A 144,179-nucleotide genomic window follows, 5' to 3' on the forward strand; every position below is an offset into this window, starting at 1 on the left:
TTGTTTTTCTCTTTTTGTTTCACCTTGTGTTTCTGATGGGGCGATAGAGCCACTAATTAAATAGGCTTCCACTCCACTTCTAATTAAAAAGCAAATATTTTAAATCCCTTTCTGTGAGGTTATCTCAGCATGATGCCTCAGTGCAAATAAATTATTTAGTTTGAGACTATATTTTTGAAAAGATTAAAGCTTAATGTAAAAAGTCATTTAGCAAATTACAAAATATATTTTATTAAGCAATGCCATCTTTATAAAACAGAGAAAGTATAATCATGTATCTATTTAGTATAGGAGCATATATATATATATATATATGCAAATATAGAGGCATACATAGAGGCAACAAATATGCACACATATTTTTATATTAATCATAAATGTAAGTAAAACAAAATCAATAGCCATTTATCATTCTTTGCCAAATATTAAATAGACAGTATAATATATAACAGGAATTGGTGAATTTCCTATTTTAGCATTTACCCTTTTAGGAAAGAAGCTTTAATTGAAGCTGGATACAAGGTTTAGTGGGTGACTCTTAAGCATACAAAAGATTGAATCTAACATTATTTAAAATAGAATGCAATCCATCTTGTTTCTTAGCACCAACAGCTTTGGCATAAACCTACTACACCATTGCAACTAGCAGTGCCCCATTTAGCTTTTGAAAGTATCCTGTTTGAGACGTTAAATGATGTGCTCACTTTACTTACGCATTAAACAGTGTTAAGGGAATAAGCAAAGCCTATTGCAACGGGTACAAAGTAGGGAGTACAAGTACCTAGATGCATTGGGGACAGAAATTGGTCTTTTTCTTCACTCCATTTCCACTGCTCTGCAACTGCCCCAGGGGGAAAATGCAGCAGTCCTGTTCTCACCAAACAATGCCTACAGGCTCCCTGAGAGAAGGCATCACTGAGTCTACTCTTGTCCTGTGTTTGAGCCATTGACCCTGGGAAGAGGAAGATGCTGGCTCCAGGACTGAGCTAGCCCCATGTTATAATCCGTTGCATATCATCTGCCTTTTAATTTTATCCTCCATAAACCAGAGGGGTGGCTTTTTCAAAGACCACTGAAAAAGATAGCTACGTTGAAATTATGCACGGGTCATGAGCCCTATATAAATGTAAAGCACAGCACGTGACCTTCCACAAACTCTGGTTGGCTTCTCACCAGGATGGAAATCATCCCGGGCAAACTCAAGAGAGCATAAATTGAGAATACAGCATGTCTGAACACAGAGGGTTTGTATTTGCTGGGTGAGCTCATTTAACATGTTTTTAATTCCTCTGAGTTTTGCATTTCATAGAGAGCCGGCTCAGTGGGAAGGCTCTCAAGCTGTCCCACAATGGTCCAAAAGAAAGATTCAATAACACATGGCAATAAACGCTATAGTGGACCTTATTTTGCTTTATTTTATAAGGCCAAGGTTATGGCCACAGTTATGAACTTAATCTGTCTTTTTTATAGCCATGTTAGTGGTTTATACTGCAGTCGTATCACCAGCTGCCTTTGCTGAGCCCAACGCCTATTACTGCTTGATGCAGCTAAGCAATGAAGCAAATAACATATTTAGTGCAGCCTCCTGGCAGTCAATCGGGTATCTCTAATGAAGCACTCTTCGGCATGGGTAACATACATGCTTAATTTTGAGTTAGCAGCATTTCAAGAACTAAAGAATGAAAATACAAACCAAATAATGAAAAAGATTGTTAGAAATGCTCATGAGTAATCCCATTGAAGCTAGAAAAGAAAGAAAAATTGCTTGACAACAGTAAAAGATGTAAAGGACTTGAAAACAGTCTAACCATGTGAGCTCTTAATTAAGAGGATTATCTGGGGCTGCTGTTCGCGCTGGCATCCCCTATCAGAATACAGGTTTGAGTCTCAGCTATTCCACCTCTGATTCAGCTCTCTGCTACTGTGCCTGAGAAAGCAGCAGAGATGCCCCAAGTACTGGGCCCCGACCACCTATGCTGGAGACCAAGATGCAGTTCCTTAGCGTCTGTAGCCATTTAAGGAGTGAACATGCAGATGGAAGCACTCTCTCTCTCTCTCACTCTCTCTCACTCTCTCGCTGTCACTCTGCCTTTCATAAAAATAAACAAGTAAATCCTAAAAAACAAAAAAGAGTATTATCTAACCCTAAAAATCAAAAAGAGGGTTAACTGACTCTTTTCTAAAAATCAGTAAAATTCTCCTATAGTTTATTTTCATGTTTAGGTTCTCTTATTTCAATAGTAAAATAAACAATATAAAGTATTCAGTAAATATTGACCTTTAAAAACTGAAGTTCTCAAAAAAAACCTGAAGTTCTTATAATCCACAGAATAATAATTTACACAATTAATATCATTGGTTGTAATAATAACTTGAACTCCCCTAAACTACTGTCTTGTTCATAATTACATCATAAATTTCTTTTATTTCTTGTGTTAAGCAGTTTAGCTTTTTTTTTTTTTTTTTTTTTACAGAGTGGATAGTGAGAGAGAGAGAGAAGACAGAGAGAAAGGTCTTCCTTTTTGCCGTTGGTTCACCCTCCAATGGCCACTGCAGATGGCTCATCTCGCTGATCCGAAGCCAGGAGCCAGGTGCTTCTCCTGTTCTCCCATGGGGTCCAGGGCCCAAGGAGTTGGGCCATCCTCCACTGCACTCCCGGGCCATAGCAGAGAGCTGGCCTGGAAGAGGGTCAACCGGGATAGAATCTGGCGCCCCAACCAGGACTAGAACCCGGTGTGCCGGCACCGCAAGGCGGAGGATTAGCTTGTTAAGCCACGGCGCCAGTCATGCAATCTTTTGAGTACTGGTTTACATCCCAGAAACCTGGATACCAAGAAAGGCATGGCATAGATATTGTAAATGAGCATTTAAGCCTTGGTAGGTAATTGAGATGCAAAATTCATCCACAGTTTGATATCTTCATCAATCAAAATTTTATTTTTTAGAACTATTTAGGACTTGAAATTTAGGTAAATTCTGATTACACTGACATAATTTAGTCTTTTTAAAAATATTTATTAATTTGAAAGGCAGAGATACAGAGAGGGAGAGAGAAAATCTTCCACCTACTGACTCACTCACAGAATGGCATTAATGGCAAGGGCTGGACCAAACTGAAGCCAGGAGACAGGAACCAGGAACTTCATCTGGGTTGACCATGAGGGTGATACTTTGGCTACCTTCCACTGATTTCCCAGGCACATTAGTAGGATGCTGGATTGAAAGTAGAGCAGCTGAGACTTGAATTGGCATTATGGGATGCTGACATTTCAGTTGGCAGCTTAACCAAATGTGACACAATGCAAGTCCTATAATTTAGTTGCTCTATGGAGGAAATTAATGATCAGTTCTTAGTGAAAGACAGAAAAACTAGAAATATAACACAAAAATATGAAGAAAAGTTTCTGATGTGTCTTTAATAATGGTAACAGAAGTCACAAGTTGCGTCAAAGAAGCTATATGAATGATGATAGAAAGTTGGATTCAAGTACAATATGGGATTTGTGATACAGATTCAGAAATGGATATAATGCACATTTTCCCACTAGTCTCAAAATGCTTGCAACTATGATTTTTTTCTCAGCTTCAGCTAATAAAACCCTTCAAATCATTTATGTCCCCTGAAATAAAAGAATCTGTCATTTTATCCCCTCTGTTTGTCGAACTGCAGAGCCCTGAGCGGAATAGTGTACTCAGAAAGGGAGGCAACGGCGCGTCTTTGACTGTCTCCCCTCTGCATGCTGCTTCACTCTTCCTAAATTAATGCTTCTTTAAATAGAAGCCCATGACTGAGGCAGCTCCGCAGAACTGAGTCTGCCTTAGGTGCTAAAACTGAACCTGTGAAGAAGCTAAGCTCTCACAGTCACCCTGACCGTGCACTTTGCCCCAAAATGATCACCGACCTGCAAGGGTTTGCAGCTGGATCCAGGTCATTCTGTCCAGGTGGCCAGAAGAGTCGGTTCCTCAATGTTGCACTCCCCAGAATCCACACCTGGTACTGGGAGCTATTTGTGAGTGGGTGTTGGTATCAGTTGGCAAAAGGGCTGTGACATCTATAGTAAAATCCTTCTACTGTTTTTTCTTATTAGTTTTCAAAAATTTTTAAAAGATTTTATTTATTTATTTGAGAAGTAGAGTTACAGAGAGAGGGAGGTAGAGACAGAGAGAAAGGTCTTCCATCTGCTGGTTCACTCCCCAAATAACCACAACAGCTGGAACTGGGTCAATCTGAAGCCAGGAGGCAAGAGCTTCTTCTGGGTCTCCCATGTGAGTGCAGGGGACCAAGAACTTGGGCCATCTTCCACTGCTTTCTCAGACTATAAACAGAGAGATTGCCAGAGGAGCAGTGGGGATACAAACTGGCACCCATATGGGATGCCAGCGCAGCAGGCAGAGACAGCCTACCAAGCCACAGCGCTGGCCCCTTTTCTTACCAGTTTTGTGTGCCTTGGTAAACTTGCTGATCATTCTGGTCAAGAGTTTGATCCTCTCTTAATTGGAGAAATAAACCTCACCAAGTATTTCAAAAGTTTAAGTTGTCTCTGCTGTACTTCCTGGGACAGATGAGGAGCATAATGTTTCCTGGGAAATGATTTTGTTCCCTAAGGATTGATGAGCAACAGGATCCCCAATTTCTCCTAATTCTTGAAGTTCTTCATGTGACTAAGCCTGAGTACGTATCATATTAATCTGCAAGTACAGTGAATATAGTTTCAGGAACATAGTGTATGTCTCAGAGAAATTGGCATAATCAGATGCTGTTCAACAAGTTTTCAAAGACATATTCCTAAGAAAAAATATCAGTTGAACATGGAAGTGAGGGTGAGTAAACGACTAGAATGGGCAGCACGTAAAATTAAGAAGAATGAGATGTGCAGTTGTTGTATGGGCAGAGCCGGTCAGGCTGACACCTGCAGTGCCCGCATCCAATATGGGCGCCAGTTCGTGTCCTGCTGCTCTGACCCAGTTCCTTGTTAATGTACCTGGGAAAATGGCAGAAGATAGCACAAGTGTTTGGGCCCCTGCCATCCATGTGGGAGACCTAGATGAAGATTCTGGTGGTTCATTGCTTCTGCCTGGCCCAGCCCAGGCCATTGCAGCAATATGGGGAATGATTCAACAGATGGAAGATCTTTCTCTGTATGTCCCTCTCTCTCTCTCTGTAACTCTACCTCTCAAATAAGCAAACAAATATAGGAAAGAGAAAAGAAAGACAATGGAATTCCCTGGATGCAGGTAAATAGCGCTATAAAATTATCTTTTAAAGATATTCAAATTGGGGGACCGGCGCTGTAGCTCACTTGGTTATCCTCCGCCTGTGGCACTGGCATCCCATATGGGCGCTGGGTTCTAGTCCCAGTTGCTCCTCTTCCAGTCCAGCTCTCTGCTATGGCCCAGGAGGGCAGTGGAGGATGGCCCAAATGCTTGGGCCCTGCACCCACATGGGAGACCAGGAGGAGGCACCTGGCTCCTGGCTTCAGATCGGTGTAGCTCTGGCCGTGGCAGCCATTTGGGGGGGTGAACCAATGGAAGGAAGACCTTTCTCTCTGTCTCTTTCTCTCACTGTCTAACTCTATCTGTCAAATAAAAAAATCAAATTGGATGAAGGGAGAAAAGCAGGAAGGTATTAAGAAGGTATTAAAACAATTCAATCAACAGTCTATAATGTCTGGCTACTCTACTTCTGATCTAGTCTTCTTCTAATGTACCTGGGAGTCAGTGGATGGTAACCCAAGGACTTATGCCCCTACTACACATGTTGGAGACTCAGCTGGAATTCCCAGCTCTTGGGTTCTGATTCCAGCCCAGCTGAGCTCCAGATCTAGCTGTTGTGGACATTTTGGGGATGAACCAGTGGGTGAAATCTCTTTCTCTTTCTCACTCTGTCTTTCAAAAAACAAACAAATACAACATTTTTTAAAAAGTTTAAAATTCCCTGAAATAAGATAGAATGGTGTAACTTATGTGAAATCAACAATAAACAATCAAATAGGAATATTCTTTAAATTTTCTCATCCAGGATAATGCTAAATCGTGGCATACAATAATGTCACCTTGATGCATAAGGGAAAAATATGTTCCTTACTCACACCCCAAAAATAAAATTTCTCTCCTGGAAAATAAAGCATAAAATATACTTTGACCATCATTAAACTGTGAAAAGAGTACAGAGTATAAAACAGAGATTATAGTTCTCAAGGAGATAATCCACCAACAGGGTCAGATAACACTAAATCTGATGACACTTCAGGTTTTACTTGTTTTGCTTTGTTTTGGTGTTTAATATTTTTTAAATTTTTTTTTATTTTTAAAAATTTTTTAAGTTATACAAGTTCCATGTATTTCATATATACAGATTTAAGAAAATAGTGATACTTCCCCTCCTGCCCTCAAACCTGCCCACACTCCAATAATACTATTTATTTTTTAAAGATTTATCTATTTATTTGATAGTCAGAGTTACATATAGAGGAAAGGCAGAGAGAAAGAGAAAGGTCTTTCATTCACTGGTTCACTCCCCCAGCTGGCCACAACACCCAGAGTTGCACCGATCTGAAGCCAGGAGCCAGGAGCCTCCTCCAGGTCTTCCATGCAGGTGCAAGGGCTCAAGGACTTGGGCCATCTTCTACTGCTTTCCCAGGCCATAGTAGAGAGCTCGATCAGAAGTGGAGCAGCTGACACTAGAACCAGTGCCCATATGGGATGCCGGCACTGTAGGCAGTGGCTTTTCCCGTAATGCCACAACGCCATCCCCTAGTACTATTTCTAAATTTTCTAATTTCTTCTTGCTTTTTGTTTGTTTCTTCTTTTTTTGGTCTAACTGTAAGATTTTTCAAAGATTTGTCTTCTACAGCCCATATTCTTTCTTCTGCCTCCCAAATCTGCTGTTAAGGTTTTCCACTGCATTTTTATTTGATCTATCTAATTCTTCATTTCCAATATTTTGATTTCTCTCTAATGTCTCAATTTCATGGGAAAATTTTTCATTCAAACCATGTATGGTTTTCTTTAGTTCATGAATTTGCTTGATTACTTTTGAGTAATACTATCATTAATTTTTTTAATTCCTTTTCTGGCATTTCCTCAATCTCTTCATCTTCACATTATAATATTGAAGCACTGTTATGTTCCTTTGAGGTGGTCATGATGTCTTTCTTATTCTTGTTTCTTGAGTATCTGCATTTGTTTTTAATCATTTTTGGAGCTAAGGGTTATTTAATTCCCTGATGGCTTTTTATCTTTGAGCTATGCCTCTGTGGCTTAGTGTAATGTCTGCCCTTTCAGTGAATACTAAGGGGTGTGTGGTGGGTGTGGCCAGGGAATTCTGGTCAGTGCTCTAGGGTGGAGTGAGTATCCAGGGTGACACACAAGCTGGACGTGGCAAATCTCCTCTTGCTAACTGAAGGAGGGACATCATCACCTCTGTTGGTGTGATCTCTCCCCCACTTCCTCTCCTCCAAGCTGAGCAATGCCTGGGTGTTAGCTCCCAGTGTGTTTAATACTCACCCATGCTACCATATGAACTGCACATATGATCTGCTCAGTCCTCACTGTTAGCATAGCTTCAGCTGCAATGACCTGCCTTAGGCAACCAAGGAGCTCTGAGTGTGTGGAGCTGCACCCAGTGACTGCCCAGAGTCCCAGCCACACCTTGCACCTTCTCATGTAACCACCATATTCCCATAGTGTCGGAACACAGGGGCCCTACAGTTGCTTAGTGCAGAGGTTTTGCTCTGCCCTGCCAGCCTGTACAGTCAATAGAGAGGAAGATATTCTCTGAGTCACTCCACCTAGATGTCTTGATCCTAGGAGGTTGGGAGCACCTTATAGTCCTATGTGGGTGCCCCATCACTTCCCATCCAGGCTCAAAGTCGGTAGGGACTGAGGATTTTTCCTTCTGATAGAATATCTGGATCACTCATATACAATAGCCACTGACCACATGTTGCCATCTCCCTGCCACTGCCACCAGTACTGCTGAGAAGCTGATGTTCTGTCTGAGAAGCTGATGTTCTGTCTCAGATAGTTGCTTTGTGCACAAAGTATTCCGCAGCTCCCGCCCAAATCCAAAATGGTGCCCAGCCTTTCTCACCCAGGGAGCGGGCACCATTGTGGGTATGTTGGAGATAATCATGCCCCCTCTGCTTCTACTGGTTTCGTGGGCAATCGCTAGCAACCACTAGCCCCCAGGGTGCTGGGTCTTAGTCCACCCGTACAAGGATGGACTGGGTCCGAGGAAAGGTAAGTGCGCCGCTCGCCGGTTCCCCAGCCTCCCGATCCCGGAGACAATCAGACGCAGCTGGGAGCCAAGTCTAGCAAGGACTCATTTACTTCGTGCGAAACAGAACCTTTTATAGTACAAAACTGCAGAGTCATTGGGGCAGGGCTAAGGACCAACCAATCACTTAAAAAATCACCTTATGGGGGGATTTCTATAGGACTAGCCCTATGTCTATACACTTGTTACTAGTTTTGTTTCCTCCCCTGATGTTGCACAGCCAATTAGTTTTAGTGGTAAACAACTTTGGATTCCGCCCACCTTACTTCCTTTGGGCACCATCATGTAACTAATTTCCCCACACCAGGGCTCCAGTCCAGACTCACGCCATGCTGTCCTCCAGCTATATCACCACAGGTTGCTGTGGTCCAGTGTGGGGAGCTACCCCCACATATAGCACTGTCACATGGAATTTTCCATACCTAGCCCTAACCTTGAGTTAAGGCGACCTGTTTATGCCAAGACTTGCCTGAGATATGCAGGTGTTCTAGACCTCTAACTGCATAACAGGATGTTATTGATGTTATCGGTTGTTTGAATTTTATGTAACCTTTTGTTTATACACTATACTGACTCTGTGTAACCATCTTTGAGCTTGTGGGGCCGTGGGTATATATACTCGTTTCTTGCTGTGCTTGGGGCCGGTGGTTGAAGAACCTCTCGAGAAGGCAGCCTCCGGTCCCTTGTCGCCAAGCTCCCTACCTTGGCTTGAAGGCTTCAAGGCATTAAATGATGAACAGACCAAATACTGTGTCTTCACTTAGTTTGTCGAGTGGCCGCCGACAGTCCAGTCACCTCTGTCTCTAAACTGCTGCCCACCCTGGCTCTCAGCTGTTGCAGTTGTGCACTGCGTTCAAGCTTATGCTCCTCGTCAGCACCCTCCACACGTGTCCATGGCTTTCCTCTTCCTCTTGTAGAATTTCCAGTACAGTTTTCTCTCCAGTTCTCCCCTCAGAGTGCACTTCCTACACTTCTTTTTCCTGTTGATCCCTAGCCTCATGCAGTATGTCATTCTCTAATCCTCCATCTTGGACCCTCCCAATAACCTTTCTATCCCTGGAATGAATTGAAGTAAGGAAGAAATGATTATTGCTGTTACTATTCCCTACAGTTATGACTAAGAAAGAGTCAAACGCTTCCAGAAATAATTTTTTTCTTAAACTGAATGAGTAAAATCATATTAACAGCAATAATTTACTTTTTCATCTGAGACTTGCTCAGGTGTGATAAGCTTCCTCCTTATGTAACTAGCAAGGTTGCAGCTGTAACAGTTCATGGAATTGAAGAGCAACCGCAGTATTAACCATCACCTTTTCTCACATGACTTGAGGCCACTCTCATTTGCCTCCAGGGCTAGCCTTTAATCTGAGTAATGGAGAGTCTTCTCCAGCACAGACCTGAATTAGCCTGAGGATTTGAACCTCAAAGACACAGGAAGTGATCTGACCAGATTTGCTAAGGAACGTTTCTTCTTCAGGAGTATGGACACTTTCAAGGTAGAGTCAACGACGAAGGTCCTTGGAAGAGGAGACGTTGGAGAGAGAGTGGGATGCACCCTGGTTGAGAATCCCCCTTTCCTAAGTGGGAAAGTGAGATACATTTTTACTTGCTTATCCTACAAAGCATCAAACCGATGCTCAATCAAATCTTCTGGTAACAAAAATTATTTAATAGCCTCATCCCAGACTAGTGTGGATTTTGTTTGGAGAAGACTGACAGAAATGGAGGCATTTAGGAGAAGGGAAATGTTATGGGCTTGTTAGTGTTCTCGTCCTCACTGTGACTATGTTTGAAGTTAAAGTGGAATCTTAATCAGATGAGATTGGTGACCTTGTTAGAAGGCCAAGTGAGGAGACAGAGGGAAGGTGGCTCTCTGCCATTGGGGAAAATAGCCCTCGCCAGAACCCAGCTATGTTAGTCCTTGAGCTCAGAGTTCCGGTCCCTGAAACTGGGAAGACTCAATTTCTGTTGCTTAAGACACCCAATATATAGTATTTTGTTGTGGTATTCCAAAATGATCAGACATGAGCTAAATCTAGGTACTGCTCTGTACCACTGTCAGCTTAGACCGTGATGATCTGCTGATAATGAAAATATATGGTTGACTTCCTAATACACACATAATGAGTCTAAAGGTTATGTTGGTGTGGAAACCCACAGAATATCACAGAGATCCAGCTGCTGCACTTCTGATCCAGCTCTCTGCTATGGCCTGGGAGAGCAGTGGAGGATGGCCCATGTGCTTGGACCCCTGACCCGTATAGGAGACCCAGAGGAAGTCTGGTTCCTGGCTTTGGATAGGTGCAGCTCTGGCTGTAGTGGCCACCTGGGGAGTGAACTAGCAAGTGGAAGATCTCTCTCTCTCTCTCTCTCTCTCTCTCTCTCTGCCTCTCCTTCTCTCTTTGTGTGACTCTGACTTTCAAATAAATAAATAAATCTTAAAAAAAGCAATGTTACTTGCTTGTACCGCTTTTTCTATATCAATACCTGATATGAAATTTAAGATACTTAATTAACAAAATAGCTTATCATTTACTAAAAATGCTTAGCAACAAAAATGCTTGAAAGCTTGATTCATACACACAGTGTCTGTATTTAACTGGTGAAATAAAAGGAGATAAATTTTCTTACTTGTTCGAGCTTAGTGAGCACACAATTGCATAAAGTCTATCTTCCTGCCTGTGACTGCCTATGTGTGCGTGCCTGAAGCTGGAGCTGTGTCACTTTCAGTTCTTTATGATATTTAATGAAAGTTATGGCTTATAATTCATTTCTTCCATAATTTTAATCACTAGGAGCATGATAAGCACGACAGATATTTTAAATGAAGTTTTATGCAGTGTCAGCACTTGCTTTATTTTTACCTTTGTTGGCACTACTTAAAATAGATATGTCTTGCTAGTTTGCTTTCCCCTAAAATTCATCTTTTATAGTGAAATAAAATGTTGGCAGTAATAAACAAGTTTTAAGCGCTAGCCTTTTTTCTCTAGTTCAGGCAGCTTGTACTTACTGTTTCACGCTTTTAACAGAGGAAGAAGAATCTTTATGATTCCTTATCAACGTTTATGGTTTACTCAGAGGAAAGCAACATAATGCAAGTCAATATTTATTCAATGCATGTATATCACAGAAGTGCATTCTCTCCACGAGCTAAAGTCCATATAATAAACAGATTGTACACTTATAGAATGTCTGTAGTATTACTTAAACTTGGAAGAATCCAATATTAGCACATTTAGATCTATCTAAAAACTTTAAACAAATGAAGATATTTCAAACTGGATTCTACACCTATTTTTTTTCAATCAATGATCATGGACAGTTTTACACCTTTGAGCCTCAGATTATAAATATTTGTAATAGTTTACATAAGACTTTACGGTGATGCTACATGACACCTATAGATTAGCATTCCTTGCTTTGCAATTTTAGTAAGATAAATATATCAAAAATAAAGCCTTGGGGCCAGAGCTGCGGCATGGTGGGTAAAGCCACCGCCTGCAGTGCTGGCATCCCATATGGGCACCGATTCGAGACCTGGCTGCTCCACTTCCGATCCAGCTCTCTGCTATGGCCTGGGAAAGCAGTGGAAGATGGCTCCTGGCTTCTGGGTTCAGATTGGCGCAGCTCCGGCCGTTGCGGCCAATTAGGGAATGAACCAGCAAGTGAAAGACATCTCTCTCTCTGCCTCTCATTCTCTCTCTGTGTAACTATGAGTTTCAAGTAAAATAAATAAGTCTTTTAAAAAATTTTAAAAAAGTAAAATCTATAACAGTTTTTGCATGTTTGTTTATTTTGCATTATTTTATTAAACTTTAAATTCCTTAGGTGGAAAGATTATGTTTCATTAATTGATTTTCCCTGACACCCAGAAAAGTCATTGATAACAGGTACCCTTTAGTAATCACTTGTTAAATGAACAAATAAATAGGAAGTGAAAATTCAGAGCAGAGTCTTTGGAGCCTCTTTGGGTTTGAGTCTTGATTTCTGCATTTGCTTTGTTCCCTTGGCGAGTCAGTCCAGATTTTTGTGCAGATGATAGAATTCAGTTCATTGAAGATTTTATTGTAATTAGTTGAGTCAATATAAAGCTTTAAAATCAGTATGTGGTTCTCCATAAGGGCTCTGTCAATATCTGTCGTCATTATTCAATAATGAAGATAAAGAATTATTCAGGTTATGTTTTACATGAATCTGTACTAAGATAAAATGTTCTTGTTGACTCTATACACAGAGCAATATGACTTCCACATTTTACAACTCTCTAGATTAAGTTGATAAACTCAGTTAACTTATCTGAATTTGAAAATAATCCATTCATTTGACAATCTTTATTTGGCAGGATATGAAGTAAAAACATCAGTCCTTAAAAATTCACAGTTTAAGGATTTTTAAAAGATACTCAGAGAGCAATCTCTTCGAAGATTCATCCTAATAGTCTGTAATTATGCTTATGCTTATCTTTCTTACAAATGCAACCTGCTTCTATTTAAGGAAAAGATAACTTGTTGTTCTCATATCCTCAGTTCCTCAACTTTTAACAATCAAATATGAAAACAAAAATATGAATATAATGAAACGATCATTGGGTAGCTAGCTCAGGAAACTGATTCATTAATATTTTTAAAGCAAGAAATTATTTAAAAATACACATTGAAGGAATATATTTAAATTCAATTTTAAAATAAGGAAGGGAAAACTAAGTTACCTACATTTTAATATAGGGTTTATGACTTTTATTTGAATATGAGTGTCCTATTTTCGTTTTGCACAGTCTTCTTTGTATGAATGGTAATCATAAGAAACTAACTAGAATTTTCTTTCTATTGTTGTAAATAATTTAAATTACTAAAGAAACAATCTGAAAGCACAATAACTAGAATTTTTGTCTTTTGTTTCCCTGGTTTCCTAAGAAAAATCCACCCTAAACCTGTAATTAAATAGAAATGTTTTCAGTTATTCACTTTTATATTTCAAAAAATTCAATAGAGTTTTCTCAGATGTAATGTTTTTTGTTTTTGCATGTAAATTTAATAAAATAGTAAGAAATTAAATAAAATCTCATAATTACAATAGCAAGCACAATAGGCATATTAAGGGTCACAAAGACAATATCTTCTTTGTAAACACATGAATTCTCCTGTGCAAACTTACCCACAGGGCTTAGGCCCTTGTGCACTCTGCAAACTTGCTGCGGTTGGAATGCTTTGAAGGAAGAGTAGAGGGTGCTACTTAAATATTTACCCTCTTTTGTTGAAGGTCTTTTAAAACAAATTCTATTGTACATCTGGCTTTCAGATATCTAGAAACTGCTCATGTCAGAGGCATTATTTAAGGTAGATCTAGAAAAATGGATGAAGATGGCAAGATAGTCAAGGAAAAGAAAACATGAAAAATGGAGAAAATATGTGTCTCTGGGAAACAGTAATTAGTTGAACTTGAACATATAAAGAGGGAAGTTTAAAGGGTAATTTGCTGTTGTCGTGAATTACAGAAAATCAAATCCTTAGCAATGCTGAAAATGGAAAATTTTGAGCTGGAACATGGTACATTACAAATTAATCTCAGGACAGAGATTTGGCCTAGCAGTCAACGTACTTGCATCTAGAACAGGAACACATGACTCCAATACTGCTGTCCAGGCACAATATGAGCTTCCTTGGTTTTTTTTTTTTTTTTTTTTTTTTTTTAAGATTTATTTATTTATTTGAAAGGCAACGTTACAGAGAGGCAGAGGGAGAGAGGGAGAGAAGTAGAGAGGGAGAGAGAGAGAGAGAGAGAGAGAGAAAGTCTTCCATCCACTGGTTCACTCCCCAAAGCTGGAACTGGAAGCAGAGCCAGGACTTGAATGCAGGCACTCTGAAATGGGAGGCAGGCATCCCAACCAGTGTCTTAACTTCTATCACAAATGCTCACCTCTAGATTAAGGTTTTAATAAAGGTACATACTTGGAAAAAAAAGTCCACTCAAACACTCATCTCTTCTATGCTATGGTGGACACCTATTCCTTGGCTCTCCAGAACAATACCTTCTTCGTCTATCAGATATCACTGATGTTTCATGGAGGAATATGCTGTTTCCCCATTGCGTAGAGCCCATTAAACTCAAAAGTGGACCCTAACTGGTTTAGTCCAGGTTAGTCCAGTCCATTCAGCGAAGTCTATCCTCAGCCCATTCTAATTAACTCAGGTTGGGTAAATGATCCACTTAAACTAACCAAATGTTTAGGAAAGTACCTTTTCTGTTCTTCAAGGGAACAGACAAGAACCTTCCTTCCCACCTCACTCTTTGGGTGTCAATGAACACGGTACTCAGTTTTTCACTGCAACAATAAAATCCTTCAGACAAGTTACTTAAGAAGGAAGAGTCATTTTCGGTTCACAGTTTTGGAGTTGAAGATCACACAGGCCCAATGGTTCAGCCATCTGGCAAGCCTGGAGGAAGGCAATGGTGGAGCGGATGCTAAGGGATGGTCACGTGGCGGTCTAGGAAGCAGATAAAAAGTAGCGAGGCCTGACTCAGCCCTTTCTAGATAATTTGCTTAAGGATACTACCTCCCAAGGGCATATGCTCCAGTGATCTAAGGATCGTCCCCTAGGCCTACCTCCTAAATATCATAATTGAATGAAGTTTCCACCGTTTTCGTACATTAGCATGCAACCTTGAGACTTAAATTTTAAATGTCTGCATGCATTCAGGAGCCAAATCTTATTCAAACCGTTGCATTCTGCCCGTCTCCCCAGAACTCATGTTCTTCTCACATACAACATACAATCATCCTACTTTGCAAAGACTCACAATCTCAGCATTCCAGAATTTCTCAAGAGTCCAAATCCAAAGTCTCACCTGATAATCAAGAAAATGCCTCCTGCTGAGCCTGTAAAAATTCGAAATACATACTTTCAGGAAACCATGGCAGAACTAGCAACAAGGTATACATTTCCATTCCAGAAGGAGATAATAGTCAAATAAAATGATTAACTGGACCAAAGAAAGGGCAAAAAGGCACAGAGTGAATATTAAATCCTGAAGCTGCTTGTTGGCCAACCTATATGAGCTCCCAAGGATTGGACAGCCTCACCTGTATTGCTTTGCTGGTCAAAACATATGATTCAGTTCTGGAATGAGAGGTGAAGGATCTCTCTCTCTCTCTCCTTCTCTCTCTCTGTCTCTCCCTCTGTCTCTCTCTCATTCTCCCTGGCACTCTACCTTTCAAGTAAATAAAATAAATCTTTTTTAAAAATGAAGAATATTTATCGCATTAGGCATGTAAGTAGACATTAACCTATGTATGTGAGAGGCTGATGAAGACTGAGATACTTGTTCAGAAAGGAACACAGAAACCCTTAGAAGCAAGCCTTAAAATTAGCCCAGCATTTTTATATAAAAAGTCCTGCCCATGTCTGATAACCTTGCAGGCCCAACCTTGGGTAACCTTCCTGGCCCAGCACCAGTGGGGCTATTCAGTCCAACATTACCGTACTGAGAAAGCCCAGAAGGCATTTCAAGAATCTCATGCCTTGAAAACCCTCCATCTAGCAACTTACCAAAAGAAGAGGGATGGGGAAGGAAAAAACAGCAGGAAGAAGTACACCTCATACCCGTAAAAACCCCAGTCTAAAAGTAGACTGGGCTTTCTGCTGACTTGCCCACCTGGCCTGTCACACGCACTGCTTCACTAAGTGTCACTAACCTGCTTATGGCCAATCTCTGTCTCTCATCTGAAATTCGTTTCTTACAGGGGACAAGAATCTCCTTTCCAGCTGTCTCCAGTAACAATACCAATGATTCTACTACTCAGTAGCAGTTTTTTGCATTAGTGAGCGTTTGGACACTATAATAAAACACCTGAAAGGATCTATTTATGAAGCAAGGAGTACTTTTTTTGGCTCATGCTTTTGGAAGTTCACAGTGCAAGGTTGGGATGGGACCATTGTTACAGCCACTTGCTTTTGGCAGGGTATGGCGAAGACTAGACAATATAGGAAGTAATAATCCCATAGTGAGCCAGGAAGCAGAGACAGCAACTAGGCCTGGCTCAGGAATTTACGGCAAACATTGTCACTGGCACTACTTACCAAAGGCACACCTCCAGTGACCAAAGGACCCCCCCACCAGACTCACCTCCTAAGCATCAGTGAATTGAGTTTCCACCATCTGATTAACGTTGGGGTTTAAACTGTAAACATCTCTCTCTCTCTCTCTCACTGTCTATAACTCTCTCTCTCTCTCTCTCTGACTCTCTCTCTCTCACTGTCTAACTGCCTGTCAAAAAAAATTAAAAATTAAAAAACTAAGAATTAAAAAATAAACTGTAAACATCTCCATGAGTTCAATATATCTGGTTCAAAGCAAAACAATGAGAGAGGCTTTTGTCACGGCATCAATATTTACAGCCATCTTACGAATGTGAAGGGGTTCTGACTTAAGTTAAAATTTTTCCCCAATGACTAAGCAAAAGACAACCAGTTTCTTTCAGCATGTTGTATTTACTTATTTGAGAGGCAGAGAGATGGGGAGCTCACATCCACTGATTTTCTCCCCAGATTTCTCTAACAGAAGCTGGGAGCATGGAGCGCAATCCAGGTACCGTGTGTGGCGGGAGCCCACTTCCTTGAACCATCAATGCTGCCTCCAAAATGGAAGCTTGGATTAGAACCAGAGATGGTCATCAAACCAAAGCACTCTGATATACGATGAAGTCCTCTGAGCTGATGTACTAACCACTAGGCTAAACACCCACCCCAGGAAACCAGCTTCTTAAGGACATTACTAATTTGCTGTATTTATGAGAGCCAGTAGAGCATCATTTAGAATCTAGGCTATTTCTAATTGGATTTTAGGTTCTCTGCAACAAAAAACTATTCTGATGCATTTACATTTTCCTCAGCTCCTTGTACCTAGAACAGTGTCACTTTATTACTGACTGTGACATTCTCTATTTACTCTCTGATCCACTTATCTGTAAAATATTTGCAGCATGAGATCCTTGATCCCATACTAATTTTTTCTTTTTGATATTTGGAAATATGAAAATAAAATTTGTGGCACAATGAATGATCAAAACAAGTCTAGAAAGTCATCATCTTGTATAAAGAATTAAATTATTTTCTTTGGGAACAAATCCTATCTGCTTGCAAGCAGCAAAATCCTTCTCGAGAGAAAAATCTCCCCTAAGGAGGCCTGTCGAGACATTCAGAGTTGCATTAAGCAATGAACATGCCCACAACACAGTAGATAGTGAGGCTCATATAAGTTATAAAATATATATAATCCTAAATATAGCTACAAGTAAAGAAGTTAGTGATGGAATAACAAATATGAACAGAAATAAGAGGCTGTGAAGAATAAGCACTAAATATGTAAAAGAATCAAGCTGAACTTACCAAAGTCTAAAGCCCTATGAACAAATTAGATGAGGAACTCGTAAATGATTTCAACATATTTGGAAGACAAGGGTACTAGGCTAGTTTATGTGCCATTCATTTCAGTTCCATTTTTTGTGATTCACAATTATTCATGTCATTATAGATATACAGCAGAATGTATAAAGGTTTAATATGTACCATTCTTGTAAGATATCAAATATTACCTGAAGATCTAGAAAAACTTTATATAATTTAAGATTGTGTAACAGGTGACATGGTGTCCTGGTTTGGGGGAAGAAAATGGAAATGAAAATGTAAGTGGCATTAGTGAACTTCAAAAAGGGGTTAGTGAACAAAGAGCACAGGAAAATTGTCTGAAAAATATCAGTGGAAAGCCAGATACATAATCATAGTAAGTATTGTAATCCTCCTGTGAGTTGATCATTTTCTAAATGTAAATGCTTTTTTTTGTAGTCTACTTTGAAACCTGCCAAAGAGGAGGAAGGTCAGTGTGTTCTTCCATCTGAAAAGTAGCATTTGTATGCATAAAAACAATGAAATATGGTAACACAAATTGCTTAGAATAAGATAAATGTTTCCTGTTGACTGTACTCTATCATTTTTTTCTCCTTTAGAACTTTCTCAGAGACCCCATAGAATAGGAAAAGCATCCTGCTTGACTTGGAACCCCTCCATTCTATATCCAATTATTCAACTGTGAAGTCCTTCAGCTGTAGTGCCTGGTGGACAGGTATATGCATTTTCTTTAAAAGGATTTTAAGGTTAAAGAAAATATTAATCTCTAAGAACCATTTAGTTTCTCTTTATTAATAAGGCTGTTAGAGTCAAGAGTAAAAAGCTCCTGTGATCTCTCAAGAGATGTTCTATGTTACTGAAGAAAAAACTGGATTAAGTGAAAGCAAATAATTTGTCTATTACTTGATGCAAGCATAGAATTGCATGGAACAAAACGTTATCAAGACCAAAACAATTCTTAGACATCATGTAACCCAACACTCTTCCCTGGACACACATCATGTCACAGAAGTCAGAAAACATTAAGAACAAATAAATGGAGGTGACAAAATAAGAAAAATGAATATATAACAGCAAAATATTTTGATAGCTTATATATTTAATACCAGAATAAGTTGAATGTGATAGACTAGTCAGAGTTTTGTCTATGTGATACTAACACCCTTGATACTCTCTAAAAACTAACATTGGAGTAGAAAAAGTAATGAGAATATGTGTTTGTAGTTGCAGATTGCATCAGACAATGTCAACATAGCACAAATGTCGGGCTAGCACAAATAGCTGCAGAGTGCCAGGTGCCGACATAATCAAGCATGACAATATTACCTATACTTCGTCACAGTGCATCAGTGTAGCAGTGTGTTGTCTTTAAGCTTTTGAAGAGTAAGTTTATTCACAGACACCAATTCAAAAACTTGGTGGGCAAACACTACACACACACACACCCCCACACACATATTTCCATAGTCTTCATTTGCATTTCTCTTTTCTATAAAATCATGGTTTGCAGAGGAAAGAAGATGGAAACCAGAATGATTTCTATCAAGATTTCATGCACCTGGAAGAACATTTTTCACTTGATAAATAATTCATTCCTCTATGGATGTGACTCTTCTATTCTCACTCAATTATAGTCTTAGAACATTTCCCAAGAAAATATTGGCTAGTATAGTGTGTTTGATGGAATAAATTAATTCAGCTACTTTTTTAAAATGATCATGCCAAAAACAGTTTCCAGTTTTTTAAGGATAAGAAAAACCAACAGATTTAAAATACAAATTAGTTTACATAGTTTAGATAAAATTGATGTAAATGATTAGATAAATTAGAATTAAAGTATAGGAACTCAAAACACTACAAATTACAAAATACAGCCAAATACAAATGTACATCTATAACTTTAAAGTATCTGCATGCATTGTACCTGAATAGTGACTTTGGTAAATATCCAGACCTGGAGATGTGATTGAATCTAAAATCCTCTCTTGTTTTAGAACTCAAATACTTACACTAAAAGAGATTAATAAAATGTGTGGCTGAGCTATCATCCAAAACAAAGATTCCATGTAGACAGCCGGCACAATCCTACCAAATACAGATAAAATAACTCCTCTTTCAAAGATTGCCAAATTCTTTGTGTCATATGCAATTATTTTTCCAAAACTGTAGCCCCAAGATTTTTCTTTGGTGCTTTTCTTTTGTGAAAAAGCAAAAGTTCCCTAAATGGGAATGTGTATTTATAGCTTTAGAATTTAAAAAATTAAAATATGTATTTTATAAAACGTAGAATCTTAATTCCTAGAGCTGCATTCCACCACGACATAGAGTAGAATCAATGATCAGAGATTTACACAGAGACAGGTGAATCTAAAATGCTAAGGGCAGACACTTGGTGCAGTGGTTAAGATCCTCTTTGAAATGTTCAGAACAGGTAAGGAAGCATCTGGGTTCAAATTCTGGCTCCACCCACCATTCCCACTTCTTGCAAATGTGCATCCTGGGAAGCAGCAGATGAAGGCTCAAGTACCTGATGCTCTGCCACCACATGGCAGACTAGACTGGGCTCTGGTCTCCTGGCTGCGGCCTGGCTCAGAACCATCAACATGAGTATGTTGGTAGTGAGTAACAGTTGGGTGATCTCTGTCTCTCTCTGTGTCTGTCTCTCCCTAGCTCTCTACCTTTGAAAGAAATTAAAATAATTAACTAGTTATTTAATTATTTTTAAGACACTGGATAAACTAAGAAGAAAATTTGTTACCTAATCCAGTGTCCCCATAAGAATGCAGAAACAATTCTTGTGCAGATGTTATTTGAAGGAATAGAAGGAAATGAGACATTTTTATACAACAGGATGAAAAAGAAAAGGAGAGGTAGAAAAGGATTTTGTGGGAAATCTGCACTCTGTGACAGAATGAGGAAATTGGTAAAATGGGAAGTTCTATTTGTAGAACAGAGAAGATTCAATGAATTTTTAACGAGATGTTGAAGGAAATGGAAATCAGAGAAGTTTATTTATCAATGAAGACAACTGAGAGACAAAATACTACTAAAGCGATAGAGAGAGCAGGGGTGACCACTATCCTGAAATTTCATAGAGAATACAAGGGGAAACCAAAGACTCTAACCAACTAGAACTTTGATATCTTCTAGCTGAGCCATTTTGTCATCTGTGTTGAAAAGAGTGTGTAGGAGGGAGGTATTATGGTACAGCGGGATGAGTCACAGCTTAGGCTGCCCATGTCAGAGTATGTGAGATCAAGTTCTGCCTCTCCTTCTGATCCAGCCTCCTGCTAATGCACACTGGGAAGCAGCAGGTGATGGCGCAAGTAGGCGGGTCCCTACCACTTATGGGGCATTGCAGGATCCTGATTTCTGCCTGGCCCATCTCTGGCCTTTGTGGGCATTTGGAGAATCAACCAGCAGATGGAAAATTTCTCTCTCCTCTTCCTCTTCCTCTTCCTCTTCCTCTTCTCTCTCTCTCTCTCTTTCTCTCTCTCTCTCTCTCAAATAAAAAATAAATAATAAAATAAATAAATAATAAAAAATAAATAAATAAATAAGATGAAGTAGGGGCTGGCACCGTGGAGTAGCAGGTAAAGCCATCATCTGCAGTGTCAGTATCCCATATGGGTGCTGGTTCATGTCCTAGCTGCTCCACTTCTGATCCAGCTCTCTGCTATGGCCTGGGAAAGCAGAAGACAGCCCAAGTACTTGGGCCCCTGCACCTATAAGGGAGACCCCGAAGAAGCTCCTGGCTCCTAGCTTTGGATCACTGCAGCTCCAGCTGTTGTGGCCAATTGGGGAGTGAACCATTGGATAGAAGACATCTCTCTCTCTCTCTCTCTCTCTCTCTCTCTCTCTCTCTCTTTCTGCTTCTGTTTCTGCAACTCTGCCTTTTGAATAAATAAATAAATCTTTAAAAAAATCATATAAGGAACTGGCTCCTCTGTTTTCTTTCTGTCTCACTTTTATTTCTTTCTTCCTTCCCTCCTTCAAAAATAAATGTAGGCATTAAAAACTAAAGAGAAATAAGATGGCCTTTTTTCCTATAGAAGAGATGGGATTAAGTAAAGTCTTGCTTGGCTAATATAGCAACAACTTGAATAAATTGAAGAAGAAGACTGAAGTAGAAGAAAGTGTAAATAACCAGCAGAGGTAAGAATTATACCCACTGTGTGACAATGTTGATGTTTTCTTGGTAATATGCACACATTATATAAGTTCTTGGAATTTATAGAGCCAATGCATTTTCTCCATTTATTAACAAGATGGATAAAACTTAGTCCCGGAAGCTAAAGTCAGGCAATTAGAATTACTGTTTGCAGTTGATTAAATAGCTAGCCGTAAAATACTTGGTGTTGGTGAAGCGTTTTTCCAACTGAATTTATGAGGAAGATAAAATCCAAGGAAAAGTTAAGCCGAATCATTCCTATTCCACAGAGTTTACAGCCACATAAATAAGGTGAAAGGAGTAGCATCGAAACAATAACAAATAAACCTTAACGTCATACTGGAGTAAAGGAGGAATATAAAAAAAGAAGTTTTGTTTAATTAGTTGATGCAGGAGGACAGGGAGAAAGAAAAAGACAGCTCCCATCTTCTGGTCAGTCCCCTGTGTGTGCCATGGCCAGGGCTGAGCCAGGGCTAGAGCCTGGAGCTGGGAGGCAGCAAGTCCATCCAGGTCCCCCACAAGGGTGGCAGCAATTATTACAGCTGGAATCCAGAGCCCTTGGCCAGGAGTTGAAGCCAGATGATTCCGTAAGAGATGTAGGCCTCTTAGTCCCTAGGCTGAATGCTGCTCTGTGACACCCAATTCTTAAAAGCAACCTCATACTTGTACAGATACTATATCCAAGCCTGTCCCTTGTACCTCATTTTTTTATTGTATATACCGTCTACTCTTGTTTAATACTAATCCAGCACCAAATATTTTTGTTTAAAGAGTCAATTCTTCTGGAGAATTAATATCCCCTCTAGGGAATCCTTTTATTTTTACTTAAAACATCCCAGATGTAAGAAGTTAATTGCCTTAGGAATAATACGTTCGACATCAAGTAAACTTTTGTCAAATGCAATTCCTTAAAAGGAAGATAACAGCAGCAGTCTTAAAATAGGACCAGTTGGCTTTGGCTTTTCCTAACTGTTGAAAAGGAAACAAAAAAGTTGATTAATCTTTTGTTGGTGTCAACAACATAAATCTAGTTAATTTGTATAAACAAAATTATATTGTTTTAGATACTTTCAGTTTTATTGACTGGTAAAAATTTCCTTTCTAGTTTGGACTATACACATACCTGTCTATAAAAAAGATTCATGTTTAAATTATCATAATTCATTCTCTGGCCTCAGTACTTGGAGCTTTATGTATGCCTCTCTTTTATTTATCTAGAATACACTATGGATGAACTAGATGGATTCTATCATCCACTCTATTTTTAATACTCAAGAACATATGTTAGTCTCTTGTTTTATTCCAACAGTTAGCTAATAATGATTTAAAGAACAATTCTATTTTTTGTATCACTCCCTTTCTAGGCCATTATAACAAAGGCTATTACTTTCATCAATCCAAAAATTACTCATTTCACAAAATGGAATTGATGATCCAAGAAAATTTCAAAAAAATTAAATTATTGGCCATCTTTTCCAATGGCCTGTGTATCAGCCACATGTATATGAAAAGATCCAAGGATACCTGGTGCTACTCCATTCCTCTTGTTTCCCATTGACATTCAAATATTATTTGAAAGTAATATCTTTTATACAAGAACAATTGTCACATTTTGAATTTAAAAGTACTTTCTTTTTGTTTAGTATACTTTATGAAAATCAGTTACTTGCAGAGATAAACAGCTAATTGAGTTCTCCACTGTTTACTGTCTGCAATCACAATGTGTACATGAAATATAGGAGGTATCTCTAAAAAACGCGTTTCTCTGCATTTCTAGAGCACATGCAGTAAACAGAAGAAAAAAAAAATCGTTATTGCTCCCGTACGGCTAGCCTGGGTTTTGTGCAATGTCCCTCTTGGATGTCGATGGCCAGACTCTTGGCTCACTTCCCCAAGAGGGATGCAGCAACTGACTCAACTGCCCTGAGACATCAACTAACCTCTGTGTTCATGCGTCCATGCCAGACCAACTACTCTCTCGGGTGATGGCAGAGAAGGAAAATAAATTGAGCTTTTATTTACAATCCCTAATTCTTATGCAGGTCTATCAAGGATCATTTCTTTAAAGGTACCAGGATTTCTCCTGCAGGCACCTTCTTCCATCCCTCCACCTTCTCTCCTTTTCCTCTCCAACCGTCCTTCTCATTTACCCAGAGCTCTCTGAACTCATTCTCATCAATGCAGACACACACTGTCCCTTTCCAGCACAGTGCTGTCCTTGCTGGAAGGTGTTTCTCTCTCTCTCTCTCTTGATTACTTGCAAATTCAACCGGTCTTTCACAGTCCAGATCAAATCTACTTTGTCTACAGTAACTTTTGTTGAAATTCTAAAAGAGATAATATGTTGAACCTGAGCAAGCAATGAATTTAAAACCAGGAGACTTTTTATTCAGCCCTTTCCATTTTTAGCTCCGCTACTTCGAGCAAAGCACTTCAGCTTTCTGAGATGATTTTTCCATCCCTGAGGAGAGAACTGGAGCTCACACAGACATATTCCTCCAATTACATATTCAGATATATTTCTTTAAATATGGAAAATCATGTGACTGCCTGAGTAAAACATGCAAACAAAAGAATAGCACTATATATATATAGATATCATATCTATAAATTCAGTAATATTTATTTAATAAGTGCATAAAGGCATATTAAATATATGTGTATATTTATCTTCATTTTTCAAAAATTTCCCTGATAGAATAAATAGGCCTATAATCAACTCCTGGTTCACCAATGAACAGAAGCTATTCTGACACATGGCTGTTTTCCTGGATCACACAAGATCAGCAGGCAACATGGCGAGGCCGGTTGATGTTGAACTAGCCTGTCCCTTCGCCAGTCTTCCTCTTCAGTCTGTCAGCACCTTAATACACAGCAAGCACTTAATGCCTATACACTGGAACCCTTGCAACACCTGCGCTGTCAGTTAGCTGATGGATGGCAGAGTGGGAAACGTGGCGTGAGGATGTGATCGCTTACTGAATTCATTATTTCCATATGTAAACCAATAGTGTCACTCATATTTCATATTTCTTCAAAAGCCCAAAGAGACTGAATTCTCCAATAAGCGTAATAAATGTAAGCATTTGTGTGTGTGTATATATGTATAATATATAAATATATAATATAAATAAATATGTCTAAATATATATATATATTTTTTTCTTTTTACCAATGTGGCAATCTTTTCTTGGAAAAGATAGAAATTCAGAACGTTAGTCATTTTTTGCGCTTAGTGTTTGGAGACGCATGAATGTCATTCATTATTTTCTGTTAATACTCTGCTTTGTCAATTCTTAAAGACTTTCTAAAAATAATGTTCTCCACATATCAGAATGTAAACAATGTAAATGAAAAGAAGACTTGGTGTGTTTTTTCTTTGCATTTGACTCCCTTCATTTCATAGATTGGCAGTTTGTTTTTATTATGCAAATGACAAATGCTCACTCTTCATTGTCATATAAAATGATGTACTTTTTTCATTCAACTCCTATATAAGTGTTGCTCAGAAAAATAAATAGTTTAGGGCTGCCTGGCTTTAAAAACTTTGAAAAACATTTCCTTAGGGGTATCACTGATGGCAGTTGTGTAAATTGGATAAATTTGAATAATTTATTATGTAAATCAAATAGGTATGATACTAAGTTTTGATTTAAAATTTCTAATATTAAAATATTTATAAATTTACAAAGATGCAGTCTGGAGCAATAAGGAGCCAAAGAAAATAAAATCTTCTTGAGGAAATAACTGAGAAAACTCAGGTTAAGGAATAGTACTGAGTAGGTAGGTAAGAGCAGATACAAATTACATCTGATGGACTGGAGGCATGCAACCAGCTTTCTTTTAAGTCAAGGGAAACATGCCTTTGCACTCACTCTTTTTTTTTTTTTTTTTCATCTGTGTGTAGCTTGATGCTCCCGTGACAACCTAGTAATAAGGTAAGCTCGGCTTACTCAGTGACATTCAGAGTAGTTGGAGGCTTTGTCCTTTAGTGTTACATTTAGATTTTTTTTCTCTCTTTTGAATCATTTGTTACTGGTGGAAAATATAAGATAACTATCCTACCACAGCTGGAAATAGAAGTCCTAAGTCTAACCCACTCGTAAATCTTCAGAGCCAAAAAGAAATCGTGTGGTTAAAATGAATACTGTGTAGGTGAAGATTTTCTATTTCTCACTGAAGTATTGACACACTTGCTTTCATGCATATTCAGATGCTTTTATATAAAAATACGTTCCTTTAAGTATTTGCGATTTTTGTCATAAAATGAAAGAACCAGGGACAACAAATTTTTCTGGCCACAGATAATGTGAAATGGAGGCAACTCCCCAGACTGAGAATCCCCAGTCACAAGAGTTACAGGGGTGGGCTTGTGGCCTGGTCACTACGATGCTAGCTGGGATGTCCTGAACCCATAGGGGAGAGCCTGGGTCTGATTCCTCTCAACTCCCTGTCCCAGACTTGCACTACTGCAGATCCTGGGAGGCAGCAAATAAAGAAAACGAACCACCTATTTGTCAAGACAGCGGGGAGAGCAGGATTTGGTCCTGCAGTGTGATGCTGAGGTAGGAGCTGGGGATAATCAATTAGGGGTGATTTTCCTGGATCAGTAGTCCCAGGGTTCAGTGACAATTCCACAGGGATTAACAGCAAGACCAAAAGAAAACACGGGGAGCACGTTCTTTTTTTTTTTTAAAGATTTATATTTGTTTTTTTGAAAGGCAGAGTTACAGAGAGAGGTAGAAACAGAGAAAGAGGTCTTCCATCCACCTGTTCACTCCCCAGATGGCCACAAAGGCTGGAGTTGCGCTGATTCGAAGCCAGGAGCCAGGAGCTTCTTCCGGGTCTCCCATGTGGGTGCAGGGGCCCAAGAACCTCGGCCATCTTCTACTGCTATCCCAGGCCATAGCAGAGAGCTGGATCGGAAGAGGAGCAGCCGGGTCTCCAACTGGTGCCCATATGGGATGCTGGCGCTTCAGGCCAGGGCTTTAACCCACTGTGCCACAGCTCCAGGCCCAGTGAACTCGTTATTATTGTGAAATTACCTGAAGAACAATGTGTAAAAACCTGGCTAACTTGGACAAAAATCTTGCTCTTTGCTATTCACAAACTTTAAAAGTAGCCATGCCATTTGTTATGGCAAAATTTACACCCCCATCACTGAGAGATTTTTACTGTTGCCTGTGGAAGTCAAATCAATGAAGGTTTACGAATGAGCTTCTCTAAAATGTGTTATGAAGCAAAGGGAACAAGTCCAGTTTGTGTGCATGTGTTCAAGTATCTATTGTTTCATAACTCATTTCATAAAGAGGGTTCATAAAATGATATGAAATGAAGCAAGATAAAACACATTAAAAGTTAGGAAATGAGGTGAACATAAAATATTCATAGAAATACAAAAGCAAATAGAGCTAGGAATCAAGACAACATAGACATCCCACGTACGCAGTTTATATGACAGAGGAGACGTGTTCTGCTTCTCCAAAGCCAATACTAACTCCCTTGTATTCTGTGCCTTCCTGGCCTTTCAGCTGAGGACTGCTGCGGATACAATCCTGCACAGTAAGGTTGGGTGCAAACACTTCGAATGATTGAACAGAGGAGTTTTTACTTTCTGATAGTGGTGAAACATCTTTTATGTCATTCTCTGGGAAAAAGAAAATAAAAACCCTCCTCCTCTTGCTTTACACCTTGGAGAGTGAATGAGTTTGAGATGTTTGGATCTCCTGCAGTCATGTAAAGTGGATGGCATCAGGGCAGGAGAACAATGGAGATCTCACTCCCATGCCTTGAAATCAAAGCTGCCAAACCCATACCAACAGTTAAGCACCATCGGCCTCCCATGATGGCAGAAAAAATGTGTCTTTGCTTTTGTAACCCACTGTTAATTTCGGTTTTGGTTGACTGGCTGATCACATTGTAATATTCTGTCGAAAGTTAGACTGTGTATTCGGCTTTACATTTTCAACAGTCAACATGAAGAGGAAAACCTGACCAGTTATGGTACGCAGTGCATATAAAAATAATTTTATTTAGAGTTCTTATTAATGAACATGCTACATTATATCTGGAGCAAAACACTTCCCAAGCAAAGTAACACATTTCATGATCCTTTAATAAAGGCCCATGGCATAAGACAAAGGTCTAACTGGGAGAAAGCAATTCTAACAGTCGGATGAGTGACTGAATGGTTCTGATATGACAGATACCAGAAGCTGGAGATACAGGTTATGTTGATTTTAGTGCTTTAAATGTTTGGTTATGTTGAAGACATTTAAAAAATATTCGTGTAATTTTCTGTAATTTAGAGGATTAGACAGTGTGTGGTAAAGAATTTAACCTTGTCTACAAAAGTTCTGGCCTTTGCTCTCAGCACTTGGGAAGTAATTTCTAAGCTGTCACAATTCCATATTAATAGGCACGTGCTGTTTGTTCTGAGGTCCTTCAGATGGTACTGTGATGTACAGAGGGTTTTCTGAGTCATGTAACATCTACACAACCTGTGAAGGTGCTGGAGACAGGAGCTAGCTGCATGGAGCACCTGGCAATGCGATAGGATCTCAATAAAAACCTCTGAATGTTAGATTTGGATGCACATCCCTAGAATGCAGTACCTTGTGTGTGTTCTTCCGTATCAGTACAGGGGAGTGCTGCTGCGTGTTTAGGAATTCCCTAAACTCTGCATTATACTGTTAAACTGTCTAATTTTCATCTATATCCTTTCCTGGTAATCAGTTATACCCATAACCATAACAGCTTTCAGCAAATGCTGTTATTATCCCTAATAAATTATTGAAGCTGATGATGGTTTTAGGAACCCCTAAATTGGTGTCAGAAGTGAGGATGGTTTTGCGGACATTACATCTAACGGGTTCTCTCAAAACATGCAAAGATGACTTTACTCCTTGGAAAGTTTAGATGAGAAATACAAAAATGATATTTTCAATGTGCAGCTGATTCTGATCTTTGCAGAGTCTTGTCATCTGATACTATGAAATACGTGAGCATTTGTGGCTTAAAGTTCATCCAAGGAATTTGAGTTCATATGAAGTATATTTATTATATTTCATAGTGGATAAGCTAGTGTTTAGGGTGATATGCTCACAGATTTTCACAGTGAAGGAAATGTAATCTTCATAGATTAAAAACTGGAGACCATATGACTAGCATTTGTCATAAAAATATGCTGGTTTTCACTGACAAGTTTCTCTGCAAGCTACTGAGCTGGGTAAAAAAAAAACTGGATGACCATTTGCTCAATATCACTAGCCTAAAATTCTAGTGTGATCACTATAAGGAATCAAGCCAAATTAAACCAAGTTAACCTGACACTCTTACTCTTTTATCTCTTGTCATTGTTTGATGATGTTTCTTTGAAGATAAGGAAACAGATTTGAGAGAGAAAAATGAATCTTACAATCACAACATTAATAAAATCATGCAATATAGTACCTCTAAATTTGTATCCAGGATGATCTTCCCATATCAGTGCAGCAGCCACTAATATGGGGCTTTCTTCTATGCTTATAACATTCAGAGATAAAAATATGTAAAAGACACAATCAATTCATGTAAAAGCATACTAAAAATAGGGTAAGCAGTCAGTCTTCCACAGTGGATTTATAAAAATTAAAAAGCTTTATAGTGAACATCTGTGACTGGTGTTGTGGTGCAGTGAGCTAAGCTGCTACCTGCAATGCCTTCATTCCACATGGCAGTGTTGATTCGATTTCCGGGTGCTCCTCTTCTGATCCAGCTTCCTGCTAATACATCTGGGAAAGCAGCACAAGATGGCCCAAGCACTTGGGCCCCTGCCAGTCATGTGGGAGACCAAGAAGGAGCTCTGAGCTCCTGGCTTCAGCCTGGACCAATCCACTTGTTGCAGACATTTAGGGAGTGAGCCAGGAGACGAAAGTTTGTCGTGATTTCATGACAAGCACATGTTCCCTGTGTTTTCTTTTATTCTTGCTGTTGAATCCCCGTGGAATTGTCACTGAGCCCTGGGACTACTGATCCAGGAAAACCACCCTGATTGATTATCCCAGCTCATAACTCGGCATCACACTGCAGGGCCAAATTCCAGCTTTCCCCCCGTCTTGACAAATAGGTGGTTAGTTTTCTTGTTGGTTTTTGTTGGCATAAAATTGTGTGGATTTGAAGAGAGGGAGATGCTTAAAGCAGATGGAGAGCAAGGAGAAGGCCAAAACTTGTTATTTTATTTGATCTGCTATTTTGTGATTTGACTATAAAACTAGACTATTTAAGGGACTTTGAAAAAGCAATTGGTGGAAAACTAGCACACATAAAATTGACCAATCTGAAAAAAATCATGTTGAACTGAATATTAATAATAAATAGTAACAGAATATAATGATAGAGAAAAATCAGATACAAATTAGCTGATTTGGCAAAGAGAAAACACCTTGAAAAATTGTTACAAATACAACTCTGAAAATTGTATTTACTTAAGATGATACTAAATTAGTTGATGGTATTGATCTTAAAATAACAATAAAAACCATTGGGAAATTTTTGATTTATTTATCTTTACTTGTAGTGTTGTTATAATAGCTCTTTCAAATATTGCTTTATATTTAAAATGATACTAATGCATTTGTTAAAATATAATGAGATCACATCTAAATGATGATGACTGTTATTATTTATCCAAAATTATTTATGTATATTGACAAGCACTTTTGGGAAGCATCAAGAAATTAATCATTGATGTGTTAGGGTAATATGAATACATTTTATTGTCTAATTCTGCATTACAACTATTAATACTGGGGCAGGTGTTTAGCCTAGAGGTTAAGATACCGGCATTCCACATCTAAGCACTTGGATTCAGTTGCTAGCTCTGGCTCCTGATTGCAGCTTCCTGTTAATGCAAACCCTGGGAGGTCATTAAGGTGGCTTAATTAATTGGGTTCCTGCCACTTACAAGGGAAACATGATGGAATTCCTGGCTCCAGACTCCTGGTTTCAACCTGCCCGCCTTGGCCATCTGGGCACTTGGGGAGTGAAATACTGGGTAGAGTTCTCTGTTGTTGATCTCTTTCCCTGTCTTTCTGCCTTTCAAATAAGTAAATAATATTTTTATAAGCCACTAATGCAGCTGCAAAAATGTTTTTATGGAAGTAACAATTTTGAGAAAATGTCTTATATTATTCTACAATATATTTCACAATTGATTTTGTACTTCATAATTAGCATCTGATAATATTTGAAAATCTCTATTTTTATATCAAATATAGAAATACTGATTTTCTTTCTGGTAATCCACATACATGAATACCTCCATTCACGTAGAGAATCAGTACAACTACAAAGAAGAGGGAAAAAAGGGCTTGGATGAACCAATAAGAAAAGTTTCCCTTCTATGATTCTATAAATACATTGAAAAGCTAAGTCTACCTTTGAGCAAGAAAAGCCATATCAGAATGCATGATTACCACATAGTGACAAAATAGTCATTCTGTTTTGAAACTATTGCTGTTTAAAAGGCAGAATGACAGAGAGAAAGGAAGAGAGAGAGAGAGAAATCCTCCATCAACTGAGTCATTCCCCAGTGGCTGCAACAGTCAAGTCTTGAGCAGTCTAGAGCCAGGAGCCAGGGAATGGCATCTGAATCTCCCAGGTGGATGGCAAGAGCCCAAACACCTGGGCCACCTTCTGCTGCTTTTCCCAGGTGCATTAGCACGGAGCTGGATAGGAAGTGGAGCAGTCAGGTGGGATGGTAACTTCACGGGAAGCACCTGTCTCAGCATTACCCACTAAGGCTACAATGCTGACCCCTCTCTGTAGCTTTTTCAATGAACCATCATGGTTATTTTGCAACTCATGCTTTTCTCTGGCACAAGGGAATTCTCTTTCTCAGTTGAATATCATTTTTTAAATGGCTCCACTTTCAATTTCCTAATACATGCACAGGACCAAAAAAAACACATGTATTTGACATTTATAACAGGTTTAATTAGATTTTTTAGTGCAGAAAATGTAATTTCTTTTTTTTTTTTTTGACGGGCAGAGTGGACTGTGAGAGAGAGAGAGACAGAGAGAAAGGTCTTCTTTTGCCGTTGGTTCACCCTCCAATGGCCGCCGCGGCCGGTGCGCTGAGGCTGGTGCACCGCGCTGATCCGATGGCAGGAGCCAGGTGCTTATCCTGGTCTCCCATGGGGTGCAGGGGCCCAATGACTTGGGCCATCCTCCACTGCACTCCCTTCCCAGGCCACAGCAGAGAGCTGGCCTGGAAGAGGGGCAACCAGGACAGAATCTGATGCCCCAACTGGGACTAGAACCCCCGGTGTGCTGGTGCCGCAAAGTGGAGGATTAGCGTGTTGAGCCACGGTGCCGGCCAGAAAATGTAATTTCTGTCCTTGTCTTTTTTTTTTCTTTTTTTTTTAACTTTTATTTAGTAAATATAAATTTCCAAGTACAGTTTATGGATTACAAGGGCTTTCCCCCTCCCATAATTTTCCCTCCCACTCGCACCCCTCCCATCTACTGCTCCCTCTCCCATTCCATTCACATCAAGATACATTTTCAATTGTCTTTTTTTTAAACTTTTATTTAATGAATACAAATTTCCAATGTACAGTTTATGGATTACAATGGCTTATAAAAGAGATGGCTAACATTTTTCTGTAATAGCATAGCCAAAATAAGAGCTTAAATAATAATCTCATAGCTAGATTGACTTCGCCATCAGCGAAGTAAACAGTAAGTAGAAAAAACCTCCCTTTCAGACCAAAGGGAAAGAAATTTTTTAAGTGAGAATATAATTTTCCTCATGGGCATTGTCTACCTTAGAAAAACTACTACAGAACATGCCTGTGACTATAGACTTGTAGTTCAGGCCACCGAAGATTAGAGATAGGACTTGGGCACTCCCTTGACTTGCATCCTCTGGTCTGCTTTAACAAAAACCAGGAGGAAAAGAAAGCTAGGCATCAGAAGCAATGGGTGGCAGGACTATTAATGGCTGATCTGTACAGTGATCTGCCCTCAAGGAGACCCAACAGGCCAGTCCACTGCAGTGGCTTTCAATGTGGTAAGCCTGGGCTTCAGCAGAAGTCAACTTGTGAAGAGCCCTGGCAGCTCTGCCAAGAGTTGGATCACTGGAAATGGACCTGCCCTGGAGTCGAAGGATGCCCAGGTCAGAGCCACAGATCTTATTGGCTCTAAGCTGAAAAGCCCTTCACTCAGCCCAACTTCCAAAGTGACCACTGCAGCTGAGGGTATGGTCAAGTAGGGTCAGCAACATTGCAGGCAGAACTGTAAATTTCTTGTTAGAGATGCCCCCTGCCTTTACCTGGCCAGCTCTCCTCCCAGGCCAGCCAAGTAATGAAAGTCAACAGAGTGCCTTCCCCTAGGAGGTTCACACCTCCCTTAGGATATACCCCATGTGAAGAGATAGATAGGTCTGGGCCTCTTAACTTACAAGGCCTAAAGCCCATCAGATTATTATCAAGCCCCTTCTGTCAGGTTCTGTTTGCCTCTCAATCAGAAAACTTAATTGTAGCTTTGACAGCACCTTTCTTAGCTCCTCTAATAATGACTCTTTCCTTTGTTCTAGACCCTGTCTAATGCACTTGGGCCTCATTCCTTTGTAATCATAACCTCTACTCTACCTCCAATGGCTCTACTCCCAACCTGTGTGTACTGATGGTCCTCTTCCCCACTTAATGCTGTATAATTGTTCAGATCTGTCCTTGTCTTTCTACCCATTAATTAAAAGGAAAACTTGCTGAATGATTTAGCTTGCTGTGAAAGTGGCTTCGTTTATTTGATATGAACTGGAGTACAAGAAAATTTAGGTGATTTTGAATAGACTAGGGAGGATATGAAGTTTCTCAATAAGCTTTTGGTACTCTTAGTATAATTAAGTTCAATTAAGCACAAGCTTATTAGCAAAACCAACAATGATGCTTTTTAATTTGTTTTGTATCTTTCCATAATTATCTCATTGCGGGTTATCAATTTCAAAGGATCATATATATTTTTCTCATTTTTGTAGGATAGGTACAAAGACACCTTGGTGCTTCTGGAGTATCATGTATATTTTTCATGGTCTTTCTGATTCATACCCACAAGTCTTTTGTAACTCATGTGCTGAAGAAAGAACGTGTCAAGTCAGGAACATTTGGTAGAATGTAGCTATTACTGAGACGCATTCTATCATTTGTTTCCTAATTACCTGATGAAGAATGATAAGCACTGTTGCTCATAGCACGAAACATATCTCTACAAAAAGGCACTCAGATTTTCTAATAGCAGTTCTGTTATATTGGTGCATGTCTGTAGGCCTTTATTCTCGTTAGCCAAATTCCTGTTTGTTCCGCGTGGCTCAGCGTTGCAGTATTGGCTGAGTGAAGGAACATAAACAAGGGAGTGTGATCTTTGTTTTGAAGTCATCTCTTTGTAACCACACTTCTTGAGAGCTCAATTTTCCCCAGCTGCATGCCACTATAGAAAGTAATTAAACTTAATAGTAGATGCATTTAATTGACAGCCACAGAGGGAAATAACTACATTTAAAATAAAAGCCACAGCTTTTAAATGGAGAGAGATGCCATTTCTCTGTGTTCCCAACAAAAGTAGCCATTCACTAGGGGGACCACATTGAAGATTTTTTTTTTCTTTTTATTTCTGTCCATTTGTACTTCTAAAAGAAAAGCAAGCCCTTTATAGAAAGCAGCACTGCACTCCTGACAAGTATACTAGGAGTAGTTTTCTTTTCCATCTTAAATAGCTTTGCAAGGCTGGCTGCCATGTCTTTTATTGTTTCCTTTTAAAGCTCCTCCTCAGCTTATGTTCCAGCACTCCCAGCTACCCCAAATTAAAGGACGAAGGGAGACATTATGTGTCTCTTAGAACCTAATGAGATATTGATTTTCATTGTTTCTGGAACTCAGATAACGTACACCCTTAAATCAAGAGAGGGATGTGCTCATTAAATCATTTTCTATAGGACTCTGTTACTTGGCAAAGTCACGTGCAGCTGATAGGCCATTTTTGCTTAGAGGAAAATAAAAAATTAAATAAATTAATCTACCATTTTGGTTTTCTAAAATAAAATAATTGAAAATAATATCTTTTCAAGAATATATCTGTTTCTACAGTTTAAGAAGTTACAATCCTTTGATAAAAATACTTTTTGCAGAATTTAACGAAAAAAGTAGCTCTACTTATAATTCTGAGTTTAACAAAACACTGCATTTATCTCACAATTATGCAAAATTGCTTCCACAGTGCAAATTCAAGGTGACTGTCAGTTTAGTTAATTTTAAGAGCTGCAAGTGTTGAAAACAATTTTAATAGAAAATTTTTATTTAATAAATATAAATTTCCAAAGTACACAATTTTGGATTATAGCAGCTTTTCCCCCATAACCTCCCTCCCACCTGCAACCATCCCATCTTTCACTCCCTCTCCCATCCTATTCTCCATCAAGATTCATTTTCGATTATCTTTATATTCAGAAGATCTACTTAGTATTTATTAAGTAAAGATTTGAACAGTTTGCACCCACACAGATACACAAAGTATAGAGTACAGTTTTGTAGTAGTTTTACCATTAATTTACATAGTACAACATATTAAGGACAGAGGTCCTACATGGGGAGTAAGTGCACAGTGACTCCTGTGGTTGATTTAGCAATTGACACTCTTATTTATGACATCAGTAATCACCTAAGGCTCTTGTCATGAGCTGCCAAGGCTATGGAAGCCTCTTGAGCTCACCAATTCCAATCAGATTCATTTTTGATTAGCTTCATCAACTCCAATCAGATTCATTTTTGATTAGCATTACATGCAGAAGATCAACTCCATACTGAGTAAAGATATAACCTACTTGAACTTAGTTAACTTTATTTCTAAGATAATTAAAACTTTGAAGAGCTGAAATTCATCATTTTCTACAGCTTATTCTTTTTTTTTTCTAAACAGGCAGCGTGGACAGTAAGAGAGAAAGACAGAGAGAAAGGTCTTCCTTTTCCGTTGATTCACCCTCCAATGGCCGCTGCACCCGGCACACTGGGGCTGGCGCACCGCGTTGATTCGAAGCCAGGAGCCAGGTGCTTCTCCTGGTCTCCCATGCATGTGCAGGGCCCAAGGACCTGGGCCATCCTCCACTGCACTCCCAGGCCACAGCAGAGAGCTGGACTGGAAGAGGGGCAACCGGGACAGAATCCAGCGTCCCGATCGGGACTAGAACCCTGGGGTGCAGGTGCCACAGGCGGAGGATTAACTTATTGAGAAGCGGCTTATTCTTTTCAATAAGAAATGCATTGTTTTTAAAAAATCTATATTATATTTATTTCAATTTTTTCTAAATTTTTCTATCTAAATTAATATAAAATTAAATTAGATGTTAGAATATCCTGGAAGCTGATAATTGTCATAAGTAACACTTCATATTTATGATTCCTTGATGGTTTTATAACCTAGAACATGGTCTGCAACAAAGAACCCGGTAAATATCAGTGATAATAATTGTTAATCTGGGGCCGGCATTGTGGGTTAAGCCACAACCTGTGACACCAGCATCCCACTGGGTGCAGTTCGAGTCCTGGCTGCTCCACTTCTGATCCTGCTCCCTGCTAATGTGCTTGGGAAAACGGCAGAAGATGTTCCAAGTGCTTGAACCCCTGTCATCTACATGGGGGACCCACATGAAACTCCTTACATCTAACTTCAGCCTGGCCCAGCCCCAGCCTTTTAGGGTGTGAACCAGCAGATGTAAGCTCACTCGCTCTCTCTCTCTCTCTCTGTAAACACTGTTTTTGAAATAAAATAAAATATATTTTAAAAATTATTATTAATTTGGCCTTTACCTAATGCAAATGTAATATTAAATATTGATTTAACCATTCATTTAAAAATTGTCAGAATTTTGCTTATGAAAAGTAGTTTTTACCTGAGGTAAGTACAGAAGTCAAACAGGCAAGAACCTGCCTATAAAAGGTGCTATCTCCTAGAAGAGAAAACATGATATGCAGTATATATATAATTTTTGCTTATGCAACATTTTAAATACATATATCTATAGATTTGAAAGATAGATACTAAAAACTGATAAATGAGGTCAGTGAATATAATATTTAAAAGTTCAGAAATGACAGTCCTTAATAACACAACTAGAGGTATTATTATAAAAATTCATTTAGGGGATTCATCTTGGGTATTCTTAACCCATATACCACTGTAACTTCCTTATGCAGTGCAAAAGGTACATTCTCAGTCTCTTTGTAATATTTGCAATGAGTAGTGATTATGCTTAAAACAACAAGAATAGCATTACGAAAGAGCTTCATTTTACAAGTTGTTGTTATGTCCTAATGGACAGATAATATGCTCCTTTTGCTATCATATGATAGGTTTATTTACATTCATAGATAATTAAAAGGCTATTTAACAATTGGTAATAATACTCCTATTATTTTATTGCTCTTATTGGTAAGAAATGTATTTATCTTCCATCATAGTGTAAAAGAGTATTTACCCTAATAAGGAGTGAGAACAGATGACTGTATAATACCTGGTATGTGTGAATAAGAGATCAGTGAAAAGACAGGATAATGTTTGTATTCAAACAATTGAGTATATAAACATTAAAGGGATGACTTTCTGCTAAACCGATAGAATTAAGTCTGATGAGGGCTAATAATTACTTTTATAAACCTATACAAGCACAGTTTTCAAAGCAGAGAAATTCTTTTATGTGGTTATTGAAATCTGGTTATAAACATGGTAACCTATCATTTTAATTTTTTAAAGTGAAGATATGTGTATAAGAATTTGCAGATATCCCACAGAGAGTTTTTTATGAATATATACAAGCAATTTATTACTCACTAAAGGTGATCATTCTGAGAGTGAAATTATTCTGCTGACACATTTTTTATGAAATCACCCAGGATGCATTACAGACTCTAACAGATATCATTATCTGCAAAACTCATAAACTCAGAATAGTTTATAGCTCTCTAAAGTCAATTTATTATACAACAAAGAAAATATTCAGGTGTTTATTTGTATGTATATATTAAAACGTTTTCCCTAGTATAAATGGAATCTTGTCTTTGGAAGAAAAGAAGGAATACACAAGTTAATTAGCCATAAAAGGAAGGCTAAATGGAATTTTTTAAAGTTCACAGATAATGTATTACTCATATTTTATCTGAAAATATTTTATTCCAAAATGTTGTTGTGATAAAATGCAACTCCAAGGCACAATAGAGAAATTATAACATTTTGCCATTGGCCTGTTTTTAGAAAAGAAAATAGAATTGTTTTTGCTTACTAACAAAGTAAGCCATTGATAGCAGGTGTTAGTGTAATGATATTGAAATCACTGAGGTTCATTTGGAGAGCAACATGTTTCATTTTCATTTGTCTATCAAAGGTCCCAATATGTTATTATATATTTTCCTGATCTCAATTTGCATTTCATTAATGTGTTTTATATATATATATATATATATATATATATATATATATAATAGCATATATATGCCTTTCTTTTCTGAGACATAATTCAGTTCTAACATATTATTAATAAACAATTCAGCCAGTTAGATGTACTTCATGATGACTTAATAAAAATAATAGTAGGAAATTTAAAATAGAGTCTATAAATTAATCATTTGGCACATAATAATGGACAAGAATTCTATATACTATGTACTGTGGATCAATTTTTTAGAAAGCAGTCCAGAAACATTAACATTGCTATTTTTATATGCCATTACTATAATTTTTTTTTTTTATTTTTGACAGGCAGAGTGGATAGTGAGAGAGAGAGACAGAGAGAAGGTCTTCCTTTGCCGTTGGTTCACCCTCCAATGGCCACCGTGGCCAGCGCACCACACTGATCAGAAGCCAAGAGCCAGGTGCTTCTCCTGGTCTCCCATGGGGTGTAGGGCCCAAGGACTTGGGCCATCCTCCACTGCACTCCTGGGCCATAGCAGAGAGCTGGCCTGGAAGAGGGGCAACCGGGACAGAATCTGGCTCCCCGACCGGGACTAGAACCCAGTGTGCCGGAGCCGCTAGGCGGAGGATTAGCCTGTTGAGCTACAACGCCAGCACCATTACTATAATTTTAAAGCTGTCAAATGTTGTATTTACTTTTATTATAGTTTATTCGGTCAAAAATGTTTATCATTAGCACTTGGTATCCAACATCTTCTACATTTTCTTTGGAAATAGAAATTCCATTGACTGGCTTCATTGTAAGCAAAATAGTTACTAAGTGCCAGACATTTTGCTGAGTTCTTCCTGCACTTTAAGTAGTTGAACGCACTTGAAAAAGAAACATTTGCTCAAACCTGGTAGGATTGCATCAACATTATCTAGCATTCAATTTTTGATTTTGCATTTGGCTCAGATTAATAAAAAATCAAAACAAAATTATCGGTCAAAGCAGTACATATAAAATAAGCGAGTTTCAAACTCATGACCAGTATTCTCTGTGCAGCTAGACAAGATGAGTCAGGTGGACATGAGGCAATGACTTGACAGCAACCAGGACTAGAAGCATCAGACACAGTAGGCCTATAAATTAAAGGAATTATTTTAGTTAACAGAGCACTTACTGTACAAATGTAACAGTGCTGTGTGGCTTACTGTTTTTATAGAGATCCATGATGACATACAATCTCTTTGAGGAGTTTAGGGTAGGGTTGGAGAAAAGCCCATTAAAAATAATCACTCATATTATTATGATGGATTGTACACGATGTCCGTTAGATATGTGAGAATCTGCAAGTCAAAAAGCATTCTGAATGTGATCTCCACGTTGTGGGTCTCAGGTGGAAAGCTGAGCAGTTTATCTTTCCTCTGAATCTTTTTTTTTTTTTTTTTTTTGACAGGCAGAGTAGATAGTGAGATAGAGACAGAGAGAAAGGTCTTCCTTTGCCATTGGTTCACCCTCCAATGGCCGCCGCTGCCGGCGCACCACACTGATCCGAAGCCAGGAGCCAGGTGCTTCTCCTGGTCTCCCATGGGGTGCAGGGCCCAACCACTTGGGCCATCTTCCACTGCACTCCTGGGCCATAGCAGAAAGCTGGCCTGGAAGAGGGGCAACCGGGACAGAATCTGGCGCCCCAACTGGGACTAGAACCCGGTGTGCCGGCGCCGCAAGGCAGAGGATTAGCCTGTTGAGCCGCGGCACCGCCCCCTCTGAATCTTGCTGATGTTTTTTTGGTATGGATTGATCCATTTCAATATTTCACTTACGCCCAGAGCCTAGAGTTCACTCTAGGAGATATTCTTACTCTAAGTAGTAGTAGTCTTTATTCAGAAGCATGGACCTTCTGGGTTCTCAACCCAAAGAGGAGGTTGCTTACATTGGGGTCTCTAGGTGGCAGGATTTGAACCGCAATGCCTCTTTCCAGCACCACACACTGGCCGTGGAGCTCCCCAGCTCTTCAGCTTCCTGGCTGCCGCTTCGGAGCAGGTCTTGGAGTCCTCACTCTGCGTGTTTCCAGGTTAGGAAGAGAATCCCGACCTGATGAAGGTTCAGAGAGACTGTTGGCAGTTCTCTCCTCTAGGATTGGCTGATGGTGCTCCAGGCTCTGCAGCAGCCCAGAGCACAGAGATTTCTCTCCAGTCCTGGAAGCTCTTCCTTCTCTCCTTGTGTTGGCTCCCTGTGCTTCCAGACGGTGCCCCAGAGTATAAAGCATGGGTGATCTCACAGCTCATGTTGTGAACGCCTTCTCTCAGGGATTGTAGCCCCTGATGTCATGATCGTTTCGCAGACTTCCAATACCTTCAAATACTTACAGAGATTATTTTATTTCAGAGTAAATATTAGTTCTTTAAGGAAGTCCAGTGGGTCATGACTAACATCATGAGCTATTCATTGGCCTTTAGCTTCCAGGTTAATTTTAGAGAAAACTTACCAAGGCTATGAAAGCAAGAGTGCTGACACCAACTGTGGCACAGCAGGTAAAGCCACTACTTGCAGTGCCAGCATCCCATATGGCTACGGGTTCAAGTCCCGGTTGCTCCACTTCCCATCCAGCTCTCTGCTATGGCCTGGGAAAGCAGTAGAAGATGGCCCCAAAGCTTGGCCCTGGAATCCGCATGGGAGACCTGGAAGAAGCTCCTGGCTCCTTGCTTCAGATCCAGCAGTGGCCCCAGCCGTTGCAGCCGCTTGGGGAGTTAACCAGCGGATGGAGGATCTCGCTTTCTCTCTCTCTCTTTCCCTCTCTCTTTCCCTCTGCCTCTGCCTCTCTGTAACTCTGCCTTTCAAATAAATAAATAAATCTTATAAAAATACTTTAATTTGGTAAATATTTAAATATTTATATTATTAACTCATAGCAAATGTCATAAATTTTTAATATAATTATATTCTTTTTTATCTTTATTAAGATTTTAAATTTTTCCGTAGAAATCATGTATATGGTAGGTTCAATTAATTTTAGGTATTTTACAGTATATTGCTCTTCAAATTTTTTTTCAGTTTTATTTTCAGATTAGAAAGTGTTGGAGTAATGCCATGTTTTGCTTTTGGTAATTTTAGATTCATTTTAATAGCTTGTTTATTGATATTGCTAAATTTTATAGATATCAAATCACCTATCAATAAGTTTCATAATTTCCTTCCAATCTTTTCTTGCATGTTATTTTGCTTTTTATTTTATTCTTCAAAGTTTTTTTTTTTAAAGAGTTGTTTATTCATTTGAAAGTCAGAGTTACTGAGAGAGATGGAGAGAGAGTGTGTGAGATCAGTATCTTCCATCTTCTGGTTTACTCCCCAGATAATCCCAATGGCCGGGGCTGGGCCAGGACAAAGCCAGGAGCAAGGAGCTCCATTCAGGCTCCCATGTTGGTGGCAGGGACACAAACACGGGGCCATCTTCCACTGCTTTACGCAAGGCCGTTGGCAGGTAGCTGGATCAGAACTGGAGTAGCCAGGAAGTGAACTGGTGCCCATCGCAGATGGCAGTTTTACTGGCTATGCCACAGCACCAGGCCCTTGAACCAGTATGTCTAGTACTATGTTAAGCCTTAGTGGTATCATGGATGCCTTTCCTTTTTCCTGTGTGGAAAAAATTTTTCTCCATTAATTTTTTTTTAAAGTTGTAATTTTTATTTCATTCTATTACCAGTTTGCCAATATAGGTTTTTAAAAATGAATAAAATGAAATGTGAACCTGATAAAAAGATGTGTATGAGTCGACTGACATATGATTTTTCTGATTTAGTAAGTTAATGAATGATTCTGATAGGTTTTCTGATGCTGGACCTTTCTTACTTTTGTGTGTCAGCCTTTCCTTGATTGTGGCTACTAAAAAATTACTGAACCCTGCTACCTAACTACTTTGAAATTTTTTTCTATGAGCATTTATATAGGAGCTATGGCCTATTTCAATTCACCAAAATGGTAAGCCTAAATTTTTCATTCCCTTGGAGTGAGTTCCTTCTCATTGTAAAAGATTTCTGAAAAGTTTGGTCTGCCAATTGTGAAACTATGCTCTGATATCAAACTCAGGACCTCACCGTTTTGTTGTATAAGTCTAGTAATACATTCCTCCTTTAAAAAAAAGCATAAAAAATCTACCATAATTAAGAACATGCACCACAGCTAAAGAAAAAGGAGAAGCAAGCCCAAGGAAAGAAAAAGACTGTAGATACACAAAGAATTAGGGTGAGCACAATTTCTTTTTTTTTTTTTAATTTTCTTTTTTTTTCCATTTATTAAACTTTTATTTAATGAATATAAATTTCCAAAGTACAGCTTATGGGTTACAATGTCTTCCCCCCTCCCACCTGCAACCCTCCCCTTTCCCAGGGTGAGCACAATTTCTAAACTGGGATTATAACCTTCATACATTTTCTAAAATTGGATTTTAAGTTTGATTTTTAAAACTTCTTGGCTGTGAGAGTGAAAATCTAAATAAACATAACTTCCATTGCTCTCTCTATCTGGGAGAAGAAAACAGGAATTCCTTCTGAGAGAAAGTTCATTTCTTGGCAATCAATTCTAAACAAAATTCCTATGTAGAGAAATTTATAAGAAGCACTCTAACAAAGTTGTGGCTGATATTCTTAATAATGGTGATGTTAGCTAACATTTATCAAATACTTTTTACATTTTGTGCATGATACCGCAGTATTTAATGCAAACACTCACAACTAGATCCCCACTTGAAAAATGGAGAAGACAGAGAGAATGTTCAGGACCTGGACATGTGCCTGAAAAAGTATTAGACCAATTTTCTCTTTTGACTCAGGAACCCACTTTCCAAAACATGCTGCCACTTTGCTATATTGCTCTCTTGCTCATGCCAGCATGCTTATCAAAAATGCAGAACATGATCTGTTATAGTAATGAAGTGCAAAATATTACAGCATTGCAATCCATAAAATTTATTGTCCAAGGAATTCAACTTAATTTCCAAAGGTCTAGCCAACATTTCATTATATGTCAAGAAATCTTGGGGGACTTGTGCTGCGGTGTAGTGGGCTAAGCCTCTGCCTATGGCACCGGCATCCCATATGGGCACTGGTTCTAGTCTTGGCAGCTCCTCTTCCGGAACATGCAAATTAAGACCACACAGATATCGCTCCACACCCACTGGAACAGCTTATTTGAAAAGACAGATAATACCAACAGTAGGAAAGAATGTTGAGCAATAGTTCTCTTCCTCAGTGCTATACGAATTAGTAGAACAACCTTGGAAAATTATTTGGCAGCATCTATTAAAGCTTACTTAACATACACGTGTCCTGTGACCCAGCAATTTCCTCCTAGGTTTGTACCCAAAAGAATTGTATGCATAAAACTGCAAAAGCCACTTGTACAATAACATTTGCAACATATTATTCCTCATAGTAAAAATCTAGAAAAAAAAATACTCTACTATTTGGATTATATGCAGTCTTATATAATGGGACCCCCCCCCCAAAAAAAAAACTAATAAAATGAACTGTTACTCACTATAGAACACATATCTCACAGACCTGATGTTGAGAAAATAAGCCAGAAACAATAGGAGTGAGAACTGCTGCATCTCACTTACAAAGACAAAGCCAGACTCTGGTGATAAACTTCAGATGGAGGAAACTCATAGGGGCAATGATCGGAGATCACAAAGAGGATTTCTGGAGTGCTCATATTTTTTTTTGAATGGAGATTTGAAAGATGCAATTATTTGTATAAATACTATGAGTTATATATTTAAGATTTATAGATGTTGCTTTATAAATACTAATTATTCAATGAAGGAGGTCCTTTGTGCAATTTAGGACATTTCAGCATCAAGAAATTTATGCCTAGCTTAGCTAGCTTTTGAAACAGATGTCTCAGGGCTGAAGCTGTGATGTAGTAGACTAAGCCTTTGCCTGCTGCACCGGCATCCATAAGGATGCTGGTTCATGTCCCTGCTGCTTCTCTTCCAATTCCTCTCTGCTTCCAGCCTGGGAAAGCAGGTGGTCCAAGTACTCTGCCTCTCAAAATAAATAAATAAAATCTTTAAAAACAAACTTAGCATGATGTTTTCCTTCTATCTCTATAAAAGTCTTGTGATGAAATCAGTGTTTTTATTTGATGTCATTAATTATGTTTTGCCAATTCTCATCATTAGGTATACAAATTTATTCCTCACAATTGCACCTATTTAAATATATAATGAATGTTTTCTCCTAGGAATGTAGGTACAAAGTGGAACTGAAAACCTGCCAAGTAGAGAAAACCTCCACCTGGCACATGGTTTCTTGGAGCTCCTTTGTTGCCACTGCTAATGCTAAAGAATAATGGGATTCCTTGGCCTGCGCCAAAGCTCACTATGTTAATCCTCTGCCTGTGGTGCCGGCACCCTGGGTTCTAGTCCTGGTTGGAGCGCCGGATTCTGTCCCGGTTGCTCCTCTTCCAGTCCAGCTCTCTGCTGTGGCCCAGGAAGTCAGTGGAGAATGGCCCAAGTGCTTGGGCCCTGCACCTGCATGGGAGACCAGGAGGAGGAAGCACCTGGCTCCTGGCTTCAGATCAACGCAGTGCGCCAGCAGCAGCGCACCAGATGTGGCAGCCATTTGGGGGATGAACTAACAGAAGGAAGACCTTTCTCTCTGTCTCTCTCTCTCACTGTCTAACTCTGCCTGTCAAAAAAAAATTTTTTAAATAAAAAATAAAAAAATTGAAAAATGGGGTTCCTGAAAAATTTAGTACATTCCTACATGGAAAGGGAAAATACATGCTAAAATTAAATAAAGGATTACTTAATGATTGGTAAATGTACAAATATCCTAGGGCCAGTGTTGTGGCACAGCAGGTAAAGCTGTTGCCTGCACTGCCAGCATGCTATATGGGGGCCAGTTTGAGTCCCAGCTGCTCCATTTCCAATCCAGCTCCCTGCTAATGGCCGGGGAAAGCAATGGAAGATGGCCCAAGTGCTTGGGCTCCTGCACCTGCATGGGAGACCCTGCAGAAGCACCTGGCTCCTGACTTCGGATTGGCGCATCTCAGACTATCTGGGGAGTGAATCAGCAGATGGAAGCTCTCTCTCTCTCTCTCTCTCTCTCTCTATCTCTCTCTTACTCTCTATAGTTATTTCAAAATAGATTTATTTTTTTAAATGTACAAATTTTCTTTTTAAAAATCCCTGTACAAGCTAGTGCATTTGTTATACTGTTTTTATTCATTTGTTCAATGGAATCAAATAGCCTGCAGGAGGTCCTTGCAAATATGAGATGAACCACGGATCAGGTTGGTTTGATTTTCTTCAGGATTATCTGAGCTACATAGAATTTATCTATTATCTTCAAATTAAATATTCAAATTAATTCTTCAAAAACACCAACCCAGTTACCAGAGACACCCATGTGTTGCATATTCCTTCTCCTCTCAGGATAAAAGGAAATCCCGGAGTCTACCTTTTCTACTAGAAAAATGAAGGATAATAGTACTAACTGGCAGGATTTGGGCGATGCTTTATAAAGATCCAAGTGAGTTCATTTTTGTCAACAATGCCTACCCTCGTGTCTGGAATGTCCTTAGGGATTCAATAATTAGTATCTATTGTTATCATTATTATTATTTTCCCTTTCTAAATTATAAAAACTATTCAAAAAGGGGAGATCATTTTGTATATGGTTTATTTAAGACAAGCCTTTCTACTTACTTGCTAAAAGGTGATCATTCAAAAATGTCTTGGAAGAATCCAACATAACTTGTCAGAACCCTCACGACAGTTCTTAGAAGAAAATCAAAGGGTGTTTCCTTGATTTTCTTGTGATTAGTTTCAATAAAACAGTTGTGCATCACGGTTCATACTCTACAGTTCAAAATGAAGCACGTGTTGTGTACTAAAGGGTGCTGCTTCCCGGCACAAGAAACCCTTGTTTCTATGCAAAAGACATTCTAATTTATTTATTTTCTTATTTATAGTTAAGCAGCTATGTATATTCCACTGTGGCCTTAACAGATGCAGGACTAATTTCTTGGCAGTAATTATTTTCTTAGTTTCTGTGAAAAGATTATTTGTTTTCCAGTTCATGTGTGATGAGAGTCCATTTATCATGTAAAATGATCTGATAGATTTCGTCACATCATGTGACTATTGCTGCTTATGGGATATATATATTAGTCTTTTTAAAAACTATGATATAGAGATCCTGTCATCACAGTTCATTTAATTCAGCATTTTAAAATGTGTCTGCTTTTTTTCATCCTAATATGCATAAGATGAATCGTACACAAAGGGAACCCCCATTTGCTCATCTCGGTATTCCGTGCATGTGCTTGATGCGTTCTGCAAGACAAATTATTCCATTGTGGCTATGCTGCTGTTTGGGCGTAGCTGTGCTGCCAGGAAACCACACAAAACAAATCATGATAGTATCAATCTCCAACATGAAACCAATGTTTTCCAGACATTTTGAGATGCGAAAATGGAAAGACATGGGAATGATAGTTTTGTGTTTTCTTTTGTAAGAAGAATAAGAATTAAGTATGAATTTGTTACTTGACAATGCCTTTTTATCTAATTACCAAGGCAATATAAACAATTTCTGTAAGGAAGGTAGGTATTATTTCCATTTTCTTGATGAAAAAATTCCTTGCTGGCTATCACCCATTTGAAAACAGAGTTCAATTCATTTCTACTTGCTTAAAAATCCCTTGATCTTGCCTTAAAGGGAGTTATCGCTACAAAAAAAAAAAAAATTAGAGGGCAAAGATTCACAAACTTGTATGAAGAATAATATTTCCTGAGTAGGTGGATGCTATTAAGGGCTAGGAATTAAAGTTTATTGAGGCTATTATTTATAAAGTATTAGGAACTAGATGAAATAATTTATCTCCAGGGAGTAAAGACTATGGATAGCTAAAATACCCTGCAATTCAAAGAGGAGAAAAGAGACTAATCAACTTAAAAAAAAAATCAGCATTGGTTCATCTGAAAAGCAATCATGTGAATAATAACCATCCACTTGAGACTTTACTCCTCCCCAGCCATGCAGTTTTCACTTGCCTAGGTTCTGGAAAAGGCCTGAATGAAGTGATACATAATTTGAGATAATCATCTTGCAACATTTCACAAGGTTTCTCTATTAGGTGCTTCATGAAAATTCACTTTTGAAGCCATTGCTGAATGACTTTTATTTCCTTTTGCATTTTACATTTACTAGAAAAAAGTACATGATGAAGTAGACACTGAATGATGATTTTCAACTGTTAGCACCCAGGTTTATAAACTTCATTTAGGTGTGGGTGCTTGGCCTAGCAGTTAAGATGCCAGTTACAATGCCTATGTTCCACATCTGAATGTTTGTTCTCAGTCCAGCTCTGACCCCTGACTCCATCCTGCTGATGCAGCCCCTGCTAGTTCCAGTAATTGAGTTCCCATACCCATGTGTGGGACTTGGATTGAGCTCCTGGCTCTCAGCTTGCCCAGCTCCCCTATCATGGCTGGCATTTGAGGAATAAACCAGCCCATAGGGTCTCTCGCTGTGTCTCTGTCTCTTAAAGAAACAATTTTAAATGCCATTTTAACATCAAAATCTACAAGATCTAAAATTCTGCATGCAAAGCTTTCATTTTTTTTGGATAACAGATTACATTCATTCCACTAGGAAAGTGGATTTAAAGTCTGACATTTCTTCAGGAATGAGATAAAGCACCATATCCCATAGGGCATCGAAACATTTTTTATCTTTGAATATCTCTGCATATTAGTATAGAATTCACACATCATTTATTGGAAATAACAAAAATGATTTGATTTCACTCATATATAATATCATTCAAACTAAAAATATCAATTTTGATAATCTATTTTTGAAAAGCAAAACTTCACATTTTAGACATAATGATCAGGTAATTAGAAAGAGAGCAGAGATATGTTTAACCCATTAAAACCTTTTTTTTTTTTTTTTTTTGACAGGCAGAGTGGACAGTAGAGGGAGATAGAGAGAAAGGTCTTCCTTTTTGCTGTTGGTTCACTCTCCAATGGCCGCCGCGGTAGGCGCGCTGCGGCCGACGCACCGCACTGATCCGATGGCAGGAGCCAGGTGCTTCTCCTGGTCTCCCATGGGGTGCAGGGCCCAAGCACTTGGGCCATCCTCCACTGCACTCCCTGGCCACAGCAGAGAGCTGGCCTGGAAGAGGGGCAACCGGGACAGGATCGGTGCCTCGACTGGGACTAGAACCTGGTGAGCCGGCGCCGCAAGGCGGAGGATTAGCCTAGTGAGCCGCAGCGCCGGCTCCATTAAAACCTTTTATCTTGGGGTCGGCACTGAGGTGCAGCAGGTTGACACTCTGGTCTGAGGCGCCGGCATCCCCTGTGGGCGCTGGTTCAAGACCTGGCTGCTCCACTTCCGATCCAGTTCTCTGGTATGGCCTGGGAAAGCAGTAGAAGATGGCCCAAGTCCTTGGGCCCCTGCACCCGTTTGGGAGACCTGGAAGAATCTTCTGGCTCCTGGCTTCAGATTGGCGCAGCTCCGGCCTCTGTGACTAATTGGAGAGTGAACCAGCAGATGGAAGACCTCTCTCTCTCTCTCTCTCTCTCTTTCTCTGTCCCTCCTCTCTCTGTGTAACCCTGACTTTCAAATAAATAAATAAATATTTATTAAAAAAAACTTTTATCTAGTTAGTTATTTTATCTTAAAAATTAAGAAGGTATCGTATAATTTAATCATAGACAACAAAATTTCTTGGAAGAAACTTTACCTGTATTTGAGTTTCATTAAACCAGTGAGAAACTTTCCCTGTAACTGTATAGACAAGAGAAAACAAAGGAGAGAGAGGGAGAGAGAGAGAAAGGAAGAGAGAAAAGAGAAGTGAAGTGAAGAGAAGATAGGAAGGAGAGAAAGAAATGAAACCAACTCAAGGTAGAAAGGAATAACATTCGGAATTGTAAACTAAAAGCCAAAAGCAAAAAACCACAGTAAAACAACTATGCACACAAACATAAAACAATGCATTAGCTAGGATAGTAAACATTGCTGGTTAATACCCATGGACTTTAAACTTTTAAAAAATATCTGTGTACTTCCCACGAGCTTTTGAACTTTGAATAATTGCCAAAAATGTGAGTTATGGAATTTTTAAGATATTGAGATTTCAAAACTGTTAATTTAGTCTTTTAGGTATATCTTGAATGTTTAAGTAGCATTTGTTTGATACTCCCATCATCCATTTAAAATCACGAATCAATCAGAAAGTCCATGTTCTGTTTGCATTGTATTCATATTTTACTTTCACTTCCCCTACAAACTGTATCTAAATATTATAATTTTTTTAAAAAAAAACTCAACTTTGAAATTTGGAGAAATGTACAAAATTTGATATTTAGAGTGTCTTCAGATTAATGCGTTGTGTTCTTTTTAAGCAAATATAGATATAAAACAAAATCATATATAGATTTATTTTGTTATTAGCACCAAATATATTGTGATTTTATATAATTGTTATTACATTTTAAAGTTACAAAATTAAAAATAATGAATCTACATTACTCTTTATGAGACAGCTGGAAACTGGTTTCTAATAACTTGGACTGCCCTTTTGTTGGCTCCCTGAAGGTTTTTAGACCACATTAACAAAGGAGAACAAAACAAATGTATCTACATCCCTTTTGTAATGAATCTGAGTAACCCCATGGGCACCCAAATTTGAAAATCACCTATTTGAAATATCTTTTTTAGAGATAGAATCCATTTAAAAAATTTAAAACAGAAACACAAACATAATCCTGTATCATAATAGCACTGTCCTAAAGCAAAGGTCAAAGAATGGTTTAGAAAGATTATGGATAAACATGCCTCGTGTAAAGGCAATTTTAATTCAATAATGAACCAGCATCCAATAACTAGTGTGGTTTCTGCCATAACAAAGATTCACAGGTGTAGACATCAGAGGTTGGAATGAGAGGGACACCACCCACCATTACCCTTCACAACTCAGTAGTGAATGTTTGCTTATTTTTCCAGTGAACTATGCTCTACTGGTCTAGAGGTCTTAGTCCCACTGTGGAATGCTCCCACTAGGAGACACAACAATGATTTCATTGAATTGAGAGTTAAGATAACATCTGGCCACTTTCATCTCCTCATGCCCTGAATCAGCTGGAAAAATAGAGTTACTGTGCTACCCAGAGTGCTTGAGTCTAACTATCTTTGGAATTGGATAGCTACTCCACAATAAACTTCATTCCATGACTACCTCAAGTTCTGAGAGAGAAATTAGTGCATTTTCAGTGGTACCCATTAAAGGTGCATCATACTAGGCAGAATTATGTCTTTGTTATTTTCTTTATTTGTAAATTGTGTGTGCCAAGGTGACAAAGGGTAGACTTGTGATGGTTAATGTCGTGTGTCCTCTTGACAAGAATATGGATGCCCAGATTAAACAACATTTCTGAGAATGTCTAGGTAGGTGATTTCAGGTAGATTAGCATTTGAATTGGTGCACTGAATAGAGAAAATAATCCAACTTAATGTGGGTGGGCATATATGAATATATAATATCCTCTTGGTATCTCTGGAGAATTCTGACTCATCTAGGTACTGATCCCACATATTCTTAACTAATCCTTAACTGCCAGGGTTGACAAGTCCAGGCCAGAGTCTGGGGATAAACCAGCCCTACGGTCTGGAGCACAGCATATCTGAGATATGAGAGGGATCCGCTGTGAAATTAGGGAACGGAGCAAGTGTCCACCTCCCTTGTAACGGGTTGACTGATTATCAGATGGTAAAGAAAGCTAAAGTTCTATAACTAGGTCAATGTGACATCAGTCCACACAGAGATGTGGAAATTCCTGTCTCACTACTTAAAGCACCACTTCAGGAACAATCACATCAATTAGTGGGCGTTTCAGAAAATAAGTCTCTCCATGCATGAGTATCTGAAAACCTCTTAACTGAAGTTCATTGATTTTCATACCTGATATAAAATAGGAAAATACAAGAAAAGTGTTCACAACTGAGGGTGAAAATTATTTTTGACCGACGGTTTTGAAACAACAATGTCATCTATGTATGATTATGTTATTTAGATATGGTTATATATTTTCAGTTTCACAAATTATATAGTAATACATTCCTGAAGGTCTCAGAAGTACTCATAAACAGGACCAAGTTATGAAAGAGACTTGACCCTCTAAACTTTGCTTAAGTTTGACAATCAGGTCCTCAGTGTGCAAGTCCAAAAGAACACTACTTAGGTTAATCCAAGAGAACTTGATTTCTAGAACATCCCAATTGCAAAGAAGGAGGTGCCTCTGCAATCTATTATTCTAACTCACTCTTCTACCTCTGTTTTGCATTACAGATTCCACCCACACTTACTTCCAAATCTAGCTCATTCTTTTAGTGATTCAAATCTTCCCACTAGTATGCAAACATATTCAAGTTTATGACATTAAAAAAAGTTAAAATCTTCCTTTGGTGCCAAATTTTCATGTTAGCATGGCTTAGTCCTTCCTGGATACTTCGCTCACTGTATATTTAGAATAATTCCTATATTTATTCTTCCAACTCATTGTGCAATTAAAAGGATTCAGTTTCCACCTTCATCCCCTATCAGAACAGCCCTCAAAAGATGTAGGTACTCAAAGGTAGGATTCTTACCTTTTCTTACTTGACTTGCAGTTTTGGACATTATTTACCCTTCAAAGTGTTGATCACTATTTTAGAAGTATAGTTGTGAAATTGTTTAGGAACACTATGTATGATCTTACATTTGAGCCTGCAGGAAAGTTCCTTTGACCTCTTCATCTGTCTAACTCCTACTCTTCCTTGAAATTCACCTTGGAAAATGATTCCCTAATCCTCTCAATAGCCTATAAAGTTGGTATTATTATCTCAATTATCCAGATGGGATAAACAAAGCCTCATCATTACTATAGATGGAAAATGATGTTTTTTGATGGTGACAGGAATCAAAAGCCTAATTAGTGAGCTGTGAAAAATAACCTCTAGTTTTACAATCTGAATAAATTTTTAACATTGAGGATTTTTTTTTGCTTCTTTGTCTCTAACATCTCAGAGAAATATTAAATTAGCATATGAAACATGCCACTTTTTAACTAACATCTAGAATTTTTCAGAAAAATTCTCGATATCTAAAAACTTTGGATTTTCACATCTAAACCCTTTCAGAGATAGTTTGTAGAACGTTGCACTGTCCTCACCTCTGGGTTACATGCGACTTTGTCCTTCATGAAAGTTTTCATTGGATCCAGAGCAAATCAAAGATTCATGACCATCTTGTGACAAACCTACTGTACGGAAATCCCAAACACGAAGTTCAAACACATCTGAACTCTTGCTGTGGCTCAGAAGCAATTAATGCACGTGTATCTGCTCAGTAGGCCACTCCCCCCAAAAAAGTATTACAACACAGAGAGGCACTTTGCCCAATATTGAAGATGGAGGGCTTAATATACTTGATTTCAAATTTTACTCTAATTTGCTAGCTCTGTGACCTCATGTTAATTACTAAGCCTTGCTTCATCCTCTATGAAACACTGAAAATGGATATAATTAGCAAGCAGGCACACCTGCTTGGTGTAGTGGTTTGGAAGTTAAGTGACAAAACATGAGTAAAGTGCTTCTACCACAAACTACAAGCTGTCAGACCTTGATGCAGGGCTCGGCATGAATGCAGGAGTAGGAAGGAAGGCAGTTTATTTTTTTTTTTAAGATTTATTTATTTATGTGAAAGAGTTACACAGAAAGAGAAGGAGAGGCAGAGAGAGAGAGAAAGAGAGAGAGGTCTTCCATCCACTGGTTCACTGCCCAGTTGGCCGCAAGGGCCAGAGCTGTGCCAATCTGAAGCCAGGAGCCAGGAGCCAGGAGCTTCTTCCGGGTCTCCCACGCAGGTGCAAGGCCCAAGGACTTGGGCCATCTTCTATTGCTTTCCCAGGCCATAGCAGAGAGCTGGATCAGAAGCAAAGCAGCCGGGTCTCGAACCGGCGCCCATATAGGATGCTGGCGCTCCAGGCCAGGGTGTTAACCCACTGCTGCACAGCAGCGGCCCAGGAAGGCAGTTTAAATGGAAGCACCTACATATACAGCAGTGAAATTCTGTTGTGTGTTATGTCAATGGAAGGCTTTACTTTAAACTCACCTGTTAGAGAGGTCTTGTGTTTTCTAGGAACAGGTCAGCCTTTATACTAAGGAAGTGAGGAGTGGATGCAGGCACGGCTGCTCTCAGATTTACATCCAATACTCTGTTCTGATCCTTTCTTTCTTTCCCTGCAACTTTGACAACTGGGAGAGCTTGGTGCACAAAACCAAAGTCCATGAGGGAACACAAGAATTTATGCAATCAGATGTGGAGATGGCCACCAGGAAATTATAGGTTGCTTGTGTCACTGAATCAGCAACATAGGAGTTTGTGCTTTCCTGGCAGGATTTCGAAGAATATTTTTCAAGTATTTGTTATCATATTCCTCGTGTTAAGTAGGTTTGATCATTTCCTATGATTCAACTAGGGATATGAGACTATCTGAGAACACTAAAGACGATAAGTACCCTCTCATCACATCATATCACCGGGCTGTTGAACATAGCATGACTTACATTTGGATGTCAACCTTGATTGCTCAGTGGTGCCTCCATATTTCCCTGCTGGGAAGTTACTTGTGTTCCTCATGCTTAAGTGTGTCCTTTGCAAGAGAATTGATAAGTCCCTCCCGCAGTCAAATGTATGCCCTGAAGACATGAGAATCTATTACACTATTTCGGAGTATTCTTTTAAAACAAGATTTATCCCTCGTCGTGTTTACTTTTTATTCAATAACTCAAATCCATTTGGATCCATGTGTTTTTATTTTATTTTTAGGCTATAATGTTATGCAGAAGTTATTATTGTTCAAATTGTTACGTCTTTGGCCGTTGTGAACTCTTTCACATTGCTTCTTGTTTCTTTTTGCTATGTCTCATGTTTTACTTTATTGGTGTTTCTTATTTGTAGGCACTTCAAGGTCCTCTAGGCTTATCTTGTATTTTCTCTGTTCAGCCCCAAACAAATCAACCATTTCACTGAGGGATTCTGTCACCTTTTATTGAAGAATGGAATTCAGAAACCAATTTAAGGTGCCTGGGTCAGTTCCTTGCTGCTGAGGTTCATTGTCATATACATCCGCATGTGTGTGTGTATGTCTGTGTGTGTACTTTGTATTTTGTATATAATTATCTGCTAAACTACCTGGAGAAATGTCTTTATCTTGACAAGGCCTTAACTGATGTAATCACATCATTTTCATTTTTTTGAAAGAGGGTTCTCCATTATCTATAACAAGTTATTGAAAACATATGTTACAGTTATATGTCATTGGATGGCATAATATTTAGTCCTAAAATCCATCACTGGATGCAAAATTGGACAATTTTTAATTTGGCAGTTTCTGTCCTTTCTGTATTTGATTTTTGGAAATCTCATTGTTTTCTTTTTTACACTTAGAATTTTATCTCTTCTGTAGCATAATTTATCTTATCTTCAAATGTATTCAAAATCTTTGCTTATTACATTTTTTCACATCCTGGGGAAGTTCAAGGCTTTAAAAAAAGTATGTAAAACTCAGTATTTTAGATAATTCTTCAAACATATTGTCATTTCACAGAAGTAATGAAAATTGTTTTATAGAATTTCACTAATTTATCCCATTTTCTCTTCTGTTTTCCTCTCTCTTCCTCTTTTTTTCTCTTTCTGTCACTCTTTCTTCTCCAGTTTCTTTCTTTTCCTCTCTCTTTTGGAGTTGACAACTTTCAGGGAGAGAAAAATTTGCTAAGAATTTTCTGCCCTGCTATTTTTCAATTTTCAAGATATTTATACATTTTGAAAAACTTAATTCTATACAAATCAAGAACCATATAGTATATATTAACGGGGTTTTAATAGTAGATATATTTCCTTTCAAATAAAATTCATCATATATTGTCTCTGAACTGTTATATTACATAAAAACTTTAATTCTCAATTTTGTCTTCTGGAATATTCAGTTAACACTCTCTCATAAAATTCTTTTAATATAATAAATGAGAATTATATGTATGTAATAGATACACTTCCTGACTGAAACTAAATATCCAAATAATATCTTAGATTTTTTGGAGTTGATATTTAGCCTCTTTTAAGGGAAAGTTACATAATGTTTCTAGTCACTTAATCATTTATTTACAAGAGCTGTTTCAAAAGCTTGTCAAGTAACATATGCACATGGAAAATTATTATTTTATTTTAAAAAGTCTGAGTCAAGAGGGCACATTGCCCATTATCTGAGTAACTTGGCCTTTGAAACCAGAGGAACAAATCTGATTTCCAGCCCAAAACAGATTTGGGAAATACATTATGGAAAAGATAGCAGAGGTATGCATTATTTTCCAAGAAGAAATTCTTTGTATGGTCCTAAATCTGACTCCTACTAACCACCCAGGCCTGCACCTAATCCCAGGTCAAGATGTACCCTTACACTCTTCCCAAAAAGAACAGCAAATAGCTGATTACCGTGGTCCCTTCTAAAAATGCCAGTGACTAGAGGAGAAATTTTATCTAATATGTAAACCAACAAATGGCTGATATGAAAGGAATCAGTGTTAGGGAAGAAGCCTGCTATCATATATTGACTTCACTTTGTATTACAGCTGGTAAGTTAGTCTGGTATTACCTTATGCATGTTGCAGAAGGAAAAAGACTCCTGGGTCCAGACAAAGCCTTTATTACTTAAGGCATAGCAGGCAGCATGGGAATGAACATATTTCTATCAGTTCTCCATATCTCCCAGTCCAAGAGTATGGGTGACACAAAGGCTCCAGAGAAAACCTGCACCCAGGCAGAATGTAATACAGGAGAGAAACCTGGAGCTAGGGAGCATCCACCATCTTTGTAGCAACCAGTCAGCAAGCTTTCTCTTTGTCCTGCTGACAAAGGTTACCTCATCTGTCAAGATAACTCATAAGAGCACAACACTTGAGTCCTCTTGAGAAAAGCCTTCCAGAATACAATTGATTTACTAACACAGCCCTGAGAGATGGCCTAGATAAGGAGTTGTAGACAGGGTACACCCATTAAATCAAGGAATCCAAAGGTGTCATACTTATCTCCAAGCAACATTTTCTCTTTGATCATACTTTGTCCCAGCTTCCAGCAAAATTTTAAATGATTAAACTATTTCATTGGCTCCTCTGATTACCCTGACTGACAGAGGCTATAACCAAATCCATTCCTTTTGTCACACAGCACTTAATTAATAGCATGTCCATAGGCAGGACGATGCCAACCTGCAGTATCGAGCTCAACTCTGTCCCCAGGATCCTAAATTCAATCAATAGCCCATATGTTCTTGGAGGAGCAGTAAATCATATTTTAGACAGCCAGATTGCAGTTTAAGGCAAAGCCTATTATTCATTATGTCCTGTGCTAGAGGATTGCAACTAACCTGTCATTGTTTGGTATCATGCTGATAAGTACAAGGGGAAATACATGAGCAAAGAGCACTCCCTGTCTCTAATGGAGAGACGTGTTGTGGTCCATGATTTTTCATATATAAATATGTAACCCGAATGCACACAAGTTCTGCTGGTTATATTCTTTATTTATTCTTATATTTTTAAGATTTTTATTTGTTTGAGAGGTAAAGTTACAGAGAGTGAGAAGGAGAAATGGAGAGAAATGTTCTCCATCAGCTGGTTCACTCTCCAAATGGCCACAATGGCCGGAGCTGTTCTGATCCAAAGCCAGGAGACAAGAGTTTCCTCTGGGTCTCCCACGCAGGTGCGGGGGCCCAAGCACTTGGGCCATCTTCCACAATTTGCCCAGGCCTTAGCAGAGAGTTGGATCGGAAGAGGAGCAGCCAGACTAGAACTGGCATTTACATGGGATGCCAGCAGAGCAGGTGCAGGCTTAAACCTTCTGGGCCACTGCGCCGGCTCCACCTGGTTGTATCCTTAAACCCAATTTTGATCATCACTGTGTTGGTTTGGTTAAGACATATGGGTAATAACACCTAGAAATCATTGCCTCTGACATATATGACATAACTCAAGGGCTAGCACCAGGAATGTCATATATGATGTAACTCAAGGACTTTTGAATATCAGTGCCACTGACAGCACCAGGAACAGCAGAAGAGTTCAGAATTAGCCAAGTCCATGTGATTTTTTTTGCTTTTGTTTTTTTTTCAGTGAAGGGTCAAATTTCCAAAGACAGACTATCTGATGGCTCTACCAAGTTGCAATGCTACACGTGGTAACAAAGAAAGCATTAACTATTCCTTTTTCTTTGTAACCTGTGATGCCTAAGGAGTACGCCCTTCGTGTGCTAGAGTTGTCTTATTCCATGACTAGAACCTTAGCGTGTCCCACCTCTGTGTGATAAATTCAGCTTTTCTATATTCATTCTAGAGTCAAACTTACACCTTCTGTGTAGGGTGTCAGGTGCAAGTGGGGCAGATATTTTATAAAATTTATAGACTTCTTACATCTTCATCTTGTCTCGGGTGGGCAACTATCGGAAAACTTACACAGCAGTGTACTCATTGATACAGTCACTGTCTTCATGATTTAAGTCTGTGTAACGTGAACAAGAAAATCCAGGTGACAAAACTTGGTAAAATTAATTTTAAACTCCTTAGGCCCTCATTGCCAGTCCTCTAGACAGAAGTTTGCACAGTGATAGGCTTACCTGTGGTAACTGTTAGGGCAAAGAAGATGCATCTTGCCCAAGAACTGTCAGGACTGGAAATATGAATTTCAAAATAATTTGATAAACCTCCCTAGTTCTTTCATTCTTAAAGTTATTTAGGTGACAAACTAAAGGAGATAGACCATTTCTGAGACATCTCCATTCAATGACAAAACTGACTTAATGTGGAATGCAGGCCATTAGACCATAGTATTTGCCAAAAACTTGGTGGGGGACAATGTCCTCTTGCAAAGTAGCCTTTGTCATCCCAAGAAAAGTAGGTCAACTTTTGACAGGAGTCACAGGTCTAACATCTTGGTTGGTGCTGCAACCACTTCTCAGAAACAAGATAGAACTCACATCTCAGGAAAAATAGGGTTCAGACACTAACGCTGGTAATGCATACATACCAAGAAACTATGGAAACATTTATGTATACATGATGGGAGTTTCCATGGGGAGAAGAAAGTAGCTCCAAGGTCTGAAAATGACTTGAGAAAGCAGAAGAAGGAGACTGGCATGTATACTTCATGTTGGTTAAGGGATGGGACTAGGGTGAGTATTTCCAAATAAGGGTAGACATTCTCACTAATGCCAAAAGAGGGAGCAGCTGGTCTTCCTTATCTTGCTCACAGATGGGGCAGAAAGGGAAGGAAAGATGTGCTTACAAGTTGTCAACAGGCAAACAATAAAAAATAGTGACTTATTACAACTAATGCTTGATGTTTCACTCTGAGGCAAATGTGCTATTTTTTCCATTTAATTGAATTTGAATTTGTTTAAGTAGATCATTATGGCACTCTGTGAGGTCTGCAGCCTGAGGCCAGTAGGAGAGTTGAAATTCCCATTAAACATCTGTCCAAGAAGCATTGTATATTCTTAGAAGTGAGTATGTGGCTTGATCAGTATTAATGACATCTGAAACTCCCACAGGGATAAGGAGTGTCTTGATGAGGCTTTGTTTGGGGGATTTAATAGCAATGGATATAGGTGTAAACTTGATTTATGTTTTAAGTATCTGACAGGCAAGAGATGTTTGGAGTTCTTTGCCCCACTGAGGTATCCTTGGATAATAAATTGCAATTTTTCCCTTCATTATATTACTCAGGAAGATCATTGGCAATGGCTCTAGAGTCTACAAAAATTTACAGCCAGAGTCAATTGTGGATTAACTTATCCAGTGCTAATATGACTTTGGCTATCCATGCCATCCCTTGGGTCCAGTTCTTTATTGAGAACTTTCTGGTTAAGGAATGAAAAGTAGCAGCTTCATCTTGTGTGAGGGTATTGATGCTATCTGTGATCTATAAACATCCTTTCCCATTCATTCATTTGATCCCAAGGAGCTCCTAAAGCCAAAGGATAAGGAACAGAGATGACCTCTTTTAGCACCATGACATCTGGCAAAGGACTGGGGATAAAGAAAGCTACTCCCTGTTGCAAGCAGAATGTCTCAGGAATCCAGTTTTGGCTCTGTGGTTTAGCAAGACCAGTGCTACGCCAAGTGTTAAGGGTGCTACTTCCAGGACCCAAGGAAGGGTCATAGGCTTGGGAGTTGGGGTGCCTTTATTTTCAAGAAACTCAAGGACAGGCTGGTAATCACCACTATAATGGTACATATCATGAAGCCAAGGGGAATGTGTTCTTGTCTTAGAAGCCCATGGGCAACTTACCACCATCTTGGGTTGTCCAGAAATTTCAGGTGTGAAATGAGGTGTCTAGCGGGTTGATACTGAAGGCATCTCTGATAAGGCCACTAAAAACATGCTTGTTTCATTGTTATTTGGATTGATTTTAGAAACTTTTTCAGAATAGGCCCTGTTTAAAGGAAGGCTATATTTCACATAACAGCGTAACCAGCAGTAAGTAAAATTTGTAAACAAGGAAGAAGTTATCTCCAGAAGCCAAAAATCTCTAAAGATGTTAGTACAGTTTTCAAACTGCATGTGCTGAGATGATCAATAGCTGTTTCTTGGCTGCATCAGGGCTGGCACAGACCTTGATCAGTCCTTATTTTCATATATTTGACTAAGGTAGTAGAGCCAGGAACTCTGTGTGAGGCAATAGCTCATTCATTTTTGGAAGCTTCTTTGCAGTATTTGTGTGTCTTGAAAAGGTAAGGAGGGCATCAGACCAGTATCATACATGTGTTCCTAGAGAAGGTGGAAGCGGAGAAGATCTTCTTGGCAAAGACCATATGCACCTGCAGGGTTGTTGTGATGCTCCATTAGGGAAAGTAAAGGCAAAAAGTCTGACTAAAACTGTGATTTTTCCTTTCACCTTGTTCAAGTCCATTTTATTTCTACTGGGTCAGCCGGGAGAAGACTAGAGAGACGTGAGGTGATTTGTCTGATATGCTATCATGTTTCCTCTTGTGGCAGTCCTTGACCAGAACAATTCCTTCAGACACTTACAGGTCAGGAAATACAAGCCTGTAACACATAAGCGCAACGATATGTGCAAATATCAAAGCCATCATTGCTGTCCTACTGTGACATTCACCCTTAGTGAAGCAGTTAAACACAGGTACCTTTTCTACTTCATAGACTGGGTAAGACAGTGACTTTGGTGGACAAAAGAACTGTGAACATTTGAGTCCTACCCCTCCCTGAAGTTCCTCAATATAAGCAGAAAAGTGTATTTGGCTTTTCATCTCTTTTGAGGAGAGAGAAATCTTGGCTCATGCCAAATGATGTTTCTCCTTAAAGCAACTGAAGTTCAGTAGAAGAGAAAAGAAAGATTGTTGCTGTGGATTCGTTCTGAGAGAAGGAGCACAGTGGGGGCAAGAGGCGTGGAGTCACCACATACACCGGGAGTCGGATGAAAATGGGCTAGAGGTTAGCAGCACGCAGACTCATTTATTTCAGTTGGTACAGCAGCTTATATAGCCAAGGCAGCCAATCTGATCAAGGGGCGGTTTATGCTATAACAAATCACTGCCTGTTGCCAGGCAGGCTACTTTGCCAGGTGGGTTCTGAAGCCATTTCCTGAGTAACTGACACTCATTTGCCAGTGGCTATCTTGGCACAGCCTTCTCATTCTACCACAAAAGATCAGGAAATTACTAGAAGAAAAAATGGCTCCATACTAATAATCAAGGCTTTCCATTGACCTTTGATTTTGACAGACGTGACAGTTGCTCACAGCTCAACTAAAATGACACCTATATTTTTGGCTCTTTCAAAGCTCTAGATCTTTACACAAAATTCTCACTGTGGACACAATTTATATCAGCTTTGGGGGCTCTGTAAGTACATTTTCTATCAGCTGAGAGCATAGCACTGGCTCTTGCTTTCCCATGTCTCTTCCTCTTTCAGTTCAAAGACAGTAAACAAGAAGCAGATCTCATTTCATCAGTAGTTTTCCATCATTCCTGTTGTCCCTCACTCTTGTTAATAAGAGTGGACACCCATATTGTCTTATCCCATTTGTATCATTTGTGTAAAAGCATTCACCATCGGATCTCAGGGATTCTTCTTCTCCTAACTCTGAACCTTGCCTCTAGGGCCTTGCACTTTGTCTTCCAGAAAAATCACCTCTCTGTCAAGATCTCATTCTCACTGCAAGATGGCCCTGGAATTTAATTTTATCCTATGCTTGCACTTAGTCACTTCCTGATTGTATGATGCCGGTAAAAGACAAGAGATTTCTGAGTCAGGCATAAAGAACTTTAATACTCACAGCACAGGCAGCAAGTATCTTGAGAATCAGCACATTTGTTTCAGTTCCTCCTGTCCTTAACCCCTGGAGGATGATGAGGGAGGTAGGAATGAAACCTGCACTCAAAGAGGAAAACTGAGATTGGGAAATGCATTTCTTTTAGAGCCAGCATAGCCACACGTTTTCTGTCCCACAGGGAGTTGTATACTGCATACCTCAAAGTTGCTCTCCACAAACACAAACATGAAAAATGGCTTAAGGTTTTGTATTTTAGCACATTAAGCAACAGCAAAGAACCAAGTGATTCAAGGAAAACTGTCTCCTAACTCTACAGAAAAGGTAAAATTGAGCAAAGGCAGAAGCTGGTTTTCATTAGGATAATCACACACTATAGATTCACTACCAACGTTGTCACCAGCCTCTAATTGTTTCCTTCTTCCTTGCTAACTGCATATATTATGGTCATTGAAGTGGTTTCCTTATATTCATCTTGTTTATGGAATATATTTTGATCTCTTCTGTATGATTTAAAAAAAAAAAAAAACCTCAGGGAGGAAATATATGCCTCCAATGAAATGGAAAGAATACATTAAATATTAAAATTAATTCTAATCCCTTAGCAACAGTGGCTAAACTAGGAAGGTAGGCTCATACTTTTGAACGGACTTATTTCTAGAGGTGTTAGGAAGCCAGCTACAGTTTTCTAAAATGGTGGAGCTGGCATCCATCTGTTATATCTGACAGTAAATCTCTTCCCCTTCCACCCTTGCTGCCTCCCACAGAAAGGAAAACAACCGTCTGTTCTGCATCTATAGGTAAGAAATGCAAAAAGCCTCAGTCTCCTGCCAAGGCAAGGGGATTTATCTAAAGAAAATTTGAGGGAAAAAAATGAAAGTCATTTAAAAATATAGCAGGTAAAAATATTGTCAGAGAGTCTCTCTTCAATAATGTGGCTATGTTTATAGGTCAAATGGAACACTGACACGAATCGGAAAATATTTTCCCAGACATGGCTATTTGTGTGAAATATTTCAGATGTTTGACTGGGGTGGGTAAGTTGCTGCTATATTTGTTCCAAAAAATCCATCAGGATCATATTAAATAAAGCTAGTATCTCTTTATAACGTACAATCAAGTATAATAACATAAAATATACTTAATGGTATGTATAAACTATATTCATATGCCAGACAATTCTACATAAACACTTTGACATTAATATATATGAATATATTAAATGTAAAATAAAATATGTAAATATATGTGTATATTTATGAACTATTTAAAAGGCAAGATATTTATATGTATATTTATTTATTTGTATTGTAAATTACTTGTATCTGCTTAAGATATAATCACATACATCATTAAGTGTAGTATGTAATAAACTGTTACATAACATGTAAGTATATACAGTTTATTAAGTATAATAAATACATTATAATATATTAAGTAATCTTCAAGTGACTGAAATAATTTTTTCTACATGTGACAAACTGATGCATCCTATACTCTTCACTTCTGGTCAAAATATGAAAAATGAGAATTCAAAATATTTGCAATTTTCTTAATGATGTAAATATAAGTTAAAATTCCTATGATACCTTGTATTAGAAATAAATGTGAGGGACTGGTGCTGTGGCATAGTGGGTAAAGCCATCACCTGCAGTGCTGGCATCCCATATGGGCACTGGTCGAGTTCTGGCTGCTCCACTTCTGATCCAGCTCTCTGCTATGGCCTGGGAAAGCAGTAGAAGATGGCTCAAGTCCTTGGACCCCTGCACCCACGTGGGAGACACAGAAGAAGCTTCTGGTTCCTGGCTTTGGATCAGCCTCTGGTCATTGCAGGTATTTGTGGAGTGAACCAGCAGATGAAAGACCTCTTTCTCTCTGCCTCTGCTTCTCTATAACTCTGCCTTTCAAATAAATAAATAACTCTTTAAGAAATTAATAAATAAAAAATTTTTAAAATTATGTTCAAAAAATAAATAAATGTAACTTAAAAACTAACAGGGTTATAAAAGTAATTTGAGGGGCCAGCACTGTGGAGCAGTGGGTTAAAGCCCAGGCCTGAAGTGCTGATGTCCCGTATGGGCACCAGTTCACATCCCGGCTGCTCCACTTCTGATCCAACTCCCTGCTAATGTGCCTGGGAAATTAGCCGAGGATGGCCAAGTCCTTGGACCCCTGCACCCCCGTGGGAGACCCAGAAGAAGCTCCTGGCTCCTGGCTTCAGATTGGCTCAGCTCTGGCCATTGCAGCCATTTGGGTAGTGAAGCAATAGATGGAAGATCTCTCTTTCTCTGTCTTTATCTCTGTCTGTAACTCTGTCTTTCGAATAAATAAAATAAATCCTTTTTTAAAAAATATAATTTGAAAAGTAAAGAAACAGTCCAATTTTAGGTAAATACATATAAAAGGAGTCTCGGATCTCTGTTAAAATCTATTTAATATTTTCCTAACAATTACAAAATAAAGGCATTCTAAGGGAAGAGAATCCAAGTATAAAATTAAAAGTAGGAAAATAGTTTACTATTGACAGGAAGTTGAAGATAACTGACAGGTGGAAATGCAGGTGCGACAGATAGATAGGTAAATACAAGAAAGGTTTATAGTAAGTTAGGAAATGAATGAAAAGAACTAGAAGACAATCTATGCCACAATACTCTGATGGCATTCTTTCTAACCAAGACACTATCATGAGTATAGGGATCAAGAGGAGAGCTTTGCCAAATCTATGAAAGCAACTTCGAGGACAGGGTGTGACAAAGCCCCTACCCTTTCCTTCCATTTAACTGACCATGAATGCAACAGTGTCAGGTAGACTAGCATCCTCAGGAGAAGATACTTGCTACATTCTGTGTGTAAAGGAAGAAAAATAAGTTTCCTTATTCCCTCCCAGCTTGTCTGTTGAGGCTTCTGTAACCAGACAGATTAACTAGAAAAAGATAAGGTCTGACTAACATGTACATGTTAGTGCACAAGCATGTACATTATGTAGGTGCATGGGAGAAAACTCAGTGAGTGTAACCTCCAGAGGTGACCTAGAACTCCAGTTTACACAGCGCCTTCCGTTAAAGCACAGAAAGAAGGGTATGTGGGAGGGAACTTAGGGGAAGGAGGCTAGGGGAAGCACAGTGGGCAAAAGTAAAGTGGGTCTGATCAGGCAGATTTAAACTGGTGAAAAATGTCCATTTACTCATTCTTCTCTTCATGGGACTGAGGGGAACACCCTCATAAATAGAGATTGCCTTGAGCGATGTCAATGTCCCCCACAAGAAGATGGCTTCTATTCTGTTTTCAGAGCATCTCCTGTCTCTCTCAAATTAATCTCCTCAAAATAATCCTTATGCCAATGGGACATATTTTGGGGTAACATATCTGATCTCCCACATATACACGGCTATTCTACTTAAGAAGGTAGATAGTTTACTAAGCATTCAAAAAACCAACCTGTTCATATTGTGTAACCATTAAAATGACAATTTAGACTTGTGAAAAATCATTACCTATCTAGAAATAAAATGATAAACTGGGAATATTTATAAATAATGCTTTACTGTGCCTTAACATCACTCTAATTTTCAATGGTAATTTTACAAAGAACTTTGTATAGACAGGATTTTAGGCAACATATAGGGAAATCTGTAATTAGCTCATATCAGTTCTTGCAATAAAATTTGCCTAACAGGTTAGATCTTTGATCCTCAGCAATTTTCAAATTACTCTGTGGGGCAGCACTGTGGCGCAGTGGGTTTAGCTGCTGTCTGCAGCACTGGCATCCCATATGGGTGCAGATTTGAGTCCCAGTGACACCCAAAGTACTTGGGTCCCTGCACCCACAAGGGAGACTCAGATGAAGCTCCTGGTTCTCAGCTTCAACCTTGCCTAACCCTGGCCATTGCAGCCATTTGGGTAGCGAACCAGCAAATGCAAGACCTCTCTCTCTCTTTTTCCTCTCTCTCTTTCTCCCTCTCCATCTGTAACTCCATCTGTAATTCATTTCAAATAAATGAATAAATCTTTTTTAAAAAATTACTCTGTACTTAACTTCAATTTGCCTGTCTGGTACCTAACATATCCAAGCTCTCACATTTTCCATTGTATGGGAAAATTAAAATAACACAGAATATTCTAACACTACTTACATGACAAAGCTGTGTATCTTCAGCTGAACCAAAAGCAATCCTTTGCATTGTTCTTTGCTGTATTTTCAGCATTTGAGATCTGGTACATAGGAAATAATCAATAAATATTTATGGAATTGTCTATCTGCCTTGTCTAGACTTCCTCCTCTTCTCCTACATTAGCCTTGCCATTTGATTAATTTCTAATTCAACTCCTATAGGTCTCTTGCCTTCCTCTTTAGTTCGACAGGTTACAACTTCTTGCTTTCCTCAGGAATGTGGTATTGTTAGTAGTCTCTCAACTACTTTGTATGATTCACCATACAACAGAAAATTGGGGTGAGTTACATAAAAACTATCTCATCATCATCATCATAAAGTCACAGCTTTCTAAATACTAACATGATAAACATCAGTATTCTATTTGTTTTATTTTTATTCATTTGGAAAAGAGAGAGAGACAGGCAGAAAGAAAGCTTCCCTCTACTGGTTCTCTCCCTCCAGATACCTGCAACAGCCAGGGCTAGGCCAGGTTGAAGCCAAGAATCTAGAATTCAATCCAGGTCTCCCATGTGGATGGTAGGGACCCAAGTACTTAAGTCATCACCTGCTGCGTCTCAGGGTCTGCATTAGCAGGACGCTGGAATCAACAGCACAGCAGGAGTGCAAACCTGGGAATGTGGATGCCCCAGCTTACACTAACTGCTGGACCAAATGCCCATTCTTGAAAATTTAATGTTTATTTCTTTGAGAGGGAGAGGGAGAAGATAGAAACAGAGAGAGAGAGAGAGAGAGAGAGAGAGAGATGGGGAGAGAAAGAGATCTCCCAGCTACTAGTTCACTCCTCAGATGTCTACATGGGCTGTGGCTGGGACAGGGCCAATGCCAGGAGCGAGGAATGCAATCTGACTCCCTTGCATGAGTGGCAGGAACCCAATTACTTGAGCCACCACTGTTACCTGGCAGAGTCTGCATTTAAAGGAAGCTGGAATCAAGAGCCAGTGTTGGGAATTGAACTCAGATACTTTACTGTGAGATGCGAGCCTCTAAACCACCAAGCTAAACTCCCAATACCCTATTTTTAAAAATTACTCTTTATCATCACAGTTATAAGCAATTTCTAAATAGTATATTTGCTCTATTCTTTTTTATTTATCTAATAATTGCTAATTTAACTTTCTAATTTAAAGATTATGTCAAGCATTTTAAAATATGAAAGCAAATTTTTAAATAAATACATTATAAATGTTTCACAGAGGATGACAAACAGAATGTGATGGAGAGATACAAAATATGAACTAGAGGGGCCGGCACTGTGGCTTGGTGGGTGGGGCCGCTGCCTGCAGTGCCCGTATCCCATGTGGGTGCTTGTTCGAATCTGGCTGCTCCACTTCTGGTCCGGCTCCCTGCTGTGGCCTGGGAAGGCAGTGGAGGATAGCCTGGGTCCTTGGGGCCCTGCACCTGCATGAGAGACCCAGAAGAGGCTCCTGGCTCCTGGCTCCTGGCTCCTGGCTTCGGATCGGCACAGCTCTGGTCTTTGTAGCCAGTTGGGGAGTAAAACAGCAGATGGAAAATTCTCTCTCTCTCTCTCTCTCTCTCTGGCTCTCCTTCTCTCTGTGTGTGATTCTTTCAAATAAATTAATAAAATAAATCTTCAAAAAAAAAACAAAGAAAATATGAACTAGAATGAAGATAAGTAGGGTCAGGTTCATGTTCATGTGGCTGTGTAGGAATGCAGGGCCCTGTTAGACAGCCACTCCTCCTTGGTATACTGCTCTACTGTCACTGACTTGAAGTTCTTAATGATTTTGAACAAAGGGCTATTTAACCAAAATTTTTGAGACTCATCTTTCTCTGAAATAGAAGAGTTTATTGTTATAGATAATAGCCAAAAATGGAACACATCCTGGACATGTTCTACAATTCCCAGCAACAAAGCTAGAAAGCAACTGGAAATATGTTTGTCAGCCCTAAGAGTATAGAATATTTTCTTAATTAATTTATTTGAGGAGCTGGTGCTGCAGCACAGAGGGTTAAAGCCCCAGCCTGCAATGCCAGCATCCCATATGGGTGCAGGTTCAAGTCCCTGCTGCTCCACTTCTAATCCAGATCTCTTCTATGGCCTGGGAAAACAGTAGAAGATGACCCAGCTCCTTGGGCCTTGCATCCACAAGGGAAACCTGGAAGAGGCTCCTGGCTTCTGGCTTTGGATCAGTTCAGCTCTGGCCATTGTGGTCATTTGGGGAGTGAACCAGCAGATGGAAGATCTTTCACTCTCTCTCTGTTTCTCTCTCTCTCTCTGTAATTCTGTCTTTCAAATAAATAAATAAATCTTTAAAAAATGTATTTGAAAGGCATACAGAGAGAGAGAGAGAGAGAGAGAGAGAGAGAGAAAGATGCAAAGACGGAGAGAGAGAGAGAGACAGTTAGACACAGAAAGAGCTCCCAATTGTTGGTTTACTCCCCAGATGTCTACTATGGCTGAGGTTAAGCCAGAGCCACTGCCAAAGCCAGCAGCCAGGAACTCAATCCAGATCTCCCATGGAGGAGGTAGAAATTCAAACACTTGAGATATCATTACTGCCTCCAAGGGTTTGCATGAACAGGAAGTTGGGAGCTGGAGCCATATATCATTTCTAGGCACTCGAATGTGAGATAGAGACATCCTTTCTTATTGGCCAATTGCCCACCCCCAGATTACTATCATAATAAAAATGTGAGTAAGAAAAGTGTAAATTGTTTACATTGAACATGCATGGTCTAAGAGGGGTGGGATAATGTGAAGTCAGGCAAATGTTAGGACAGAAGAGTCCATATGGAGGAAGATTTGCTGCCTCTGGACTGGTTGGACTTAGTCCTTCTGTAGTTCATAGGAGAGCAAGCAGTGGTGACACCTAGAGTTTGGCCACCAGGGGTTATAAGTCAAAGTTTCAACACAGGTTCAGGAATGTGGATCAAACTTTGTTGGTTTCTGACCATAGACGTTAACTGATTAACTTTCCTTATCTCTTCAACCCATCCATCCAGCAGCCCTAGTAATTAAATTTAGGATGTGTCAGAATTTTTCTTTTATTAGAGTTTTGCATTTTCTTCTTGTTCAGAGCCCCACAGATTGTGTAGCAGGTTCTGAATTTGGGAAAAGCTGACTTACTGGTTTCCCATAGGCCAGAAAGCAAAATTTAAATTATTTATAAACGCATGACATGTATGTTAATGGGCACCAAACTTTGACCATAATTCTTGGTTTAGGTACCTGCATTTTCACTTGAATTTGAAAGGTAGATGTATTCTGTACTTTTTCCACTTTAGCCTGAATTTGTACTTACAGAAATTAGCTCCTCATGTTTTGATATAAAAAAAGATTTTTAGACAAAAAATCATTAGTAGAAAAATCAAAACTTGGAAAGAGAAGTAGAGGAATATATGATGTATTTAATGGAAAGAGTAGATTATGGTCTGAGTTAACCAAAGCCTTATTGGTTTTAAGTTTAAAGGATGGTTTGACTTTTGTCAGTGGGATGTCATTCTTCCTTGGGTTAATTGTTTTCAAATGTGTTTATATATTTATTTGAAAGACAGAGAGTTGGAGAGAGGAAAAGACAAACAGAGGGAGAGAGAAGGAGAGAACTTCCATCTGATGTTTACTTTCCAAATGGCTGCAACAGCCAGGTCTGGGTCAGGCCAAAACCAGGAGGTTGAATCTCCATCCCAGTCTCTCTCAGGAGTGGCAGGAGCCCAAGAACTTGGGCCTTCTTTCACCGCCTCCCAAGGCATATTACCAGGAAGCTGGATAGGAAACAGAGTAGCTGGGACATGAACCCACACACTGATAAGAGATACCAGCATCACAAACCATGCCACATCAGCCCCTCTTGTGTGTTAATTCACATTTATACCCTACCAATGTTTCCTGGAGAAAAGTGAACAAAGGGATGGTATAGAGGAGATAGGAAGAGTTCCTGAAAACCAATAAAATGGCAAATAATTTGACAGAAAAGTATGTAAATGCTATGGGGAGGCTAACAAACACGAAAAAATACCCCACCAGTAATCAGAATTGTGAAAATAAAAGCCATAGTTAAATAATATTTTACTCCCGTTACATATAGAAATTTTATAGTGTCTTCTTTAGACAAACTTCTCAGACAAATTTTCCTATTTTTTCATGGAAATACAAATTAGTACAACTCTTTGTTGAGCAATATTACATTATCTTCTAAACCTGAAGAAGTAGCTGAACTCTAATGGAAGAATTCCATCTCCAGCTGTATGCCCTAGCAAAATTTTCACACGGGTAGCAGCAGTCATGTGCAAACCTCAGTCAGCATTGTTTATGGTAGGAAGAGCAATCTTAGTACCAATTGTTAACAGAATGGATGAATATATTGTATTATATGCAGGTTATCATAGCGTATAACATTAAATAAATTAGAACCAAAAAATAGCAAGGATAAAGTTTTAAAATTCAGTGCCAAATAAAAAAAGAAAATCGAAAAATAAGTGAATAGCGTGATTAAATTGACAAAACTTAAACAAAATATGGGATGCTATTTATAGTTTGTGAATATCTAGCATCATCCATCTAGGTTTGGATGGACGCCAGCAGGATCAATTTGAAGGCACTGATTGCACCTGCGAGAAGGGAGGATCGATAAACAGCACAAAGAGGAATCCGCCTTTTATTTGTGGCATTCTCTTTGAAAAGAGAGCTCATAAATATGGGAACTTGTCAGTTCATTAAACTGGGAGAGCAAGAGTAAATAGCACTCGCAATTTTATTATTTTAATTTTCTTTGAACATCTTTAGTTTAAAATAAAAGGGAAAAGAAAAAGACCCAGAAGGCAGAGTTCGGGAAATGAAGAAATCATGTGTACAGCGTTCCGTAAGCGCCTCCTGACGCTTGGTTGTATGCACGGAGCAGATCGAGGCAGCGGCTGGGCGACAAAATCTCACACAGCACAAATTATCTGGGGCTTTGACTGGAGTTTTGCCTCATTCGCAGTCATCTGTAGCACCGATTCTACAAGTTAAATCTCCGCGCAGCACTACGTGGCTCCGCAGTTGAAACAAAGGCAGAGATGCCAGCGGTGGGACCGTTCCTTAGAAACCAGCCCCTTGTGTGGTGTTGCTCCCTAATCAGAAAAGCGGCGGGGGAGGGCTGCTGAATTAAGTGGCGCCCGGTGCTCAGGGACAGCGCAGAACCTCCTGTCTGCTCTGCTCTCATTGCTCATTTCCTCTGAAATTCGATTTCCCAGGCCTGACTCGGAGGGGAAAAAGGCGTGTGTCATTCTTTATGACAATTTGGCGCTAGCTGCGCAATGAGAGGTGTCAGTGGATTGGGCGGAAGTGGAAGGCAAGAACTGCTAACAGTCCCTCAGCTGCCCCAGGCCCGCCTCCCAAGGTAAACACTTTGATGTGTCCCAGGTGCTGGAAGTGGTGGTGCTTACTCCAGGACGCACGCTGTGTGCCTCGCGGGTAGCGGCCTCCGGGAGTGCGTGGGTCTGAGGGCAGATGATCATAGGCAGGTTCATATGGAGAGAACCAGAAAGCAAGGGTTGAGATTAATTCCCAGTGCCAGCACTTTTGGAAATGAGATCTAACCCATAACATCTGCTTCTGTTCTAATTTAAGGCAATCTTGGAGATAATTTTATCTATACGGAGAAGCGTGATTTAAATATAGATAAGCAATTTCAGAATATTTAAAACAAAGAGACCCAGATTGCTACAGTGTCACACCCAGACATGCATACACCACCACTGAGAATTTTGCACTTAGAAATCTATCTCCTTCCACGTGTACTTCCTCTGTCACTTACTCACAGGGCATCATCTATAAAACATTTGTCATGGCAGAGGCTATGTCACTAACAGATTGTAGCCCTGCCACTTTAAACACGCACAGATAACATGCTAATGGCAAAAATCGGGCCATTTAGCAGTAAAGTAGAGATATTCTGGTATTGAACTATCATTTCTATAAACAATTATTTTCACCATAAGAGCTCCCTAAATCAATTTTGCATCATTGCTTATGATGTATTGCTCTAATCCGTAATGATAGATTGCTTTCTTTTGGAAAAGAAAATACAGCTACACAGTGAGAATGAAGTGTGTGAGAGCTGTAATGTGGTCTTAACCCTATTTTGCGTTTATTATTACAATTGTCCAGGGTCATTTGATCCAATCTGGTAAAAACTAACCAGGTTAGAAAGTTCTTCGAAAAGGACAAAGGACGCATTGCTTATAAATGCAGATGGCAGCTGAGATACTTTGCCCTTTGGGAGCTAAATGAAATTGACATGAACACCGTGGCAGCAGCACGGGAGCCTCATAACCCCCAAACTCTTTGCTGGGATTTCGGAGGATTGTGAGATTGGGGTCGGGGGATAATGGAGAGCTATCAGAGAGACTCTGCTCCCATGTCCAAGGGCTCCCAGAGAAGATTTCTCATAGAACAACTCCTGTCCCTCCTCTATCCTTTGTTCACTCCTGCGTGATAAAGAAGGCGCTTGCTTATACAAGGGGATCTGGGTGACTGGGGGAAGCCTGCGCCCTGGTTCTCCCCACCACGGGACCTGTGACGGTACCACATCACCTGCTCCTCCGTGCTGTAAGCTAAGCAGGCATGCCTTTCCCCAGGAAGAGGCTGACCACTTGTCTGGGCTGGTAGAGGTAATCCAAGGGGAAAAGCAATAGCAAAGTTGATCATAGCCACACGTCAAGTGGGCTTGTTCCCAGCTCACCTTCTCCAGCCACGAAGCACGTAGACCACACTTCATCTGTGTGGCTTCACTGCCTGTTTCCCGTGGGGTTAGAGGCTGCAGAGGAAAACGTGGGCTCCTCATCCGTGTATTGACCAGGCAATTGTGAGTAATACGGGAATGTCACCTGGAGACTAGAAGGACCTGTGGAAAGGCAAGATTTTCAGTTAGAGCTAAGACATACGGCTTCAGCTCTGCAGTGAGAGGGGGTCTTTACCATCTTTGACCTGGCTCTCAGTCGCCTACCTGGGGCTGGCACTGCCAAGTGGCTGATGGGTAACAGGACTGCTGGAAGGGGCGGGCCTTGCCTCTTGCCCCAGTAGCAGATTTGATCAGGGCGGCGGCAGCCGTAGCAGGGTTAGGCAGGAAGAAGGCCTGGTCTGGCCGTGCCTTGCCCCTCAGTTCCAGTCAGCTCCCTGCACATTCATTTCTAAGTCACAGTGGCCTTTTCTGCATGTTGGCCAAACCAAACGTAATCCTGCCACAGAACCTTTGCACTTGCTGGGGCCATTACCTCAAGTTCCTAAACTTATTTGTACACTTAGCTTCCTTGCTTCATTTAAGTTTCTCCCTAAAGGTCATATTCCAAGGGAGCGCTTCCATTTATTTAAAACCACCTTGTGTTTTTACATAAATGACAGACTTCCCAGCTTTCTCCTTTTTCTCATTTATGCTTCCTTATAAAGTATGTGACTCTCAGCTATTGTACCACATACACGTTTACATTGAATTGAATGTATGTGCATTGCCTATCTCTTTCACTAGAATATAAAGTGCAGAAGGACAAGAATTGTCTCCTTGACTATCATCGGTTCAAACCCTAGCATACAATGTGCTTAATAAGTAAGACAATTGCTCCATTGAAATCACCCTGCTCTTCTTTCTTTTCCTCTGCTTCTCAGAATAAACCAAAGCATATTGTTCAAAACCCATTCATTTCTTCCCCAAACAGCTTCCTGCAGCTTCAAGCCTTTCCAGTTAGGTGTTAGCTGTGCGATAATAATAATTTTATGGTACTCTCACCAGCCCCCTGTCCCTGCCATGGGCCATTTCCTATCTAGTGAGCTTTCTATTCCTTACATGTTGTTCATGGGTGAGTCCTACTTTTGCAAGTGAAGCCAAGATCAGAATCTCCAGTATCTGAAACTGTGCTGCTGTATTGTACCGTTGATAAAATCGACTTCATATTCAACTCAAAATAAGGTTAGGACCACAATCACATTCCTCACACACTTCATTCTCACAGGGTAGCTGCATTTTTTTTTTTTTCCAAAAGAAAGTTATTGGGGCCGGTGCTGTGGCGCAGTAGGTTAATCCTCCGCCTGCAGCGCTGGCATCCCATGTGGGTGCCAGGTTTTAGTCCTGGTTGCTCCTCTTCCAGTCCAGCTCTGCTGTGGCCCGGGAAGGCAGTGGAGGATGGCCCAAGTGCTTGGGCCCTGCACCCGCATGGGAGACCAGGAGGAGCACCTGGCTCCTGGCTTCGGATCAGCGCGATGCGCCGGCCGCAGTGGCCATTGGAGGGTGAACCAACGGCAAAAAGGAAGACCTTTCTCTCTGTCTCTCTCTCTCTCACTATCCACTCTGCCTGTCAAAAAAAAAGTCAAAACAATGGACTTAATATTATCAAGTGGAGAATGGCCCAAGTCCTTGGGCCCCTGCACCCGCATGGGAGACCAGAAGTAGCACCTGGCTCCCGGCTTCGGATCGGCGCAGCATGCCTGCTGTAGCAGCCATTTGGGGGGTGTACCAATGGAAGGAAGACCTTTCTCTCTGTCTCCCTCTCTCTATGTCCAACTCTATCTGTCAAATAAATAAATAAAATAAAATAATCTTTCATTACAGAATAGAGCAATATATCATAAGCAACAATGCAAAATTGGTTCAGGAAGCACTTACTGTGAAAATAATTGTTCAAAGAAATGATGGTTCAATACCAGAATATCTCTACCTTACCCCTAAATGGGCCTTTTGTTGCCACTAACATGATATCTCCATGTGTTTAAAGTGGTCAGTCATAATCTGTGGGCATCATAGCCTCTCTCGTGGGGAGGGACGTTGAGGCAGAGTGGGAGGGGATGGTGGCCATCTGCTTGAGAACTTGTCACAGGAGTGAAGGGATTCATATCCCCTTCCTTGACTTTGGTCCAGATCCAAAGTAGATTGAAAAACCTGTGTCATCTGCCATCTTCTAAGGCCTATCACTTACTCAAGGAAAGACCAATTCCTAATATTTAATTTTTGCATAATAATCAGCATTCTACATTGATGAGCTCCCTTGGGATATTCGCAGTCCCAGACAGCATGTGAACAGAAATTTCTTGAAGAGAGGACAGAACACATATTACACCAACGCTCCAATAGTCTGTCTTCTGATGCACTGCCTGTTTTGAGTTGAGACTGCCTTGGGATCTAATCCTTGCCTTGGCCACCTATACTTCTCTGTGTAGTTCAAGATGAACCACAGTGGTCTATGCATCAAGGCTATTGTTTCTTATTGAAGTGCATGCCAACTTAAAAAAAAATGCGTACAGCTGTACAAACTCAATATTAACTGCTACAAACTTCTAAGGAAGAAAAATGGGCAAGAGTGCACCAGCTAAAACATTGATTCCTAAACCTTAGAAACTCCTACCCTGGCCACAGCAGAACCCTCAGAGTGCACACATTCTTCTGGAACTCGATGCCAGGATTTCCACAGTCCTCAAGGTCATGTCCCAAGCACTGGACTTGTATGAGGATGCTTGAATAACACCACATTCTTCTCCTTTGAAGTTCTGGACCTGCCCTGAAATTAGACATTCAAGTTGGAGAAATGAATATCTATTATCAAATTTATTATGGGAAGTAGGGAACAGGTGTTTTCCTGCTCACTTATTAGTGGTCCCAGAAAAAAAAAAAAAAAAAAACAAAATGGCCATGGTTGAAATGAGAGCTCACTTGTCCCCATCCATGAGTGGATGGTGACACACCTGGAGACCAACACCTTCTTGCCAGCTCCCAAGAGTTATGATAACAAATATCTGGGCAGAACTATGAAGAGCTCTAGATCCTAAGCAAGAACTAACGTACCTCAAAGTTGTGACCAGTAAGAGGGAAGTAAGCACACCAAGAAGCCCATCTCTGTTCTACAGTCCAGCTAATCCAGCTATAAAATACAGAGAGCAGCACAGGGTCTTCATTTCCTTCTGTCTGAGGCCTGGCGTGGCTTCTTCCCTGGGTGAAAACTTGGAAGACAGGAAATCTGTGTCATTCACTACTCAATTCACTACCCGCAAGTCTCTTGGCCTCTCCTCATGCTAAGTTATAGCTTGTAATGATTTTTTAAATGAAAATATTGTTAATGTGTGGTGTTATCCTTGATCCACATAATGGCACCCTAGATGCATTGAACAGTCAACTACTTTTAATGATTCCTAGGAGTGAAGATGTGGGAGGAAGGATGTAGGTAAAGTCATGGTATGATATTGTAAGGAAGCTTTTACTGAGGCTTATGGAGGGTGTTATTCAAAATTGTAGATTAAAATCATACATTACATTTAATACAATAAATATCAAAGTTAAAAATTTCTTTAGCCATTATCAACCATACATATCTCCAATTTCATCAATATTATATTAACATTTGCATGTGCATATCATCATTTTTATAAAGTTTTGTATTACCTTTGTTCATTGAAATAAATTCTTTGTGTTTTATTACATAAAGCAATTCAGAAATTGCTTTATTTAGCCTGTGCCTTCTATATTCTGAGTCCAGTTGGGTCACCAAGTTATTCTTCTCTGAGAAGACTGTTCCTTCAGGAAGGGGACTCTGTTGCCAGTTATTAATTATGCTAAAAGACAATATAAATTGTACAGTCTTTGACAGCCTACTAGGTGCTTATGGCCTCTCTGTGAACTACAAAATCTAGGCTACAAATTGTTCAGTAATTTCTCTAAGACCTTGAAACATACAAGTAATAAGCTTAGCATTTTAAAAACTGTTAATTCTGTATTTTATGACTTAATGAGTTGATATGATGATTATTTATTATAGTAGTGGGCAGTATTACTTAACTACCTGGGATAAGTAATGTACATAAATTTAAAAGCTCAAAAGGCAGATTTCCTACTTAAGGATGGTTCCCTTTGGAAATTTAAGCTTTTATGTTTACTGGGAAATAGTTTGAAATTCAATTTTTCCTTTTCTAGGTATATTTTTTTATTTGACAACTCTCCAATGAGTAGTTATGTAAAATGTAAAGTATACTCACTATTTCCAAATGAGTAGTATAGATTTTAGGTTTTAAATATAAGCAATATTAAAAATTAAATATGACTGCTTTTAAATTTAGAGTGGAAAATCAGGCTGTTAAGAATATATCTGATCTATATCTAATAAAAATCTTGAAACAAAAATCCGCCAATAATTTTAGATCTCTGAGTTTAATATCCTCAACAAAAGTCTGAAAATGGCCTTCAGTGTTGTAACATATTTACCAAACTTTTTCCAGGATATCAAAACCTCTGAGTGCCTCTTGTACACTATTCTATATTCATTGCAGAGTAAGACAAAACCAAAGGTCGCGTTTAGTTACCAAGTTCAAACTTGGTTCATTTTATCATTTAATAGCCCACTAAAAAATGGTTATGATCCAGCTGTTTTTTCAGTTTGGCAATTATTAAAAAGTACAAGTGCTGTCAGGAATACCCTCACGGCCATCTTGATTTCTTTGGCTAAGGTCACGATGACTGCGAAGTTTTGTAAATGCCTGAACAGGTTATCAACACAGCAGACTCTTGATCTGCCTTGAGCAGCTGCAATGAGGAGGGAAGCAAGTCTGGATGATAAGGAATCTTATGTGATTTTATTTGTATACTAAGACTCAAAACCATAAAATTCGGATGATACTTTTCACCATGAAAATTACCTACATTTTTGTGCTGCTGCCATCTAGCTTGCTTTATTTTATAAGGCAAATTTCCCATCACTATAAATGCAGGGGCTTATCCAGTTATCTAGCAATCTAATAAAAGAAATCTGCTTTGGCTTCAGTTTTCTGGACTGGTTTCCAGGGCCATGTTATTACAGGAAAATTATATTGCTCTTCTCTTTGTGTTGGCACTGGCGACAAGGATCACAGTGCTGGGGACTTGGTGAACCTTTGAGGAAATACAGTAACTGCTCTTTTTTTCTTGTTTAATGAAGTACATGAAAAAAAAATCCTTACACTGTTTTGACATAATAGTAAACATTATTTAATTTTAAAGTGTATTAGAAGTTTTTAAAGTGTTCAAATGTCCTGGAGACAGGGACATCTCATGGAGATGTGCAGCGCAGATTGTTGTCATAAAGAAGGCTCCCTGACCTACTGAAGGATCAATGTGGTCGCGGAATCACAAGCACAGTGTTCCCCTTTCAGGCATGATTTGCCACAGTGTAAGTTACTTGCAGTCACAACCACAGTCAGAAAACATTACATGGAAAATTCTAGAACTGAACAACTCAATAGTTACTTTTATGATAACATATTGCTATAACTGCTCTTTTAGTAGTTATTATTAATCCTTTACTGTGCTAATTTATAAATTAAATTTCATCATAGAGCTGCCCATACAAGAAAATAATAACAGTAGAGACATACTTCAGTACTCACTATGGTCTCAGGCATTCACTGGGCGTCTTCAAACACATTCCTGGCACGTAAGGAAGGACGACTGCAGTGTAATTCTAGAGCTTCAAATGTGTCTTTGCTCTTTGTTCAATGTAATTTCTCATCTTTAACACTTTCTCTTTTTATTTGAAAGGCAGACAGAGAGAGAGAGAGAGAGAGAGAGGCAGAGAGAAAGGCAAAGAGAGAGAGAGAGATCTTCCATCCACTGGTTCACTCCCCCAAACAGTCACAACAGCCAGGACTGGGCCAGGCCAAAATCAGGATCCAGGAACTCTGTCCAGGTCTCCAATGTGTGTGGCAGGGACCCAAGTTCTTGGAACATCTTCCACTGCTTTGCCAGGCACATTGCAGGGAGCTGGATCAGAAGTGGTGCAGCTGGGACTTGAACCATTGTTCACGTGGGATGCTGGCTTTGCAAGAGGTAGCTTAAACTGCTACACCATGATGCTGGCCCCTCTTCATGAAAACTTAATATAAGCCTGAGACCTCTGTTATTTTCAGATGCTTTCTTTTATAAATTTAAAATCTCTAGTCTTTGCAGGCTTCATTACTTACCAATAAATATAAATGAGAAGTATTTTGTTTAAAGGTTGTGTTTGAATATTAAAGGGGCAAACCATGATTTTATTGAGGGTAACAATTTGAAAGAGTGAATGCATCAGGTCATTTCTATAAAGTCTTAGGTTTTGTTTTTCCTTCAACAATGACCATTCTGTTCTGCTGTTAGGAGCTTTCATTCATTCCTGTTTTCATTGAAGCACCTTACTCTTTCTGATTCCCTTAGGTAAAACTAACAGCTTCAAAGATAGGAATTTATATTCAAGACACAAAGAAATGACATTCAACAGTAACAACATTTCAAGTATAGTTACATTGCTTGAAATTTACATTTTCTGTAAAATGTGTCATGTATATGAATTCAACTATTGATGTAAGCACAAGAGATACCCAATGTAACTGATTTTCTCAATAGCCAATGGAACAAATACATGAACTTGTCAGTTCCTTCAAGCTACCATCAGTTTCTGAAAGATCAATATTAAAGAAAAATTCTTTCATTTCAGTCCTTTTCAGAAATATACAACAGACCAAAACATCTTTCTCTTAATTCATATTAGCAACGTTTTAGCCAAAGTAGTGATTTAACACATACATGAAAGAAAAATAAAATGTTACAGCTACAGTAACAATTTGCAAGGAATTTTAAAGTTTTCATTGAGGCATTGTAGACCCTCCGATTTTAAGCAAAGGTCATAATATGATTTAATATTAAATGCACAGGAAAAAAAAAGTGGGGATTAACTTAAATGCCATTCTGTATGTCTGCTCTTAGCTATTTATTTTAAAATTTTTATTTTTTATTTGAGAGACAAAGTTACAAAGAGAGGGAGAGACAGAGAGAAGGGTCTTCCATTTGCAATGGCTGGAGCTGGGCCAATCCAAAGCCAGGAACCAGGAGTTTCTTCCAGGTTTCCCACAGGGGTAGGGATGGTGGGAGTAGGGGTGGGGGTGATGGGGTGGTGGGGTGGGGGTGCAGAGGCTCAAGAACTTGGTCCATCTTCCATTGCTTTCCCAGGCCATAGGCAGAGAACTGGATTGGAAGAGAAGCAGCTGGGACATGAACTAGAGCCCATAAGGGATGCTGGGGACATAGGTGGAGGTTTAGCCTTCCATGCCATAGCACCCCCCCCCCCCAGGTCTTTATTAATATGTGCATCATTCTTTTCCACCAACACGAGTTTGCTGTTGGACACGGGCCAACATGGTTACTCACACAGTTGATGTAAATAATTTCTTCCCATATCAACACTGAAACTTGAGATTACCCTTAGCTTTTGATTGTTGTGCTTAATATACCCTGTTAGAACTGTGTCTCTGCCTCCCTGAATGAGTTGTAAATCACTTGGGGAAAAAAATAGATCATTGTTTTTGCATCCTTAGCTCGTTTCCTGGCACTGGATAATTAGTAAATCCTCAATAAAAGTTTACTGTAAATAAACGGATAGATGGACAGACATCATTAAATTGGCTACTGAATCTCTTCAGGACCAACACTTTGAATAGTCCATAAAGAAGAATCAGTTCCTTTGATCTCATTCTAGCAAATGACAATGCACTATCTCTAAATCAGTTTTTTTGGCCTTTTTCTGGTATTAACTGCATAATATAGAATAAAATGTAATATTTTTATAATTATAAGTAATAATTATGGTTAAATATAATATTCTTTTTTAAAAACTTTTATTTAATGAATATAAATTTCCAAAGTACAGCTTATGGATTACAATGGCTCCCCCCCCCCCCATAACTTCCCTCTCACCTGCAACCCTCCCCTTTCCCCCTCCCTCTCCCCTTCCATTCACATCAAGATTGATTTTCAATTCTCTTTATATACAGAAGATCAGTTTAGTATATATTAAGTAAAGATTTCAACAGTTTGCCCCCACATAGCAACACAAAGTGAAAAAATACTGTTGGAGTACTAGTTATAGCATTAAATAAGAGTGTACAGCACATTAAAGACAGAGATCCTACATGATATTTTTTAAAAATTGATTAATTTTGTATGCAATTTCCAATTTAACACCAGGGTTTTTTTTTTTTTTTTCATTTTCAATTATCTTTGTATACAGAAGATCGATTCAGTATATGCTAAGTAAAGGTTTCATCAGTTTGCACCCACACAGACACACAAAGTGTAAAAATACTGTTTTAGTACTAGTTATAGCATCACTTCACATTGGACAACACATTAAGGACAGATCCCACATGAGACATAAGTAAACAGTGACTCCTGTTGTTGATTTAACAATTTGACACTCTTGTTTATGGCGTCAGTAATCTCCCTAGGCTCTAGTCATGAGTTGTCAAGGCTATGGAAGACTTTAGGGTTCGCTGACTTTAATCTTATTCCAATAGGGTCATAGTCAAAGTGAAAGTTCTCTCCTCCCATCAGAGAAAGGTACCTCCTTCTTTGATGGCCCCGATCCTTCCACTGGGATCTCACTCGCAGAGATCTTTCATTTAGGTCTTCTTTTTTCTTTTTTTTTTGCCAGAGTGTCTTGGCTTTCCATGCCTACAATACTCTCAAGGGCTCTTGAGCCAGATCCGAATGCCTTAAGGGCTGATTCTGAGGCCAGAGTGCTATTTAGGACATCTGCCATTTTTAGTATTTTGTTGTTGTTGTTCTAGTACTAGTGGTTGAACTCTGTAATTAACACACAAATATTCTTAGGTGTTTAAATTTTAACTGAAAAGTGATCCCTGTTAAATTTAAGAGTGGGAAAAAGAGAGGGAGGTGATGTCCAGTTTGGGACATGCTCAATCGGACTTGCCCCAAATGGTGGAATTAGAAACGTGCCAGGGGATTCCAATAGAATCCCATCAAGGTGGCATGTACCAATGCCATCTCACTAGTCCAAGTGATCAATTTCAGTTCACAATTGATCACTCTGATAGGTCTAAGAGTCAAAGGGATCACACAAAAAAGACTAGTGTCTGCTAATACTAACTGATAGAATCATAAAGGGAAAAAAACGATCCAACATGGGAAGCGGGATACACAGCAGACTTCATAGAATGGTTAAATATAATATTCTATATTTATATATAAAGAAAGTATAAAGTATATAATAAGCAACCCAAAATAAATATTTGTATTTCGCTTTTGTTAACAAACTGAAAGTAATGCATTGAAATATGTGTAGATAAACATATATATATATACTAAGAAAGAAACAGAGGTAGAGTCTTCTCTTCAGAATACTAAGCACTTCGCTACTTAAAAGAAGAAAAACACCCGTCACTCCATACCTAAGATATCCTTACAGAATAAAAATAGTATGGCCCTGTAACACGAACTTTCTTAAATAACTACAAAAATAACCTTATTCGAGTTTTTAGTCTCTTCATCTTCCTTTCCTTCTGACAGTTTCATTGATTCGGGGGGCTTAGATGTAGTCCTGAGAAAGTTGGAAAGGAGGCTTCTTGGGCATCCAAAGAATCCCAGAAGCCTGAGTGGGGAAAGTGGGGATATTGATAGCAATTCCAAGGACTTAAATTCAATCTGTAACTCAATGACCAATGATCAAGTAAGGCAAGAGAAAGGAATAACTCCTCAATTCATACCCAACTGTGGAATAGAAAACCATTTCTTTGTTTGGATGTTTTACCCTAAAATACTCCCATGAGGTTTTTCAACTTTCCTGCTGCCTGAAAATAATGAAATGCCCCATTGATCTCTTCTAATTCCAAATACCGAATTGCATGTCAAGAATCAGGGACTATAAATAGAAACTAATAAGTTTGCATTGTTTGGAAAGGTCAAATATCGATACTCCTTTTTCATGTTTTCCCCCAGTGGTTGAAGGAAGAGGCAGTGTATCTTTTCTGTGTGCAGGCCTCTGAGTATGCATGTCTGAGTGTATTTTTGTCAGTGGGGGTGGAGTGGGGGTTACACCAATTATTTGCAATGGAAGTATTCATGGCCTTTGAAAACAGCCATTGAGGACAGAAGAATGTAGAGAACAGAGAAAGGCGGGCTGCATTTCCTAATGTTAATTCCCCTGCTTGCTGGGAGGCAAGAGAGCCTATAGATTCTGCCTCTGCGTTGCTCTTTCACTTGATACTGAAAACTTCAGACAACACTTCAGAAAAATTTGGAAAGCCAAGATTTAATGCAGATAAAAATAAGAATCTCTAAGGGCTGATTCAAATCCACCAAATATCCGGGGTCAACTAGAAAACTGAAATGCCTTTCTCCTGTTATTTCAAATGGAATCCAAGGTCAAAAAGCGTAACAATGAAGTCCTTCTTCCATTCAGGAGCTTCTCGAATTTTGTGGCTATTGTTTCAACTTATCAGTATGGTCCTGAAACATAGCACTGCTTTGTAACCATCTGCAAAAGAAGGGAAACTATGCTGAAATGATGAATACCATTCCACTTACTCCATGACACAAAATAGATTGAAAGAAACTAGCGTTTTATAAATAATCTGTGTACCTAACAACAGTGTGTGTGAACATATATTTTTCCACTTTTGCACACATACATAAGGAATTGAATTGGAGCATAGAATAAAGGATCACAGTTCCTAATCAAATGCATTGATTCAGCAATTATTTTTAGAGAATCTACAATGTACTGAGGCGTTATTTGAGAGAGTAGGAAGTGGTGGTGATTTAAAAAGAAAATAATCTGCCATAAAGCTGAATTTTTCTTAGGGGAAGGGGCAGACAGTGAAGTGACAATTAGCAAACTAAGTAAGTAACATACATGAAACAGATTGCATACCAAAAAGTGGAAATGCTATATGATATCGAAAATGACCCTCTAAAATATATACGAATTTATTGAAGTTCCCCAGAGGTCGAGTGTGGGGTGCCACATATGTTACCGGAATTTGGGGTGGCATACAATATCACCATTTGCTTATTAATAAATCCCCAATATTAATAAGCCTGAGAGGGTTCTTGCCTAACATTTAGGGAATTCTAAATATTGTCATAAATAAACGAGGCAGCCTGGTACATTTTAAGTTTTTATTTAGTGAGAAATATGCATAGGAGAGTGAGAGCTTTTTCTAAGAGAGAGAGAGAAATCTGGGTTCATACTGAGTACCAGGAACCAGCCACGTGGAGGAGTACCAAGGCCAGAAAACCTAGGGCAGGTGGCCCAAAGGCCACACACCCTGGGGGCACAGGGCTGCAGCCAGCCCCCTCCTAGCTAGAGGCCAGGGCAAAGAAGAAGAGGAGGCTGGACACACCATGTCCCAGGCTTTTAACCTACTTCCAAAGGGGAGTGGTTAATTAACCTGATTGGCTGGTGGGCACTCATGTGTGGCTAGGTAGGGGCATGAGGTCACACAGGGGTGTGGCGAAGGTATTGTTGCATCCACTCATCAGCTAAAACAAAATGTTACAAAAACTAGTGACAGTCACACATGAATTTTATTGAAAATGAGAAGCAAATGGGAGACAAATGAGAGGTAAGGTAACCGATCGGGACCGGCCACTGATCAGGACCAACACTCCTTACCAGAGTGTGGCTCCCAGCAGCGAGTTACACAGCTTTTTATAGTATTCTGTCCACTAGGGCTCACAATTTTGAGCCAGATCCCTGGTATGCAGTAAACAATAAAGAGGAAAACCAGAATTTGGTTGTTAACAACAACAAACCAAATAACATATCCAAGATATGGTGGTAAGATAGCAGTGAAGGACACATTTCGGTCAACCTATATCCTGGGAATTTGAGCCCACATAGTTTCACAAGATACACCTGTAGCCATTAGTAAACAAAGCTAATCTGTATAGAAGCAAGAGATCTGTAATTAGCTTTTAGCCACACTCACTCCATTTTGATTCTGATTTTACAGTATCAGGTAGGGGGTGAGGTCACACAGGGGTGTGATGAAGGCATGGTCTTCCAGGTCACAAACCTAATCGATTTTAACCTGTATGCCTGCCTACTTCACTATAGAACCCCCAAACCTGCATCCATTCAACTCACAACAAGTCAGAGTGATAGAAAAAAATTAGAAACAAAACAAATAGTATAGGCAGTCCTTACTGAATTCCTGGTCTCCTGGAGGGGTCGGGGTGTGGGGGTCAATTTTACAGATTGCAGTTGGGGTTGAGAGATGTGTGTATGTTCAGCTCATGTGCAATCTCCGGTTAGTCCACAATGCTTCCACAGGTCTTCCTTTGATTGATCAGTGATAGGAAGGCCACAATGTTCCTTTGGGAATTTTGATGACTGCAAAGTTCCAGTTTAGCTCCATTTAGGTGTTAGTTATTTTTGGCTTGGACCCCGGAGTTCCAAAAAACAACAAAAACCCTCAAGACAAGACAGAACACCATGTTACCTATCTAGGAGATGAATGACCTCATGAGTATCATGACCTGGGACTCCTGGGGCTGGCAGGACCTAATGTACCACTCTCTCAAAATGTTACTAAAAGGTTGATTTGCATCACCAACGCAGGACAAAGAAACCTTAAGCTAAGAAAGGGAGATTGAGAGACTGGTAAACTAGAGGCTGACAGTGTCTCATACATACATCAAAAGCACACCACAGAGACTTGGTTTCAGAAAACACTAAGAAAAAAATGAAACATGAGGACAAAACAGGAAATGTGTTGGGGAAGGTGAAATTTTCCATAGGCTGGTGCATGAAATTGTCACAGGGAGGTGGGAATTTGAGGTAAAGATGCTGCTTGGGATGCCCACACCATTAACTGACTACCTGGATTCAAACCCCAATTTATTTTCTGATTCCAACCACCTGCTAATGTGCACCCTGGGAGGCAGCAGGTAATAGCTCAAGTGGTTGGTCCCTGCTATCCTTAGGGGAGACCTGGATTGAGTTTCTGCTTCCTGCCTTCAGCTTAGCCCAGCCCTGGCCATTGTAGGCATTTGATGGGTGAAACAGCATGTGTGAGATCTCTGTTTGTCTCTGTCTCTGTCTCTGTGTCTCTCTGTCTTTAAAACAAATTTAATTTAATTAAAAAAAATCTCACTGAGACAATGACTTTTTTATAGATCTAAGTGAGAAGGAGAGTGTAACAATAGATGGCTGGATAATCCTATGCCTGCGGCACCACCATCCCATATGGGCACCGGGTTCTAGTCCCAGTTGCTCCTCTTCCAGTCCAGCTCTCTGTTGTGGCCCAGGAAGGCAGTGGAGGATGGCCCAAGTGCTTGGACCTCTGCACCTGTGTGGGAGACCAGGAGGAAGCACCTGGCTCCTGGCTTCAGATTGGCGCAGTGCCAACTGTGGCGGCCATTTGGGAAGTGAACCAACAGAAGGAAGACCTTTCTCTATGTCTCTCTCTCTCACTGTCTATAGCTCTACCTGCCAAATAAATTTAAAAAGCAAACAAACAAAAACAATAGACATTGAATACAGAAAATAAAAACTTCTCTTGGTATATAAAACAGAACAAAATACAGTGAATAACATGCCCACCAGTCAATGAGAGGCCTGCCATTGGCTTAAGGAACTGAAGGCCTTATCATCTTTGCTGCGATGGAGGAAACAGAAAAACAATAAATATTACTATCACCTGTCCTGCCATTACAATGTCTAGATATGAATACAGCTATTGACAGACACTGAATATGGAGGCCACCAGCTCAATTACCTCAAAACACTGATGCAGAGCAAATCAGATGCCCTCTGCCTTTCTTCTAAGTCTCAAGTCACTTGCAAGTGAGTTTAACTAGTGAAAACTTATTTACAACCCAGATTCTAGAAAGTCTGAGAAATATAGATGTTAACTGTCCAAACTCTCTGAATGGGAAAAGGGTAAAACTGTGACTGAGATGTCCTATTCAATATACTCCCAGAAAGGGGCTGGCTTTTTGGGGACCAGTTAATGTCCCGGCTGCTTATGACCCAGCTCCCTGCTAATGGCCTGGGAAAAGCCGTGGAAGATGGCCCAAGTGTTTGGACTCCTGCCACCCATGTGGGAGACCCAGAAGAAACTCCTGGTTTCCACCTGGCTTAGCAGTGGCCATTGCAACCATCCAGGGAACAAACCAGAAGATGGAAGAGAACACTCTCTCAGTAGCCTCTTCTCCCTCTATAACTCTGACTTTCAAACAAATACATAATCTTTTAGAAAATGGTACCAGAAGAAAACAAATAGAAGGTGATGTCTGAGAAAAAACCCAGTTCCTGATCATGTAGAGAGTCTTTAAACAACCTTGCCCTTAATCTCTGTGTGGTACTGGAAATCATTAGAGACTTTCAATGCAGTGTGACATGATTTGGCTTAAAATTTAAAAGGAGAGATTTGCCTGCTGTTGTGAAGATAGACTCCCAAAAATGTGAAAGAGGTAACACAATCCAGGCCGAAAAAAAAAAAAAAAGTTCATAAAAGTGGTGTCACTGTAAATAAAGAGGTTATAAACTGGATATATTTTAAAAGTAAGGCTAATAGAATTTGTGTTTAGATTTACTATGGTTTGGTTAATCATTTTGGTATCCCCAAAGGCCCATGTGTAGGAGACTTGGTCCCCAAAATCTTATGTTAATGGTTAATGTTAATTGTTGATTGGTTAAGGATAGATGCTTGCTCCAAATAGGGAATGTGGAGGGTGGTTCTATTGAAGGTGTTTAGGTCATTGGCGGCATGCCCTCAGGTGATACTTCTTGAAAGGGGTTTGGTTGTATAAGCTGAGCTTGTCCCCACTGTTCTCTCTCTCTGCTTCCTGGATGTTCCACTATCCACCACCCTCATCAGACAACAGACTGGTGGGCCAACGTTCTTAGACTGAAATTCCAAAACTGTAAGTCAGAAAAAAGATATTCCTTCCTACGTAGTTCCTCTCACATATTTTAGTGACGGTAAAGAAATGCTGACTAGTACAAGATTAAACAGAAGTTGTGAAAAAAGAAAAGAAAGAAGAGTAACTCCCAGGATTTTGGTCTTCACAATTGGAAAGGCCCAACTGCCACTAACTAAAATGTCAAAGATGTGAAGAGAAGTAGGAAGGAAGGTGGAAAGGAAAGAGAGAGCTCAATTTGACACTTGGTAAGACTGAGTGAGTTTATGAAATAAGGTTAAGAACCTGATCCTTGTAAGTGAAAAACAAGCTTAGACATTGAGAGGCTAGAAATGTACATTCACGGGGCTGGCGCTGTGGTGCAGCGGGTAAAGCCACTGCCTGAAGTGCTGGCATCCCATATGGGCGCCGGTTCGAGACCCGGCAGCTCCACTTCCGATTCAGCTCTCTGCTACGGCCTAGGAAAGCATTGGAAGATGGCCCAAGTCCTTGGGCCCCTGCACTCACATGAGACACCCAGAGGAAGCTCCTGGTTCCTGGCTTTGGATCGGCACAGCTCCAACCTTCTGGGGAGTGAACCAGGGGATGGAAGACCTCTCTCTCTCTCTCCTCTCTCTGCCTCTCCTTCTCTCTCTCTATGTAACTCTGACTTTCAAGTAAATAAATAAATCTTAAAAAAAATAAAGAAATGTACATTCATTTAAGTGGGTAATGAAGTTGCCAGGAAGTTTGATATAGGACAACTGCGATTCCTACAACTTGATTTTTCTTGTCCAGGATGGCTTTTGTGTTCTGGGGTTTTTGTGATTGCATATACATTTTAGGATTGCTTTTCCTAGTTCTGTAAAGAATACCATTGATATTTTGATAGGGATTGCAATGAATCTGTAGATTGCTTTTGGTAATACAGACATTTCTTATCCATGGGCAAGGAATATCTTCCCATTTTTTTGTGTCCTCAATGATTTCTTTCATTCATGTTTGATAATTTTCATTATAGAGACCTTTTACTTCTTTGGTTAAATTCATTCCAAATATTTGATTTTTTTTGGCTAGTTGAATGGGATTTCTTTCTTGATTTCTCTTTCTGGGAGTTCATCATTAGCATACATAAAAACTACTGCCTTTTGCATGTTTATTTTTTAACCTGCAACTTTAATGAATTGGTTTATCTATTCTAACAACTTTTTGGTGGAGTGTTTAGCTTTTTCCATGTACAACATCAGGTCATCTGCTAACATGGATCATTTGATTTCCTCTTTTCCAATTGTGATGCCCCTTTTATTTCTTTCACCTCCCTAATTGCTCTCCCTAAAGCTCCAGGGCTGTAACGAATAAGAGTGGTAAAAGTGGACATTCTTGTCTTCTTCCAGATCTGAGGGGAAATGGAATTCACATTATTTTAAATTTGCTGCCAAAATAAGGCAAGATTTTAATTTTTTTAGAGTTTCTTTTCTGATCAGTGAATGTTGAGTTTATCTTCAGCTTTAATGTTGGAGTAGTATATAGGATTATTGTGGCTCACAGTTGGTAACACTGTCAAACACAAACTAAAAACAAAATGAATAACCCATAAGGAACATGTAAGAGAATGGGATTTGTCTTTGCAGGAATCTGGTTGGTATCAGAAAAGATCTGCATTTGATCATGGATTCACTGTGGATTTGCTGTCTTGGGTCAGTTTACCTAAGCTGAGACTACATTTCCCACAACTCCCTGTCTCAGTATTTCCAGGTTGGCCTAATATGCCATGGTGTGGAAGCAGGAAATGAAGTGGCAATTCTATTTCGTGTCTGATTTTGAGTTGAAGTGAATGCAGGGGAACGGGGGCTGTTGTACCTCATGCGTTTGTGGCTTCTCTGCTGGCTCACACTGTTGCCTTTGGCAACTGCCAGAACTGAAGTTCTTCCAGCTTCTATGATGTTCTTCTTTTACTTCTCCAGTTACTGTACCTGGTGTGTATGTGTTTGTAGCTGCCCAAGAAAGGGCTCTGCTTCTGTGTCATCTCCCTGATCAAAAATAGAGGCCTAGAGAAGGTGAGAGCCTGGCATGGGTTCTAGGCTATCCTCAAAGAGCCCAGTGGCTGATAATAGAGCCCAGCTAGACCTTGTTCTTCCATGCATCCTATTCACCACCAGACAGAGAAGACTCTCACAGAGATTTTTGAATCACCTTTCACAAACTCATAATTTAAAATTAGTGAAATAAATCCTGATATACTACTCTTGGTAGTTCTGATACAACAAATCATTTGCTATATGATCATTTAAAAATCAATAAACCTATGTAAATACCAATTTCTTTTACTACAAAATTTTAATAGTAATAATAACTACATCAAAAATTATTCTGAAAATTAAAATGATTATGTAAACTTTTTAGCAAACTTGCTGAAAACCAATATTTATTCAGCAAATGATACCTTTATTCTGGAGTTTAAATAAGTTTACAAGATATTTTAATTTATATAATATTTATTTTTAGTCACTTCAGTGGAAATCTTTTTGTGACATTTGTATTTAAAATTTTTCTTTTATTTTTTGTAGTGACTTTGAGGCAAGTGGCAAGAATTATTGATATAGTTTGTTCTTGAAAAGAATACATACCTGATATATGATTTTCAGCCAGAAGTTCATTATAGAATAAGATGTTATTACCTGGTAAAAATTCCCTGACAAAAGATGCTAATAGCAGTCTTTAAACAGAACAAAATAAAAATGCTTAAAGGAGGGAGAAGTCCTGAGAGATCTGAGAAGATAGTAGTATCATAATCTGAAGAATCAAGAAGTAAACTAAAGATATTAAAAGCAAGGATGAGAACATCAGTAAATCTCTGATCAATCCCACATTTTTAAATGTTTTAGGATATTCCATTTCTCATGTGGAATGTTTTTTTCAACCTAAAGGAATTTTGCTTAAAATAATCCACTAAAGTTAATATACTGCAGCATTATTTTACTGTATTTTTTTTATTTGAGACAACTTTTTGTTTCCACTTTTAGCTTGTTATTAAGCGGCCATATGTAATGGTAACATGCCGATTTACCACAACTATCATGTGTGTGCTTGCCAAGCATGTTGAACACAGAAAAACTCATTCTCAATTATTAACTTCTAGAACACTTGTTCCTTTTTTCCTTCTAAATTAGTTCATGTGTTTTACTGCTGTAAAGGAAAAATTGCCTTTCGTTAGTCACTCTTTCTGATGAATATTAAATTGGTTGACCTTCTGAAGCATTCACCCACATTTGTAACACAATGTTAAAAAGCTAATTTAAAGTTCATATGAAGATTAAGGTTGTAGAGCATGGAGGAATCTGTCTTGCTTCCAAGGAACACCTTTAATAGTTCGGAAATTTGGGTGCTTCATCCATGCAGACATGTGACACCCTAATCCCGTCTGTTGCAAGAGATAACCATTTATTTCCATTTCCAATAGCCCATCTGCTCACATGGCCTGAGTTCAGAGGGAGTGGAATCCGATAAAACTGGGCAAGGAGCAACCCCCCATCAGCAAAGCGAACAGCCCTCCCAGGACAGCAGCAGCTTCAGTGAGCGTGGGGGGAGTCACCAGAGACGCGGAGAGATAAATGAAGAACTGACAAGAATATAAATGGAGTGTTTGACTAAGCACTGTGCTGGGCCAGAGATAAAGGCATGCAGCATGCAAGCACTCACGTGCAGACACAAAGCCAGAAGGCAGAGCTAAGAAAAGAGCAACCACGTATTTCAGAAAAATTACAAACACACAGAAAACAACAAAATTCCGTGAATAGGAATCGATGCTCCGTGATTATTTTGCACAATTTCTGGATCATTATTGGCTTGCTTTTTAATCTGTTTTGGTTCTCTTTCCAAAATAACTAGTATTACTAGTTGAATAATCATGCACATATTAAAAATTCATAAACCACAAATAAAACATCTACCTAGCAGAGGAAGAAAGAATTTGAGAGATGGATAACACAGCACTATGAACGGGGTAGAGACAGAAGCAGCAACTGCTACAGTGATAGCCCTGACAGCTAACTCTGACTCCTTCTCTCCAAGCATAGCATTCAAAGGCGCAGAATGATGAATGAAAACAATCAAGCTATCTTGTGTCGGAAGAACACTTGCAGCTTTTCCTAAGTCTTTTCAAATAGTTATTTCACATGAAAGAACTGGAAAGTGAAATAACTCTCCCAAGGCCATAAAATTAATGAATGGAAGCATGTCCTGGAAGCCAGTGTGCTAATTGCCATCACTACTTTTTGCAGTAACAATACTGCTGTAGGGAGAAATATTGCAATTCAGAATCATACATTTCAACATCTGGATATCTCACTCTTGAATAGTGGCATTCTATGATCTGAAAATGCTTCACATATCATTTAACCACTGTGTCCTAAACCGAGACTTTTTGAAAAATATAAAAATATTTTCCCAGCTCCCACATGACTGCAATTGGACTTTTGGACCCTAGTGATTGTGGAAGTATATAAAGCATATGAATTCAAGGTCTCCTTGCAATTATTCCAAGGTTCATAATTTGGAAACTACTGATTTAGTCCAATCCTCTCATTTTACAGAGAGGAATCCAAAACCCAGGGAAATTAAGTGAATCACCCAAGGACATAAAGCGAGTTATTCAGAGAACCAAGAGTGTTACTACTGCACGCTGCTTCCCCTCCTCTCTCATTTGGGAACAATTTATGTTTTGTTTCCCTCCTGGCATATTGTGGTTGTAGTTATCATGACATTTTAATTCTATTTTGAGTGCCTGGTTGGCTTGGCAACACTATTTTCCATGCTGCCTCTAGTTTGTTCCAGTAGAGAATCCAATGATTTCTCTGTTCTCTGCTACTGATTGATAGAGTGCCAAGAAGATTCAAAGCGATCTAAGGAAAGAGAAATGCATTTTTAAAAAACATTCTAATAAAATTACTAGGAAAAATAAATTTAGAGTGTTTATCTCTGCCATCATTCAAATAATGGCTTAAACCTTATGTTCCAATTAATTCCACTTTTTTCTTTGCATATTAGGGGAAATCTTTCTATGAGATCTTGCAAAAGTGAAAAAATGAACCAAACACTATATGTATGTGTGTATGTATACATTTGGTATGTTTATATATATATATATGTATGTAGGGTATATATATATGGAGTGTATATATATAGTGTATGTATACAGTTTATACAGTTTACATATATACATATATATACAGTTTATATATATAGTGTGTGTATATATATATATATACATATATATTATTGAGGTTATTTGGTACCTAGATTTTTTTAATTTGTTCTACAATAATTACATTATTAATACTACTACTACTACTAATTACTAATTACATTCTTAATAAAGAAAAAAATAAAGTAACCCTGAGAATATATAAAGAAAATCCAACTGACACTTAGACTCTTTTTCTCTTACTCCATACTCACAATGACTTCTGACACCAGCCGTGGAAGGGTTTCCCCCAAACACCAGCGAGTAAGCCATCAAGTCTGCGATGGACACCTGCTGGGCATCTGCTAGCTCACTTCAGTTCTACACTATCTATCTGGACACAGCACCAGAATACACGGGTTGAGGACTCAGTCCCCAAGGCTGTCCTTACCCCAGATCCAGTAGCAAGTCTGAACCTCCAGAACTCCTGACCAATCGGCTGCAGGTTGGGCTTCCCACAACTCCCCCCTTTTTTGCTGTAGCGGTCCTAGAACTCAAGACTATACTACTCTTAAACTTCTCAGTTTATTTTAAAGGATACAAATAATCAGGCAGATAAAGTGATACACAGAACATGGTCTGGAAGGGTTCCAAGCAGGGGAGCTTCTGTACACCTGCCTAGTGTGACAACCTCTTGGTATGTGCATACGTTTTTGCTCACCTCCAGGTATCCAGCTGTCCAAAAGTCTCTGAACCTTTCTTGTTTGTTTGTTTTTTTTTTCTAATGGAAATTTTATTTCATGGGCATGATGGAAGCATAGGCAACCATGCTGAAATGTTATTGGGCAGAAAGGGTATGATCCACAGCTAACACACCAAGAGGGGGAAGCCAGTACAGCCTGTCTCTTCACATTCTAGTTTGGCCTTTCTGTGGAGCATCCTTTCCTTGAGGGCATGAGGCAGGAGCTCTTCTGAGATGGGGGACGGGGGTGTCTTAGAATCTACATCAAAAAGGTAGAGCAGAGACTTTCTTTATGGCCAACTCTAAGGCAGGAAGGAGGGGAATATTAGAGTAAACTTTAGAGTTTCTGTGACGTGCTTATCTAGTTTCTGTGGTCTTCCTTGGGGATAAAAAGGAGCAGGTGGAAAATAGGTATGTGTGTGTGTGTGCACGTGTGCAAGACAGAGGGTGGAGGAAGAGAAAGAGAGAGATCCTACAGTACCCCAGCATTAGAGTAGTCACTTAGGAAATAATAATGATTATTAGACGGACTCATTAGTCAGGAACCATAGATAAAAATCAAAACAGATGGATGTGATGTCCCAGTGGTATCAACCTAAACCTTTGCTATTTTCCTTTTTTTAAATTTATGTATTTTCCCCCCAAAGAAACCTTTTATCTAAGGAATACAGACTTCATGCATTTCATAAGCACAACTTTAGGAATATGGTTATTCTTCCCACCATACCCACCCTCCCGCCCACACTCCCACCCCTCCTTCTCCTCACTCTCCCACCATTCCCAGTCCCATTCTCCACTTAGATCCATTTTTGATTAACTTTATACAGAGAAGACCAACTCTATACTAAGTAAAGAGTTCAACAATGTGCATGGAATAAAAAACAAAACAAAAAATAAACTGTTCCTCAACAGTCGAGGGCTGTTAAAAGTCATGACATCTTAAAGTTAATTTACCTTTTTTTTTTAGAAACATAATTGACTTTAAAGAAGCTCCCAAGTATGACACATCTTTTGCAAGCACGTAGACATAATTATAATACAACTCATTGAGGACAGAGGCCTTGCATGAGAAATTAGTGCACAGTGAATCCTGTTGTTAATTTAACAATTAACACTCTTATGTATGACGTCAGTGACCACCCGAGCTGCCTAGGCTATGGAAGACTTTTGTTGTTGTTGTTGTTTTGTTTTTTCTATAGAAAACTTTTATTTAATATATATATATATAAATTTTGAAAGTACAACTTTTGGATTATAGTGTTTTCCCCCTCATAACTACCCTCCTACCCGCAAACCCTCCCATCCCCTTCTCCCTCTCCCAGGTCATTTTCAGGGGGCTGGATCCACAATGTAAAAGCCAGGACTCATACTAGTGCCCATATGGGGTGTTGGCACTGCGGGCGGCAGCTTTACCTGCTACACCACTGTGCTAGCCCCTCCTTTTCCTTTCTTAAACCCTGTGTTTTTCTTTGTTTCTAACATGATGTCCAAAACTAGAGACACACATTTTGATCATAGCCACTCTGGGGTTTCAAATGCCAAACATCTCATTCTCAGGTAATGATCAAATTCTTCTACCAAATGCTCAAAATTTCAACTTAGGATTTTTCATTTGAAATTCCCCTTTCCTAGTAAAAGCTCCCTCCACTTTTTCACTTTCTTTAATCTTGATGTACCATGAGGAGACTGTGTCCCTCGATACACACACAGAGCCTGCTAAAAGGAAGCAGCTCACATCCTCTGGCATCTCCTCTCCTGAGACTCAGAAGGTAGGACGATACGACGCATGCTCCTGACCTCCATTTCCACACCATCAGCCCCTGCCCTCTATTACGCTCTTCCCTCGAAGCTGTGGCCCTGAGGCTTCACATTTGCTGTTCCCCCAGTATCTAGGTGGCAAATGATCATTCTTTGAATACCAATGCGTCTTCTTTTAGTCTTCCTTGAGGACTACCATCCCCTCATGACTTCCACCTGTACCACAGCACTCAGCTCCTGGTTCCAACATCAACAGTTCCTTTTGTTCTTTGAATTCAAGGTGACCTCTGAACTCTTAACCCCTTTCATTTCTCAATAAGTCCCTTTACTTTTAAGTTATTTTCTAGCTTTGATTCCATGAGGCTTTCTTCAGAACTGTATTTTTAAATATTTTCTAATGCTTTATAGCTTTTTTGTTTTACCTTAAGGAAACACATTGTCAGTGAAAAAAAATGACAAAACAATAATCAAAAAAGCTTTGAATTCACAGAGGTTTCTTAAGACTACTTCAGGATTTATTTGTTGTTTTTTTTTTTTTACTTTTTTGTTTCTCTACAAAAAAATAAATGTAAAGACAGCACGGCAGATTAAAGCATGAGTAACTTGGAAGGCAAGTTTAGAATACAAATCCCTTTATGGTATTTCAAACAAAATAAATATCCGAATATGAGTTTAAAATGATATCTAAGATTTGATGATTTAGGAAGCATGCAAAATGTTTTTTTTTTTTTTTTTTTTTTTTTGGACAGGCAGTTAGACAGTGAGAGAGAGACAGAGAAAAAGGTTTTCCTTCTGTTGGTTCACCCCTGAAATGGCCGCTATGGCTGGCGCGCTGCGCCAATCCGAAGCCAGAAGCCAGGTGCTTCCTCCTGGTCTCCCATGCAGGTGCAGGGCCCAAGCACTTGGGCCATCCTCCACTGCCCTCCCGGGCCACAGCAGAGCTAGACTGGAAGAGGAGCAACTGGGACAGAATCCGGTGCCCCAACCAGGACTAGAACCCGGGGTACCGGCACCGCAGGCGGAGGATTCGACTAGTGAGCCGTGGTGCCAGCCAGCAAAATGTTTGTATTAGGCATTTTATAAAAGCTTGCTGGACATTATGACAAATATTTACAGATTGCAGCTAACGAGGATGAAAAAAACAAACCCTGTTGCAGGTAACAGGAATCAGGAATGATGTCAGGAATGGCCAGTGAGAGTAGAGGAGCTAAATGTGGGCCACATATCATACCCTTGAAAATAGAAGTTAGGGCCGGCGCTGTGGCTCAACAGGCTAATCCTCCACCTTGCGGCGCCCGCACACCGGGTTTTAGTCCGGGTCGGGGCACCAATCCTGTTCCGGTTGCCCCTCTTCCAGGCCAGCTCTCTGCTGTGGCCCGGGAGGGCAGTGGAGGATGGCCCAAGTGCTTGGGCACTGCACCCCATGGGAGACCAGGAGAAGCACCTGGCTCCTGCCATCGGATCAGCGCGGTGCGCCGGCCGCAGCGCGATACCGCGGCGGCCATTGGAGGGTGAACCAACGGCAAAAGGAAGACCTTTCTCTCTGTCTCTCTCTCACTGTCCACGCTGCCTGTCAAAAAAAAAAAGAAAAAAGAAAAAAAAGAAAATAGAAGTTAAACCTGCAACCCAGGAGGAAGAGCTGTGCTCTTTCAGACACCCCTGGAAATAACACTCAGAAAGTGCTCCTCTGTGAGAAATGGGAAGAACAGAGATGCTTCTAGGATGCAGGAACTGAGGGCCAGAAAGTAAGAACCAAAGAACAGAAAAAGCAGCATCCAGCCACCTCCTGGTGCAGGAAGAGCCCTCCAGGAATGCAGCTGCCTCCAGTGGGAGAATGAGGCTCACACTGCTGCTGATGTGCATTGCCTCCCAACCATAAGTTATGCTTAGAGCCTTGTCTCCTGCTGGAATGTCATTGAGTCAATGAGTCCTTTTCATGGAAATGCCTCACCCCTTAGAATAAAGCCACAAGACTCTACTGCCACTTTCTGTATGCGCTGTAATGGAGACTTCGCTGGCCCAGGCTGTTGGCAGCAACTACAGGAATCACAGTGTTGGAGATAAGATGGAAGGTAACGAGGACTGGGAATGACAGAGACACAAATTCTGCCACTTAGTTGTGAGGCAGAGACTGTGGCTAGCCTAAATCTCTTTGTGACCCCTATCATGAAAATACAACCAATTTCAGCAAGCTTAGTTGATGTTTAGGAATTCTTTTTTTTCTTTTTATTCCGTTCCATCACTTATTTATTTATGTACAATGAAACCTAAAAATACAATAAGGCTCAAAAGGTGATTATATGTCTTGCCTATAAGTAACAGAAATATTTTGTCCCAAATAGAGATGTCAAGAAATAGATTATTTTTCTCCAATAATAGGAGTATCTTAAGTTAGAACTAATGATTCTAAGTTTTTGAAAGTTGATTTCATAAACTAAACATATAAATGTTACATGCTTCAATCCTGTTGAACTCTATATTGTCATTTTATAAAATGAAATTAGGACTTAACCCATTCTGAGTACTTGCTAGTCTGACACCATTATCTTAGCTAATAAGAAACTTGAGCTGCTTTTGCTTGAACTTCACTCTTGATGGTGGCCAGTTTGTTTAGAGAGCCATCCACGATAAGACTGAGTTCATAACCAGGGTTGTTTCTGTGATGGTCGAAGACAGCTTTAAGGCATGTATAAAGGAGGTTTATTTTAGAGCAAAGCATAATGTCTTGGAACTTTCAAATAACCTAAGAATTCCTCAGATAATTGTAAGGCTAGGTTAAAAAGAGTACTTACAAGAAACTAAGATAAACATACAGCAATTAGTAGGATTTTTATAATCAATTATCATTTGTGTTTTTCTCAAGGCTTTAAACTTTGTAGTTAGATGTATCAGTGACTTTTTCTAATTGGAGATAATATAATAGGAAACTATCTCATTAACCTTCTCCCAGATAATACTTATATATATATATATTTTTTAAAGTAGCAAAAGTAAAATATTTAATGCTTTTAAAATTCAGATAACAAGTCATAGTATCATGTAAAAAATCAAAAATCATCTACCTACAATGCTCTACTATTTTTGCTTGTTACTTTAAGAAACACATAGTGGAAGGCATTTGGTCTCACGGTTAACATTTTGGTTAGAACACGCACATTCCATTTCAGAGTGCCTGGGATCAAGTGCTGATTCCAGCTTCCTGCTATGGCTCAAGTAGCTGGGTCTCTGCCCCCCATGTGGGATACCTGGATTGAGTTCCCAGCTTCCGGCCTTGGGCTGGGCGAGCCCTGACTGTTGTGGCAATTTTGGCAGTGAATTGGTAGATGACAATATTCTCTCTCTATCTCCCTCCCCTCCAGTTAAATAAATAAAAATTTCTTAAAATGCATAAATGAGCATAACTTTATATATTCTTTTTCAAAATTAAGAAAGGGAACCACATTGATCATTTGGTTGTGCACTTTGGGTTTTTCACTTAAACACTACATATAGACTTTTTTCATATTATTACATATAAACACTTCATTTTTTAAAATTTCAGAATATATTCTTTCACTGACATACACTAACTTTCACATGCTAATATCTTGTTTGCTTCATATTTTACAACCAAGTATTCAACCAAAGTATTTCTTTTTTGTCATAGCTTATTTATTAAAAGACTACTTGACATGTTGTTTCAGCTGTGTTCAGGTATAAAGTCAAAATTTGGGACTCAAAAGGTATAATCAAATGTTTTAATTGTTTCAAGTTTCTGTTACCAGCTTTTTGTCCCATTCCACGTCAGTATCTTAAGGATTACATTAGAAGGGGTCTTTGCTGTTTTATCTGCTTTAAGTCTGAATTTTCTTTCAGGAATTATGTATTTTATTTGTTATCATTCTTCCTGCTAAGCAAAATTAATACAAATACAATGAACCTAAAGTTGCTAAACACTTTACAATCATGAAATGGTTTTAAGATTCTTTGATTTTTTTTTGGTTATATAAAATATGTTTTGTAGGAAATTGTATTTCATCCTATTCTACGTCATTTAACCATCATTGAATTTAAATATAAACAAAATCTGGTTCTTGATAGAAAAACAGGATGTCAATTTAACAAATTAAAATAAAAAACAAATTAAGTTTCCCAAGTAGGTCTTCAATTCAGGCAAAACTATCAGAGTATCTTTATACCAAGATAATTAAGAACTGATGTCATGTTTTTGCATTGTAATTTTTTGTTATATTAAGTAATTCTTGTATTGCATTCATCACCTCAGCAACAAAAAATTCCCTATAAACTCTTAAGGGCGGGCACTGTGGCGCAGTAGGCAAGGAGGTAGCTATCAAGGAGGAGGTGAGGTCACCAGCCCCTCCCTGCAGCTCTCTGTGATTTCTCAGTTTACAATGGCACCAGCTAAATGTAATGAACATGGCTGTGAGCAATGACCTTTAGCTCACTGTGAAGTCAGCATAATGAAATTACCATGGATGGCATGCTTACTCTCTTCATGCACCTGAGGCCATGACATTTCTGAGTTTCCAAAGATGAGCAAGGAAATGGATGGCCCTCAAGCCCTGCCCTGGACACCACCCCAGCCTTCCTATAAAGGGATGGACATGAATCTCATGAAGTGCAGCTCTCTCTGGAGCATGCCTGCACCCCTTTCTGATAGTGTGCTTTCACTTTGCATAAAAAGAAATCTTGATTTTCCACTGGCCTTTGTCTTAGTCTTGTCCTCAAATTATTTTCTTGTGTTGGAGAGAAGAACTTGGACTCAGCCACCTCTTGACAGTTTGAGTCCCAGCTGCACTGCTTCCAATCCTGCTTCCTGCTAATGAATGACCTGGGAAGTAGCAGATAATGCTTCAACTGCCTGAGTCCCATGTAGCAGACCAGTTACAGGCTCCTGGGTTCAGCCTGATCCAGGCCTGGTGGTTGCTGGCATTTGGGGACTAAATCAACAGATGGAAGATTTTCTCCCCCTCTCTCTCCCCCCTCCTCTCTTTCTCTCTCTCTCCCTCTCCTATTCCCATTCAAATAAATATTAAATCTAAAACACTCACAGCAATTCATTGTTACACTTACATTTCAAATCTGTGGTCAATATTTTAGTCCAGGCCATGTTTGAGGCAGTTGCAGGTTCATCCCCAGCAAAAGCTTACATGTGTGAAATGGGATAGTTTGTTTCATTTATTCTAGCTTATTCTGAACCTGTGCCATAAAACTGGAATCCAATTGTAAATGACCTCACCCAGCATATTTTAAAATTTTTAAATTTAAAAACTAAGCTACATTGGATGCATAGCATAATCTAGAGTTGCTTTCTTTTTCTAAGTTTTTAATTATTATTATTCAAGAGGTAGAGAAAGTCAAACAAACAAAAAGCAGAGACAGAGCTCCCATATACTGATTCACTCATCAAATGCCCAAACGGGCTGGGACAGGACTCAGGCTGAAGACAGGAGTTTGAAATTCAATCCTTGTCTATCACTTGGGTGCCAGGAACCCAATTACTGGATCAGTCACTGTTGCCTCCCCAGGGTCTGGGTTAGCAGGAAGGTGGAATCAGGCACAGACTGGGCATCAAACTGAGGCACTCTGAGAGGGGACATGGGCATATTAACCAGAGTCTTGACTGCTAAATGAAACGCTGGTATCCCTTCTTCCCTCCTCCCCCCTCTTTTTTAATAAGCATAGGGAAGAAGGCACTGGGGCCAGTGCTGTGGTGTAGTGTGTAAAGCCACCGCTTGCAGTTGTGGCCATCTGGAGAGTGACTCAGAGGATGGAAGACCTCTCTCTCTGCCTCTGCCTCTCTGTAACTCTGCCTTTCAAATAAATAAATAAATAAATAAATAAATCTGAAGAAGAAGAAGGAGGAGGAGGAGGAGGAGAGGAAGAAGGAATAAGAAGAAGACTTTTAAAGCCAGGCTCAAAGTCATAAAATTTTCTAGCAGAATGGAATTCTACAAATAATCCAGGCTGATTGTACTACATTCTAAGCTAATTCATCATTGCATAGACACAGACCCTGGAACCCAGGGAAATCAAGTAAAGTGCCCAAGATCTTACTAACAGAGACACACGAACTAATTCCTTCTTATTGTTTTACCTCCTCTTATAAAACAGTGTTGACATTAAAAAAAAAAAAAAAACTATACACCTATGTCTATATTTAGAAAAACCTATCCAAAAACTTTAGACATCTTTGGAGTGAACAGATTGGTATAAATTATCCAATTTCTAACAAAAAATATTCAGCTTTCCCCGCCATGAGTAACTACTCCACTAGAGACAAATGAAAAAAGTAATAATCCTGACCCATCTTAGAGTGTGAATCAGTAGAGAAATAGAACATGGCAGCAAGAATGGAAAGTGATGGGGAAAATGAACAAGTAAGATACCCAGTAACTGTGACCTAAACAATCAGCATGAAAAGGATGGTATAGTTTCACAATTATCACCTGGAAAAATGGTTTTGTCTCCTTGAGAAAATGTTTTAAAATGGTCATCCAACAATACTTGTCCAGTATCTTTGTTCCTCTAATCTAAATGGCATTTCTTATTCTGGGAAGGTGTATATAAAAATCACTAGTAGTTCCTATGACAAGTGTTTCCAATGGATCAGAAATACCATGATCTACATAACAATAAACACATTTATTTTTCAGCTTTCAGAGAAAGGATTTGAGGCAGTGTTTAAAATATGGTATAATCTCCTAAAATCTAAATGGAATCAATTATGAACTAGATTAATTTGTGGAGTCAGGGAAAGCAGATATGTAACATTTGAGCTAAAGATTAGAATCCAGTCCTATTCAAACTATTGCTCATCCAGACAGCAATACATATGTGTTTGTGTGTGTGTGTTAATATTAAGAAATTAAGGTTATCATGTATCTTTAAAATATAGAATGCAATTTGTTACTGTGATGAATAATTCATCAAACCACCCCTGGTGTTTGAATATGTATATTTAATGTGGAAGGTCATCATCTATTTTTAGAGGTCCGTATGCTAACCTCACAGCACATTTTGAATTCAATTTACAGAAATACTATGATTTGCTGTTTTCCCTTGATGTGACAACCCATAGGTTTAATCATTTCTCTAGCTTTAGTTTCTTCCAATTTGCCTTAGAGTAAGACTGCATAGCTTATATTCAATTTTTAATCATTTATATTTTATGCTTAAGCTGTTCATTTACAGAAATTGAAGTTGTGATTAAAAGTGATATGTGAGCACTACTGAATGTCTGTCACCTGACAATGTGTTCAAAAAGAATTGTGGCATAGCTGGAAAAGCCCTGCCTGCAGTGCTGGCATCCCATATGGGCACTGGTTCAGTTTTGGGCTGCTCCACTTCCGATCCAGCTCTCTGCTATGACCTGAGATAGCACTAGAAGATGGCCCAAGTCCTTGGGCCCCTGCATCCATGTGGGGGACCCAGAAGAAGCTCCTGGCTCCTGGCTTCATCTCAGCGCAGCTCCAGCCATTGCAGCCAACTGGGGAGTGAACCATTGGATGGAAGACCTTTCTCTCTCTCTTTCTCTCTCTCTCTCTTCTCTCTCTACTTCTTCTTTTAAAAAAATAAAAGCTATTGCTTCAATTCAACTCAACTCAACATTTTACCTTAAGAAATGAAAAGAGGCCCTGCAGAACAGGCTACCTGATCAGGTAGCAAGGCTCCAATATAAAAGGTGTTTGAGGAGCCTCTATACTAGGAATAAGAGAAAAATCACAGAAGGATGAAAGATAGAAACCATGTGTTTCTATTTTTATGGATAGCACCAACATTTTTGAGGCAATGAAAAAGTATTTGAAATCCCTTTTGATTGAAAGTAATGCTAAGGTTGGGATCACAAGCTTGGGGTTAGTGTAATTTCACATTTCTAGAAAAGCTGAAAAGAGTTTGGTTTGAAGCTTGCTTATCCATGTTATTTTTAGTGGATTCATAATTTCAATAATCTAAAGTAGAAAGTTATTTCTGTAGTGCACTAGTAGATTTGCTGGACTTGCTACTCAGCTATTGGCATCTGCATAAAACATGACCAAACCTTTGAAATGATATAACCACAAAAATCAGTAATATGGGAGAAAATTTTGAATCATTATAGTAAAATTACATTATGCAAGATAACATTTATTTTTTCTTACCCATCTGAAGAAGAGACCAATATTCTAAACCACAAGAACAAAAACATAATCCTAGCTTCAAATGTCATCCAATAAAATTTTCATTCATAGTTAACTTATCATGCTTCTTAGAACACCAGATGTTTTGAATTCTATGTTAATTTATTTCAGGATACAATTCTATAAAAGGCAAAATTATATCACAAATTTTATTTGATCACATTGATAATGATTTGTTGAAATACTTTCATAACTGGCTCTTTAAAAAAATCTGCAAACTTCCCAAGGCATAAATATAACATTTATTTTATAGATGCAAACTGTATAAGTATATAATCAAATACATTATTATGGTCCACAACTGAAAGTAGTGAAAGTCCGTCCAATACCTATCATTATTCATAGACAAAGTTAACCTTAGTCCCCCAGGTACCTTATGTCAGACTTAGGATTGTTTTATTTACTTTATTATTTAGCATAATACTGCTTCCTCATCCAGGCTGGAAACTATGTTTATTAGGAAAGCTGTATTTTATTTCAATAATTTAGCAGTTCATCAAAACCATTTATTGAATTTGAAATTGATGTAAGGGTGAGGACCCTGAACGTGAGTGCCCATGCCCTCATAGGACACTATCAGAGTCCTGATTACTGCATCTATCACAATCAGCGTAAAACAAACCTCGGGTCTCAAAAGGCAGATGGCTTCACAAATTAAAGGCATAAAACTGGTTACTGTGATCACTAAGAATTGTCCTGGTTTTATTATTTTTAACTTTTTTATTCTCAAGTTGATTTCAAATGTACTCTTGCTATTTCTTCTGAAGTCCCTATTAGCTCTTTGAAATCCCCAGATAGAAAACAGAATGTTCATATCAATACCAGTATATTCATATTTCTACTTCTGAGTGTAAACAATCTGAAAACGGCATGCACACTTCAATACTATTTTCACTGGACAGTTTTTATGTGATTCTACTAGTAGCTTCCAAAGATCAATCTAATGCATGCAAATTTATAAGTTTTCTTGGTAGCTACATTTACATGTTACATTTGTGAATCTGTCAGTGATTACTGGTTGTTATAAGGGAAATAAGTTACACAGATAATGAGAAAAATAAAGAATTTCTGAACTATAAATACCCTAAGTATACAGCTATTGGAACTTGCTGGTAAGTTGATGTTGTTGGCATAAAAGCTGATTTTGTTCAGCAATTTTAGATTCCACTCATTTTCTTTCCCTGTATTTCTGTCCTCTCCTCTGACCAAGTTTTCTCCCAAAGAATTTGGCCTTCTCTCACCTTCTCATAACCTCAGCTTCCTGGGGAGCACAGGCTGTTAACTGTGCAGGTGGCATAGCACACAAGGGAGGAGGGAGCAGTGGGCTAGACATAGAGAACATTGCAAAGTGGGGCAGGGACAGCCAACACAACAGCTGACACTGGAGGCACATGCCAAACTGGCATTAGCTCAAGCAGCTCTGCTAATAAAATCTTACTGAGGGAAAAAAAAAAGCGCTTCTCTAATGGCAATAAAACACAAGAATATACATTGTTTCCAGTCTCTAATCAACTTATAAAACTATCAGGTTTTTTTTAGAAAAGAGTCTAGACCAAACATTGATTAAATGACCCCATTTTTTGTTAAAAACAAGAGCCAATTTATTTTAATCTGTTTATCAAAGACAGCCAAAAAAAAAAAAAAAAAAAAAAGGAAAAGCCAAAGGACCATAGTCCAATAACCCTAAATTCAAATTTCAGCTGTAGTCTCTTTGGAAATAAGTGGTAAAGTTAGAAGCTCATCCAAGATGGTCTTATGGAAGAACTGTGGCCAGGAGATTTTTTTTTTTTTTTTTGCATTGCAGAAACAATGTGGTGGCACACTTGACATGTATGAACATCAGGCTGTGATGAAGGCATGTGGGTCGTGACGTTTATGTTCACACGCCGACATAATGCTTCAGAATAAATATACCATTGGATGTTGGCTGTCAATTGGCAGCTTTAAAACTAAAAGCCAAACTGGAATGTGTTCACATTTTTCCTTTTCTGTTGGACTACACAGAGAGTGCTGAAAGCAATTCAGGAAGGAATGGGCACAATAAAACAGCAGGTGTGTCTGTGGGTTTCTCAGGTAAGCATCCAGAATTGGAAAGGGTATTTACAACTGGAAGCCACTTCCCTTTCAGTATCAATAACCTGCTTCCATTGGCTGGCCCAAGCTCATTCCACAGGACTACTGACACCTGGTCCCAGCACCGTGGTCTTCCCAAGGCTCACAGAGCACCCCCCCCCCCCCATTGTGTGGCTGGGTTTTATAGCAGCAATTACTTTCTTTTTCAGTTGTAAACAATAGAATGTGTGAGAGTGCTCACAAAACACTGCTCCACTCCACTCTGCCAACAACCAGCCGGGTGGCTAGTTTCTCCACTGCTGGCCTTTTGACTTGAGAGTAGCCAACTAGCTAGTGTGTACATGTTACTAGTTTTATATTCTGTGGTCACAGAATAAGCTCATGCGGCAGAAACTTTCAAAATCAAAAATTGTGTGTTCTGTTTAAGGTTTTTCTTTCTGCTTTATATTCTCTGTTGATAATACTGAAGTGGCAGTAACCTATTTTAATAGCTGAAAAGTAAGTTATTTTCTCTTCTAATTTCAGATGGAAGTGAAAAAGTACTATCAGGGAGGGTCATGGCTGACACCAGAATAAACCAAATCATTATCACAAATGTCACCTAGAAAAAAAGGGAATTTTATTTGAAGGTTAAACAATGAGCCCAATTTTTCTCGGCAGCAGAGTTTGTAATGAATCAAGCAGATCTTGGCTCTTCCTCAGTATGACAAGTCAGTTGAGACAATGAACGAGACAAGTTGCACTTCAGTATTGATTTTAGGAGTCCAAAAAACGCAAATGTGTTGCTTTCCTATCCATGATAGTCTTGGGCACTCAAGAGTGAAGTTCAATGGTTTTATTTTTTTCTTTATCAGTGCAACTCAATTTCATCAGTTACACAGAGCATTTATTTCCTAGCTTTACTCGGGCCGCAGCCCCAGAGCCAGGAGCACATGCCCTTCTCCATCTACTATGTCAATATGCAGCATCTAAATGTCTGGGTTTCCCAGTAGAAGGGGATTTTCTTCAAGGAAATCATCATGCCACATGCATCTTCAGTGGTGACAACCCAAAGACCAGTGCTTTGAACACAATAGATGTTTAGCGCATGGATACACAAATGAAATCTTACAAAAAATAGTGAACTAAATTACCTAAAAAAAAAAAAACATGAAGATCCATAGCATTATTTTCTAATCATTTGCTTTTGCATTATTTTGTAAGTATTAAAGCTGGATATACAAAGCACAAATATAATCTGATGAAACAGCATTCCAAAATTATTAACAGCTTTTCGAATTTATCCTCATGGTCCCTACGAATTATTAGAGGGATAATGGAAAGCTTTTAATGGCAAGGCAGCTCAGAAATAGAAAGGAGAAAAGCACATTATCTTTCTCCATATGTTAGGGGATCCATATTTTGAAAAATCCATTCCATTAACACACAGCCTTTGTGATGCGTGATAGCCATTTCTCGTCCTTGAGAAATGACATTAATTTTATATTCCTTCTTTACATTCTCAAAGATGTTTATTTTAGATAGCTCCTTCAAAAATTCACCTCTGAAGCAGAGTGCAGTAGCCAAGCCTATCCTAGATCAATGATTGCGGAGATATGGTAGTTTATTTCCATTAGTCATGCAAATTTGTCCAACATCTGTTTTGGAATTCTTGTTTAAACGGCATTAAATTTTGAATCAAATATGCATGCAATTGGCAAAGATTCTCCTGGAAATCTTATCTGGTAGAAGGTAAATATAGATTTATTTATTTTTGAAAATGGAGGGAAAATAAAGTCACTGCATAGCCTTGTGGATAGAAATGAAGCAAGACATTCCTGAAAAACTTAAAAAACCTGTGCTCTTCATTCATCATGGATTAGTTAAGCATCTGTTGTGTAAATAAAACTTTCCTAAATATCATGGGAAGTAAAAAAAAAAGGAAAAAAAAAAGGAAAAAAAAAAAACACAGAAGGTACAGTTCTTGCCCTTAAGGAGATTATAATCGAGGAGAGGTATAAAACATGCATGTGTAAAGTACTGAAATCATTAGAAAATCATAGACCATATTGCAAGAATAAATGTGCTTCCTTCCTGAACTGAGATTCTTATGGTGAAATTCAACTACAGTGGGTGTCTATATTTCCACAAACTGCCCATCCGTCCTCCAGATGCTAAAGAAAGAGAAGTGTCAAGTATTATTTCAAGAAATGCTGACTTGAACAATTAGAAGGATGATCTTATAATTCTATGGCAAGAGCAGGTTACAGAGTTGGGGGTTAGCAGGCTTAACAGATACACAATTTTTTTCAATATATTGAAATATTGAAACATTTTTTGGACATTTATGTGGAAATGTTGAGTTGGCTACAACAGTCTGGATTGTGGAGATATAAAGTTGAGTGTCACCTGCATATACATGGTACTTAGTTTAAAATATGGACAGTTTGGGGCCAGTGTTGTTGCATAGCAGGTAAAACTGCTATCTGCAATGCCAGCATCCTATATGGGCACCAGTTCAAGATCCAGCCGCTCTACTTCTGATCCAACTCCTTGTTAATGTATCTGGGAAAGCAGTGGACAATGACCCAAGTGCCTGGGCTCCTGCACCCATGTGGGAGGCTCGGATGAAGTTCTCTGTTCCTGGCTTTGGGCTTTCCCAGCCCTGGCCTTTGCAACCATTTAGGGAGTGAACAAGCAGGTGGAAGATCTCTCTCTCTCTGTCTCTCTCTCTCTCTCCCTCTCTGTAACTCTGCCTCTCAAGTAAATAAATTACTCTTTTTAAAAATATGAACACTTGGCCGGCACCGTGGCTCAACAGGCTAATCCTCCGCCTTGCGGCGCCGGCACACCAGGTTCTAGTCCCGGTCGGGGCACCGATCCTGTCCCGGTTGCCCCTCTTCCAGGCCAGCTCTCTGCTGTGGCCAGGGAGTGCAGTGGAGGATGGCCCAAGTGTTTGGGCTCTGCACCCCATGGGAGACCAGGAGAAGCACCTGGCTCCTGCCATCCGAACAGCGCGGTGCGCCGGCCGCAGCGCGCTACCGCGGCGGCCATTGGAGGGTGAACCAACGGCAAAAGGAAGACCTTTCTCTCTGTCTCTCTCTCACTGTCCACTCTGCCTGTCAAAAATAAAATAAAAAAATAAATAAATAAAAATATGAACACTTTACTTAAGAAGTGTTTACAGATGCAGAGAAATCTAAATATTCAGTCTTGCACTACCCTAGCAAAATGTTGTAACACTGAGTAGTTAAGGCTTTGTTCTTTTCTTAGGAAACCTCTTAGGAACATTTTAACTCAATAGTCCATTTCTTCCTCCATGTCAAAACACTTTATTTCCTTTTGGTTTTGGAAACTCAGTTGTCTGAATTTTCTTATTCACAGTCTTTTCTTTGTTGGCTTCAGATTTTGCTATGGATTTTGCTAATGGAGCATAGTTTTCTCTGTGTCTGTCTCCCTCTCTCTTGCCCTTCACGTTCTGTCTTTCTTAGCACGCACAACACCAAAAAAAATACATACTACACACACACACACACAGTCTGAAACACACACACACAGTCTGAAGGGACTGCCTGGCTTCATTGATCCATTGTTAAGAAATATTGATTAAACACTTAATGTGTATCAGCAGCTCTTAAGATCTGAAGTTCTACAATAAATAAAGGAAACCAAACACCAGCTCTAAAGAAGCTTGTTCTAAAAAGAAGACAGATAACAAAAATATATAAAAATGTGCAGTGTATCAGATGGTGATGAGGCCTCTTGTGAAAAAACAATGACAGGAGAGTTGCATGATGCTCCATAGTTTCGGAGGTGGGGTTCTGCCCAGGCTCCCTGCGATGTCAGGGGCCTGCTTACCAGACTGGCTGAGGGACAGTGCAGAAGTCAATTAAGAGAGGACCCAGCGGCTCCCGGGAGAGAATGAGCAGCTCCCCTGCTGGGCAGTGGGGTACCATAACAACAGTCATCACAAGGGTAGGGTAAAATAAGTGCATCTAGAACCAGCTGATTCTCCACAGAAATCTCATTTATCTAGGTACTACTGCAGGTGCCAGCCCAGTCAGTACTTCAAAAGTAGCAAAAGAATCTTCTGGTTGGCTGTTGTGACGCGGAATTGAATATAACACAGCTTCAACGAATGGAGAGAGGATCTTTGCCAACTCAACTGCTCAAAACATGAATGAAACCTCTGTGGCTCTTTTAAAAACGTGAACATGTGAAGGAGGCTACTAACTTAACTATGTTCTTCATGAAAATGTTTATTTTAATAATTAAGCAGATTCCCTCGGTAGATTGTCCTGGATGTGCTCTTTTGTGAAATAAGAGCATATCTGGAGAACAAGGATGAAGTGGGCATCTTCAAGGTACATTTGTGTTTCAGCCTGGTACGATTCTACTGAGTTTTGGGTAATCAGCCTCAACTGGTGAAACTCTGAACTCTGACCTCGCACATGGACATGAGATTGTATGTTCCTTCCTACCAGGTATGTCATCCCTCTGACTGCTCTTTTCAGGTTGTTTTGAAACAAAACTTGCTTTTCAAAAATTAATAAATAACAATTCTGAAAGGTTTTATAAAATCTAAGACTTAGAATAGTCAAAACAATGGACTTAATATTATCAAGTATATAAAAGTTCATGATTCAGAAGACTCTCACTAAGTAATTCCAGAGGTTGCTGGAGCAACACATTTTTAGGAAATCAAGTCAGCAAAAATGATCTAACATTTAGAATTTGTTTCATGTATAATCCACATTACAAGAAATCAAACAGATGGGAAAATATTCCTTAAAGAAAAATTCTAACTTGCAAATGACAAAGGAATAATCTAAACAGAAAATCACTACAGTATTTTATAGCAAAGAATTAAATAATTCGTCAGGGAGATAATCACAATGCTAAATTAGGTGAAAGAATGAGAATTTTATAATGGAGTGATCAAGTTAACAACGCTGGAAAAATGATCAATCTAACATTATTTCACATCTCCCAACGTTGTAGAATAGGAGGTACAGAGAACGACCTGTTCCTGCCAGAAGAATTAAACCTTGAATCTAGTCATCCTCTAGAAATAGAAAGCAATTTACAGAAAATTCGGGAAATGGAGACATAAAGGACACTACAGGAGTACACTCAGTTTAATCGGATTGGATTCTGGTTAGATAAGCCAACTATAAGACATATTTTGGAGGCTCACAGAGAATTTTGACTAGTTCCTGGATATTACATTATTCTACAGAATTAATATGAATGTCACATGTGATAACTGACTGTGGTTATTCAGTCTCTTAGAAAATGTCCTTTATCCAGTTGAACTCAGCTTTGCCTTCTTTCTTTAAAATTCTAATGTATTGAAATCTAGACATCAAATAGCACATGTCATAATTTTTATATTTTAAAAATATTCTGGGGCCGGCACTGTGGCGTAGAGAGTAAAGTCACTGCCTGCAGTGCTGGCATCCCATGTGGGCGCTGGTTCTAGTCCCGGCTGCTCCACTTCTTTTTTTTTTTTTTTTTTTTTTTTTTTGACAGGCAGAGTGGACAGTGAGAGAGAGAGAGACAGACAGAGAGAAAGGTCTTCCTTTGCCATTGGTTCACCCTCTAATGGCCGCCGCGGTAGCCCGCTGCGGCCGGCGCACCGCGCTGTTCCGATGGCAGGAGCCAGGTGCTTCTCCTGGTCTCCCATGGGGTGCAGAGCCCAAACACTTGGGCCATCCTCCACTGCACTCCCTGGCCACAGCAGAGAGCTGGCCTGGAAGAGGGGCAACCGGGACAGGATCGGTGCCCCGACCGGGACTAGAACCCGGTGTGCCGGCGCCGCAAGGCGGAGGATTAGCCTGTTGAGCCACGGCGCCGGCTCGGCTGCTCCACTTCTGATCCAGCTCTCTGCTATGGCCTGGGGTAGCAGTAGAAGATGGCCCAGGTCCTTGGACCCCTGCACCCACGTAGGAGACCCAAAGGAAGCTCCTAGCTCCTGGCTTTGGATCAGTGCAGCTCCGGCCAATGGGGTAGTGAGCCAGCAGATGGAAGACTTCTCTCTCTGCCTCTCCTTCTCTCTCTCTGTAACTCTGACTTTGAAATAAATAAATATTAAAAAAAAATATTCTATGTGTATTTCTAAGAGACAAGGCATTTTTCTTGTTACTATTTTACTTCTAAATTTTTAGATTAAGAGTAGAATTTCATCCAAAAATTTCCCTTTTATCATTATCATTGTACAGACAGATATCTTCATTTTCCAGACACCTGTACACAAGTTAAGAGTTGGCTTGAGTGATAGACATGAAGTCAACGTCAGAGGCAGCCTTTTAAATAACTTCTCATACTCCCCACTTCATGGAATTCATATCTTTGTGTGATAGACGCCCCTCGAGTGAGAGCTGGACTTAATGACTCATTTTTAATTAATGGAATGTGACAGAAGTGATGAGATGTCACTTCTGAGATTAGATTATAAATGACTGGCTTCCCTATCAGTGCCTTGGCTCTCTCCTCCACTCACAGATCATTTGCTTTGCTTCTGGAGAAAGCCAGCTGCCATGACACAAAGCAGCCCCGCAGGGAGACCCACACAGGAGAACCAGGCTGCGGAGCTGGGTGGTATGCCACATGGCCTGAGTTGATTAAGTTCAGAAGCAGATCCTCACCAAGCTGAGCCATCAGATGACAGCATCGGCAGCCAACCGTTTGATTTGTACTTTGTGAGAAATGAATTCCGAGTCAGAACCACTCAGCTCTATCACCAGGAGATTCATGAGCCACAGAATTGGTGAGATATTAAGTGCCTCTTGCTATCAACTGCTAAGCCTCGAGCACTTTAGTATGCTTCTATAGAAAACTAACACCATCAGGATAAGAAAGGATAGTTAGCAACTTCCAGAAAGAAATGTGTCCTGGCCCAAGAGTGTTTTCTGGTCCTTTTCTCTTCCTTCTTAGGATCTACACATCACCAACCCCAACAGGGACAAGGGTCCTCTTGTGGATTCTCTCACACTCTTGTGTCTGCTTTTGGCTCGCCTATGTTTCTCTTACCTTATCCTTTCCCCATCTCTTTTTATTTTTATTTTAATACATTTCCATTGATAGTATAAGCCATTTCAGCTATTAGGATAACATTACATTCATTATTATAGTAATATGGAAATTTCCTGTCCCAGTGGATGAATGACCAAAATCGCTGGTATTAGGATGGTAAATGGAAGGTAAATATTTCACTCCTCTGCACTAGATGGAGTAAAATATTTCCTTTTCAAAGATGAAAGAGATGTCACTTCCTTGGGATATTTGGAAAAAAGAGGGCATAAGCAAACAGATGTTTTTGATTGTGGATATTTAATAGCTCTAGTCTGAAGCTAGCAGATTGGAATTGCTCTATCTTCAATTATCCAAGGTATTAAATCAGAAAAGAAAAATGCAACTCTTTGCTGTTTGGTTCAATGTCATGAAATCCATATACATGGATCTATGTGTTGTGTTTGTTTTAAAATCACTTCCCAACAGTGACAGCCCTGGTATGCTTACTTTGATTCACAACACTCCTTTGCAATCTGTTTCAAACAAAGATGGAATCACAATGAAACAGCATCAAATTGAATGATAGTGGCAGAGTCCATACAATGCTGAGCCAATAGAAACAGAAGTCTTACCCCCTGCATCTGTTGGTTGCATCGTTATCACCACCATGTGGAGTTTAATGGGTGACAGCCACTATTGTAAACAGGAGACATCCCTGAGCTCATTTAACTTTGATAGAAACTCTGGGAGGTGGGCACTACTATTATCTCACGTTAACATGAGGAAATGAGGTACAGGGGGCTAAATAACTTTCCCATGGTATCAGAGTTATGAAGTGGTTCCAGAGTTCATGTTTTTCATTCCTATACAATAACTTAATACCGCTATTTAAAGTAGTGTTTACCTTGCCTGAAATCACTATTAATATTGTTTAAACCAAAAGCAATGAGTTTATACACATTTTGTTTCATGCATTTCTGTGCATAGAAATGCAGAAACACAATGTGCTAATTAGCGATATGTGTGCATGTTTGATTTGTTTTTAAGTTTCCTTGCCAAGAACATAAGCAATGAGTCATAACCTTCACATAATATCATAAGCAGGGTTAGAAATTATGGACATCAATTAATGAGGGATAATCAAAGAGTCTTATTTTTCTTAATAGTCTCAATTTTTTAAGAACATAACACATATGTTCTATCTCAGCAATAATTGGATTATATTTATGAACCAAGTAAAGATTATGTTAATGATCATTACAATTTAATAACTGGATTTCCAGTTCAAAATATCATTATTAAAAACTCATTTGTCTTCAACATATATTTAAGTTTGCAACAATCCATAGTTTATTTATAATGTTAAGTTGAATCGTTTGGCCTAAATTTGCCTCTGTACATATTTTAAGTTTGGCCTAAATGTCTCCCCATTCCCAGTGAACTATAAGTTGTTATATAAACAGTCAGTAATCTACTCTTGTAACTAGTAGCTGAGTCTCAGCTAATCATGAGAGGTCAGCTGTTCAAACCGTTTTCAAATAAGTTAGACCTGAGCTGGAACTTATCAGGCTGTCTCTGTATCTCACTTCCTTTTCTCTGGCTATAAATGGAACTTGCCTGTGTGACAGAGTGGGGGTATTCTGAACCAATTTTGGTCTGGACTACTGCCCAATTTCACCATGGTAAACAAAGCCAATTATGATCTATAAAACTGGGCCAGCATAGTGGTATAGCAAGTAAAGCCGGCATCCTATACGGGTGCCAGTTTCTGCTCCAGCTGCTCCACTTCCAGTCCAGCTTCCTGCTAATGGCCTGGGAAAAGCAGTGGAGGAGAGCCCAAGTACTGGGACTCCTGCTACCCACATGGGACACCTGGAAAAAAATTCCTGGATCCTGGCTTCAGCCCTGGCAAGTTGTGGCCATCTGGGCAGTGAACCAGTGGATGGATGATCTCTCTCTCTCTCTCTCTTTCTCTGCAAATCTGATTTTCAAATAAATAATTAAATCTTTTTAAAAATCCATACAGCTACATTGGAGGTAGTTTTGCCTAATGGAAGCTTTGATGACTACAAATGGAGCTGAAGTAGCTGCTGGCTCTGAAGAGTACTTCATGGCACTGCTGATCTGATTCCTTTCGGGTCCTCTCTTTCCTCATGGACCCCTGAGGGTTGGCAGTAGGTTCCTCTAGGGCCAGACCTAGCTCTGGTTGCTTTGAACCCCTAGGTGTTTGGCTTTTGAATCCAGGGCCAATTTATGTTGTGAGAGAGCATATGATCCCTGGGCGTCATGATATAAGTAAGCAAGCTTATAGGTAGGCGTCACCCTAATTTAGTCCTACAAAACTGAACAGGGTTCAGTACATAAATAAAGGTAGCCTTACCCACAATAACCAGAGTTATGCCACAGAAGGAAACTTTTAACTCAGATAAAATTGCTTATCTGTGAAATATATTAGGAAAAAAGAGAGAGAGCCGAAACCTAGCAAAAAAAGCAATGCATGCATATCAAATTGGTGCCTGGAAAGCAGGTAAAAGACTAATTTAATCCAATCTGCCTTTGTTTAAAAAAAAAAAAAAAAAAAGCTCTTTGCAAAAAGTAAAGGAAGACTGAAGAAGCATACTAAGGACCCGATTAAAAAAAAAAAAGGGACTGGGCTATAACTAAATTAACCGTCACTGCTTTTCTCTTTATCCATCTTTACCTTAATTTTCCAAGCATTAACTTATTTCTCAATTACATTTTTTTGTTAAATGGAGCTAAAAGAACTGTGGAAAACATTGAAAATTTAATTCCTGATTCCCAAGACCTCTCTGCCAAAAACTGGTATAAAATCTTGTGGACAAACGGAGGATAGAAGCGTTTGATTCCTGGGTGGCCTCTGGGTCACTCTTGGTAGGAAACCACAGCTGTGCTGAGCTCAGTAACTGAAGGTAAAGGTTACCAATGTCATTTAGAGATGCCTGCAGTTCCTTGACACTTGGTTCACTGGATGCATGAGGAAATGAAACTCATATGAAAAGAGTAAGAAATATAATCCCTAAGTTATTGTTATGCTTAAGAGCTAAAATGAAATTAAAACAAAGTGCTGGGCTGGACCTTGACAGCATACTCAGCTCAGGTTTCAGTCATCCTGAGCTTTGGCTTCCAGCCTCAAAGCCATTCCCACCCCATGGGAAAAACCAGGCAGGGGCAACAGAAAGGACTTGTATGTCCTGTGGGTCCTGACATGGGGGGAGACCAGGCAGGGAGCTAGATAGGGTAGGTGAGTTGGAATTTCTGCCAGCCCTAAACTGTGACTCTATCCCTGTACCTGTCAATGTAATATGCCCACTTTCCCATGATCCACCTGTGTCTCACCCAGGACCAGGAAGGAAGAGAAGCCATCATGGCCACATGGAAGTCCACATGGAGGTGCCACGAAACCCCCAAGAAAGCCACACACACTCTAAACTCCACCCCACTTGTCTATTCAATTATGGTACCACCCTCATCTCATAGAAGAGGCTGATAATGCGGGAGGGGCCCTTCTTTTGCTCTTGACCATACATAGAGATACTTCTCTGGCCTCCTCCCACTCTCCTCATAGGCACATTTCTGGCTCACTCATGCCAGGTATCTCTTCATGTAGGGTGGCCCACACTCACACTGTTAAACACATCCTGCTTTCATTGGTACACTGTATTTATGCCTCTGCTTTGAAATCTTAACCATGTGGGGAGGGGGCAGAAATCTGAAATAAAGATGAAAATACTTAAGTCTATTGCAGTTACCAAGAGGTAGTTAATATGGGAGAAGGACAGAACCAGGAGACTATTAAAACTGTAGGGTCTAATGTAAACAAATTACTTCATTTGGTCGATCAGCATCATCAGCTTCTGAGGAGCCTTTGCTAAGAATGGATTCAGTAACCAGTTTAGGAATCGTGTCTTTGGGTTTTAAACATCACACAGTGGAAAAGCATATTTGGGTAGATACAGGACCCACAGCTAACTATGGAAGAAAGACACACAACTGTATATCATTCAGAAGTACAAGAGGTTATTCTCCCTGATGAAACAGCAGACTGATGGACTAGAGTAAAACCTCTATCAAGTCTTTCTATCTGAGAAGGGACACTGACTCCACCTATAAATGCAAGGTGCAACATCCTGCATGACAGAGCTTGAGTGCTTTGTGTGCAAACCACGGGGGACTGACTTTCTGATGACCCCACTATTCATCTACTAAATATGCCCATCACCCAGCCCATCTCATTCCATGTAACTTTGAGCTACAGTCAACTTTATGAAATTTGCTCTCTTAACTTCCCCTGGTGGGTCTTAAAGATGCTAATAAAAACATTAGATTAATTAATTTTAAAACATGGAAAAAGGCAAAAGAGTCAAAGTGACTCATCCAGCAAGATGGAAATTATCAATGGCTATTTACAAATATGGTCAATAGAGAACAGTGATGAGGTTAAAACAAAGACCTTAATATGGCTCTGCGAAGGTTGAGTGGGCCACAAAAGTCCTGCTGGTTCCCCAACATTAAAGGATTCCAAACAAATTGTTCCTATGTATTACATTTCACAGAAATTTCCAGGTAGTATGCAGGAATCAAAATGAGCAACCCAGCTAACAATTACTTAGGACAAAAATCAGTAAGGTCAATCAAAAAATGGGCAAGTGTCCTTGGCTAGATCCCTTGCTGGGGTGAGATGACAATTCATAGATTTGTCCTAGTTTTGGAATTCTTTTTCAGTGACTTAAACTCTTTAAGTCATGGTAAGTGATAGTGTTTGGATGCCTGAGTCATTTCTATGTTACAATACACTAATATATACATTAGCACATTGCTGTTAAGACAGTATAGAGAAGCTAAATATATTTGAGTCTTTAAATAAATAAGAAAAATATTTGTTATGAGAAGGTCCACATATCTAGAAATTATGAAATGGTGTTTGTCTACAGAATACTGGTTCAAAATTACTAAGCATTAAATTCTCATCAATATATAGTAATTAGAATTAGAAGTAACAGAAATAAAGTATGCTGTATTTCAGTGAGGAAAGTTATAAAGAAGGCATGAGGATGTATTTTTTTAGTTAAGAAAAAAAGTAATTTTATCCAGTTTGGAGATTGTTTGAGCATGCTTGCATAAATGAATTATAACTGAGTAAAATTGAAATGCTAAACTATACAATTTAAATTAACCCATGATATTGGCTCAAGTCAGATTACCTATGATAATCCATTTAATAAATAGTATTGTGCACCTGAATTGGAAAACCAAATTTCTTACTGAAGAGGATACAAATCCAATGTTAAGTGAGGAAATATGGATGGCTTTCTGGTTCATCCTGAGTCGTTCAGATTCCCATCATTAAAAGTTGTATACTCCACAATTCACTGCGGGATAAAAATGTAAACCCCAGGAAAAGCTGGATTCTCCAGATGTATCCCAAGTTGTATAATGGGCCTAAAATTAAAAATGTTGCTGAGTAGCCATGTGCTGACTACTTACACATGTTTCTGGAAAAACTACTTTGAGGCCCTTGCTTGGGCATGTTCCTGTTTCACTAGTGAGATAAACCATCTCCAATACATTGCCTGTTGCCACCCAGACCCGATCAATGACCCTGCATTCAATACTGCAAAACAACCTATCAGGACTGAGCTCTTCCCTTAAGCTTCCATTCCTTATTTGGGTAAGCAGACAAGCATGGAACCCTGGGCAGGAACTTTTTTTTAAATACAGACCTCTCCTTTATTCCTTCAGAGTGTGATTTCATTTGGCCTCGAAGACTATGCCTCTTCATTTGCAAAATGCTTGCTGAAATAAATCCTCCTTTTTATCCTAAATTCTTTTCTGTAGGTGATAAAACAATTGGTGTGATAACTGTTCTAAAATTGCTACAGTGGTTTATGTCCAAGGTTTGGCTTGTCAAGACCATAACCAGGGGGAAGCAAGAAACCCTTCAGGTATACTAGTGCTGCCTGCTAGCTCATGTGCAGATTTACAAGGGATATCATTCAATTGTCATTTTTACACACGTTTTCTAGTTGCATAAAGACATTCCCAGGCAGGAAGTTCTGCTACAACAGTAGCTTAAAGGCTGTCTGAAAGTGTCCTGCTTTCATGGGGCGTTATTAGAAAGATTTCCAGGGATAGAGGTACTAATTCCACCATACTAGTTATAAAATAGTGAAGGTTTTGTACATACAATTTTTCTTCACATTACAATACAGCCTTGCATTAGGCAAAGCGGACAGAATGAACTGGATCATCTTTGTCAAAGGTATTGCAGATTGATGGCAATCAGATCCACTCGCACTGGAACAGGTAGTTGGATCTTTTCTAAAATAGTTGCTGATAGTCCCAAAGGAATAAATATTATATGTTCTCCCTGATGTGTGACAACTAACTGAGTACATAATAGAAAACCTGTAGAAGTGAAAGTGACACTATCAGAATCAATAACTTGATTAGCCCTTGTCTTGACTGTCAAGGAACAGCTTATTATTTTATTTTATCTTTTATTGTTTCTTTTTTCTACTTAATACCATGGATTGAACTGTTTACTTAACACAGAATTATTCATAGGTGCTTAAATCCAATTGAAAATTGATCCCTGTAAAAAATAAGAGTGGGAATAAGAGAGGGAGGAGGTGTACAGTTCAGCACACATTCCCAGGAACTTACTTGCCGTGGGACTCCAAATTCCATTAAGCTGGGTGCTACCAATACCATCTTACTAGTTAAAGTGATCATATAAATAGGAATAAGTGTCAAAGGGATCACATAAATAAGACCAAGTGACTGCTAATAACAGTAGATAGAATTAAAAAGGAGAGAATGATCGAACATGGGAAGCAGGATACACAGCAGACTCTTAGAATGACAAATGCCCTAAACAGCACTCTGGCTGCAGAATCAGCACTTAAGGCGTTCAGATCTGGCTCAAAAGCCTATGAGAGCATTTCAGGCATGGAAAGCCAAGACGCTGTGGCAAAAAAAATGACTTACATGAAGGATTTCTGTGAGTGAGATCCTGGTGGAAAGAAGGGGCCATCAAAGAAAGAGGTACCTTTCTCTGAAAGGAGGAGAGAACTTCCACTTTACTTATGGTCCTGTTTAAATTCTGACAGAGTTTGTGGACTCTAGAGGCTTTCATAGCCTTGGCAGCTCAGGACAAGAGCCTCAGGTGATCACTGACATCATAAACAAGAGTGTCAATTGTTAAATCAACAACAGAAGTCACTGCACTTGCTCCCCATGTAGGACCTCTGTCCTTAATGTGTTATGCTATGAGAATTAACGGTAAAACTTGTCTTCAAACAGTACTTTATACTTTGTGTGTCTGTGTGTGTGCAAACTGTTGAAATCTTTACTTAGTATAGAGTTGGTCATCTGTATATAAAGATAATTAAAAATGAATCTTAATTAAGAATAGGATGGGAGAGGGAGTAGGAGGTGGGATGGGAGTTGGCATGGGAGGGCAGGTATGGGGGGGAAGGACTACTATATTCCTAAATCTGTACCTATGAAATTTATATTTATTAAATAAAAGCTTTCTAAAAATACCAAGAAAATAAAATTAAAAAACCAAAAATAAATAAAATAATAGCAATAATAGCTTAAAGACCTATGTACCTAATAATTGAGCTCCATGCATAGTCCACTCTCCTGTGCATTGATGTGATTAATTACTCTAAGGTTTCGATGTATTGGACTAAAACATATTTTCGTCAGGTAAAAGCGTTTCTTGAGTCATCCACCTGAGAATAATTAAATTTTTCAAGGTCTGGAACCTGGAGATTAAGCCTTCTGAAATGACGAGAGAAAGACTGCCCTTGAGACCCACTGGGAAGACTATACTAAGTTCTTCTCATCAACCAGACTGCAGGAGACCTTTAGGGCCTCGAACGTGGGTGTCCGCATCTCACAACTCACAAGGGAACTGCACAGCCGTTGGGGACCTTGAGGTAACACAGCTTCTCCTCAGAGGCAGTCACTTCCTACACAGGGACAGCTGTCCCAAGATTACGCATCAGGACTCCTATGCCCTCAGGGAATTCCTCTCTCTTATTTTTCCTTGCTTGTGACTGTTGTTTTTGCTTGTAGTTAGAGTTTCACAACCAGCAGCTTCTGTGGGTAATGTGATGAAATATTAGATCTGTCACACCAGACCCAGATCCTCACATGATCTAAGGGATTGTTAGTTCACCTCCTGGTTAACCAGCACCACCCCTAACACCACTGTTGTTCAAATTGTACCTGTGGGGAGATTTCTTGTCCCAGCTGTTCTCACTTCCTGTTGTTGAGTAGGAAATCAGAGCCTGGTTGAAAAATTAAACTGGAAGTTTATTCAGCTAATCAGACTAAGGATTTAAACCCGGAAACATTCAATCAGTTGCCTGAGTTGGCTGTTTCACAAGCCTGAGTTTGGTTACAAGTTTTACACTTTCCTTGCAGGGTGAATACATACATTGAATCAGATTTAAAACAATGTGTGCATGATGATCGATCACAGTGAATATTGAAGAATACTTCACTGAATTTCACCAATACCTGATAATAGCTTACCGATTTCATTATTGATTAAGAAGGTGTGTTACATTTACTCACTCATTCCCACACTCAGTGTGATCTAAATGGACAGAGAGACAAATGATGGGGTTTTTAATCACTCTTCCCGAAATGGCTCTAAGAGGAAAAGCTCACTCCTTTAAAAGAAAAAAATATTTATTTATTTATTTGAAAAGCAGAATTACAGAGAGAGGGAGAGAGAGAGAGAGAGAGAGAGAGAGAGAGAGAGATCCATTCCATCTGCTGGTTCACTCCCCAAATGGCCACAATGACCCACATGAGTGTAAGGACCCAGGCACACGGACCATCTTATGGTGCTTTTCCCAGGTGCATTAGTAGTATTCTGGATCAGAAGTGGAGCAGCCGAGACATAAACCAATGTCCATATGGGATGCCAGCATGGCAGGTGGCGGCTCCACCTGCTATGCCACAACACTGGCCGTTTCTCATTCCTTCTTAAAGTATAGTAGATATTTCCTTGGTCATAGAGTTCATTGAAAGGTCACATTTCCTGGGGATCTGCTGCAAGACATCTTCACAGCACAGGCCAATATCATGGCTCGTGTAGGCCCCTGCATTCACCATTCTGATTCTCACTTCTCATGGGTAAATTAAAGTAACTTGATGTTTCACAGAGAATCATTTCTAAATTGTTCTATCTCCTTATTCTCACCTTACAAAACCCACTGTTGTGCTATTGCCCAGTGTGAATTGAGACCAAACAAAGCCATTTCCAATAGTGAGAGTAATGCTAAAGTCCAAAGTTTTGGTCATTCAAAATGGAGCTGACTAAAAAGGGGAATTGTTAAGTTGAATTGTTTGGTCTAAAGCTGCCTCTGTACATATTTTCAATTTGGCTTACAAGTTTCTTTATTTATAATGAACTGTAACCTAATCTGATGTGTAAATAGACTGTAATCTTTTGTAACAAGTAGCTGAGTCTCTATCAGTCACAAGTGACCAAATGCTCAAACCAGGTGCAAATTAAAAGGTAAGGGCTGTCTCTGTGCCTCACTTTCACTTTCTGTCACGTTCTTCTCTCTGGATAAAATACAGCCAGCCTGTGTGAAGGAGTACAGCATTCTGAGCCTTGTTTGTTGGGACCGCACCCAGTTCCAGAATTGTGAATAAACCAGTTAAAGGCCGCAAAATTAGATTTGCTGTAATTTTGTCTTTAACAATTATAATGCCTAGGGTTTTATTATTAAAGAAAAACATGGAAATGTGTAGCAGCTATTTTATTATCTTTAGTCTAGGAATTTCTATTGTAAACTTTGATTTGGGGGTTCTTTTGAATATTTGTTTATAGAAGATAACAATGTTACAAAAGCTAGATGTGGGGCTGGCATCAGGGCGTAGCGGGTGAAGCCACTGCCTGCAACACCACCAAGTTGATTTTCATTGTGAAGCTAGAATATGTTCTCAGAAAACCACTATTTCTATAGAAATCCTTTCTACAGAATCCTTCAGAGACTTGTTGTTAATAGAAAATTGACAATTTAAACTGATTTATAGCAAAAAAAAAAACTATCAAAATTTCTTTTGTTATATTACCTTTGTTAATCTTGGCACAAACATTTTTATGTTGGTTCTGGAAAAACTGTTCTAATTATTTACAAGAGGCTTGCTTTTATAAATTTTTAACATGTGAGCATGTAGATCCCTTTTTGTAATATAGGGTCACTTGATAAATAGCAGAGAATATGAGTGACAGGTAATTATCTGTACCAGGGAGGTAAGGGAGCTGGGTGAGACAGAGAGACCATGTTGACAGCATTGGGTGACAAATGGGATAGCAGTCAGACTAAAGGGAGTGATACCAGTTCAGAGGATATTCCAGTGATGCAAATGAGAAAGCATGAGGCCTAAGATAAGGGGAAGATAGTGGGACTCAGTGGGAGGAGAATAAAATATATTACAGGGTAGATGTTAGGGGACTTGGATACTTTGATCTAGCAGGAAAGGGGTTGAGAGTAAGGTGCTTCTCAGGTATTTCATTTCAGATGCTGTTCAGGATAAAGAAGAAGCAGAGATGAGTGGAAATGTGGTTAGCATAATTTCAGATATGTTGATTCTGCTACATCCTGTTATTAGCATCTCATGGACTGGTAAATATCTTTGTGCAGAGGGCAACAGAAAAGAAGAAAAATGTAGGCTGAGGACAAATTTGGTTTTATATATATAAGTAGAATGTAACATATTGAGTCTGGTGAATTAGAGTTACAGAATGATAACCAAAATGACCCAGGCAGATGCCCTGGGAACATCAGCACTTAAAAGTAGAGTGAGGACAATGGACCCTATGGGGCTGAATAGGAACAGCTAAGAGGTAGAAAGAAATCAAATATGTGTGAGGGTGAAGGGTGGAGATCTGTACATGACCCACAGTATTATTTGAATACTTTCTCCGAAAAAATGAAGAATACATGTAAAAGAATAGGTAATATAGAGTGAATGTAAGTGTTAAAACATGGTTCTAATAGGGAAGAGGAACTAGAGACTGCAAACTTAAATAGAGAATTGAATCTTTTAGATGTTAGGGGTGGATACCATTATGTGATGTCAAGAGAGACTGAGCGTCTGTCTGGAAGCCATAGTAATTCTGTTGGAGAATGTGGATGAAGGAAACCCCACCCTAGGGGTCCTGGGTAGTAGGTAAGACAGCAGAGTTTTCTCTCTGTTAATGGAATGATGACACCCAAGTGGGATTCAGAGCTTGGGAAGAATGGAAACACATGTGGAAAGCTTGATAGTGACAAATTATTATTCAGATGGCCAGTTGAATGTCCGTTTCTTATCACTGGAAAAATAGCAGCCATTACCCATTTCCTTCTCTCTCTCACAGTAATACCACTATAGACTAGAACGTCACTAGACTAATAGTTCTGCTCTGAAGTTGGAGTCTGCTCTGAAGAGTCCTAAGATGATCTGCAGAAATACTCTGAAAATAAATAACAATTTGCACTTATACTTAAGTCCAGAAAGTCAAAATAACTTATGGTGTGTTCTAAAATTATCCTTTGTAAGAATGATTCGTACTCATTTTTATTATCCCAAATTATGCAAAAAGTTAGCTGATTCTCAGGTTACAGAATGGTTAAGTTAGCTTTTCATACAAGTCAAAGTAATTATTTTCTAAGAACTTTCCAAATCCCTATGCTTAGCATATAACAGTATTCATAATTACAGTAACATATTTATATAATATAGTGAATGGAAAATATAAAAATGTTAAAAGTAGTTTCTATGAGGACAACCACATGTGTTTCTTTTGATTATTCATATATTTCAATTGCCCAGAAAAGTATCTGGCAGAGAATTGACATTCAAATCATTTTTGGATAACTTCAAACATAATAATCTATATAGTGAGTGAGCTCCCAGAATGCAGTTCACATACAATGCAATCCATCAAATCTATCATCAAAGAAATGGAGAATCTATGTTTGTAGAACATTGCTTCCTTCACCTACCCTGTACTTATATATTGGTAATGCATTAAAACTGTGTTTCTACATACTCACCAGGACATTTAGTCTTGTGTTTAGTCCTTTGATAAGGTAAATATAAGTGATAAGGTTTCTAAATTAAACATAAAATAATAGGGAGTTTCTGGCTAATCAGTACAGAATCAGAAGTTCAGACTTGAATTCAAATTTTGGCACTTATTTTCTGATCATGGGCAAGAAATTTCACTATGTATGTCAGAGTCTTCTAGAAAATAAAAATAAGCCTGGCACATGCATTGTGGTGCAGCAGGTTAAGCTGCCCCTGGGGACACCCATATCCCATACCAAAGTGTCTGCCGTTGAGAGCCATTTCTGTTTCCCGTCCAACTTCCTACTAATGTGCCTGGGAGGCACAGATGATACCTCAAGTACTGAGTCCCTGCCACCCAGATGGAAGACCCAGATGGCATTCCTGGCTTCTGGCTTGGACCTGGCAGGCCCCAACCACTGTGGGCATTTGGAGAGTGAACCAGCTGGTGAAAAATTTCTCTCTGTCTCTCTGTCTCCAAATAAATAAACATTAAAAAAATAAAATAAAAGCAAACAAGCCGACAGTGTGTGTCTTGGATTAAATGAGGTGATTGTGTGAACATTTCTGGCATCCAAAGGACACTTAATAAAGATTAATTGATAAGCAGCTTGGCAATTGCCCCTCAGTTTTTCATATAAAATTTGTTTTTAAGAGTCAAATTTCTTTGGAATGAAAGAGTGCATAAACATTTATGATTACATAAATACATTACATTTCATTTTTCAAATCCAATTTCATACCAATCATCTTTAATGATTAATGTAATTGAGCTGTTAAGTAAATTTTCCAATCTTAAGCTCACAGGGAAGTTCAGTTGACTGTATAATGCTCAGATCTTGCTTTCTTTGGAGTTTGTCTGATATCCAGAACCTGATTTTATATTATATTATAACAAAATTTGACAAAGTAATACAAAAAGTGTAGGACTAAATACAAAGCATTAAGGTGAATTAGGAAAGATTCAATGATTTTTGTTGTCTCTAAAACCTATGCAACTCACTTCTGACTACATAAAGCATATCAAATATTATGTGGGGATTTCATGAACTCTTATGAACTCTTGAACCCACTGAGCTAATAAGACTGGAATTTCAATGAGGCGGAGACCTACTCAGTTTAGATTTGTCTATGATCCCCTCTCATACTGTCACCCTCCCCTCAACGAGGTTTTCATGCATTGTGCTGCTTACCCTCAAATAAAATCTAGTCTTTTATTAGGGCTACATTCTTGCCTTGTATTGCAGTACTCAATACACTTAAGGAACCAAAATAAACCTAATGTCTCATTATATGTTAAAGACACCTACACGTATGGGTACCTCAAAAAGTTCATGAAAAACAGAATTAACAGAAAATGAGCTTTTTGAAAGCACCTGTGTGTACACACATATACACACACACATGCACACACACCTATTTCATAGTTTTGAAATCCTCATAACTTGAAGTCTATACTTCAAGGCTTCCTCAAAAGTAAAGATGTTAGTAAATGTTTAGATGGTGGCTACAATTAAATCACATAATCTTTATAAGCTAAATCAATAGTACACTGTTCTCATTAGAAAGTTTCAGATTTCCTAGTTTGTGAAAAGAGGCAGGTGGAATGCCAGTGGAGTACACTCTATTTTTGATGTATAGAACAAGGTTGGAGGAAATCACTGTCAATAGATCATATTTGTTGACAGAAGTAATACCTTCATCAGTATCCTTTTCCTCTTTGGAGGAAGACCCATTGGGGAATTCAGATTGTGGGCTGAGCAGGCTACAAAGAGAGGCAATGGTTTCATCTACTCTTTGGTCCTAGTTTTTCATGCTGTCCCATGGCCCTGTTCTGGACAAGGTTTTACCACTTAATTTCACATTTTCTTTATAAGCCTAGTTTTTCTTCATTTCTCTATTCCATTAAAAGATTAGTGTTAATGACAGTCCCATTCCAAGTGTTATTCTAGCTTTTGTAATTTCATGGAATAAGAAACCATGGAATGAGTAATTGGGAAGTAAAACTCAGAAAAGTAGGAAATACTGTAAATTTAACAAAGTAAAAAAAAAAGATACAAATAGATTTTGTGGATCAGTGTGCTGGTACATCTAGCTAAGCCACCACTTGAATTGCCAGCATTCCATATTGAAGCACTAATTTAAGACGTGGTTGCTCCACTTCCAATCCAACTTCTGGCTAATGCACCAGGGAAAGTAGCAGAAGATGGCCACAGTGCTTTGGCCCCTGCCATCCATATGGGAGACAGAGAAGGAGTTCCAGGCTCCTGGATTTGGCCTGCCCAGCCCCAATCATTGTACCATTTGTGGAGTGAACTAGTAGGTGGAAGCTCTCTCTCTCTCCATTTCAAACAAAATAAATGATTAAATGTTTTTTTCTTTTTAATTTTACATCAAATTTTAAAAGAATATCTGAACCTTCTTCTCCAGACTAAGTCAATCAGTAAGAAATGAGAGTCGTGATGAAAAAGAAACCTACATGATAACTGACTGGCCCTTCCGGTATCTGCTTTTGAAGTTCTGCAGGGTTCTTCCTCCACAAATTCTTTCCAAGTATTTGTAGAATTCCTGTGTAGATGTCTCTGACATGAACTACAAACCGCTTTTCTTTCTTAAAGATTATTTATTTATTTTAAAAGCAGAGTGATTGGAGCTGGCATTGTGGAATAGGGGTAAAGCCACCACCTGCATAGTTGGCATCCCATGTGGGTGCTGGTTCAACTCCCGGCTGCTCCACTTCTGATCCAGTTCTCTACTAATGGCCTGGGAAAAGCAGCAAAAGATGGCCTAAGTACTTAGGCCTCTGCCACCCATGTGGGAGACCCAGACGAAAATCCTTACTCTTGGCTCCTGGCTTTAACCTAGCCCAGCCCTGGCCACTGTGGGCATCTGGGGGGTGAACCAGCAGATCGAAGATCTCTGTATGTGTGTGTGTGTGTGTGTCTGTTACTCTCTCAAATAAATAAATCTTTTTTAAAGAAAGAATGACAGACAGAGAGAGAGAGACAAAACTTCCAACTACTAGTTCACTTACCAAATGGCTGCGACAGCTGGGGGTGGGCCAGGCTTACCCTTGAGCCCAGAACTTCTTCCTGGTCACTCACATGGGTGGTAGATGTTCAAGTACTTAAGCCATCATCCACTGCTTCCCAGGTTCAGGAGCAGAGAGCTGGACTGGACACAGAGTATCTAGGACTCTAACCTGCATCCTGATACTGGATGCAGGTATCCCAAGCAATAGCTTAATTCACTACGCCACAATGCCCACCCTCCGTTCAATTTTCTTGAATTCTATGCCACCTCTACTACTCCTTTTGGCCTCTTTGATCTCTGTGGTGATGTCTTCTATTGCTTCACATGAGCAAAGCTATGCCTATACTACAAAATTATTTTCAGCCCTGCTACTGCCTATTCACATCTCAAGAAAGTTGTTGGGGCTCAATGTGAAAATGCTAACAATGCCAAAGTGCTCTCTCCTGTTGCCATTCCACTATCAGTTGCTCTGACAGAGACCATTGTACTCTTCATGGCTCATGGATGTGTAAGCTTAATGGCTTTCTAAAATATGTATCATACATTTTTTTGCCACTTTCCTTATGATAGCATTCAGTCATAAGTCCATAGGGACCAGACCAGCAGATGAGATGAATAAAAAATACTGTGCTGGTTTTAGAATCTGCCTTCCATGCTAGCATCAATCCCTTCATTGTCCCAAGGTACTTCCAGCTCCTTGGCTTCCCTTTCATGCTCACACACCATGCTTGACCTGTCCCACTAGTCTTTTCAAGCTTTCTAGGCATGCCTGAATCCCAGGAGAAACACAGCATAGATTCCAACTGCCAAATTTGTTACATGGTTGTAGAGATTTTAGTTTCTAAAAACCAAAAATTATTTCTACACATTTAATGAAATTAATTGGGTATTGATTTTTTTATAACATATACAGGGAAACATACTGAACATTGCTAAAATGTAGGCAGTGTCCATCTGCTAAGACAGCAAGAAAGACAACTCATGTCCATATTTTGACAGCTGGATACATTGGACCATTGGCAATGAAGGAATTTTGTATTTTAGTCCTGTAGCTCCAGTAACGTAGATTACTTTACTGAGTGCAAAGCATCTTTCATATTTTTATGGTGCTCGGACCATCAGAAAATCTCATACCAACATCATTTGGAAATAGTCAAATAGGATTATTAAAAACATATAAAGATCTGTTTTGTGTATTTTACTTAAAATATTAATTAAATAAAATAAATTGTGAATTGGGTTTTTCATCTGTAAAATAATGACTAAATTTTGTTAGTACCATTAAAACCTAAATAATAGAAAACCAGGCCCTTGGCTATAGCATCAAACTATTGCAGCAGGAGTTGGATGGATAAAACAAAGATAAAGTGGAGTCATGAAATTAATGTTTAACCTCAGAATCTTCTGTAGCAAACTCCCAGTAATGAGCAAGAAAAAAAAGGAGATGATTATTACCATAACAAATTCTTCTGTTTAACTAAGTGAGCGTGTCTCTAGACAAGGGTCCTGCAGATAATTAAGGCTTCTTAGGAAAAGGTTTGCTCTCATCCTCAACTCTGTATTCCTTGAAGCAACGATCTTCTTCATTTCTTACAATTTCTCAAGTCACAGATATCTCCATGGCCTCTCCCTGCCCTCTCCTATCCTGGAGACACAGAAGTCTTTGCATGTAGTAGATGGATTGACATTCAGAAATGGTAAAACTCCTGAGCTAAGATGGCAGAAATCAGGCGGTGCCTGATCTGCCCCATTAAAATACCATGAAGACATTTACAAATGAAGAATGTTCAAAGTAGTTTGGAACTTAAGAATAATGCCTAATCTTGGAGTGCCTTCACGAACATAGCTGAACTGAAACTACTTACATAAAAGGGCAGAAAAAGGCGAGGAAGTGAATACACTAAATTTAAGCTGAGGGCTGGGCGGGGGCTGGTGGGAGAACCCTTGCTTTTAGTTTTGTGAGATCAACTTCTCTTTATTCTCCTCAAAACACAGCCTTTCCAAAGCCAAGCAGGAGCCCTGACCTTGACTCCCTTTCTTTTCTTAATGCCAACATAGTTCATAATCCTTTGAACCGTGACATGTGGCAGCTCTTGACATTAATGTTACATTAGTATTAACTAAAATTTGGTGATTTATTATGGGTAAACTCTTGACTTTAATTATTTATTTAAGTAATTTAATCTTTTGTTGTTGCATTCTCAGGTTAAGAACATGCAGTTTCCCTGTTACCTCTAAATAAAATGAAATTTTTTTTCTGAGCCTCACACAATCTAGTCTTGCTAAATCTCTTTCAATTTTCCCTCTTATTCCTCAACAAAGCCATGGAAATTCTGTCTAGAAAAATGTGATATAAGCTTGAAGCATTCACTATATATCACCAACTGATATTCTTGAAAGGAGTTAGATAAGCTGATATGATTTATTCACTTAAAGATCTCATTTGCTTCTTTTAAAAAAAATTATTTATTTGAAAGTCAGAGTTACAGAGAGAGGGAGCTACAGAAACAGAAATCTTCCACTGACTGATTCACTCCCTACATGTCCACAATGGCCAGGGCTGGGCCAGAGCTAGGCCAGGCCGAAACCAGAAGCCAGGAGCTTCTTCCTGGTCTCCCATGTAGATAGCAGGGGCCCAGGCACTTAGGCCAACTTCTGTTTTTTTCCCCCCCAGGCCATTAGCAGGAAGCTGGATCCGAAGTGGAGCAGCCAGAACTCAAAGTAATTTCCATATGGGGTGCAGGCATTGTAAGCAAGACTTTACACTCTACGCTACAGCATTGACACCAATCTGCTTCTTTTAAGAACTGACAAATTATAACTTTAGAAGAAAAAAATTACCTTTTCTATTTGTGTATGTATAAGGATACTTTAAAAAGTTCATGGAAAATGGAATAACAAATTTATTCTGGTACCAAAAACTGAAATATCTGCACAGTTTTTTCTGATAATACTCACCTTTTTTTCAACTTTTATTTAATAAATACAAATTTCCAAAGTACAACTTTTGAACAATAGTGGCTTTTCCCCCCATACCCTCCCTCCCACCAGTAGCCATCCTGTCTCCCACTCCCTCTCCCATCCCATTCACATCAAGATTCATTTTCAACTATCTTTATTAATAGATCAACTTAGTGTATACTAAGTAAAGATTTCAACAGGCTTCACCCACATAGACACACAAAATATAGAGTACTGTTTGAGTAGTAGTTTTACTGTTAATTCGCATAGTACAACACGTTAAGGACAGAGATCCTACATGGGCAGTAAGTGCACAGTGACTCCCATTGCAGATTTAACAGTTGACACTCTTATTTATGACATCAGTAACCACCTGAGGCTCTTGTCATGAGCTGGCAAGGCTATAGAAGCCTCTTGAATGAAAAAACTCCGATCTTATTTAGACAAGGCCAAAGTCAAAGTGGAAGCTCTCTCCTCCCTTCAGAGAAAGGTACCTCCTTCTTTGATGGCCCGTTCTTTCTGCTGGGATCTCACTCACAGAGATCCTTCATTTAGGTCTTTTTTTTTTTTTTTTTTTTTTTTTTTGCCACAGTGTCTTGGCTTTCCATGCCTGAAATGCTCTCATGGGCTTTTTAGCCAGATCTGAATGCCGTAAGGGCTGATTCTGAGGCCAGAATGCTGTTTAGGATATCTGCCTTTCTATGAGTCTGCTGTGTATCCTGCTTCTCATGTTGGATCATTCTCTCCTTTTTAATTCTATTATTAGCAGAAACTAGTCTGGTTTATGTGATCCCTTTGACATTTAATCCTATCATTATGATCAATTATGAACTTAAACTGATCACTTTGATTAGTAAGATGGCATTGATACATGCCACCTTGATGGGATTGAATTGGAATCCCCTGGCATGTTTCTAGCTCTAGCATTAGGGGTAAGTCCGAATACTCACTCTTATGAACTTTTTGATGATTCCTCATATGTATATGTTTCTATATGTCTGTGCATGGTTATATCGAACCAGGCTGCCTTCACCTCTAGTCTGTTTTACTTGTCAGAGTTACTTATATGAAAACAGAGCTGTGGGATATAATCAACATCTTGGCTTTCAGTGCTATGAACTTTTGACAGTTACAAAAAAATGGCTATTTTTTTTTTTACCACAAATGCTCCTACATCTGTCTCCACATTGAAAATCATCACAGTGAGTGCTATGGTTGTATCCGTGTGAAGATTAAATGTTGTCATCTCTCAAGCAGTTGCCATTAGTCCATAATAAGCTCCAAGATCAAGTGAAAAAGGAAGAAGAATAAGAAATTTAACCATTATCCACAGCAGGAGATACAAAACACTACAAGGTAAATCAAAGAAGAAACAAATTTCTAGATTCTTATCAATTTTCCATTCAGAATGCTACAGCTGTTCTTTAAAAGTTAAATTTTCTTTCCCTTTCTTAAAATCAGTGACATTTGTACTTTTCTGGCTGGCTCTTCCAATTCTTGCTTACTGTGAACTTCATTTTCCATTCTAGTATTTATAGAGCTTGTGAAATATAATTTTCATACTTGGATTCCAACCATACTTGTAATTAAACTGTAAAAATCAAGCTTTCAGGTCATCAAATAAATCAAATTTCTGTGAAACAGAGGGCCTGTAGTCATGACTGCTTTTTTCCCCCTTGCTTTAAAGAGAAATTAAGAAATTATGTTTTTGTTATTTTCCCCTTCCAATGAGAAAATAAACATCCCAGCTTCAAGAAAATGGAAGGCATTTTGTACCCTGAATGCAATTCAGCCAAGATCTAACTATGGGCCCTATTGAGGCCACGTAAAGCAGCACAGGCTTGCATGCCTAGATATTAATGGACACGGGAGAAAGCCTAAAGAATGGGTTTTGAAGCAGAATCCAAACTGTTAATCACTGCTGCTTCTCTTTCTTAAAATCCATGATCATGGAGGTGCCCAAAAAGGTTTGAAATCTAAGAAGATGCTCAAGATAACATTTAGGAGAACTGAGCAGGCATCTAGAGAGAGGCCCACAGGATGACATGTTAGTGGTGAAATTATCTCCAAGGCTAAGTTTTGCAGAGTTTAAAGTCCAAAATCAATCTAAATACTGCAGCCAGTGTTGACTGATGTTTCAAGGATTGGCTTGTAGCAGCCAGATGCAAGGGAAAATAGAATTGCCCAGGGAAAGAAATACATGGCCTTGTATAGACATTTGCAGAAGGGTAAGATGGGCAGCCAAGTAGCATAGAGATTGCCACGCTGTAGACATGGGATCAGAATAGGAAGACTCAGTTGGATACTCAGTGTTCAGTGACATACAGTTTCTGGCCTGGTGATTTCCTTTCCACTATGGTTTTCTGGCTGACATATGAAACCGATAGTTAGAGAGATCCATACAACTCCCCTGGATAGAGCTGATAACAACCCCTACTTCCCACCTCTCTAGTTCTATTCCATGATGACTTTCCTTCTATTTAGATAAATTAATTATGTTTCTGCATCACATCTTGCTTCTTACCTGGTAGCTACTTGTTTTCTATTACAGTGTCTAAATTTATTTATCAGCATCTATTAAGTATTTGTAAGTTATCTCAGAGTTTGAAGGTAACATCAGTAGCAATGTGATCCAAAAGTAATTGGAGTGTATTCTATAGAAAACATCTTTGTAACCCTACTTCTGTTCAGTTTGATTTATCCATCCTTATACCAGAACTTATGTCTGACCCACTCTTTGTCTTATTCTTTATCTTCCTCCTCTCCATTAGTAATTCCTTTCTATATAAAGTCAACTCAGCTTGCTCAAACATAAAAGAACAAAGTCTTCCTGGGCCATTTGTTCCCCTCTAAAACCTTCTCCCTGCATCAAACCTTGCAACAGAGGTCTCCAGCTCTCCACACCTCATAATCAGGCTTCAAATTTAATACCACTCCATGGAAACTTTCTAAGGTCACCAACGCTTTCCTAACTGCAAAATCCTATGGAGACTTGTTCATTCTCTGGCTGTGTTCACTGGCAACTGTTCTTTCGTGACCTCCCTTGGTTTCTCTAAAATGCATTGATTTTTTTTTCTTTCTTTCTTTTTTTTTTTTTTGTCACTTAATCCTATCATTGCCCAGTGTGTGTCCGATTTGGCTACACTTCCTCTGCTGCCCTTTAATTTTCTCAATTCCTTAGAGTTTTAGCTTTGTCCTTTTGTAGTACTGCTTATTTTCTCTGAGTGAGCAAATTTGTTCTTATAACTTCAGCTGCCAGATTTTCACACTCATGATGGCCAAATCGTCATCTCCACCTCACCTCCTGAATTTCCCTCTCATACTTGGCACTCTGTCTAATATCCCACCATGTAAGCAATTTATATGAAACGTTACAAAATAATGTTCATATCTTTCCTCTAAGCCTCCCTCTGGTGCTGTTTTCTCAATTTCAGTGAAAAATATTCCATCCCAACAAACAGGATGAAAGGCACCTTATCCTGTTTGCTCTGCTCTGACCCCCATGCCTACTTAATTTCTACTGGTAAGCACATGGACATAGCTTCAGGCAGTCCCTCATCTGAACTCTCACTGCTGCTTTTCTGATTCAGGCCCCACCATTTCTCATCTGGACAGTACTAACTGTACCCTAAGTGTTATTCACTTACAAGAGAAAAAGACAAATTTGACACAAATGTTAAGAGAAGAAAGAGCAATTGTCTTAAAATTCAATCAGGAGGTAATAAGAATGTCAAGTCAACATCTAAAGCCCTTAAAATGGCCCAAAATCTAATTTGCCATTAGTTTGATCATTGAATTTTTTTTCTGACATCTGGAAATAGGAGTAAATTCTGAATTAGACCATCCTGTGTTCTTTTATTTAGAGAAATAATTTAAGGCTTTTATACCATTAGTACAATGTGAGGTATTAAAATATTAGCCTCAAATAGTCTTCTTAAGCCTCCACTGAAGTTTCAAAGCCTTACTCTTGTCTCATACTTTCATTTATTTTCTTGTATTTCTCATTAGAACGCATATAGCTTCCCTGGTATTTTCAATGTAAATTTCAAGGTCAGCAGTTAGTCTTTGTAATGTAATGTTGTAAAGTCCATTTGTCCATAAGATCCAATTCATTATATCATGTACTGGGCTCCAAAGTATATAAAATTCTAGTGGTTTCCATCTGGGAAATCTTACATATTTTTGAAATGTCTTTTAGATGTTATTTTGTTACTACAACTGATATGAGCTATATGATAACAGCTCAGGTATGGCCAGTCTCTTGGAAGATTCTGGTAAACATGCAGGGAAGAACCAGATACTTTTATTCTAGAAGCTCATCTTCTTTGAGCTAGCACAGCATTTTACAATGTAATAATTTCGCAGGATAATATTTCCCTTTTGTGTCTCTTCCATTCTGGAAGTAGTCTTTGGACAGATGGCACTAGAGCTCCAGATTAAGACTGTAGCACAAATAAAATGCTTATTAGGCTGGGAGTAGCAGGCCTGGAGAAGTGATCAACCATTCCTTTGTTTAGAGAAAGTGCTTCTGGCTTTACAATGCTTGCAAGGCCAATCTTCACATTTATATGCATTCCTTTGCAGTTGGATCTTTGCTTCTATCAGTATGCTGATTTCTCTGGTAACTTCAAAATATTTCTCTAGGGTAAGAAAGCCAAGTAATTAACAAAATGACCAGACAGGTGGCTTGAGTGTTATTTCAATTTCTGTATAAGAATGTCACTTAAGAAAGGCACAAGCAAAAAAAGAAAAAAAAAGAAAAAGAACTTATAAACAAACACCAATCGCATCAAAATGGAAAAAAATAGTTATTAAAATGCTAAAATTGTGTATTTTTTAAAGATTTATTTTATTTATTTGAAAGACAGAGTTACAGAGAGAGGTAGAGACAGAGAGAGGTCTTCCATCCGCTGGTTCACTCCCCAGGTGGCCTCAACGGCCGGAGCTGCCCGATCTGAAGCCAGGAGCCAGGAGCTTCTTCCGGGTCTCCCACACGGGTGCTGGGGCCCAAGGACTTGGGCCATCTTCTACAGCTTTCCCAGGCCATAGCAGAGAGCTGGATCGGAAGAGGAGCAGCCGGAACTAGAACCAGCACCCATATTGGATGCTGATGCTTTAGGCCAGGGCTTTAACCCACTGCACCACAGCGCTGGCCCCCTAGGTGTATGTTTTTATAAACAGAAACATGAATAAGCTATTATGACTTAGGTCTAAAACTGTTTTAAGTTTTTAACTCTTGCCATTTAATTCTGCTCCTTTAGCACGTGCTAAATTGTGACATGAAGAACATTCAGAGAACTACCTTATGCCTTCTAGTGAGTGATTTGTTTGTAGAGACCACCCCTCAGAAAAACTTAAGTCTGAAAAATGTATCAAATTCTACTAAGTACATAAAGCAAGAACTTAATCCTTTGAGATTTTACTCAGAAAAATTTTATCAAGGATAATGCAATTTCATTTATTGTATAGTTCGTTATGTAATCTATCTGAGTCATTCAGCTGAGATTTGATAAAAATAGGTAAAATGCATTTGCAACCCATACAGACTAATAGTCTGTCCTTCCTTCCTTCCTTCCTTCCTCCCTTCCTTCCTTCCTTCCTTCCTTCCTTTTTTCTTTCTTTCTTGGCATAAATACCAAGGATTTAACAGTACTCTCCTGTCTCTTTTTACTCAAACACTGATGATTAACTTCAGAAACCTAAACACACAAAACAAACCTCTTCTGAGAATATTGTTTGACAATTTGACCATGAAAAGTAAAGCAGTCTTACATGCTGGCAGACTTTTGTTCCAAATTCTCTAACATGACTTCTATCCTGTTGGGCCAAAAACTACCAGAAGCAGATTTAACTACACAAATAAGGAAGCTGCTTTTGGCTGAGCATACACTCTGTGCCAGGAACTCTTCCATGCACTGTTTCATTTAAGCCTTATAACCATTTTCAAAAGTTTGGTGCTTAATTCTGCCTGGTATAGTAAATAGGATCCAGAGAATAAAGTCTTTGTGTTACCATTGGGAAACGATGGATCCAAGAAGCCTAATGATATAGCAAATATGCTCTCCCTCCACTTCCAAACAGGTAAAAAGCACAGAGAGACACAGCTTCACAAAGGGAAAATGTTATAGTAGTTGCATTGGGTTTCAGATGAGAGGGAACGGATATTATTTATTTAAAATACTCACACTTCAATATATATTAGGATACTTCCAAAAGTATTTGGAATATGGGATTAAGTTTTAAGTCTATTTTGATGTCAAAAAAAAAAAAAATGAGAAGTAGACTAACAGAAAACTTGCTAGTTGAGACTTGAAATACCCACATCTCATATTTAGGGCCTGAGTTTGATTCCCAGATCTGTATTTGAGTCCAGCTTCCTGCTAATGCAGATCATGGAAGATAGTGGTGATGGCTCAAGTAATTGGGGTCCTGTCACTTACATATGAGACCTGCATTAAGAACACAGCTTGGTGGTGGGGCAGGGGTGGGGGGTTTCCAAGATGGCAGATTAGGGAAAGACTACTGTACTAGATTAGAGATAAATGGTTTTTTTTTTTTTTTAAGTGTAGGAAGTACATTCTCAGGGGAATACTAGAGAGAAAAACACACTGGAAATTCTACAAAAGGAAGAAGAATGCTGTGGACTTGTGTGGAGGGTACAGATGTGCAGCCCAAACATGGCACAACACACAACTCAGCTGCTGAGAGCCAGAGTGGGAGGCAGCTTGGAGAAAGAGGTGAGACTGGACTGCAACAACCCGTAGTGATACAGCTGGAGGGAGAGCTGGCATGAGTTCGAACTAGAACACTGGGGGCCTAGTGGTTACTAGTGGCAAACTTTGGACCCAGTGGAAGTAAAAGGGGCATGTTTATCTCACCCCATCCTCCCCACAATGGCATGCCCTGCCTGGCTGAGAAAGGGTGGGCACTATTTTGGGCATGGGCAGCAGCTGCGGAGGCCTTTGTGGGTGTGCACAGCAACCGGCTGAGACAGGACAATATATTCTTGGCAGTACTGGCAGCAGTGGTGGGGAGAGGGCAACATTTGGCCATTGGCTCTTATAGATGTATGTAATCCAGAGATTCTAGCAGAGGGAAATGTCTGCAGTCCCCACTGACTTTAAGCCTGCCTGGGAGGACTGATAGGTGGCTGGGCACCCACATAGTAGTAAAAGGTGCCCCAGCCTTCCAGGATCAAGATGCCTAGGTGGAGCTGACTCAGAGAATATCTGCCTCTGTTGATTGGACAGGGTGGCAGGACAGAGCAAAACCTCTGCACTAGGCAACTGTAGGGCCCCTGTGTTCTGACACTATAGGAATACAGTGGTTACATGAGAAGGTGCAGGGTGTGGCTGGGACTCTGGGAAGTCACCCAGTGCTGATCCACACACTCAGAGCTCCTTGGTTGCCTAAGGCAGGTCATTGCAGCCAAAGCTATGCTAACAGTGAGGACTCAGCAGATCATCTGTGCAGTTCACATGGTAGCATGGATGAGTGTTGAACACACTGGGAGCTAACATCCAGGCATTTCTCAGCTTGGAGGGGAGTAAGTGGGGGAGAGATCACACCAACAGAGGAGACAATTTCCCTCCTGTTAACAAGAGGAGATCTACCATGTCCAATTTGTGTGTTACCATGGATACTCCCTGGCCACACCCATCACATACCTCTTGGTATTCACTGAAAGTACAGACATTCCACAAGAAAGTACAGACAAGCCACAGAGGTATAGCTCAAAGATAAAAGCCATCAGAGGAAAGAAATTGAGATATTAAAGAGAAATCAAAATGGAATGTTAGAAATGAAGACTTCGAGACTGGCGCTGGGGCGTAGCAGGTAAAGCTGCTGCCTGCAGGGCAAGCATCCCATATGGGAACCTGTTCAAGTCTCAACTGTTCCACTTCCCATCCTCCTCTCTGCTATGGCCTGAGAAAGCAGTGGAAGATGGCCCAAGTGCTTGGGCCCCTGTACCCATGTAGGAGACCCAGAGGAAGCTCCTGGCTCCTGGCTTTGGATCAGCACAGCTCCAGTTGTTCAGTGGCCATCTGGGGATTGAACTAGTGAATGGAAGACCTCTTTCTCCCTCTCCCTCTCCCCCTCTCTCTCTGCTTCTTTCTCTCTGTAACTCTGCCTTTCAAATAAATAAATAATTTTTAAAAATAAATGAAGAATTCAATAGATCAAATAAAAATTCAGTGGAAAGCTTTAACAACAGACTTAATGGCACAAAACAGAATAGTTTAGCTAGAAGACAAATCTTTGGAAATAGTTCAGTCAGACAAAAAAAATAATAAAGAGAAAAATTAGAAAACTTTTAAACAGTGTTGGAAATTCAGGGGTACTATGAAACGACCCAACAGACAGGTCTTAGGAGTTCCTGAAAGTGTAGAAGCAGAGAGTAGACTAGAACGTCTATTTAGTGAAATAATTTGAGGAATACATCCCCAATTTGCAGAAAGAAAGGGATTTCCAAGCACAATATACACCTAGAACTCCTAATAGACATGACCACAAAAGATCTTCACCACGATATGTTGTAGTCAAACTCTCCTCAGTAAAATATAAAGAAAAGATTATAAAATGCACGTAAAAAAAAATGTCTGACTACTTTCAAAGGATCACCACTTAGACTCACAGCTGAATTCTCATCAGAAATCCTACAGGCTACAAGACAATGGCAAAATATAGTCCAAGTCTTAAGAGAAAATAACTGTCAACCCAAAATACTATACCCTACAAAGCACTCATTTATGAATGAAGGTGAAATAAAGACCTTCCATAACAAACAGAAATTGAAAGAATTTGTCACCACTCACCCAGCCTTATAAAAGATGCTTAAGGACATGCTACACACAGAAACACAGAAAGATATTCATCATTATGAAAGATTGTGAGGACAGAAAATCTCCCAGTAAAAACACAAAGTAAATCCAAAGCTAACAGTAGGAATATTTACAGAAAAATGCCAGGGCCAAGTCATCACTTATCTATAATAACCTCAAATGTAGCCTGCATCACCTTAGTTCTTAAACCAGAAAAAGATACAACAGAGAAAGAGGCTATTGATTTTTGTGTGTTGATTTTATAACTTGTCACTTTACCAAACTCTTTATAGATCCATATCCCTGATGATTATAGATGCAAAAATCCTCAACAAAATATTGGCTAATCCAATCCAATAACACATCAGAAAGATCATTCAACCAGACCAGCTGGGATTTATTCTTGGTATCCAGGGATGGCTCAACATTCACAAATCAATCAATGTGATATATCACATTAACAAACTGAAGGACAAAAAGCATATGATTATTTTAATAGATGCAGAGAAAGCATTTAATAAAATACAACATCCTTTCATGATGAAAATCTTTAGCAAGTTGAGTGTAGAAGGAACAATCCTCAACACAATCAAGGCAATTTATGACAAACTCATGACCAACATCCTATTGAATGGGGAAATATAGAAACATTTCCTCTAAAATCCAGAATCAGACAAGGATGCCCACTCTCAGCATTGTTATTTAATATAGTCCTGGAAGTTTCAGCCAGAGCCATTAGGCAAGAAAAAGAAATCAAATGGTTACAATTTGGAAAGGAGGAAATCAAAATATCCCTATTTGCAGATGACATGATTCTATATAGAGGGGATCCAAGACTCCACTGAGAGACTATTGGAACTCATTAAAGAGTTTGGTAAAGTGACAAGTTATAAAATCAACACACAAAAATCAATAGCCTTGGAGACAGCACTGTGGCATAGTGGATAAATATGTGTGTATATGTGTGGAAAGCAGAGGGAATATAGAAAGAAATATATAGATATGAACATCAATAATGTTACGGAAAACCAGAGGCACCTCCTGAGATTCCTACAGTTTGTTCAGTTACAACACACATTTCTTTAGCACAAATGGGCTCATATATGAGTAGTATATAAAGGAGGTGACATAAGTGTAACATGAAACTGTTGTTTCATAAGAAATTTTCCCTAAGCAAGATAGGCTGGTATAGCAGCCATAAAATTATAAACTTTGTTAGGAAAGAAAAAGCTCTCAATCTGGCTGTCACACAGGTAAATCATTGTCAGAACTATGTTCAAATCTCTCGTGTCAGGCTCTGATTCCTGAGCAGTAAGTTGGAGACAGCAGCGCCATCTAGGCAGGCTGCACTTCTTCCAAGGAACACAGAGCTCCATTTGCAACTACGTGGTCTCTGTGGTCCCCAAGTCAGCATTTCTTCTCTAGTGTCTTTGCACCTATTTGATGACCCTGAAGTAGCATACCTGAGCTAAAGTATTCCACAGCATAACGTTTTTATTATTGCCTTGGCTACAAAGTTGCATGGGTTTGAGGAACTTTTGTCTTGGTTTCAAAGTTGCATTGATTTGAGGAATTTTTCCCATAATCCCTGTTATTTTTAGTGCATGATTTTTTTTAGGCAGAACACATAGATTTTCAGCAATACATTCTTGCAGACACCCCAAGTATGTCTTTAAATCCAATGGAGTTTAAACATGGAGTATCTTGTACTTTATTATAAAGCATATGACTGACATCTAAGTCATGTTTTTAAAAACTTAGGAAGTGTCAGATGTTTTTTTCTTGTAATGATGTCTCTTCAAGAAGGCCAAGCTTATACTCTTTAGTGTCTGCTAAGCCTAAAACATGAACAGAAAACTATTTTTTTTCAGTTATATGAGTTACATGGTATGAATCTGATAAATCTCTTTTTCCCACATTCAAAGATTGCAAAAATAGATGGGTGGATTTTAATCAAGAACGCAGAAAGGAATTCATTTGTGGCTGAATTCCAAGCCCAAGAAGTTTCACTCTCAATTTTTTTTCAAAGCTAAACCTGAGATTTAAACGTGGGAGCTTCGACTGGATGCAGACATTTTAGCCACACTTTCCTAGCAGAGTTGTTTGGGTCATGGGGTCGGTGCTCAGGGCTACTGCTTAATTCCCAGCTGGATGCTGACTCTGCTACAGAGCCTGTTCTTTGAAGGGGCCTTTCCCATAATTGCTTTCCTAAGTGTGTATGCACCTTCCCTTCTCAGCTCTTTCTGTAAACTCTTTCCTTAAAGATTTATTTATTTAAAAGTCAGGGTGAGAGAGAGAGAGAGAGATGGGGGGGGGCTGGGGAGGGAGAGTCAGAGAAAGAGACTTTCTATTTACTGGTTCACTCTCCAGATGGCCACGTCAGCCAGGACTGGGCCAGGCAAAAGCCAGCAGCTAGGAGAGTCTTCCAGGTATTATACGTGGGTGGAGGAGACCAAACACTTAGGCTATCTTCATCTGTATTTCTCAGGCCATTAACAGGGAGCCAATCAGAAGTGGAGCAGCTGGAACTCCAACCAGTGTCCCTTTGGGCTCTATGCTCCAAAGCCAGTTCTTGTCTTGTGAATTTAGACACCAGACATTATTAACTCAGGTACTTTCACTGATTCCCAAAATGTTTTCTGTAAAATGTGGTTGGCCTATGAATTACAGAGATGAATATAATTCTTTTTTTTAACACTTTTTCTTTTAATTTTAATTCATTTTTGACAGATTTAATGTGATGTAGAAACAATTGTAAGTACATAATAATATTCCCTTCCTCCCTCCCTCTGTCTCCTACCCTCTTTTCTTCTCCTTTTCTTTTTTTAGTTTTTGAAATAACATACATTAAACATACATTACAGTGAGAAGGTTTAATACTTGACTAAATAAGAAGTTTAACAAGTAAAAAGCACGAAGAATCTAGTGGGAATACATACAATGGCTATAAATAATAATTGAATGGAAAAATGACAATTTCACCCATATACAGTAAATTTTAAAGTTATCACAGATAATTAAGATTATTGTAGTGTAACATTCTTAACTATTTGTTTGACAAAAAGATAAAACAAAATTTTACAAACCTATATTTGTTGCAATACTGATACACAGACATTTCTTTCTTTTTTCTTCTTTTTGTTTGTTAAATTTTAGCTCCCACATATAAGGGAGAACATGTGGTGTTTGTCTTTCTGGATTTGGTTTATGTCACTCAACATGATGTCCTTCAGTTGTGCCCATTTTTTAGCAAATGGTAGAATTTCATTCTTTTTTTAATAGCTGATTAATATTTCATTGTGTACATATATATATATATATATATATATATATATATATCACGTTTTATTCCAAGAGAAGGAAACCGCTATTTCTAATTTGTTTTGCTCAAGTGTTATGCTCAGAAATTTGAGATCCCAGGATTTGAGAGAAAGAATACTTCCTTTACTTTATCACACGTCCCTGCATTATAATGATCTCATGTGAGAAACAGTGAGTGGGACTCTTGCTTTAATGCTAAATATTATATAAAGAAGGTAATCACACAGAGAATCTACAATATAAATCTATACAAAATAATTATATAGAATAAATCATAGAAGCAGTCAACACAGTGTTGAGGACCACCTGCAAGGAGATAGCAAAACATTCACAAGGCCGTGGAGAGATGTGGTTAAGTAAAGGTCAAGAAAGTTAAATATTTAGAAGTTCTGAACTGGTTGAGCATCCTGCTGGTTCTTATAAAACCATGTGCTTATATTGACATAGTCAAGATATCATTCACAACCAATTTTAAAAAGAGGTAAAAGTAGCATCGTAGGGCTAGTGTGTTTAAAACTTTTTTTTTCCTTTTTTCACAATCTAGTTTGTTGTATCCTTAGATATTCCCATAATGATAATGCTAAGATTTTTGTAATTAAAATTGGATACATCATCAAAAAGGAAAAGCAGAGTGTATACATGGGAACATCAGGGCAGATTACTTACACACTTGCCAAACTAATCCAGCACACGATGTTCACATACACAGATTTCTAACAAATGAGCTTACAACTGGAGCCCAGAGTTTAGGTGATACAAAGAACACTTGTAATGAAAGAGGATTTAAATGAGTTTTAATTTTTACACACTGGTGCCACAACCTTCAGTTTCTGTGTTCAATCAGACTGCTTTCTTTTATGGGGTTATTTAGTTTTCTGATATCCTTCTACTATTTCCTAAACAACTTAAATAATCTTTTTTTAAAATTTTTATCTCATATAAGTATAAAAGTTGTATGATTACCCTGTACATGCTTTATAATCCCAATTTTTTCAGATGGTTATCAACTATATAGGTCTGTAGCCATGCTACCTTCATTGGGCATTAATTACTCTCCATCATTAAACAAGCTACATACAGCATAAAAAGAGAGTGTGACAAAGCACTAGCAAGATGAATACCGGCCACCCTTCACAGCCCCTGCGGATTTCCTGGGAGCATTGTTTGCTTGCTGCTACACTCAGATCTGCAGTGAGACGTCATGAGGAAACCTGCTCCGAAGACATTGCAGCAATCCAGTCACACCAGTCTGAGCCCCGCTGGTCAGCCCAGCACAAGTTCCCTGCCAGAGGCACTAAGGAGGAGCTGCTGTCTTCTGGAAGTCCCTGAGATTACAGGTCTTTCAGGATCTAAAAATCATACAATACTGCAAATCACCTCTGTGATTCTCTGCTGGAGGAATTCAATCACAGACAGTCATTTGGGAGAAAATGTTGCTAGACCTGATACATAGCTTTTCTTTCAGCTAAACTGAAATCTACTATCATTTATAGAAAACTGAAGAAAGTTAAGCTTTCTTAAAAGCATTAAGCACAAAT

The 144,179-nt window shown here is 39.1% G+C and overlaps 1 pseudogene; it reads left to right on the forward strand.

The window, feature by feature from the left end:
• The first annotated feature begins 109,221 nt into the window (after nt 1-109,221).
• On the forward strand, nt 109,222-109,489 carry LOC133765264 (SS18-like protein 2; annotated as a pseudogene).
• Nucleotides 109,490-144,179: the final 34,690 nt, after the last annotated feature.

This window comes from Lepus europaeus, chromosome 8 (assembly GCF_033115175.1).
Source record: "Lepus europaeus isolate LE1 chromosome 8, mLepTim1.pri, whole genome shotgun sequence".
Lineage (NCBI taxonomy): Eukaryota > Metazoa > Chordata > Mammalia > Lagomorpha > Leporidae > Lepus > Lepus europaeus.